Source organism: Capricornis sumatraensis, chromosome 5, assembly GCF_032405125.1.
Source record: "Capricornis sumatraensis isolate serow.1 chromosome 5, serow.2, whole genome shotgun sequence".
Classification (NCBI taxonomy): Eukaryota; Metazoa; Chordata; class Mammalia; order Artiodactyla; family Bovidae; genus Capricornis; species Capricornis sumatraensis.
Window position 1 is genome coordinate 48,352,604 of NC_091073.1, and position 109,038 is coordinate 48,461,641.

General features: G+C 37.9%; 2 protein-coding genes across 2 annotated transcripts; one reads left to right on the forward strand and one right to left on the reverse strand.

Annotated features, from left to right (window-relative positions):
• Positions 1–3,828: 3,828 nt before the first annotated feature.
• TMEM60 (transmembrane protein 60) lies at positions 3,829–7,632 on the forward strand. The gene is made up of 2 exons (XM_068973257.1): positions 3,829–3,988; positions 7,003–7,632. Exon 2 carries the CDS (start codon positions 7,053–7,055, stop codon positions 7,452–7,454), a length of 402 nt encoding a protein of 133 aa, XP_068829358.1. The 5' UTR covers positions 3,829–3,988; positions 7,003–7,052; the 3' UTR covers positions 7,455–7,632.
• Positions 7,633–26,022: 18,390 nt separating this feature from the next.
• RSBN1L (round spermatid basic protein 1 like) lies at positions 26,023–88,023 on the reverse strand. Its single transcript, XM_068973004.1, has 8 exons — positions 87,459–88,023; positions 66,757–66,873; positions 58,792–59,432; positions 42,943–43,080; positions 38,696–38,838; positions 32,300–32,467; positions 26,980–27,088; positions 26,023–26,900 (listed from the first exon to the last, which is right to left on the reverse strand). Exons 1-8 carry the CDS (start codon positions 88,021–88,023, stop codon positions 26,259–26,261), a joined length of 2,523 nt encoding a protein of 840 aa, XP_068829105.1. The 3' UTR covers positions 26,023–26,258.
• Positions 88,024–109,038: the final 21,015 nt, after the last annotated feature.

Genomic DNA, 109,038 nt, shown 5'->3' on the forward strand with positions numbered 1-109,038 from the left:
TTGGAAATCAGTTTTAGTAAGTATTAAAAAGTACATATTAAATAAAAAAGTAACAATTCACACTCTTGAGATACTCTTATAAAATATATAATTTCTAACTACTAAAATTGCCCAGCCACATTTCTACACAATTACCATTTACATTTGGCCTTTGCAAATACTTTGTATACAGAGCCACAATTACTTGCCATTCCCTCAACAATCCATATTCCTGTTCTGAGATCCTGCCTCTGATTCTGTGTGTTCTGTCTGTGTTGATGCCCTTCCTCCCCACAAGTTATCAGTCACCCTTAAGGCTCCAGAGATAGCGCCCTGGTAAACCTCCAACCCATCTCAACTCTGTTCAATTTACTTGTTTCTTATTCCTCATTCAGGATTTTATTCATCCACATACCAATAAGCCAGTACTTTACATATTTTGCTTAATACTCCTCTTTGAAGTATTATTCTCTCCACTTAACAGATAAGGAAACTAAACATGAATGAAATTTGGTATCATGTTTCCAGGTCACAAAGCAAAACAGGAATTCAAATGCTGGTCTGAACTTTAACTCAATTCTCCTTCCATGAAACCACAGACTTTATGGCACTCTCTTATAGTACAATATACACTGTATTGTATTACCATCATTTGTTCACATCTCTCTCTCTCACTAAAGGGATGTTCCTCAAAGACAGGGAAGGACTCCATCCTTACACTCCAGCAATAGTCAACAGTGCTTACTATACAGTGATCACAAAGTGTTACCAAATATTAAGTTTATTCTGAAGCATTATTTTCCACTGATTAGTCGCCTTCAACCAAATCTGTATGAAGCCATTTTTACTGTGATGGTAAAACAACAGTTTGGAATACAGGCTTTGTAATTAGCTCGCTTAGATGTGAATTCCACCTCTAAACTTATTATCTGAGAAATCTTGAACACATGTGTTAACTACGTTAACTCATAGGAGGATAGTAATCACTGTAGCTACCTCTTAGGATTATAACGATTAAATGAGGTAATACAGAGGCAACTGAACTATTTTTTTGATCCTCATTTTTTTCTACATGCTACCCTAAATTTTCTTCAGCTCAGTCTAGGGAATCCTTTTTCATTATGAATTCTTGAAATGTTGGTATTACTCAAGTCATAAAGAAAGAAAGAAATAATTCCATTTGCAGCAACATGGATGGACCTACAGACTGTCATACTGAGTGAAGTCAGAGAAAAACAAATACATGATATCACTTATATGTGGAATAGTTTAAAAGGGTATAAATGAACTCACCTACAGAACAGAAATAGTTACAGATGTAGAAAACAAACTTATGGTTACTGGGTGTAAAGAGGAGAGATAAATTGGAAAATTGGGACTGATATATAGACACTACTACATATAAAAAAGATAATAAGGATTTACTGCATAGCACAGGAAACTCTACTCAATACTTATAATAGCCTACATAGGAAGAGCGTCCAAAAAAGAGTGGATATATGTATAACTGATTCACTTTGCTGTACACCTGAAACTAACAACATTGTAAATCAACTATATCCAATAAAAACTTAAAAAAAAGAAATTCCTTGTAATTTTGAATGAAATGGACTAGCCAAAAAGGTTCATGGCTTAAAAATTGGTCAGGTCACTTACTTGACTTTTACAGCCAACTGGCCAGTGCCAGTTTGGATTCAAAAAAAAGTTTATTCTTGGAAGCCTGACCATGCAAGAGTGTCCCCACTGTATATTTTATTTGCTTACCTCATTTTCAAGCCCTACCAGAAACTTTGAAAATCAGACACAGACACTTTCTACTTTATTACCACCTAACTTAATACTATCTAGGATGCACACAGACAACTAAATTGTGAGGGAGGCATGCTATTTTCCCAACAAGAAAACGCTCCTGGAACCACCTGTGTTCTGGTCTCAGACATAGCTCATTCTCCCCACACCTGCAAGATTTCTCTGCAATCTAGAGGATTAAGTCACTGAACCGGACAGGGACGACCCACTGCCATCCCTTAAACACAGCAGCGGTTATTCCAAAAAGTTAGGATTTTATATTGCTATGCTATTTTTATAGATCTTTAGGCTAAAGTGTGTAATTTCCAAATTTTTAGAATTTACCCCTTAAAACTTTAAAAAGCTATCAATTTGGGGGGAAAAGTTTTTAAAAATACATAACCCCTTGAGACAAGAGCAAATACTAAGGCTACAGCCACAATCTCAAAGGGGGCGGGGGGACAAATCTTCAAAAGTCTAGTTGGCTAAAGCTAACCAAAAACTATAAAATCAAAGTACCACAAATAACAGACTAAAATCAAAGTAAGTAGGATATACTATTAAGAAAGCAAGTGTAAATGACAAAGCACTTAATACAGTCACACGAATTTTAAAATTACTTGGTACATGTCAACAGATACTGAGATTAAGAAATTGTCCCAGATTCTGTAGTTCCCTACTCAGTACATGTTGTTATAAAGCAGGTCCTTTTGAGAGGGGGAGGGGGACCACGCTAAAAATTAAAAGGGTGTCAGATTACCGACAGAATACTCTCCAAAGTTCTACAAAGAGACACTGCATTACAAAGCTATGACCTGAAGAAACAATACCAAAACACTGGCTGTCAACATGAGACAGAATAAAATAAGAAAATGTGAAGCAAGCATTGTTTCCAGACAAGAAATACCCCTTTAAGGCCCACGCCAAGGATTTCAGCACCCGCTCCGCAGTCAGTCCTGGAATCAGAAAACTGTTGCCCTCTAAGCGAAGGCAGGGCAGCGACCCCCGCCAGCCGGCTTTCAGAGCGCACAGAGTCGCCTCCTTCTTCCGAGCTCGCTCCTCTGGCCGCTGCTAGCTGGCCGCTCCCCTCTGCCCGGGACTCGGCCACCCGCTCACCGCACACGCCCTCGGACCCGACGCGCCCCCAACAGAACGCCACGGGAAGGAAGCGAAGAGAGGGGCCTCGAGAAGGGGCGGGAGGGGCGAGAGGCGGCGCTGCGATTCGGGCCGTCACCATCCACGCTCAAGAACTGCCCGGGTTCGGGAGGAGGGAAACTGAGCCTCCGCCGCCGGCCAAATGGTAGGATCCCGGAGCGCAGGTGCCGGCGGCTGCCCGACGAAGTCACGGGCCGGGAGGACGACGCGTTGACCCCGGAGCCCCCACCTCCATCCCACTCGCCGCTCTCCTCCCTTATCCACCTTCATTTTCGGCTTATGTCAGAACCCAACGACCTCCACACGGCCCGCCCGAGCGTGGAGGTGATGCCGGCTCTTACCTTAGGAAAGGGCGCCGCGCCGCTAGAGGCGGCTAGGGTGCGCGCGGGAGACACCGAGGCGAGCGCCACCGCCGCCGCGGGAGCCTGAGGAGTCACAACGAAGCTGCCCGCGGGCGCGCCGCCTCCAGATCCGCCGCCCCACCCCCTCTCCCGCAGGATTTTGCGCTGGAGCCTGCAGTCTCAGGGCTCTGACTGGCAGAGCCAGAGGAGGGGCGGGGCGCCCTGCGGGGGCGGGGCTGAGCGCTGCAAAGTCTAATTGGCAGCTGTAGGCCCAATGGGACCACGGACGCTCCCGGCTTTGCTTAGACTGACTTTTCTGCTAGCCCGTAGCAGTCAAGAGGCGGGCCCAATGGCTTCTATTATAGCCATCTTTTTGACAAACCGGATTGTACGAAAAAGTCGGTTGGTTTGCACTGGCGGCTGAATGGCCCAATTAATTCAGGGGAGGGAGCCTCTGAGCTCTCTGATTGGCGTTCTCTCTACCTATAGGAGAGGCCCAGGCCGTTAGACCCTGCCCCGGATGTGGGCGCGGCTCTAAGGTACACCCGAGAGAGCCTGTACCGTGGTCGTTTGAAGAGGCGGAATTGAGGTACCTTTTTCTTGACTATCATGTGATGGCTTCTGGATTTAATGGGGGAAGAAGTGTGGAAAAGGCCAAGGATCCAAACTGGCGAATTTCCTGATCTTCGAGCCCCTCTCCGCTCTCCAGACAGCGGAACTGCCGGGTGAGTCCAGGGCTCCGACGAGCCGGCATACGCCGAAGTGCACTAGCCCCCCGCCCGCTACCCTGTGTCTGCCTCCCTTGTCGTCGCCCCCATTCCCTCACCCTCCAGCCCCACATACACCGGATTGGCACCAGGCTTCTGTTTGCGTTGTGGATCACATCGTACAAGAACTGCGTTCAACTCCAAAATGTACTGGGCCCACAGTGCAGAATGGGGGGAGTTCGGATAGGGCGCCGCTGTCGGACCGTCGGCGTTTGAAGTTGAAGGGTACGGATAGTTTAGGAACGCCCTTAGGAACGCCCTGAAGTACTAGAGACAAGTAGGCCCGAAAATCGGGTAAATGTAAGCAGAACGCTGCTCCTTTGAGGGATGGTCAGGTTGGCCAAGGCTGTTGGAAGTAGGTACCTTTCGAAGGTGACTGGAGGAATTCTTTGTTGTGGGCTTATTAAGCAAAACTGTCTTTGGGATAGGACGAGTTCATATGGAAGTGTACTGGCAGTCGCGAGAAGGGAAATGGAAACGGTGTGGCAAGCACCACGGACAAGTTACCGGGTCCACACACACCTGATACCGAGATGCTGGACCTGTGTGGGGGCAGGGCCCTTTAGATTTCCATTTAGGGGAAGTGCAGGTGTTAGGCAGATAGGCGGTATATACTTAACTGTCTTCAGGTGCAAAACATAATCACCTCAAATGAAAAATACTTTAAAAAATTTTGGAGTGTGCAGCTCCCCCACCCTCCTTAAAAGAGAAAGAAGAGTAGTAGGAAACAAATATAATAAATTAATGGAGATTTATTAATAAATCAGAGTTGTATGTCATCTTTGTACCCCAGCACCCGTGATCCTTCAAGCATCATTTAAATATCAATAGAGTGCTTTTAGTGAAAGTGCACAAAAAACTTTGTTGCATCCCACATTAAAAAAAACTTGCAGCCACAAGGTTGTGTTTTTTTTGCAGTCTTTTGACCTCCAATCTTAAAGCACCTGTTTTGAATGCAGTTACCCTTCTTATTGAGTTACTACTCAGACCTATGTTGGGGGAGGGAGGCGGAAAGCTTGACTCATTTAATGGCTGGCTGATAGAAGTTATGTTTAAGCAAATGTATTATCGTAAACTTTTTTTAAAGTTAACAAAAACAGCCAGAGGGATTGGAAACTGGAATTGAGCAAATTGAATTTACAGTATGAAACCCATCTGTAGTTACTAATCAGTACGCACCTCTCCGCCTCTTCTTCCAAATTTGATTCCACATCCCATTATGGCAGCCTCTAGCCAGGAAAGGAGACCAGCACAGAAAATGCCTTCCTGGGAGCAAAAGCATCTGTTTTTCATACTGCAGTATGAAGTATCTTCAAGCTAAGTAAACAAATTGAGTGCAAGCACATGGGTAGTATAAGGGAAAGAAGAAGGGAGCTCGGAGACTGAGATCATTACCGAAATGAAACAGAGATGTATACTCTTGCACCGTGATAGCTACCCACTGTTTAAAGTAGTAAAGATGTAACAATCAAAGTTAGTCCTAGAATATAACTACTTAAAGATGATAGGCTAGGACATTTGATTTATCTAGCCAGCTTCCTCCCTTTTTCCTTATTTCTTATCTCCCTGCATTTTTACTCCTGTCACCCATACTTCTGTTACCATCCGCATGACCTGCTTATCTTTCCCCTTGCCATCTCATATGCTCTCTCATCCTCAGTCTGTCATTCCCCAGTGGCTTATTTCCCTTTGTTTATAATTTCTCTCCTTTACTGAAAATCTCTTCTTGATCCTTCATCATCCTCATCGTAAGTCTTGTCTTTCATTTTCTCTTCTCCCAGTGTTTCAGAGGAATAAAATGTTGTCACCTGTTTGCATTTCGTTATCTTCTGCTCACCTCACCCAACTTCATGCAACCTTGCTTCTGACTTGCCATTCTGTTTACCCTTTTTCCAGATGGTCACAAGACTGATATAAAAATTGGAATAAATATGGAACATACTGTAAACCTGTATGTGAAGATTAAATGTGTTTATACTTAAGTATTACAGATTGATGGATTCCTATCAAAATTCCGAGTTTTTTTAATTTAGTGATTTTAGCATTGAAAAACTGGAAGGGCCAAATAAGAGAAAATATTTTGGAGAAGAAAATAGCAAGTAGATACTAGGCCTCCCAGATATTAGAACATATCTAGTAACAGCGATACAGTACTAGTGCAAAACAGACATCGATCAGTAAGACAGGATAGGAATGTAAGAAATAGTTCCGATTATTAAACAATCTCGCATCCAGTAATCACAAGTTTTTTAAGTGGTTTTGATTATTGGGTAGCAAGTAGTAAAAAAGCTATATACCACAAACCAAAAAAATGGGTATTACTAAAAAGTTTTAGACTAAGAAAATAGGTATTTATAAGAACTTTGAGAAAATTTGATTAAAAAATTTAAGACCCATGGATTAAGCTATGTGAAAATCCAGTGTTACCCATGTGTTCTGTTACTTAGCCCAGTGACCTCTGTACAATCATAGTTCTACTTAATGTAGTAATTGTTTCTAACTGTTCCCTCCTTATTAAAACTCCTCTCCTGGCTTTATACCACCCTTTCTTTGATTTTGAATGCTTTTTCTTAGTATTCCTTGATACTGATTGAAAATTAATAGGTGTGCAAATGTACAAAGAAAGGGTAATTAAGAACATCCCTGAGGTACAGGAAAAAAATCCTGAGTGCCTGGATTTGTGTGAAAAACAATGAAGAAAAGCAGGCTGTTTTTAAAACATCTTGAATAGAACTTACACTCAGTGGATATACTAAAAATTGTGTTTTGTCACAGCTGTATGGAATGATGGATGTGATGTTATCAAAGATGGCTACAAATTTGATGGATTATGAAAGGGAGATGATAAAATGTTTTCAAAATTAGGAAATCTATGAGAGAAAAAGAGCCAGCTTTGTAAACCAGGAATAGAAATAATTTTTTTTTTCTGGTACCAAAATTTAAGATCTTGACTTTTTTTTTCCTTCTCTTAGGATATATTTACCTTTTTTCGACCCTGCAACAGCTTCTTTAAATTGTTTAAATGAGAATGTCCTTGGCTCAGAGAGTACTCCTCACCTGGCTTTTCACATTACTCTTCTTGATCATGTTGGTGTTGAAACTGGATGAGAAGGCACCTTGGAACTGGTTCCTCATATTTATTCCAGTCTGGATATTTGATACTATCCTTCTTGTCATGCTGATTGTGAAAATGGCTGGGCGATGTAAGTCTGGCTTTGACCCTCGACATGGATCACACAATATTAAAAAAAAAGCCTGGTACCTCATTGCAATGTTACTTAAATTAGCCTTCTGTCTTGCACTCTGTGCTAAACTGGAACAGTTTACTACCATGAATCTGTCCTATGTCTTCATTCCTTTATGGGCCTTACTGGCTGGGGCTTTGATAGAGCTTGGATATAACGTCTTTTTTGTAAGAGACTGACTTCTAAGGACATGAGTTCATTTTATTGCTGTTCAGCAAACTATTATTAAAGTGTACTGAATCTTTGCAAGCTTGAAGAATGCCAGAGAACTGAGAAAAATACCAAATGTAATTTTATACTGCTTCCATTAAAATAGTCTTGGTGACTTCTAGTTGACCCAAAACCTAATCATTCAGTATTTGAGTTATTAATACCCTTATTGTTCTATATGAATAAAGTGTGTTTGGGATCTTATGTTTCTACTTGACTTTAATAATCTGTTTTAAGTATGTGGTCAATATTAAAAGTACATAAACATAAAGTAAAAGCCTTTAGTAAGTAAAGTAAAAAAGTAAAAGTAAGTAAAAGCCTTTAGTCTACACATTTGAATAAACATTTAATATATCATGGCCCCATTATGACCATGTAAATAGTCATTTGTGCTTCTCAATTATGAAGAAGAAAACCTAGTTACTGAAATAATTAGGGGTGCCACTTAAGGTTTCTATTCAGAAAGAATCTAAGAGTTTTGAGCTTTTTCATTTTTTTGCCTAGGCTACCTTCATTGTTATCTTCGCCTTCCATCTGGAACAAATAAAGTAGAGATAGCATATTAAGAACTGAGCAGAAGCTTGTCTGTTCTAATGTTAGGGGAACCATCCATCCCATTTCTGTCAGGACAGTCCAGGTTATGCCTATTGGTCTGGGGTCTCAGGGACGTAGTTCCCCTTTAATTCTTACAAGTGTCTTGGCTTGAAAAATTACAGATGCCCCTACCATAGGACTTAAACAATTCCAGTGAGACATAGGTGGCAGTAGGGCTCCCCCAGTGGCTCAGAATCTGCCTGCAGTGCAAGAGCTGCAAGAGCTGCAGGGTTGGATCCCTGGGTCAGGGAATATCTCCTGGATAAGGAAACGGCAGTTCACTCCAGTATTCTTGCCTGGAGAATCCCATGGAAGCAACTTAACAGGCACATAGGTGGCAGTACTTAAAAGAATTCCAGAGTCCACAACCCTAAAGCAGGGTCAGGGTGATTATTTTTGCCCTATACAGCCCTCTTAGCTTTGGGAGTCTCTAAAGTAGTATTTTTTTGGGCTCCAAAATCACTGCAGATGGTGATTGCAGCTATGAAATTAAAAGATGCTTACTCCTTGGAAGAAAAGTTATGACCAACCTAGATAGCATATTCAAAAGCAGAGACATTACTTTCCTGACTAAGGTCCGTCTAGTCAAGGCTATGGTTTTTCCTGTGGTCATGTATGGATGTGAGAGTTGAACTGTGAAGAAGGCTGAGCGCCAAAGAATTGATGCTTTTGAACTGTGGCGTTGGAGAAGACTCTTGAGAGTCCCTTGGACTGCAAGGAGATCCAACCAGTCCATTCTGAAGGAGATCAACCCTGGGATTTCTTTGGAAGGAACGATGCTAAAGCTGAAACTCCAGTACTTTGGCCACCTCATGCAAAGAGTTGACTTATTGGAAAAGACTCTGATGCTGGGAGGGATTGGGGGCAGGAGGGGAAGGGGACGACCGAGGATGAGATGGCTGGATGGCATCACTGACTCGATGGACGTGAGTCTGAGTGAACTCCGGGAGTTGGTGATGAACAGGGAGGCCTGGCGTGCTGTGATTCATGGGGTCGCAAAGAGTCGGACATGACCGAGTGACTGAACTGAACTGAATTGAAAGTAGTATTGTGTTCATTTTAAAAATATCTAACAAGAAAATGATTCCTGGCTGCTAGTACTTGAGGGTGTTACTAGCTCAGTTGTGCCTGACTCTTTGTGACCCCATGGACAGTAGCCTGCCAGGTTCCTCTGTCCATGAAATTGTCCAGGCAAGAGTACTGGAGTGGGTTGCCTTTTCCTTCTCCAGGGCCTCTTCCTGACCCAGGGATCAAGCCCAGGTCTCCTGCATTGCAGGCAGATTGTTTACCATCTGAGCCACCAAGGAAGCTGGAGAAGATTGCTTAGAGAATTGTGATCTAGTTCTCCCTGGTGGTTTAGAGGGTAAAGCGTCGGCCTGCAATGCAGGAGACCCAGGTTCTATCTCTGAGTCAGGAAGATCCCCTGGAGAAGGAAATGGCAACCCACTCCAGTACTCTTGCCTGGAAAATCCCCTGGATGGAATAGTCTGGGAGGCTGCAGTCCATGGGGGTCACAAAGAGTCAGACACGACTGAGCGACTTCACTTTCCTTTCCTTTCTTCTTTGTAGACAGATAACATGACAAAGTTTCAGACACAACACTACAAATTAATACTGCTTAACTCTTCGTTTGAAACTACGGAGATAGGTTAAATGAAAAGAAAAAACTGATTACAAATGTTTTCCTATAATTGGTATATATTAGTATTTTGGATATGTAAAAATAGGATTAAGAAGGATAGTTAATATGGGGAACATAATGTTCCAAGGCTTGACTAGGTATTCCTAATTCAATTGAGAGATCTAAACTATTTGTCCCTGGAATCTATTAATTGGGTACATTTGAAGTAGAAGAAAGCTTTTGTGTCTGAGAAACCAGATAAGATTTTGTAGTTTAGGAAAACCTATATTTGTGAAAGCATCACGAAGTATAATCTCTCATAGAGAAAAGGAACAGCATCACGTGCAAAGAATCAGCTAGGCCAGGAGTCAGTGAGGTCATTTCATAAAGGGCTGTATAGTAAATACTTAAACCTTTTGTAGGCCATATGGGTTTGTCACACCTATTCAGCTTAGCTCATGTGGTAAGAAAGCAGCCAGACCCTAGCTATGTTCCAATAAAACAGTTTATGGACAATGAAATTTAACATTCTATGATTGCCACGTATCAAAATATTCTTTTTTGTTTTAACTATTTAAAACCGCAAAAACCACTCTTACCTTACAGGCTATACAAAAAGCAGGTAGTGGTCTAGATGTGGCCCATGGGCAAAGTAGTTTGCTGACCTCTGAGCTATAGGCCACAAAATAAGCAAAAGTAGAAATTTTTATGACACTACTAGGAGGAGAGGTGGGGCTGGTCTCCAAGGAAAGGAAAAGAGGTTTAGGTAAGAATTATATGTAAAAGGCAGTGCAATAAGCAACTTGTTTACATGTAAGGATCAACCAATCTTAAATGTCTGAAAGAATCCCAGAAAGTAGAACTCCTCATTCTTAATTTGCTCAATCGTGTCTGACTCTTTGCAGCTCCATGGACTGGAGCCTGCCAGGCTCCTCTGTCCATGGAATTCTCCAGGCAAGAATATTGGAGTGGGTTGCCATTTCCTTCTCCATAATTTGGTGTAGTACTGCCACACTAAATAAGCAACTTGACGCAGCAGTATTATTGATGTATGCCTCCCTGATCTGGACACCAGATATTTTTGGTTTTTTTCCCCACACCACCAAGGAATTAACTCAGTTCTGACACTGTGTGGAGATAGAAAATAGAATCATATCCCATAAGCTAAGGTTCAGTCTCAGAAGACTGCACCTTTTCCTTTCCCTCCCAACTTCAGATGCCAATCACAAATTCAGGTTGTCACCTTGCTTCTGACCTACTTGGCTCTAGATTGCAGGTTCCCATGACCCTCTCAAGTTTGATTAATTTGCCAGAACAGCTCACGTAACTCAGAGAAACATTTTACTTACTAGAACACCAGTTTATTATAGGATATTAACTCAGGAATAGCCAGATGGAAGAGATTCACAGGGCAAGGTATGGGGAAGGGGTGCAGAGTTTCCATGCTCTCTGTGCACACTACTCTTCCCCCATCTCTTCATGTTCACCAACCTAGAAGCGTTCTGAACCCTGTACTTTTGGGATGTTATGGAAGCTTGATTACATAGGCGTGATTAATTAAATCATTAGCCACTGGTGATTGAAATCATCTCCAGCCCTGGGGGAGAGAAGGGGACTGAAAGTTTCAACTCTCATCCCTAGGTTGGTTCCCCTGGCAACTGGCCTCAAACCTAGGACCTTTCCAAAAGTCGCCTCATTAACATAAATTCAAGACATCTTATTCACAGTTGTCACTTGGGAAATTACAAGGGTGTCCAATTCCTGTGCAAGCAACAGGGATGAAAACTAGATATATATTAATACTTCTTAAAAGTCACAATATCAGTCTCAGTAATTTGGATATACTTAAATAATAAAACATTAATGAAAGACATAGAAGTGAAATTATACTTAAAGACAGGAAAAGCAAAACTACTGTAATAATACAGTAAGTACTGCAGAAAGTTGTCTTCTAGATTTTAGCTACAGAATACTTCCTTTATAGTAGAAACGTTTACTGATGGTATTTATAAAAAGAACACACTTTGCTTTGAGAAAGAAGCTTGAAATACTTTAGTGAAGCCATTAATTACCAGGTGGTAACATAACAGGTTGGAATAGGGGTAGAGGCAGAGGACTGCAGGCAGCCTAGAATAGTTTATGCTATTTTAAAAATCTAGATGAGATGAAGATCTATGACTGTGAACATCTACTATAACGAGGAGTAGAAAAGTTATAAACAGTTCTGGGGTCAACGCAGGAAAATATTTAATAATACACTGTAGAGCTGATCCTTGAATAATGTGGGGTTTGGAGCGCTAACCTCCATACTGGCAAATCCACCTATAATTTACAGTTGGGTCTCTGGCCCTCCACATCCAAGGTTCCACATTCTTGGATTCAATCAGTAACAGGTTGTGTAGTAATACGGTACAGGTTGAAAAATGTGTATTAGTGGACCCTCGCAGTTCAAACCTGTATTGTCCAAGAGTCAACTGCAGTGACACAGAGAAAAAGATATAGAAATCAGATTTCCATGAGATGACTGTGTAGAGTGATACAACAGCCAAATTAGGAGGGAATGAAACAGCTAATTCTCAGGGGAAAGAGAAGAATTTAGATTTGATAGCATGGATCATTAGAGGTTAAGTAAGAAACCAAGGCTGACTGAAGTCATGGTGTCATGAAGATAGTTCAAGGACATAACCTAAAGACCTAAAGGGGAGAACCACAGAGACCGCCTTAAATGGTGGTGGTGGTTTAGTTGCTTAGTCGTGTCTGAGTCTTGCAACCCTATGGACTATAGCCCACCAGGCTCCGCTGTCCATGGGGTTTTCCAGGCAAGAATACTGGAGAGGGTTGCCATTTCCTTCTCCAGGGGCCTTAAATAGTAGTGGACAGGTAAAAGACGCCATCTAAAGAAACCGAAAACGATGAAAAACTCCACAACAGGTCATGTAGAGTTTTACTGAGTAAAAGATCAATAACAAGTGTTACAAGGGTTAAAGGGAAGTATTAAGACATGGAGCCACTGGATTTGATAGTCAACAGTTGGGAGGATCATTTCAGTTGAACAATTAAATTTTTGAGAATTAAAATGAAATTGTAGTGAGATGAGGAAGTGAAGCAGACAGATTTCCAAAAACTTTGTTAGGAAGACAGAGGGAACAGAGCATAAAGTCAGACTCAACATTTTTTTTGTTTGTTTTAAGACAGATGAAGGGTTAATGCAGCCACAGTAGGGTAGCGGAGATGTGCCTGCAAATGGGTCTCTCTGCCCAGGCTGAACGTGCTTGCAAACGAGGCGTTCTGCCAAGGAGTCTGGACACAGCCTTGAGTTTAATGGTCCCTTGCAAACGAGGGAATATTTCCTTCTTGTGATAAGAAGAAAAAAAGGGGCTCTGGACAGACTGCAGTAGACAGGGATTTCACTCCCCTTGCTGTATGATAACACGTATGCACCTGCGCTGTACTGAAAAGGCTTATTCATGCCGTCTGGAATTCTGCCTAGGGGGCTTTATAAAAATAAACCGCAATTAGTTTTGCAGTTTTTTTCCTCTGGCCGGAGTGGTATATTGTCTGTCTCTTGTGTGTCTCGTGTGTTTTGTCTTTGTGTCATTTCGCTCACAACATCTGGCGCCCAACGTGGGGCTCGAGTGAAACTGAAAGGGTGAGTAACCCCGGGGGGATTTGAAATCCATAGCAGGGGAACTTTCGGGAAAACCATGGGGAATTCCTCACCCTAGCAGGGAAACTTTCAGAAAATCATGGGGAATTCCTCATCATCATTACGGACACAATACATGGAGTTAGTCAAAGGACTTCTCCACTCCATAGGCGTTAAGGTCTCGACTCGTCGATTGAGTGAGCTCTTTCGCTTGGTGGAGCAATATTGTCATTGGTTTCAATATCAAACTAAGTTAGTTAAAAGAGTAAAAAATAATTCAAAAAGAATTGAAAAAGCAACATCAGAAGGGTAATGTGATCCCTTTGAAGTTATGGACTTTGTGTAGTGCTATAACACAGGCTTTGACCTTGCTTTCTACTGATAGTAAAACTAAATCTAATGCTTCAAGGAAGGGAGAAATAATTTATGAGGATGTGTCAGACATTGGTGGGGCTTCTGCATCACCTGAAGGCAAGGTTACAGGTGAGCCGCCTCCTGTAAATGGTGAAACATCTGATAGTTCAAAATCAGATTCGGAGGCTTCTTTGGTTTCGTCAGAGGAGGGCAAAGAGATTAAAGAAATGACCCATCTATTCCAGGAGTGGTGGAAATCCCGTAAGGAGGAGAAGAAATCTACACCTTCTGCTCCTGCTTGTGCTTCTCTTTTCCCCACTGCGGTTGGTCGGCCCGATGTGGGCAGGGAACATTGCCGGTTCTCCTTTCCTTTGTCTATGCTTCATGATGAGGACTTGCCTGCTCCCCCTGGTGGGTTTATCAATCCTCCACAATTATTTCCCATCCAGAGACAGCAAAATGACAATGTGATAAATGTTCAATACACTCCTTTAAAATATAAATTTTTTAAAGATCTTAAAGCTACAGTAGTGCAGTATGGTCCTCAATCTCCCTTTGTTTTGCCTGTGCTAAAATCATTGGAAAAAGGCAAATTAATCATTCTGTTAGATTGGGAATCTATTGCCCAAGCTGTCTTGGAGGGTTCTCAATGGTTGCAGCTTCGTAGCTGGTAGAAAGAAGAAGCTAAAAAGCAGGCTCAGGTTAATGAGGGACAAAATCCCCCTGGTCCTCTCGAGGACAAGCTAATGGGAGAGGGCCATTATCGGGCTTTAAGAAAACAGGCTCAGTACTCTGATCAGGACTTAACAACAAGTCCGCCAGGTCTTTTTACAAGCATGGCACCGTGTGGTGCCTACTGGCCACGCCCAGCCCTCCTTTGTTAAAACAATGCAAGGCCCCAATGAGCCATATACTGATTTTCTAGCAAGATTGAGGGTAACTGTGGAATGGGCTATAGGGAAAGATGAGATTTCAGAGATATTATTACAAACTTTAGCATTTAAAAATGCATATCCTAAATGCAAGCGTATACTGGGACCGTGAAAGGGACAGGGTGCATCTATAGCTAAATATATCAGAGCCTGCTCGAAAATAAACTGAGCATCAGGCTAATGTCTTTGCTACAGCCTTGGCCAAAGCTATGAGACCACAAAAGGGAGGTAACTGCTTCCATTGTAAAAAACCTGGTCATATGAAAAGAGAGTGTCAAAAATTAAAAGCTAATCAAGGTACAATTCCTAAAGACAGATCTCTTGCTGAAAAAAATAAGACTCCTCCTGGACCTTGCCGTCGGTGTGGGAAGGGGCTTCATTGGACTAATAAAGGCAGATCTAAAACAGACAAAATGGGCAACCCGATACCAGAAAACTATCCTGTGGGCCTAAGTCCTTGGGGCCCAGAAACAATACCGGGGGCTTCTCCTCCCTGCCCTCCTGCCATCCCACCTGCCCCAACCCTGTTCCCTCCCAGCGACCGTTACAAGTCGATGCCCCATTAAAAGGACCTCAGATGATGATTTCGGACTTACGGTCTGCTACTTCAGGGAGTGCTGCTGCTGATTTGCCACTAGCTGATAATGTTCTTTTGTCACCAGGGGGAGGCATTTACAAATTAAAAACAAATGTATTTAGACCACTGCCTAAAGGCACTTTTGGCTTGATATTAGGCCATAGCAACACGGCTTTGAGAGGTCTTACCTGGGGTAATAATTCCTGGGGTAATAGACTCTGACTATGTTGGGAAAATTTTAATTATGGTCTCTACTTCTACCACGCTTTCATTGTTAGCTGGGGAGCATATTGCTCAAATACTTCTCCTACCTTATCACCCCTTTTTGGCTCTTCCTAATAAACAGGAGGATTTAAAAGTACTGGGCGACATATATTTTTAAAAATGCTTATCAAAGATTCTCACCCTGTTCTCTCCTTGATTATACAAGGAAACAACTTTGAGGGACTAGTAGACACAGGGGCGGATGTTTCAGTCATTTCTTCTCAACAATGGCCCCAAGATTTAAAAAAAAAAAAAAAAAACTCTCTAATGCTGACGAGACTAGGCTCCATTGCAGATGTCTAGAAGAGTACCCATCCCTTGCAATGCCAGTTCCATAATGGAAGATCAATGTTAGTTACCTTTTATATTGTAAACATACCTATTAATATATGGGAAAGAGATCTCTCTCCTTTGGGGGCTTCTGTAACCATTCCATCAAAAAACTAGTAGCCACTGCTCAAATTCCTCGAGCACTCCCATTAAAATGGTTAACTAATACTCCAAAATGGGTGAGCAGTGGCCATTACCACAAAGCTCAAGGCGTTAAAACAGTTAGTACAGAAACAACTCCAACTTGGTCATATAGAGCCCTCTACCTCCCCCTGAAATTCTCCTGTTTTTGTTATAAAAAAATCTAAAAAATGGAGAATGTTAACTGATTTACAAAAAGTTAATAAATGTATTAAACCTATGGGAGCATTACAATTGAGACTCCCCTCTACAGCTCTTATTCCTCAAAATTGGTCCTTAATGGTGCTAGATCTTAAAGACTGTTTTTTTACCATTCCCCTACAATTGCAAGATAGAGATAAATTTGCTTTTACAGTTCCTGTTCTTAACCATGCTCAGCCTGTTAAGTGTTATCAATAGACACTTACCACAAAAAATGACAAATAGTCCTACCTTATGCCAAAAATTCATAGCTCGCTCTTTACAATCCCTCCGTCAAAAATACCCCAGTTATATTCTATATCATTATATGGATGATCTCCTATTAGCAGCTCCTAATATTGCTAAACGTGATAAATTCTTTTTAAAAATACAGGAGGCTTTAAGACTATACAATTTGCAAATAGCCCCCCAAAAAATTCAAAAAGACTTTCCTTTAGAGACAATATTGGAACAACATAAAATAAGGCCCCAAAAGTTACAAATTAAAAGAGACCATCTCAAAACCTTAAATGATTTTCAAAAGTTATTGAGAGATATTAATTGGCTACGCCCGGTACTTGAGATTCCTACTTATCAATTACGACATTTGTTTTCTACTTTAAAAAGAGATATAGCTCTGGATAGCCCCCGGACCTTAACCCCATTGGCTTTACAAAAACTTCAATTTGTCGAGCAACGACTAAATGACGGCTTTTTGACTTACTTACATGCGTCTCAACCTATTTCGTTTATAATATCTCATACCCCTTATTCTCCATCTGGTGTAATTGCTCAAAAAAAAAGGATTAATAAAATGGGTTTTCTTACCTAACAGTTTTTCCAAAAAATTGACTACATATATAGATAAATTAGCCTTCCTTATACAAAAAGGTCGCCATCGTATTTTACAATTGTCAGGATGTGTACCACACCAGATTGTTAGTTAGCAACTGCTCAAATATCTCGATGTTTACAATTTAATAAAAACTGGCAAATTTCTCTTGCTTCATATCCTGGTTCGTTTTCTAATCATTATCCATCATCTAAATTGATTGATTTTCTCCAGACTAACACTATGATATCTCATTCCCCAATTTCAGATGTTCCAGTTAAGAGACCCACTATTTTTACAGATGCAAATAAAAATACTGCTGGATATTAGACCCCGAAAAGTTCCAAGGTTCTTCCCCACTCATTTTCTTCTGTACAGCCCGCTAAATTGTGGGCTCTCTTTAGTTTTGCAAGATTTTCCCCAACTTCCTATTAACATTGTTTCAGATTCTCGATATGCTGTTCTCTCTTGCCTACAGCTTCCGCATGTCTCCCTTCCACTGACCCTTAAAACAGCTATTGATAAATTGTTTTACCAAGTACAACAATTGCTCTTGCAACATTCAGAGTTAATTTTCTTTACTCACATCCAGGCACATTCTGCCCTTCCTGGACCCTTATCATTCAAAAATGCTACAATTGATGCCTTACTTTATCCTATAAAAACAACAAAACAAAAACATTTCTTATAGCATACCAACTCCAAAGGGTTACAAAACTCTCATGCTATTACTCAAAAACAAGCTCAAAATATTGTTCGTTCTTGTTCCATATGTACACCCTTTGCTTTGCCATTTACCTCACCAGGTGTCAACATGAAAAGACAACAAGCAAATCAGATATGGCAAATGGATGTAATTTACATTTCTTCTTTCAGACAACAAAAATGTGTGCATCATACTATAGATACTTGCACACATTTTCAATGGGCCACTGCATTACATTCTAAAAAGGCTGACGCTGTTATTACTCATTTGTCATCTTGTTTTGCAGTTATGGGATTAACAATTAAATTAAAAACTGATAATGCACCTGCCTACCAGTCCACAAAATTAGCTCACTTTTTATCTCAATACCATATAACTCATACTTTTGGTAGTCCTTATAGTAGTCAAAGACAAGCTATCATTAAAAGAGCTAATCATACCTTGCATAAATATCTTAAAAAAATAAAAAAGGGGGAACAAGAGAGATTTATGAAACCTAAAGATATTCTGAATAAAACCTTACTTACCCTAAATTTTTTGAATGTTTGGAGCAAGGGAAATCTATCAGCAGCAGAGCTGCATTTTCAAGGGAAAGAAGAGGATAAGAAGATCTTGAATACGCATATTTGGTATAAAGATAAAGAGAAAGGTTGGATCCCAGCATCATCAATATATTTGGGACGAGGGTATACTTTCATTTCTGTTAATAATTACAGGTTTTGGACCCCAGCAAGATTGATCAAAATCAACAATGGCTGATCCCTTTGTTCAAAAATTCGAAGAGCTTACTATGCAGAGAAGCTTTACTTTCCGTACAAGGGAAGCAACACCTCCTACGTGGGGTCAAATGAAGAGGTTGACCCAGTAAGCAGAGAAGACGTGAATGAAGGCGGGGCATCCTCTAAATCCTACCAATCTTTTGCTTGCCATGATGGCGGTGGTGACATGTCAGGTAATTGGTGTATCGGCAAGTAATCATACATATTGGGCATATGTACCTAATCCCCCATTAGTAAGAGCAGTTTCCTGGGGGGAACCAGAAGTGCAGGTATGTACTAATGAGACTGCCTTCTTTCCCCTGCCAGCTTGCGGGGGAATAGAACAACTATCTCATCATAAACAACAATATAATATTAGTAACTTGACCATTGCAGTGGAAGGTATCCTTTATGTATAGGGGGACACCCCTTTTGTCTGTCCACCAAGGAACATTCTCATCATTCTTACAATACATGGGGGGTAAAATATAATAATTACCATTTTGCTACTATTACTGTGCTTGTTTCCACCAGGGGATTTAACACCTCGACAAAACCGATAGACATTCATAATGGAAAACACATGTCACTATGTCCTGTTAACTTTTTTGTTCCTTCTCTAGAATCTTTGGAGTGGGAATGTTGCCGAGGTCATCGACCCTTTAAAGTCATAAATTATTCTGGGGCCATCATTGTAGATTGGAGTCCAGATCATGGGCAATTCTTAGAAAAATGGTCAAATAAATCTCTTAGGTGGCATCGTGCAAATAGCACTTTGATGGGCAATGGTAATGAAACAGTTAAATGGCAGCAATTTGCACTTGTCCCTTCTCAATTACAATTGCAAGGATATCCGCACATTCAAAGAGATATTTGGAAACTATGGCAGTTTCTGATAATCTCACTATATGGTCAGGAAACTATACTTTGGATAGTGGTGACTCTTTGGGTCCATTCCATGTTAATTTACATGTTAATAAATCTTATTCCGCAATGGCATGTGTAAAATATCCTTTTGCATTGTTATATGGAAATTGGACCTGAAATGATACTGTGGGGTCTGTGTCATGTGATTATTATAATTAACTCAATGTGTAAATCAGTCTTGGTGGAAAAAATTTGAAAGACGAGCCTATAACTCCAATGTCTCGTTAGTAATTGTTAAGGCTCAGACAGAAGTACGGTTACCTATAAATCTGACTCGGCCGTGGTCAGATTCTTTCGCTGTTTCTCATCTAATGACTGCTATACAGACTTTGCTACACCGATCTCAACATATGCTTGGTGTGGTCATTGCTTCGATTCTAGCAGTCGCATCAGTAACTGCAACAGCGGCAGTGGCAGGACTTGCATTACACCAAGAAATTCAAACAGCTGATTTTATTCGGGACTGACATAAAGACTCTCATTTGTTATGGCAACAACAACGAGATTCGGATGCACAACTTGCTACCGACGTGCTCAATCTTCAACACACCATTTCCTGGCTTGGAGATCAATTGGCTGTTTTATCTACATGAAGTGTGTTGAAATGTGATTGGAATTCTTCTCAGTTTTGTATAACACCTGTACCATTTAACATGAGTGAAAAGTGGGATAAAGTAAAACGATCCTTGACTGGGCATCAAAATCTCACTACGGAGATTATGGACCTGGAACGACAAATTTTGTCTACTTTTAGCAGGACTTTACCTGACATTACGGGGTCTGATTTGCTGAGAAGTCTTCAAGAGGGAATGAATAACTTAAATCCATTAGGGCATGTATCCTCACTAATTGGGACTACCTTTGAGAACACTGTGTTTATATTACTTTTATGTTGTGTTGCTTTTCTAGTCTTCTGGCCATGGCGGAAAGGGAAACAACTAAAGTGCGAAGCAGAAAAGACCCAGACCATGCTACAATTTATAAAAGCAAATAAAAAAGGGGGAGATGAAGGGTTAATGCAGCCACAATAGGGTAGTGGAGATGTGCCTGCAAACGGGTCTCTCTGCCCAGGCTGAACGTGCTTGCAAACGAGGCATTTTGCCAAGGAGTCTGGACACAGCCTTGAGTTTAATGGTCCCTTGCAAATGAGGGAACATTTCCTTCTTGTGATAAGAAAAAAAGGGGCTCTGGACAGACTGCAGTAGACAGGGATTTCACTCCCCTTGCTTTATAACACGTATGCACCTGCGCTGTACTGAAAAGGCTTATTCATGCAGTCTGGAATTCTGCCTAGGGGGCTTTATAAAAATAAACCGCAATTAGTTTTGCAGTTTTTTTCCTCCGGCCGGAGTGGTGTATTGTCTGTCTCGTGTGTCTCGTGTGTTTGTCTTTGTGTCATTTTGCTTGCAACAGACAGACTTGAGATTTTTCACATAAAAATCTAATTCAGTTAAAAAACGAAATTTCGGGATTTCCCTGTCATTCCAGTGGTTAAGAATCTGCCTCGCAATGCAGAGGACGCCGGTTAGGTCCCTGATCAGGTAACTAAGATCCCATATGCCTTGAGGCAACTAAGCCTGTGCACCACGACTACTGAACCCAAGCACCCCACAAAGACCGATGTAGTCCAATAAATAAATGTTTTAAAAAAAAAATTTCAACTGAAGAAACTTGGCAGAGTGGGGATTGAACTGTCTAAAAATTTTAAAACACTGTTAACGTAAAATATTTGCAAGTATATTGACTTGCCTCTGAGTCTGCACACTTAGTAGTATTCAGCAGTACAGCAGCAATGAACTTTATAGGAAAGTGTAAAGATTTAACATTTTAGGGACTCCCATGTATGGTTTTTCCTGTGGTCGTGTATGGATGTGAGAGTTGAACTGTGAAGGCTGAGCGCCGAAGAATTGATGCATTTGAACTGTGGTGTTGGAGAAGACTCTTGAGAGTCCCTTTGACTGCAAGGAGATCCAACCAGTCCATTCTGAAGATCAACCCTGGGATTTCTTTGGAAGGAATGATGCTAAAGCTGAAGCTCCAGTACTTTGGCCACCTCATGCGAAGAGTTGACTGGGGGCAGGAGGAGAAGGGGACGACCGAGGATGAGATGGCTGGATGGCACCACGGACTCGATGGACGTGAGTCTGAGTTAACTCCGGGAGATGGTGATGGACAGGGAGGTCTGGCGTGCTGCGATTCATGGGGTCGCAGAGAGTCGGACACGACTGAGCGACTGAACTTAACTGAACTGAACTGATGGTGGTCCAGTGACTAACAGCCCACATTCCCAATGCAGGGGCCCCAGGTTTGATCCCTGGTCAGGGAACTAGATCCAACATGCTGCAACTAAGAGTTCACAGTCTGCAACTAAGAAAAAAAAAAAATCGTCCATGCCATAGCTAAAAAATCCTGCATGCCCTGCAATGAAGACTGATTGCAACTAAAAGCTGGAGGAGCCAAATAAACATAAAAATATTTTTTAATTAACATTTTAAAAACATAAATGCATAGAATCTAAATCTCAAAATGTGCTGAAGATCCAGAGTTTCATATTTTAATAGTACAGTTCTTAGAAGGTAGAGAATAGTAATAGAGCATAAAAGTAGTACAAATTCTACTTTTAATTTCTAGTTAACATAATTCACTTTCCTACATTTTGTTCTCAGGTTATTCACATTCCTTGTTTGGGTCTGAAGTCCTGAAGGGAAGATAAATGTAAAATTTTTAGCAAGATGTATTCCCCTTCCTTTCCCTGTTCTCCCAGTAGAGAGATGATATACAACATCTGTAAACTTAAAAAAGGAGACATCACTGCTTTTAGGTTCCTTGTGCTTAACATTCTAAAAAACTCATTCCCATCTGCAGTATGCAGTGGGTTACAAGAAGAGCTGAACAAAAAAGCCAAGACAGAGATAGGATTTTATAACTCTCCTGAGTTGTCCTCCTCGAAGAAGGCAATGGCAGCCCACTCCAGTACTCTTGCCTGTAAAATCCCATGGACGGAGGAGCCTGGTAGGCTGCAGTCCATGGGGTCTGGAAGAGTCGGACACGACTGAGCGACTTCACTTTCACTTTTCACTTTCATGCATTGGAGAAGGAAATGGCAACCCACTCCAGTGTTCTTGCCTGGAGAATTCCAGGGACAGAGAAGCCTGATGGGCTGCCGTCTCTGGGGTCACACAGAGTGGGACAGGACTGAAGCGACTTAGCAGGAGCAGAGTTGTCCCCCTTTCTTATTTGAGGTATACTGTCAGAGCCAAATCTTACCAAACATAACTCTTTCTATGCATATTCTAATATAACTCTTTCATAGCACATTCTAAAACCAGTAAAATTTTGTTTACATATCAACAGTAGTTAAACAAGAGGAAAGAAGATAAAGAATGAGCTACATATAAAACCCATCAAGTAACACTTTACCAGGCTAAAAGTATTTTGAAAACAATGGCACTTTTGTCCTTTCCGCCTTAAGATAAAAACAGTCATATCTACAGGGAAGAGAGGCAATTTACCATTACACCCCAGCACCCATACCTTCCTAGTTTAGCAACCTTTTTTAAAGTGAGCTTTACTATTCTTTTCTCTGTTGACAGAAGTCAATTTTTCATAGTTTTTAAAGAGAAAAAACAGTTTTCAGATTGGAATCACTTTCAAGATCTTATGGTTTCTGTTGAAGATAAACAAGAACTTTCAAATATGGTAAGATGAAAATAAAATGTCAAATATAAGAAAGTAATTACAAAACAAATTTAAAATATTACAATTATCAATTTTAGTATTTATTGAAAGGTGGAAGACAAGGAATATTCCTCTCCAACTTCAAAAATAAATCCTGCACCTTTGCTAAATGCAGAATAAACTGATATTTGCTTTACATGACAATGAAGTTACCCCCCAAAATAATCCAAATATACCAGAAGAGTGCTAATCTACTATTTACAAAGATGATCTTACCTGCCATAAATATTCAGGAAAAACCTGTTTACATTCAGGAACACCAATGAAATAACCTTGAATACTTAACCCAAGAAATAAAATATTTCCTACCTTCATGACCACCCCTTCCCACAGTTACAGAATGGATACAAAAATGAATATATGTGGAAACAAAACAGTATTTCCAATAACTTTATAACACAGGCACGCACGCACGCACACACAACCACACACACACACAGTGCTGTGCTAGATCAACCTAACCTTTAAGGTCAATAGCTGTAGCGACAAAGAAGATAATAAATATGGCTTTAGTAAAAGTTTTCAAGCAAGTATCACAAATGCTTAATTCTTTTCATAGCTAACCTGAGTATGGAATATATATTACTTACCAAAAAGGATATGACCAAAAATAATTAAAAAGAAAAAAAAAAATCTCTGTAGCAGACACCACTGAGGTACCTTAGTTTTGCTTTTTTTTTGTAAAGGTCTGTATAGCAATTTAATAATTTACATAATAACATTTATTCCATATAGTGTAAGTTCATATAGAAACTATCTTATGTGCTTTATTGTTCTGGTCCAAGAAACTGGAAATAATAGCAGAAAAGTTTTGTTCCGATAAAGAACTGGAGTGGACTAGCTAGGAAAACTTTAATACCAATATTAAAGTTTGAAATAAGAATTATTTGTATGTAGCAAATGGAGCCAATAAGCTCTCAGTTTACATCTGGAGAGAATTTTAAAATTATAATTTGTAAGACAGGAAGATAAGCATGACTCAGCATAACAAGGCTGAATCTTGAAAATCTGGGTTCACTGACTGGTTTCACCTCTACGGGGATGTATGCATTTGACAAAACAAATTTTCAAAATATGGAGAAGTTTGACAATAGGTTAAATAGGAAACTACACTTAAAAAGTAACCACTCTGGTTGTTTTAGATATGTCTTTAAAAGTTTAAGGCTCATATATTTTGGAGGGATATCCTAAAGACATTTTATGGTCTCATGCATCTCTGTGTGTGACACTGGAAAACTGGAGCTAAAGCAAACCTTGTTAAATATGCCACCCTTTACTTGAAAAACCTAAACATTTAAATCACATTCTATCTCAATTTTCAATACTGGTTTATTAGAAACTTCTGTCTCTCCCCAAAGTAGGTGTAAATACATAAATTTAGCTTAAAATTAAAGACAAAGGTAGTGAGAAACAAGAAAGTTATAAACAAAAACCCTATTTACATTTTGATGATTTATACTTTTCTTACTCCATGAAAATTCATATGCTGCAAATAGATTGATTTCTTACAAACCATTGATATTTCTGTATAATATTTGCCTGCCCTTTTAAATTGGAGGTCAGAAATGACACCATTGCTACAGTTTATTATTTCTAGTGAAATGCCTTTAAGTGGCTTCTCCCTAATCCTAAGAGATAAGCAGCTTTATGGGCCAGAGTAGAAGCCACTGAATGGGAATAGCTACACAAGCTCAAAAGGCAGCAGCACAAAGAACTCCAGCTGAAAGTAATCCACCAAAGCATGAGCCCAGAAAAATATCAAATTCAAATAGAAGAAAATAAATTGCAAATGCAGAGTTCTTAACATCAAAGCAAAACAATAGACATTTGCTTGACTTTTATTACAATGAAAGCAATCTGAAACAGTGCTAAAGTTCATCATTGAAGAGATTTGTTTTAATCATCTTTGGCGAGGCACTGGCAATCTTGTTTCCTATGCCAGTTTTACTTTCCAGAGCTTCTATACAAAGATAAAAAAATCTAAGTTGTTTACTTCAGTAAGGTAGGGAGAAGGATGCTTAGAAAGATCAGGTAACAAATTTTGTTAATTATACTTCTGTATATGGCAGTTAAGTCACTGCTCTTATTTTAATATGCTATATTTGCCATCTTTTTCTCCTGTTCCTCAAGAAATATGTAATAAAATATTTTAACTGCACACAATTAAACTTTCTGTAACTGAACATTTTTTTCCCAGCTACTATTAGATACAGTATAGGTGCTGATTAATTAGAAAATTTTCTCAACTTCTTATTCCACACACTACAAAGAAAATTCACGTTAATAGGACTATATAATCTGGCCACATAACTTCATTAGTTAGAAGGTTAGATACCACTAAAATACCTTTTTTCTCCCAACTTATAACATTTTTCTATTACCTAAACTGCTTTCTTGACATTGAAATATTTTAAAATATATTCCAGGGAGTATAGGAAGTTTCACATACTCATTCAGCAATTTAAGAAGTTATGCAAAATATGATAACATATATACATTCCCATACATACACACACACATAAATATACTTTCATAACTGAATCTTGGTTTTAAAAATGCTTGCAGTGTGGGAAACTTAAATATTAACTAGATTTGAATACATACACTTGCATTCCATTAACACTTGATATACCAGCAGAAACATAACAGATGAAATAAATGATGTAAATGAATAGGTTTTTTTTTTTTGGGCAGACCCAACAGAAAACATATTTATTGTTATGAACCTTTATTAAGTGTCTCACATTTCAGTATAAATCACACTAAAAAGATTTTTTAAAAGCTATTTACACTACAGTGCTGACACATTTAAAATGAAAAAAAAAATTGGTATAAATAAACTCTATGGAAAAGCCTTAATTGTCAAAAAAGAATTCTGGCTCATATTACAAAATATATATATATATATGGTAATGTCAGCTCTATTCTAAAACCTACAACTCCAACACAAATGATTTTTTTAAAGACTGCTTTTGTTTAAACCTGCAGTGTTTACAGTGCATCTGGCCCTAAGTGCTTTGCTGCTTCACAGTTATGGACAGGCACTGAGGAATGTTACAAAGCTACTTACACTAGATTTTGTAACAGACTTGGGAGCAAGTCCTTGGCTTGCTTTCGAATCTTTTTACACTATTAAGTTTAAGAAAAAAAAATTTTTAATGGTATGTACAAATTTAACACAAAATGTCATCATCTTTTCTCTCTTGATTTGAATGTGTGGAACTATGTTGCCTTGTATCAACTAGACTTATGAGACTTCCAGGACACAATTCTTCCTTTAAATCTTTGTTGCTATTTTCAAATTTAGAGTCCACTTCAACCTTAAATTCTGTAAATTGAACATGATCCAATTTTGCTTTAACATTCTTGCTATCCATATTATTCGGTGCTCCAGTCTTTTCAGGAATATAAACATTCACAGGTTCTTCCTTGATTCTTACACATGGAACAGGTTCATGTTTAATCTGCTGTAATTCATATTTAGAATGAAGTTTGTCTGAAAAAATAGAATCCAAGGAGGTTTTGCTTACAGCACAAATTGTGCTGTCAGTGTGAGGTCCAAGAACTGATGATGTGGAATCTGGTGATGTGCCTGTTTCATGAGTAACTGTATTCTCAGCAGTGTCCTCCTCTGAATGATACAACTTGAGCCGAACATGCCATGCTAAACTGCATACGGCTGAAACTGTCTTGAACTGATGAACAACATTCCTTGGAATAAAATAAATGTCATTATCATACAGCTGAATCCTGGCATAGCGAATGCCTTCCCTCCTCAGTTGATTAAGTTTTGCATCATCAACCCATTGGACACACTAAAACAAAACACAAAATACCAGTAAGTCTTTTCTACAATAAAAATTAAATTGAGGATAATAATAGTTTTAAATATACCTGGGACAGTGGAGGTTCATGTAAATCTAACTGCATTCGTTGAACTACTTCTAAGAAATCTTCAGCATGAAAACAAATTACATCTTTGGTTATTCGGGGTTGATCAGGCCTAAAAAGAACAAGAGATAATGAAGAGTCTGCCATTAATGTTTCACTCAGCTAAGTCCTTATTAAATTCAAAGCAAAAGGAACTTCCGTGGTGGCCCACTGCTTAAGAAGAATCCACCTGGCAATGCAGGAGGCGTGAGTTCCATTCACAGTCAGGATCCCACATGCCATGGGGCAATTAAGCCTGGGTACCACACCTACTGAGCCCACACACTCTGGAGCCTGTGTGCCACAACTACTGAGCCCGCGCCCCACAACTAGAGAGCCTCTGTGCTGAGAGGAAGATCCCGCATGATCCAAAAGATCCTGCTCGCTGCAACTAAGACTCAGTGCAGCCGTGTGTGTGTGTCCATATATATATATATATACACACGCATATATATATACTAATTCAAAGCAAAACTAGTTTATGGTCAAAAATCAAAGTATTATCTTAGAAATAAATTGTAATTAGAATACCACTTTACATATTTAAACAAAGGATAACACTATGAGATTTAACCTAAATATGGATAAAAATAACTCATTTTATTATTTCTATAATATATAGGCAAGAGCAGAGCAGAAACTATTCACTGATCAAGGAAGGGAGAAGAACGAAGGAAATTTTAAGGAGTAGAAGGAAGACATGTCATGAGGACTCTTGGAAAGAGGCGGGGATTTCCAGGAGCAGGCTCATCTCATTTTATTATTGCTATATGTAATGATGTTTTGAAAAATTAAATTGACTTGACTTGGTTAAATTACGCAAATCAAAAACCTAAGTGTTTATAGTTAAGGTCAGTACTTCAACAAATTAAGTATCAAATTAAAAACACAACACAGAAGTCAGAGGTAAATATGGAGAGGAAGGGAATACATTCTTTCAATCTAAACCTATATAACTGCAATGATACAGTAAATCCCTAAATAACTCAAATAACTCTTTTAAAAAATTAAGAGACATTTATTAGGAAAGTGCTTATAAAATAAACTGTTAAAAAAATAAAATAAACTGTTACCATTCTACTTGCAGAGGTTAATAGTATCTTTATACTTCTAAAAACCCCCAAACTCTTCAGTTAATTAAGAATATACACATACATGTTTATAAAAGATGCTCAAAATGGATTCTGGAATAAAATTCCAAGCAAAATAAATACCACCCCCCCAATCATACTGAGGCAAATCATAACCGATTTAAGAAACTAGTGATAAAGAGAATATCTAAAACTTATGCATCATATTAATATACAGGGAAAGAGTGTAAGAATGATTGCAGGCTACATCAGAGACAATGCAAACCAGAAGAAAGCTGACTATCTTTAAAGTATTTGAAATAAAAGGTAAATCTAGAATTCTACACCCCAAAAAATATCCTTAAAAAAGTCTGAGATAAAATCATTTTCAGACAAAAACTTAAGAGAATCTGTCACCAGAAGACTGCACAACAAAGAATGGTAACGAACTTCTTCAGGCTGAAGGGAAACGATATTTCAATGAAAATGCAGATCTATTCAAAGGAGTGTAGAATGCAAGTAACAGTAAATATGAAAGTTATTTTATTCTTATTTTAAAATATTTTCAGAAATATATCCTTAATGCCAAAGTAAGCAACATATGGGGGAGGGGGTCATGTTATAGAATATAGAGAGCAAAATGTATAATAATAATTAACAGAGGCCATAAATGGGGGCATGGAAAGATGGCAGTACACTGTTGAAAATTCTTACACATTACATAGAAAGATACACTATGATAACTTTAGGGCAACCACTACTAAACAAATAGTGGAGGTATAACAGTGCATGCTCAGTTGTGTCCAGCTGTTTGCAGCTTCATGGACTGAAGCCCACAAGGTTCCTCTGTCCATGGAATTTTCCAGGCAAGAATACTGGAGCAGGTTGCCATTTCCTACTCCATGGGATCTTCTCAACCCAGGGATGGAACCCATGTGTGTGTCCTGCCTTGGCAGGTGGATTCTTTACCACTGTACCACCTGGGAAGTCAGTGGAGGTATAATGAAAACACTAAAAAAGGTAAGAAAGAAAAGTGGGCAAAAAGAATGAACTGACATATAATATGGAGTCTTTCAATCCATCAACAAGGTATATCTCTAACATTTCTATAAATCTTATTTTTCTCATTGGTGTTTTATTGTTTTTAGTGTAAGTCAATCTTATTTTAAAAAATTAAGTATTTTATAATTTTTATTTTACTATAAGCTGGCATTATTTTTTTTCATTTTCAAAATGTTTCAAAGTATTTACTGCTAAAATATAGTTATATACAACTAACTTTGTAATATTGTCTTGTAAGTTAGTAAATTCTAGTACTTCTTTTATAGACTTAGAATTATCTCTACACACAATTATTTTACCTTATTCTAAGACCCTGTAATTTCATGTCTATGTATTTACTGAAATGAAATTATATGTGCACACAAAGTCTTATAAGGAAATGTTCATAAGAGCTTTATTCATAAAAACCCCAAACTGGAAACAATTCAAATGTCTATCATCAGGTGAATGGATAAATCAATTCTGATATATCCATACAATGATATACCACTCAGCAACAAGAAGGAATGAACTACTAAGACACCTAATGCTAAATTTTAGATTTTAGATAAATCTAAAAACCATCATGCTGAGTGAAAGAAGTCAGACAATATATGATTCTATTTACATGAGATTCTAGACTAGGCAATGCTAACCTATAAAGACAGAAAATAGGTTAATAGATGTCTTGAGTTAGAGTAAGAATGGGGAGAGATTAACTGTCAAGGGATACAAGAAAAACAAAATGGTCTATATTTTAGTTCTGGTAGTGGTTAACATGGCTGTATATATTAGTCAAAACACATCTAACTGTATACTTATAACAAGTTTTGTATTATTGAATATAAATTATATTCCATTAGTTGATTTTTCAAAAAACTGAATTCAAAGAGGCAACCTTAAATTTATAAATCTATGTGAATTCTGTCTTCCTAATACTAAAAAGTGATATAAAATTGACCAACACTTCACAAGTCTATCTAGTTTAAGATCTCTTTGTGAAAGTGAAGTTGCTAAGTCGTGTCCAACTCTTTGCGACCCCATGGACTGTAGCCTACCAGGCTTCTCCATCCATGGGATTTTCCAGGCAAGAATACTGGAGTGGGTTACCATTTCCTTCTCCAAAGATCTCTTTATAGTCTAAATCAATTTAAGTCTTTTATCTCAAATTCATTTTAAGCCAGGCTCTAAGATAAAAGAATGTCTCCTTGAGAAAAAGAAGGAGAACTCAAAATGCTAAGATAAGAACACTAAGACAGTGCTCCAATTTCCTTAGTATAGCTTAGGTTAACAGCAAGAATCAACAGTAAAGCGATCATAAACCATGTTTGCATCAGAGCCATGAAACCATCTTAAAAGTATCAACCAAATTATTTTCTTACCATCTTTAGTATAATACTAAGAGATCAAAGTAGCACTGGTAGATAAAGTAAACTGTATTTTACAAAAGTGAGAAAACTCGTAATGAGCAACATCTCATTCCAAAATCTATCTCAAGAATATTCTTAAATCTGGCCCCTAATATATTTGTAATTTGACAATAGTCTTTTTCACTGTGAAATTGCTAGCTTTAAGTACTTTTTAATTCAGTAACTACAGTGAACTATGATGGACCTGTGAAGGACAGGAAACAACCTCCAACATCAAATCACATATAAAGTGGAAAAAAAGCAAACAAAAACAATAATTAAACTTGAAAGAGATTTAAATAAAGTTAAGGCCAAGAAGCAAGGATATTTATCTCTGAGGAAATATATAAATATGTGGCTAACTTTATTGAGTACTATCTATAAATCAGATTTCACTCTAATAAATTTTGATGCCACTCTTAAATCTTTTTACCAAACATTCAAGAAAAATCCCATTAATTTGAAATGGGTTTGTTGTAATGATTTCCACAGACAAATCTGCCTTTACTCTTTGACAAAATTAGCATTTTAAACCAGATTATAGTAAGAGCTTTGAAACTGTATGGGAATCACCACAGATATTACCATTTAACTTAAACACAATTATAAATTATTATTGAATCATAAACTAATAAATTATTAACATCATTTTCCTAAAGAACTCATAGGGTTAGCTTGGTACTAGCTACTTTGTATATCTGAAATTGATAAAGCTTCCTTCATCTATGTTAAGGAACAAAGTCAGTTTACATTGGCTTCCCCATTCAGTGTTAATTTATAACACATTACTTTAAATTTTCTCTTTTGAACATAGGGTCAATTTTGTATTCACAACTCTTGAAAATACAATTTCCTCATGTAGAAAATACAGGCCATATTATTCGAAACATCTTAGAAATCTATGCAACATATTGACATTTTCTATTTTCAGAATTAAAGTTTCTTTTTACTTAGAAAACTTTCTTATATGCTAAGTATTTAATTCAACTGCTTTAATAAGCAAAATAACATATTTCAACTTAAGGTTCATACCCAAACGATACCCAATTTGAAAACAAAACCTAACTGACCAAAGTTACCTTACAGTATAAATACAGCTTTGCTCTACAGGTTTTATCAATTTAGTAAATGGAAATTCTCTTAATGTATGAGACAACCACCTTAAGTATATTATCCATTTTCCTTAAAAAAATTATCCATTTTTTCTAATCTATCAAAAGATTTAGTGAAACTTGCAAGCAAAGCTGGAAAAATACTAATATACTAAGGTAAACAAACACTTAACAGATACCAAACCTTAAAAAGACAGCAAGTTAAAACAGTATAAAGAAAAAACACAAGAAGCTGGAGTCAGTTCTGAAATCAGACTGAGCTCTACCACTTACTAGCTATATGACTATGATACTATTTGATAGTCCTGAGTCCTTAGTCTCCTTGTGTAAAAACTATGAGCCAAAAGGCAGAGAAAATTAACTGAACATTTGTAAATGGGCATACAGTAAGCACCAAGTGAATCTTGGGTTTTCCATTACTGTTTGTAAGACAACTGTTTTCAACTCCAGTCACGTAAAAAATCAAACTATTTCAGTCAAATCCAAAAGATAGAATCTAGATTCTATCAGTTGAAAATCTTTAGTGCAATTACACAAAAACAATATCCAAATCCAGGAAAATTAAACCTTTTCCCCCACATTAGGAAGAATTACTGAAAAACTTCCCAAGAAAAACTTTAGAAGCCATTAAATAGCAGTAGTTAACATATACCACTCTCCGCAGTGCACAGCCTTCAACACTCCAACAGCAGCTGTAGTCTGTCGTTCAAAACCTTGTCCTATATGATCTGCATGAGCTCTTGTTCTATCTTCAAAGAGCATTTCACGGGGCTCACTAGTTCGAGGTAGGTACTGCAGGTTTTTTATTTCATTGGTAGTTCTGTTTAAAAAAAAAATTACATATATATATGTAGATAAAGAGACAGAGGCAGACTTAAGTCAACAAGACAGCAGTGAATAAGACACATTCCTTATTCTTGGAGGAGTTTATATTCTTATGGGAGAAATACCAAAATATAAACAGCAAGAAAACACTTGGCAATAAGTGCTTCCATAAAACACACATAGTTTACCGTAAGTAGGAGGGGAAAAAAAACACTTTAGCTCCACTGTAGAGGACAGATATCTTCCACTGACCCTCTCCTCCACCACTCACCTTCTAGAATCCATACGTATACAGAAACTGCTTACCACCTAGCCTCACTCACAGCAGAAACCCTCTCAAATTTTGCTGCAGAAGGGGAACAGGGTGAGAAGAATTTACTTTGGGAGTCGTCATCTTATTTATCACCCTGTATGATTTTTCTTTTGCTTACACAGACAAATCAGGATTGCCCCCATTATTTTCTTATCTCATCCTAGTCTATCCCCTAGGGTCACTCTTCCTTTTGGTCCTCTTTATTTCCCACCCTCAATCTCTACTACTTCACTGCTCTTTGCACACTCTTGTCTTAAAAGTTTTATACAAACATTCACAGAGACACACAGACACATATGCAATGCTTTAATATCCTTTTTTCCTGTTTGTGATTAATGTTTTACAGGTATCAGAAAGCTAGACGATGATGTTGCTTTCTGTGAAAAGCTAACAGGTTTACAGACAAGCAAGTCTGGTCTCATTATACCGCATTCTAATGAATTGAGACTTATTAAAAGCATTTGCAAAAAAAGCATTTGGCACAGTGCCTAGGACAATGTTCTCATTAGTTGGTAAGACTATAACGTGATGGGAAATGACCATATATACCAGGGATTTTAATCCTTGAGTTCTTCAAGGGGCTGGTGAACTCCCTTAAATCACATGTAACAGTCTGTACATCTGCATTGTTCTGGGGAGAGGCTTTTGTATTCTCTAAATGATTGATAAATTTAAGTTAATCATTAAGATACATACCAAGTTTACCATTTACTCCCAACTTAAAAATGAACTTGTAAAAATTTCATTCAACAAAAATTTATTTATCAACCACCAGGCATTCTGTTTAGGTGCAAGAGACATTAGTAACAAGCACAACATTGTCCATGCTCTCATGTAACCTACATTCCACTCTATCACCATTTTTCCCTATTTTTTTTTTTTAATAATAAAGAGAAACCATCTTTACATATGTAAAAAAAAAGATATTACCTCCCCCCAGGAGCACCTACTCCATTCCCAATAATGTTAACCTAAAGTACATTTTTCTACACTTTTCTACGTGTTTTTTATTTCTTTTCATAACAATAGAATCATACTTAGCATATACTCTACATTTAGCTCTTTTCATCGGATATTCTTTCAGCTCAACAGACAAAATTCATACTAGGAAACTAACTATTTTATTGCATTCTTCCATAAGTGAAAGTGAAAGTGACTCAGCTGTGTCCGATTCTTTGCGACCCCATGGACTATATACAGTCCATGGAATTCTCCAGGCCAGAATACCAGAGTGGGTAGCTGTTCCCTTCTCCACGGGAATCTTCCACCCAGGAATCGAAGCCAGGTCTCCCTCATTGCAGGCAGATGTTTTACAAGCTGAGCCACCAGGGAAGCCCTATTCTTTCACAGGAATATACCAAAATGAATTCAACCATTCTAATAATGGACAATGAGGTCATTTTATACTCAATCTCACTATTGTAAATGGTGCAACTAACATTCTTATATATTTACCTTTAGTGCTTTTATTCTTGGGGACAGATTCCCAAAAGTACAGATTGTAGTTCAAAGAGAGAGAGACTGTGTATGTGTGCATGTTAAGCTTTATGAGCTATTTTAGATTACTTTTAAAAAATGATTAAAAAAAAATGATTACAGAAGCTCACCCATAGACCAATAATATATATGACCCTGTTTCCTCACATACCTACCACTCTGTAATATAATTTCTCTATTAATACTTTCTGCCAATGTAATGGGTAAAAATAATATCCCATAATTCTTTTAACATACATTTAATATACAATTATATATGCCTTCCCTGATGGCTCAGAGGGTAAAGCATCTGCTTGCAATGCGGGAGACCTGGTTTCAATCCCTGGGTCGGGAAAATCCCCTGGAGAAGGAAATGGCAACCCACTCCAGTACTCTTGCCTAGAAAATCCCATGGACAGAGAAGCCTGGTAGGCTACAGTCCATGGGGTCGCAAAGAGTCGGACACGACTGAGCGACTTCACTTTACTTTTACTTTAATATACAATTGGAGAAATAACTCCAGAAAGAATGAAGGGATAGAGCCAAAGCAAAAACAATACCCAGTTGTGGATGTGACTGGTGATAGAAGCAAGGTCCGATGCTGTAAAGAGCAATATTGCATAGGAACCTGCAATGTCAGGTCCATGAATCAAGGCAAATTGAAGTGCTCAAACAGGAGACGGCAAGAGTGAACGTCAACATTCTAGGATCAGCAAACTAAAATGGACTGGAATGAGTGAATAGAACTCAGATGACCATTATATCTACTAAGGTGGGCAGGAATTCCTTAGAAGAAATGGAGTAGCCAGCATGGTCAACAAAAGAGTCCAAAATGCAGTACTTGGATGCAATCTCAAAAACGACAGAATGATCTCTGTTCATTTCCAAGGCAAACCATTCAATATTATGGTAATCCAAGCCTATACCCCAACTAGTAACACTGAAGAAGCTGAAGTTGAACAGTTCTATGAAGACCTACAAGACGTTTTAGAACTAACACCCCCCAAAAATGTCCTTTTCATTATAGGGGACTGGAATGCAAAAGCAGTCAAGAAACACCTGGAGTAAAAGGTAAATTTGGCCTTGGAGTATAGAATGAAGCAGTGCAAAGGCTAACAGAGTTTTGCCAAGAAAATGCAACTGGTCACGGTGAACACCCTCATCCAACAACACAAGAGAAGACTCTACACATGGACATCATCAGATGGTCAACACTGAAATCAGCTTGATTATATTCTTTGCAGCCAAAGATGGAGAAGCTCTATACAGTCAGCAAAAACAAGACTGGGAGCTGACTGTGGTTCAGATCATGAACTCCTTATTGCCAAATTCAGACTTAAATTGAAGAAAGTAGGGAAAACCACTAGACCATTCACATATGACCTAAATCAAATCCCTTATGATTATACAGTGGAAGTGAGAAATAGATATAAGGGACTAGATCTGATAGACAAGAGTGCCTGATGAACTATGGAATGAGATTCGTGACATTGTACAGGAGACAGGTATCAAGACCATCCCCATGGAAAAGAAATGCAAAAAAGCAAAATGGCTGTCTGGGGAGGCCTTACAAATAGCTATGAAAATAAGGGAAGTGAAAAGCAAAGGAGAAAAGGAAAGACATACCCATTTGAATGCAGACTTCCAAAGAATAGCAAGGAGAGATAAGAAAGCCTTCCTCTGGGATCAATGCAAAGAAATAGAGGAAAACAACAGAATGGGAAAGACTAAACATCTCTTCAAGAAAATCAGAGATACCAAGGGAATATTTCATGCAAAGATGGGCACAATAAAGGACAGAAATGGTATGGACCTAACAGAAGCAGAAGATATTAAGAAGTGGCAAGAATACAGAGAAGAACTGTACAAAAAACAGCTTCACGACCCAGATAATCACAATGGTATGATCACTCACCTAGAGCCAGACATCCTGGAATGTGAAGTCAAGTGGGCCTTAGAAAGCATCACTATGAACAAAGCTAGTGGACGTGATGGAATTCCAGTTGAGCTATTTCAAATCTTGGAAGATGATGCTGTGTAAGTGTTGCACTCAATATGTTAGCAAATTTGGAAAAACTCAGCAGTGGCCACAGGACTGGAAAAGGTCAGTTTTCATTCCAATACCAAAGAAAGGCAATGCCAAAGAATGCTCAAACTACTGCACAATTGCACTCATCTCACACGCTAGTAAATGTACACTCAAAATTCTCCAAGCCAGGCTTCAGTAATACATGAACCGTGAACTCCCAGATGCTCAAGCTGGTTTTAGAAAAGGCAGAGGAACCAGAGATCAAATTGCCAGCATCTGCTGGATCATGGAAAAAGCAAGAGAGTTCCAGAAAAACATCTATTTCTGCTTTATTGACTATGCCAAAGCCTTTGACTCTGTGGCTCACAATAAACTGTGGAAAATTCTGAGAGAGATGGGAATACCTGACCACCTGACCTGCCTCTTGAGAAACCTATATGCAGGTCAGGAAGCAAGAGTTAGAACTGGACATGGAACAACAGACTGGTTCCAAATAGGAAAAGGAGTATGTCAAGGCTGTATATTGTCACCCTGCTTATATGCAGAGTACACCATGAGAAACGCTGGGCTGGAAGAAGCACAAGCTGGAATCAAGATTTCCAGGAGAAATATCAATCACCTCAGATATGCAGATGACACCACCCTTATGGCAGAAAGTGAAGAGGAACTAAAAAGCCTCTTGATGAAAGTGAAAGAGGAGAGTGAAAAAGTTGGCTTAAAGCTCAACATTCAAAAAATGAAGATCATGGCATCCAGTCCCATCACTTCATGGGAAATAGGTGGGGAAACAGTGGAAACAGTGGCACACTTTATTTTTGGGGGCTCCAAAATCACTGCAGATGGTGATTGCAGCCATGAAATTAAAAGACGCTTACTCCTTGGAAGGAAAGTTATGACCAACCTAGATAGCATCTTCAAAAGCAGAGACACTACTTTGCCAACACATGTCCGTCTAGTCAAGGCTATGGTTTTTCCAGTGGTCATGTATGGATGTGACAGTCGGACTGTGAAGAAAGCTGAGTGCTGAAGAAGTGACGCTTTTGAACTGTGGTGTTGGAGAAGGCTCTTGAGAGTCGCTTGGACTGCAAGGAGATCCAACCAGTCCATCCTAAAGGAGATCAGTCCTGGGTGTTCATTGGAAGGACTGATGTGGAAGCTGAAACTCCAGTACTTTGGCCACCTCATGCAAAGAGCTGACTCATTTGAAAAGACCCTGATGCTGGGAAAGATTGAGGGCAGGAGGAGAAGGGGACGACAGAGGATGAGGTGGCTGAGTGGCATCACCGACTCGATGGACATGAGTTTGAATGAAATCCAGAGGTTGGTGATGGACAGGGAGGCCTGGTGTGCTGCGATTCACGGGGTCCCAAAGAGTCAGACGTGACTGGGCGACTGAACCGAACTGAATATACTATTGACTACCTAGGGCCTATTTATCTATTGGTTTTTTTTTTTTCACATTTTTCTTCTCATTTAGAAATGCTCTTTGTATATTAACTTTAGTCTGTCACGTTACTAATATCCAGTTTAGAGCTTTGTTGTTTTGATGTCTTTTTTCTCACAATAGTATCACCATTATATTCTTGCATCTTTGTTTAAGGAAGGTCTCTCTTAAGCTTAAGCTTTTTATTCTGATATTTTTATTCTTTTTTTACTTATTATGTTCAAGTCCCTTACTTCTTATATAACACTGGGGTTATGGCTTTGTTTCCCTTCAAATGGACTTCCAATTATGCCAGCATTATTCATTGAATAATCTTCTTCTTCCCATTTATCTTATGTTTAAGTTCCCATTATACTTTGATCTACTTGTGTACTCTATCCTATTCCAGTGATCTTTTTGACCTTTATGGTAATTTTTAATGTTGAGTAAGATGAGGTCCCCCCTCACATGTATCTTCTCTTTCACAGCTGTCTAGACTATTGGCTGACTTTGTTATTCCATACGAATTTTAAAATTATTTTATCCAGTGCTGGAAGTGTGAGTCCAAATGAACCCTAAAATTCTAATGGACTACCACTTGTATTCAATCCAGAGTACAGATCTAAACATCCACTTAGATCTTTTTTTATATTCTCCATAGATGTTTTAGTTTTCTTAAAATATTATTTAAATTTGTTTCTGAATATTTATTCAATTTATTCCAATACAGTTTATAATGTCCCTGTTGTAAATGACATTTTTTCCCCATCTGTGGTTACAACATGTCATTTGCCTGCATTTTTCATGTTTGATTTTATTTGATATTTATAAGAAATTATATCAGCATGGATAACCATTTTTGAATTTACATTTCAATTATGCTCTAAACTTTCCCTACTTTCTTCCTCCAACTTTCAACAAATGCACACATACCAATGTACAAACACTCATTCCCAGCAATAAACATTTATATCCAACATACCTTTTCCTTTTGAAAGGTGACTTTGGCATGTCAGCCACAGGGATCATCTGTTCTCCCGGGCGCACCCACATGATGGGACCATCATCACTATCTTTCCGACTCTCTAATTTTAAACTAGATAGTGTCCCCCAGGGCAGTGTACACTAGAGGCAAATAATGACACAGAAATCGATTATTTTTTAAAACGAATCTTCAAATATACATTAAAGACTACTGTGTCCTTCACAAAATTTCATACATACATCTGAATTAGGTACCTGTTTTAAATATATTTCTATATATTCATAAGTTTGCCTTCAAAATATTCTATTTCAGATATATCAAGAGAGTAATTATTCTTGGATGGTTTCCCCCACTTCTCCAATTCTGCCAGAGGTATGATTCACTGTATTCATCATCTGTTACTCTTTCTACCAAATATATGGGTCATATTGTTAAGTAGGAAGTTAGGCATGAGCACAAGGGGTGGCCTGGCTGAAAGGGATAGAAGCTGATCTCTAAAACCCATCCTAGACACACATAGGAGACTGCACAGATATGCTACAAAAATAACCAGAGGCTTTTCCAACTCCTGCACATGCGCACTAGGCCCACAGTGGATACAAAATAACCACAGTGTCTTCCCCAAGTAATCTTAGGCAGTTAGGAGCTCATTAAGGGTTCATAAATATACTACATCTGATTGTAACAGACTGAATTTTGGAAAGATATAAACAACACAGCCTACCGTTATATGACTTGCAATTGTCATTCGGCCTTGCGTGTATGCCCATTTGCATTCCTTTTCATTGACTGGTGGTGAGTACAAACCCTATTTTGCACAGGGCATAACCAAAAGAAAGAAACTAGAAGTATAAAAAGGGGGAACCCAGATGGAAAAGGAAGACTCCTTTGGGGTGGACCTGCTCTCATATTTTGGGGGTGTCTGTCTAATAAAAGATCTGCCTGGTTGAACTGAACTGAGCTGTAACTTGTCAGTTGTCTTAAACCCTTTACTCAGTTGTTCCAAATTTTTGTTGCGACGAGGCAAGAACCGAGGGAGAAAAATAAACCAACCTGACAATATAATGTTAACAGATTGGCAAAATAAGCAAGTTATCTTCCATGACAATCTATAAAAATGACCAACTAAGTTTTAAAAAATGGATACCTCAAATAAAAGGGGGCTACCTCTTTGAGTAGTTAAAACCTAACAGAACAAAGAGGAAAACTAAATCAAAATTAAAATTTATTCCTGTGTAGTAGTTTCTTGAAGAGGTTGCTGGTCTAAAACCAGGGATTAAAATCTCTGAAAACAGGAGCAACAGAGAAATGACCAAGAGTCACTGTCCACTGAATGGTGAGAAAATGGGTATTTATAAACCATACCCCCCTTTTCAAAAGGGGAGGTTGTCAAATTACATCTCTCCAGGAAGAATGCATTTATTTATCTCATTTACTTTTAAAATTAAAATCTGAAATATAAATACTTAAATGATTTTTTCTTCTTTATTTCTTAAATTATGAAAGTATGATAACATTTACAGGAGACTTGGAAAATACAGAACAAGTTACATATAGTTCTAGTATATATTATAGTTTTTTTAAATTAAGATTTTTAGTTGTTTCAATATCAAACTCTCAAAAATTAATAAAATGAATAGACAGAAAAGTAGGAGGCTATAGGAGACCTGAAAAGCACCATGAACCAATTCAGCATAATTAAGATTTATAGAATATTCACACAACAACGGGATACAAATCCTATTCAAGTTCCCACAGACTATATAAACCAGGAGAAACTGGAACATATCCCAGGACATAAAACAGTGCAAAAATTTCATCATCTGAAAGGACTGAAATCATACATAATCTGTTCTCTTATCACTGTGGAATTACATTAGAAATCAATATCAAAAGATATCTGAAAATAACTCACATATTTTCAAGTACAATGTGACATTTACCAAGAGAAATCTTTGACTTACCATTGGAAAAGCCTCAATAAAGTTAAAAGACTAAAAAGGCACTGCTGCTGCTAAGTCACTTCAGTCGTCTCCGACTCTGTGCGACCCCATAGATGGCAGCTCATCAGGCTCCCTCGTCCCTGGGATTCTCCAGGCAAGAACACTGGAGTGGGTTGCCATTTCCTTCTCCAGTGCATGAAAGTGAAAAGTGAAAATGAAGTAGCTCGGTAGCATCCAACTCCTGGCCACTCCATGGACTGCAGCCCACCAGGCTCCTCCGTCCATGGGATTTTCCAGGCAAGAGTACTGGAGTAGGTTGCCATTGCCTTCTCCATAAAAAGGCACAGAGGGTAATATTATAGGAAAAAAAAGCATTTAAGTGAGAAATTAACATCAAAGATACTTTTAAAAACCCATCTATTTGGAAATTAAGCATCCACTTTTAAATGATAGGTGTATCTAAGAAGCCGTAACAAGGAAAATTAGAAAATATCTGTAACAGAATAAAAATGAAAAAAATAATTTATCAGAATTTGCTGCATGCAGCTGTAGCTGCTCAATACAACTAAATATGATGTGGACTCTTAAAAATAATGCATGAAAACAAATAATGGACACTAGCTTAAAATGTTGTGAAATGTGAACAAAATCTGTACTTTAGTTAAAAAAAAAAAACTATCGCATGTTAATTTCCTGTTTTCCAGATGCACATTCGAATTATCTTGGAATTTTTTTGACAAATATAAATACCCAGGTGTTTTCTTTCCCCCTTCTCCAAAGTTCCAAATGTGATTCTAATGAAGCAGCCATATTTAAAAACAATAATATGATGATCTTTAATTTTTATTTAGCTTGTTTCACTTTTTCTATTTCATATTCAGTGCTCCCATTTCAGTTTATGTTTCTAAACTATGTATATATATATATTAGAAAACTTATGAATTTTTGCTTAACTAAAACTTTCATGATGTTTTGGTTCCACTTGTTTGAATAAGTATGAATAGAATGCTAGGCCTAATTTATAGTCACTCAAAACTCTGATATAGTTTCATTTATTCTGGCATCTCGCATTATAGCTAGAAGTCAAGAAAGCTTATTATCTTAGCAACTTTTTTAAAATAAATTTGAAGGAGGCTTGAAACTTCTAATTCAATTCTGAGAATATAAAGGAAATGCTATGTTGTGAAAGAAATGATGGTATTTTTAAAATGCCACTCAAAATAAATGCAACCAAAATCCATGTCACTAGCTGGGAGAAATAGACAAGGAACCAATGGTTTAAAAGGAACAAAAAAGGAAATAAAAGGAAAATGGAGTAGGATGAAAAAGGAAAAGATATATATAAACACGTAGACTAGAAAACTGAGAGGTAAAAAAAAAAAAGAGAGAGAGAGATGTTCTACAGAATATGTACCAAGTTTTAGAGATATACTAATCTTGTCACACTTTGACCTTTTAATTACTGATTAAATAACTGACCTAACTACATAGTTCAGAGATTTTTCTCTCAATAGGACAGTGCTAGCAGCCCATAAGAAGAAATATTTTCTGGAATGCAGGAACTGCTGGGAAAACAAAGAAAAAGGAAGAAAGGGAGGAAAAAAGAAAGGAGGAAGGAAAAAAAGGAAGGGAGGAAAGGAAGAAAGAAAACAGAATCCTGCTCAAAATCATTTAAAGAATTTAAAGGGGTCTTAAAGCTGCATTGTTTAAATACCTTATTTTATTGATGAGGACACTGAAGCCCAGAAAGTTTAACTGGTTTGCCCAACCCAGCTAGGATCTCCAAAGCTGAAATACAGTTATACAACTTGCCAGGCCAGTTTTCCACACACCCAAACTGTCACTACCCAGTTGCAAACACTGTGGTAAGCATCTATCCTGTACTTCTTAAATCTGCTGCGGCTGCTGCTGCTGCTAAGTCGCTTCAGTCGTGTCTGACTCTGTGCAACCCCAGAGACAGCAGCCCACCAAGGCTCCCCGGTCCCTGGGATTCTCCAGGCAAGAACACTGGCACTCAAGTATATAAAAAGGTGATAAACCAGTGGAATTTACTTTCCTAAAGTGGCAGCTACAGGCAAGTATTATTTTCTGATCTACCACTCAGCTTTGCTATTAGAATTAGTACCTGAGAAGTTACACACACAACACAAGAATTACTTCTAGTTTCTCACCTCTTCTTCCCTTCCTGCCAAATCAACTGAAATCAAAAATTTTATAATTCTGAAAAACCCATGATTTCTATCATTTGTAGCATGAAAGTAACACCCACAACTTAGATTGCTTCACATTGTTTTCTCTTACTTTTAAAAATGGTGAATCTTCCAACATGTCAAGGAACTCAGGGAAGTAATCTCCCACTTCTTCATCAACTGCTCCCACCAAGCTGATTTGTCTCATTGGGCCAGCTCTATAAGTACCATGAGAATATGTTCTTTTCACCTGAAGGATATGGATTTAATTTCATTAAACATAAGACAATTCCTATTACCACTGCATAATCCTAAATTATGTATGCTGTGTCAGATTTTTAAAACAAAATGTGAGGCAAGCAAAATAAAACAAAACGCCTTTTACAAACAATAAAACAAACAATAACAAAAAATCTGCACAAAATCGAGGTATTTTACCTTCTCTAGCTATTACTACACACTGCTTATGAAAACAGAGTTGAGATAAACAGCATACTTCCTGACAATATAGTTCCTCCTTTCAACACAGTTTATTTGATCTATAATGCTACTGAAATTATATTCAAAAGTTCCTATACCTTTATTTTCCTAAATGGTTCATACCTTTTTGTCAGAATTTTCAAAAACAGACCCTCTGAAAACAGTGCATTTAACCATCATCAGTACTTTGTACGTCAAAAAGGCCACCAGGAATTATGTTCCTTTCTAGATTTCAGCATATTAATCGAAGATTCACTTTATATTTCTCTGATGAAAACCTACTAGTAAGCTAGAGAACCAAAAGTCCTAGGTTCCAAATCTACATTTGCTATCTACCAGTTATGTGGGTAGAAATCAGTTAAATTCCTTCAGTTTTAGTTTCTTTAACTGGAAAGATTGATCTCAGATTTCTAAAGAAAACAATAATTATGTAAAGCCACCTGTACAGTGTGAGCAAATGGTTATCATTCAAATTTAAACCAAAATAAAAGAGGCTATATCTCAAGAATTATTGGTCCTAAATTTCAAAAGTACATCTAAACCTTACAGAGAAACCTCATATGGTAACGCTAGTAAACACGAGTATCCTTAAAGCAAAACAAATTCCTTTCATAAATAAACATCTTTTTCTCTGGATTGGCTTTTGTGGCCACTAACTTTAGGGAAATAACATTGTCTCAGTTTACCTGGGTCTATTCCAGTTTTAAAATGGGAAGTCCCATACACCAGGTAAATCTAGACGGCTAAATTTTCATCACATCAGGGACACAGACTCTAAAATATGTTCAGATCACAAGGTGAATCTCTACAACCGCAGTTGGTAAACACAATATTATGTATCAAAGTATCTAAGCCCCCACCTACATCAAAAACAGGACAATAAAAGTTCTATCTTAAGAGAATATTTTACTAAAACACTAGATAATTTTACTTAGTTCTATCTTAAGAGAATATTTTACTAAAACACTAGATAATTTTACTTTTTAGAATAAGCAAAGCAGTGTTATCAACTATACATTATTTCCTTAATAAGTTCATTTACCAGAATTTCAAAGTTAAGTTTTCATGAACTGCCACAAATTCACTTCTCAGAAACATAAAACCTTACCCAAATTCTTCAAGTTACGAAAAAAAACAAAACAAAAACAAAAAGCTGGGGTCTGTATCCCCATTTTGTACTCATGGTCTGATCTTTCTCCTGCCTCCCAAAAGTTCCTAGCATCTCCAATACTGAGAGAACTGTAAGTGAGTATCTGACTTTACAACAATATTTAGGCTCTAGACGTTTAGATATACTAACAGTACCACAAAAGTAAAATTAATCATTGTTATGCATTTCTGTAATGCAGTCGAACAAAGCTAAAAATATCAACTTAAAATTTAGCAAAATTATCAGGATTGATATCAACTTTGTTAGCTGACTCTGAGATCGTAGCCTCAGTACTGGATCTGCAAATGAGCATGACTTTCTGAGAGACTTGATTAAAATTAAAAGACTTGTATTAAAATTCATAAATATCTCACTGAAATCAAACACCTTTTGTTGTTAAACACAAGTTTACAAGTGCTTTGATATGCATCATTTGATTTACAAGATATATTTGACAGGCAGGATTTCCACTTCACACAAGTGAGTTAATTTTCTGTGCTGCAAACTTCTTTGTCTTGTGTAAACTTCGATAACTGTCTAAACTATTAACCAGTTCTAACAAAGCCAGAATCCAGTCTTTCCCATCCAGCTGGTTCATTCTACTGTATCACAGTATCGACAATGATCAACTTAATGATTTGTGCAGTGACTCAATTATCAACAAATTAACTTGAGGAAGGAGGAATTTCCAGTGAGAGAATCCTTCTGAAACCCAACTAAATGTAAGACCTCTTACAAAGAAATGGGTACTTTTAACATACTTTTAAAACAAAAGGCAAATGAATGGATGGTCTGCTGGACTCTTTTCTTTCCAAGAGATTACATGTAAGAATACACACATTCAGACTTGGAATGCACATTAGACCATTCAGGTATGATCTAAATCAAATCTCTTCTGTTTCTACAGTGAAAGTGAGAAATAGATTTAAGGGACTAGATCTGACAGAGTGCCTGATGAATTATGGACAGATGTTCATGACATTGTACAGGAGACAGGAATCAAGACCATCCCCAAGAAAAAGAAATGCAAAAGAGCAAAATGGCTGCCTGAGGAGGCCTTGCAAATACCTGTGAAAAGAAGAGAAGCAAAAGGCAAAGGAGAAAAGGAAAGATATAAGCATCTGAATGCAGAGTTCCAAAGAATAGCAAAGAGAGATAAGAAAGCCTTCCTCAGTGATCAGTGAAAAGAAAGAGAGGAAAACAATAGAATGGGAAAGACTAGAGAACTCTTGAAGAAAATTTGATACCAAGGGAACATTTCATGCAAAGATGGGCTCAATAAAGGACTTTTTTTTGTAACTCAAGAAATGGTATGGACGTAACAGAAGCAGAAGATATTAAGAAGAGGTGACAAGAATACACAGAAGAACTGTACAAAAGAGCTTCACGACCCAGATCATCACGATGGTGTGATCACTCACCTAGAGCCAGAAATCCTGGAACATGAAGTCAAGTGGGCCTTAGGAAGCATCACTACAAACAAAGATAGTGGAGGAGATAGAATTCCAGTTGAGCTATTTCAAATCCTAAAAAATGATGCTGTGAAAGTGCTGCACTCAGTATGCCAGCAAATTTGGAAAACTCGGCAGTGGCCACATAACTGGAAAAGGTCAGTTTTCATTCCAATCCCAAAGAAAGACAATACCAAAGAATGCTCAAACTACTGCACAATTGCACTCATTTCACACACTGGTAAAGTAATGCTCAAAATTCTCCAAGCCAGGCCTCAATACATGAGCCAAGAACTTCTAGATGTTCAAGCTGGTTTTAGAAAAGGCAGAGGAACCAGAGATCAAATGGCCAACATCCAGTGAATCATTGAAAAAGCAAAAGAGTTCTAGGAAAACATCTATTTCTGCTTTATTGACTATGCCAAAGCCTTTGACTGTGGGGATCACAATAAACTCTGGAAGATTCTAAAAGAGATGGGAATACCAGACCACCTGACCTGCCTCTTGAGAAATCTGTATGCAGATCAGGAAGGAACAGTTAGAACTGGACATGAAACAGCAGAATGGTTCCAAATAGGAAAAGGAGTACGTCAAGGCTGTATATTGTCACCCTGATTATTTAACTTATATGCAGAGTACATCATGAGAAACACTGGGCTGGAGGAAGCACAAGCTGGAATCAAGATTGCCAGGAGAAATATCAATAACCTCAGATATGCAGATGACACCATCCTTATGGCAGAAAGTAAAGAAGAACTAAAGAGCCTCTTGATGAGAGTGAAAGAGGAGAGTGAAAAAGTTGACTTAAAACTCAACATTCAGAAAACGGAAGATCATGTCATCTGGTCCCATCACTTCATGGCAAATAGATGGGGAAACAGTGGAAACAGTGACAGACTTTATTTTGGGGGCTCCAAAATCACTGCAGATGGTGATTGCGGCCATGAAATTAAAATATCCTTCCTCCTTGGAAGAAAAGTTATGACCAACCTAGACAGCACTTTAAAAAGCAGAGACATTACTTCGCCAACAAAGGTCCGTCTAGTCAAGGCTATGGTTTTTCCAGTGGTCATGTATGGATGTGAGAGTTGGACTATAAAGAAAGCTGAGTGCCAAAGAATTGATGTTTTTGAACTGTGGTGTTGGAGAAGATTCTTGAGAGTCCCTTGGACTGCAAGGAGATCCAACCAGTCCATCCCAAAGAGATCAGTCCTGAGTGTTCATTGGAAAGACTGATGTTGAAGCTGAAACTCCAATACTTTGGCCACCTGAAACAAAGAGCTGACTCATTTGAAAAGACCCTGATGTTGGGAAAGATTGAAGGCAGGAGGAGAAGGGGACGACAGAGGAAGAGATGGTTGGATAGCATCACCGACTCAATGGACATGAGTTTGAGTAAACTCCTGAAGCTGGTGATGGACAGGGAGGCCTGGGGTGGTCGCAGAGAGTCGGACATGACTGAGTGACTGAACTGAACTGACACACATTCAAAAGACATACCAATAAAGAAAGAATGCTCTTTAATACTAGGAGACATTTAGGAGTCAATCTTCTCTGAGAAAATATTAATCTAAAATGATTACAGTTTATTTAATAGGTAAAAATAGGCCAAACTATACATGAAATAATTCATTTCTCTAACTGAAATAGACTTTGGAGTTCTACCAAATGGTTTCCATGCAATTCAAGTAACTACTTCCATTCTAAAACATAAAAAAAAGAACCTACTATAACATTATTTAACTATAGAGGAGGATAAATACTGTTAATAATTAGAAAAACAGAGCTACTATTAATAAGTTTAACATTCAGCCCTCTTTGAATAAAATTTCTGTGTTTAAATGTTAAGTAAAAACATGCAACATTTAGTAACAGCAAGAATGGGTAAAGCTTCTTTGGTGATAATATTAAAGATATATTTTATAACTTAAGTACTTTGATTTATCCAGATGTTGCTATTTTAGATTGGAATGATTATTTCACTGACTGAAGAAAACATTACTGACCTAGCTATCTCATTTCATCCAAATTTCCACTTTTACATTAATTTCCAAGTTTACATATGTTGTTCTTTGTTTAAAAGTAAAATAAAATGAAACACATGTCTAAATTAGTACAGACCTAAATGTTAAAAACTTTAACACAATAGATTAAAACAAATTTGATTTTTCCTCCTCTCCTCTGTTTGACACCCTTAAAACAACACTATATTTGTTGATGATTTTTTGGTCTGTCCTATTAAAATTCATAAATATTTCAAAAGATATATGGAAAAAACTAAATTTTAAAGAATAAAGTAAATACAGACTCTACATGTTGGCTGATAATGTTAAATATGGTACGTGAATCTTCATAGTTCTTGTCATCTCATGGCAAAATACATATATATGTAAAATTCATTTACACATATAATTTGCTATAATAAAAGCACAAGTCCGTTCCTTTTTCACCAAAATGTGCTAAAACTGTAAAATACATTTTGTTTGTCCACTACTAAAACCACAGATAAGTAATTCTCTGGTGATCCAGTGGTTAGACTCCACGATCTCTCACTGCCAAGGGTCCAGGTTCAGTCCCTGATAGGGGAACCAAGATCCCTTAAGTGAAACAGTTCACAGCAAAACCAAACAAACAAAAAGCAATCCACACATATATGCCACTAAAAAGTATGGTCTCTATATAAATTACACATACTTAGCTATCGGGTTTAAAACAAAAAAGAATTTTCTTCTAAACATTGATTCTCCAAATATTAAAGATAATAATCTGATGATTCAATAGAATGGATATAAATATATTTAAATTTAAAACTAAATTTTAAAAATTAAATTCATCACAATCTTAGCTTGAGAAAGTAATCTGTATTTTAAAATACAGTGTAACTCAATTAAAAAATGGCCAGACCTGAACTTCCAAAAAATATATATAGATGGCCAACAGGCACAAGAAAAGATGTTTAACATCACTAATCATCAGGGAAATGCAAATTAAAACTACAGTGAAACATCACTTCACACCTGTCAAAAGGGCTATCATCAAAAAGACCAAAAATAACAAATGTTGGAGAGGATGTGAAGAAAAAGGAACCTTTGTACACTGTTAATGTGAATGTAAATTGGTGTAGCCACTGTGGAAAACAGCAGAGGTTCCTCAAAAAACTAGCAATTTCCTTCAGGGGTATACATTCAAAAAAAAATGAAAATGCTAATTCAAAAAAATAAATGCATCCCAAGGTTCAAAGCAGCATTATTTATAACAGCCAAGATATGGATGCAACCCAAGTGTCCAACAATAGACGAATGGGTAACAAAGACATGGTGTGTGTGTGTATATATATACACATACAAAGACATACACACACACACACACACACAGTGGAATGATATTCAGCTATACAAAAGAATGCATTTTTTTTCTATCTGCAACAACATGGATAGACTTGAGTGATATTACTAAGTAAAATAAGTCAGAGAAAGATAAATACTATGTATGTTATTAATTATATAAGGATAAATACTATGTATGTTATTAGTTATATAAGGAATCTAAAAAATTAATGAATGTAACAAAAAAGAAACAGACTCACAGATATAGAAAACTAGTGGTTACCTGTGGGAAGAGGGGTGGGGGGAGGGGGATGAGCAAGACTGAGGCAGGGAGTTAAGTACAAGCTACTATGTATAAAATAAATAAGCTACAAGGGAATAATGCACACCATGTGGAATATAGACAGTATTTTATAAGAGCTTTAAAATGGAGTATAATCTAAAGAAACTGTGAAGCACTGCTTTGTCACTTGAAACTAAGAATAATATAAATCAACTATAACCCAATTAGGGGCTTCCTAGGTGGCACTAGTGGTAAAGAAGCCACCTGCTAATGCAGGAGACATTAAAAGATACGAGTTCAATCCCTGGGTCAGGAAAATCCCTTGAAGGAGGTCATGGCAACTCACTCCAGTATTCTTGCCTGGAGAATCCCATGGACAGAGAAGCCTGACAGGCTACAGTCCATAGGGTCACAAACAGTCAGACACAACTGAAGTGACTTAGCATGCATGCACACCCCCAATTAAACAAACACACTGTAATGTAACTTTTAATTATATACCACTTAATACATATCATTTAATTCCTTCCTGGAGAAGGAAATGGCAACCCACTCCAGTACTCTTGCCTGGAAAATACTATGGACAGAGGAGCCTGATAGGCTACATACAGTCCATGGGTTCAGATCGCAAAGAGTCGCACACAACTGAGCAACTTCATATTAATACAACTTTTAATACTAAGTGGGTAAAGAATCTGCCTACAGAGCAGAAGACACAGGTTCAATCCCTGGGTTGGAAAGATCCCCTGGAGGGGGAAATGGCAACTCACTCTAACGTTCTTGTGGCTTCCCTGGTGGCTCAGAATAATAAAGAATTATTACTGGTAAAGAATCTGTAATTTGCTATTGGTAAAGAATTACCAATTATTAATGGTAAAAAACTTGCACCGCAGGAGACCCGGAGTTTGATTACTGGGTCGGGAAGATCCCCTGGAGAAGGGCATGGCATCTCACTCCAGTATTCTTGCCTGGAGAATTCCAGAGACAGAGGGGCCTGGCGGGCTACAGTCCAGGGGGTCTCAAGGAGTGGGACATGATTGGGCAAGTAACACTATCACTTTCTAGATTAATAACCCAATACTTCAAACATACACTAAATTTGAACAATTAATGTTTCAAACATGGAAAACTACACATATTCAAATTCAAAACATACATACTTCTTGATGAAACGAGATATAAGAATATAATCACATACTTCTCACAAAAAAAAAATAGTATGCTTTGATTTACATGACATCTGCAATAACGAAATATTATACAGCAAATAATTAAGTTTCCTCTGTAGCATGGAACAAAAAGAAATCTACAATAATCATTAGAAAAAAAGTCTCAATTATCCAAAAATAATTTATCCAACAATTACAATTCAAGAGCAGTGGGATGAGAAAATGAAAAAGGTAAGAGCTGAAAGAATATCTAAATAGTTAAAATAAATGTCACAAAGGCCACGATTCATGAGGATACTCTTCTTACATATATGTTTCTACACTTGGCATAATTCCAGTTAATATCAAAAATCTTAAAGGGTAAGAAACCACAATTACAAGGGAAGGGAGTGGCAAGAGGTATGAACAACTGCAGCTGCCCTAGCTCATCGAAATTATAACACCATAATGACAAATCTAGATGGAAAAACATGAATTTTGTTAAATATGCTCAGTCATGAAATTAAGAGACACTTGCTCCTTGGAAGAAAATGACAAGCCTAGGCAGCATATTAAAAAGCAGAAAAAAATAAAAAAATAAAAAGCAGAGACATCACTTTGCTGACAAAGGTCCCCACAGTCAAAGCTATGGTTTTTCCAGTAGTCATGTACGGATGTGGGAGCTGGACCATAAAGAAGGCTGAGTGCCAAAGAATGGACACTTTTGGATTGTGGTGCTGGAGAAGACTCTTGAGAGTCCCTTGGACAGCAAGGAGATCAAACCAGTCAATCCTAAAGGAAATCAACCCTGAATATTCATTGGAAGGACTGATGCTTCAAAGTATTGAAGCTCCGAAGTATTGAAGCTGATGTGAAGAGCCGACTGATTGGAAAAGACCCTGATGCTGGGAAAGACTGAAGGCAGGAGGAGAAGGGGGCCACAGGATGAGATTGTTGGATGACATCACTGACTCAGAGAGTTTGGGCAAGCTCCGGGAGACAGTGAAGGACAGAGAAGCCTGGCATGCTGCAGTCCATAGGGCCTCAAAGAGTCAACTCAACTCAGTGACTGAACAACAACAACAATCCTCAGTCAAAAGGTTATCTTCAATAAAATCTTGGTCCTTAAAACCGTATGCTTCCATTATTCAAAAAAACCACTTACCTAGAAATACATTGTGATGACACTTTGCATAAGATCACTGTATTTGCTTCAGTAAACAATGAAATTATTAGTTTTCTGATGCAGTTAAAAAATTGAAAATATCAACATACATCACTGCATTAAAACATACCCTATATGCTTCCTTAAAAGGTATACCTTAAAAGGTATATATATTCCTTAAAAGGTATACCTCTCAGAAGACAACATAATAAAAGGCAGAAAGGATAGTTATTCTTATATTTGTAAAAGCTATCAACAGATGTTAACATTTTTAACCTAAACCCCCCCTAGAGTCCTGAACTCCACAAAAAACCTACCACCATCATGACTACACTCTCATATTTCCCTTTATTCACTCCATTTATTCTCTATAAATGTTATGAAGGGGAGTAAGGGGAATGGGAGAGGAGGAAATAGAAGACTTTTCGTAGCCACTGTCAGTAATTGTCAACAACATAATCTCAGTTTCGGTTAATGGGAAAGGGACTGTTCAATTAGATTATGTTTAAACTAAAAGCCTATTCATTATTCCTCACATAATCTTTAAAAACAAAAACAAAAAACACATCTGGCTTGCTATAGAAGAAAAAAGTAGCCTTTATGACAGGAAATGCATTGCCAAAAATATACTGCTTTCTCTTATTTTAGTTATAAAAATTGCTGCAACAAGGGAAGCAAATTGGACATATGTAATTAAAAAAACCACTAGGAATGACTCACTTGAAATAATGCTGTTTCCCAAAATGTGCTCCCTGATATGCCAGTCCCTGAAGAGAAGGCTCTATAGTCCAGTAAGTTTGGAAAGCTCTTCTGGTTGGGAGGTTCACCACACACTATTAAACGCTATAAAGGCTGTGAGAAGACTCAAAATAAATAAACATTTCGCCCAGCATAAGACAAACTGTTTTGATTTCAAAATCTGTTTTTCTTATTTACCTGTTTTCTTTTAGTGTGCCTATCAACATCCCAAGATATTAAAAATTCCACCGAATACTTTATAGTATACAGTATGTGCTTAGTCGCTCAGTTGTGTATGACTCTTCGCAACCCTTTGGACTGGAGCCCGCGAGGCTACCTGTCCATGGGATTCTCCAGGCAAGAACACTGGAGTGCACTGTCATTTCCTTCTCCAGGGGATAGTATATATTATAGTTAACTCATGCTAAATAGAGAAGATATTATAGATGCTTCTAGCAAGTATCATCATCAAGCCAGAAAAAAGAAATACAAACAAGAGGATAGTTACTACAGTAAAAACAACAACAACAAAAAAATGTGGAAATGAGAGCAGAAGAAGCTACTGGTTCAATTCTGGTGAATTAAAAAAAAAAAAGTCGAGCTCACCACGGCAATCCAAGCATCTAACAAAAATAAATGTGCCACAAGGGGGAGCTATTCCCCATCATATCTAGTATATCCTTCCAAAGTAAAACATGTACCAGGTAATAACATTTAATCAATATTTTATTTCAAAAATATCCTTATAACTAAAATAAGAATAAAACTGTTATTATTTATTATTTAAATTAGTACAATAAAGGAAAAAGTCTCCGTTCTCAATTCAAACATCTGATACCTGCCACCTACTGCAGCAGATCAGGTCAAACACTTAAGCTGTACATGTCAAGCACAACTGGTCATAATGAAAAGTCAGTACAAACGAAGGCAATGGTCAAAGATGCCATGCTGAATCATTTTCATTGGCCTAGCACGATGAATGAATGACCCCAGATGAATTCAATAACTGTTAGTTTTCTCCCCTCATTTTGCAGAGCCAAGGCTAAGATTCAAACCAGATTTAATAACTGTTGACTTCTAGATGTCCAAGCTGGTTTTAGGAGAGGCAGAGGAACCAGAGATCAAATTGCCAACATCTGCTGGATCATCAAAAAACCAAGAGAGTTCCAGAAGAACATCTATTTCTGCTTTATCAACTATGCCAAAGCCTTTGACTCTGTGGATCACAATAAATTGTGGAAAATTCTGAAAGAGATGGGAATACCAGACCACCTGACGTGCCTCTTGAGACACCTGTATGCAGGTCAGGAAGCAACAGTTAGAACTGGATATGGAACAACACATTGGTTCCAAATAGGAAAAGGAGTACGTCAAGGCTGTATATTGTCCCCTGTATATTTAACTTCTATGCAGAGTACATCATGAGAAACGCTGGGCTGGAAGAAGCACAAGCTGGAATCAAGATTGCCAGGAGAAATATCAATAACCTCAGATATGCAGATGATACCACCCTTATGGCAGAAAGTGAAGAAGAACTAAAGTGAAAAGAGGAGAGTGAAAAAGTTGGCTTAAAGCTCAACATTCAGAAAACTAAGATCAGGTCATCCAGTCCCATCACTTCATGGCAAATAGATGGGGTAACAGTGGAAACAGTGACAGACTTTATTTTGGGGGCTCCAAAATCACTGCAGATGGTGACTGCAGCCATGAAATTAAAAGATGCTTGTTCCTTGGAAGAAAAGTTATGACCAACCTAGATAGCATATTAAAAAGCAGAGACATTACTTTGCCAACAAAGGTCTGTCTACTCAAGCTATGGTTTTTCCAGTAGTCATATATGGATGTGAGAGTTGGACTATAAAGAAGCTGAGTGCTGAAGAATTAATGCTTTGGACTGTGGTGTTGGAGATGACTCTTGAGAGTCCCTTGGACTGCAAAGAGATCCATCCAGCCCATTCTAAAGGAAATCGGTCATGAGTGTTCACTGGAAGGACTGATGCTGAAGCTGAAATTCCAATACGTCGGCCACCTGATGCGAAGAGCCGACTCATTTGAAAAGACCCTGATGCTGTGAAAGATTGAAGGCGAGAGGAGAAGGGGATGATATGAGATGGTTGGATGGCATCACTGACTCAATGGACATGAGTTTGAGTAAACTCCAGGAGCTGGTGATGGACAAGGAAGCCTGGTGTGCTACAGTCCATGGGGTTGCAAAGAGTTGGACATGACTGAGCAACTGAACTGAACTCGCTATTAAAATATTGGTAGATTTAATCATGAGTTAACACTTGCTGTAAGTTATTTGTCTGCAGTAACTCAGAACCAGGTTTCAGTCAGTTCAGTTCAGTTCAGTCACTCAGTCACGTCCAACTCTCTACGACCCCATGAATTACAGCACGCCAGGCCTCCCTGTCCATCACCATCTTCCGGAGTTCACTCAAACTCACATCCATTGAGTCGGTGATGCCATCCAGCCATCTCATCCTCTGTCGTCCTCTTCTCCTCCTGCCCAGAACCAGGTTTGAGGGAGGGAAAAAGGTGACTGGAGGATAACTGCCCCAGTTTTCATATTCTCACAGTAGCAAGTTCTTACTACAGCATTTGGAATGCACACTGATTAAATACTATGTGTCAAGACAGAAATCTCAATTATTCCTTGACAGATAAAAATATTGTCTTACTTGCCTTTCTGTTCTCCTACCATGAAAGACAAGAGAATGATAAATGCCCAAATGACTATTTGAACAAAATAGAGATGGTAGACCAAGACAGATGTGAAACAGTGAAAGTGTTAGCCACTCAGTTGTGTCTCACTCTTTGTGACCCCACAGACTGTAGCCCTCCAGGCTCCTCACCGTTGAATTCTCCAGTCAAGAATATTGGAGTAGGCAGCCATTCCCTTCTTTAGGGGATCTTTTTGACCCAGGCATCAAACCCGGGTCCTCCTGCATTGCAGGCAGATTCTCTACTGCCTGAGACACAAGGGAAGCCCGAGAGAGATGTGGATGACTGCACATGGCCAAAATCTCTTCCCAAGCATGTAACTCACTTCTGAGCAACGTGACTGTGCCACTCCCACTATCAAGAAGGGAATCTGGGTTTGGCCTCATGACTTCCTTTGGCCAGTGAGACATTAAAGCAAACACAAAACAAGCAGAGACTCACTCTTTCTGCTCTATAAATTCTGCAGCTAACACCATGGGTACAAGCCCAAGTTAACTTGCAAGAAGATGAGAAAAACGCGATCATTACCCCAACTGACACTGCATCAAACCATCAGACATATAAGCAAGATCTCCTAAGAACAACTGATCTGAAAACCACAAGACATGAATGAAGCTATCCAGCCACCAGTCAAGCTGACAGAGACTTTCCAGAGAGGCCAACAAATTGTGAGGAATACCTTTAAGCCACTTAGTTTTGAGGCTTTTTGATTTGATCTGTGGCAAAATATCTGATATAGATAGGTTACAAGCTTTCCCAAAAAATCCATTTTTATTCTCAAACAGAATTTTATCAGAAGGTTTGACTGATATTATATCACTAACCTCAGAGTCACAACATCAGAAAAATGACATAACCTATAAGACAATACATAATTCTACCATATTTTCAAATTTTTCAGGCAATCTGCAGGGATATAGATGAAGATGAAAAACAGAATTATACAAGTAAAAAGAATTCCAAAATCATTGACCAAAGAACAGGATGTCTTGTGCCTTGATCTGTTTTGGCAGTGCCGTGTATCTGTGTGTGTACACAGATATACACTGATACATACACCAAAAAAATCTTTAAATTAACATGATTCAAGGATAAAGGCTAAACAGATATAAAAATGAAGTTCTGTGAAAACTACAGAGTAATATTACAAAGATAAACCTTATCACTATAAAGATCATAGAAATAGCTACATCTTACTTATATTGTCATCGTTTAGTGTCTACAGATATAGGGCAAATGATTTTGGCTGCTCTGATTTTCATTAAACAAATATTCAGAAAACTAGTCTGCAGAAAACAACTTCCTCAGTCTTCTAAGCTCTTAAAAAAACAAAGAATCTGGTTTGGAGAAACATCAAATGAGCAGCTCAGGAAAGCTTTTCGCTAGATACTCTTTCTGACACCACGGGAATGGCTGGATCTGGAGGACCATGGGGTAAAGGCACACAGACCTTGCACAGGCAATTTCCTGCCACCACATCGAAAGCTAAAGAGGGAAAAGCAGTCCCTGTAGCTGGCGAATCACACAGATACAGGGCCAGAGACACAACCGGTAACAAAGGATGCAGCTGTATGTGGTATCCAAGAACTCTAACAGGTAATGGCAATCAGGGTAGGTGGCTCTACAAGGACTTCAGACTCACTACCTAGTCACACACCGGCCTGATTAACAAGTCCCAGCAAAATATTGTATTTAACAACAGAAGTATGGTTTCGTGTTGTATGTATTACACAAGTTAGGATGAAAATGCTTATCATTTAATAAATCTCAAGTAATAAAAATTAATACTTCCTAACCTTAAAATCTATCTTAAAAGCAAATAAACGTATTGTGACATTTAAAAGATGACTGAAATAACTTGCACTATATGGCAATAGAAAGTTTATGATACAGTGGAAACAAATTACACTGGAAGCCAAAAGGTCTACCATAAAACCTAGCGCTTAGCAGACATAAAATAAATGAAAAACAAATCAATGATCTAATACCAAAGGTTTCTGAGCAATTATTTCTTCTCTGTCCTCATTGCTAAAATTAAATGGTAACGGAGATTAAATGGGTTATTACATATAAAGCACTTAAAACAGTTCCTGGTAGCCAACAGGCAGTACTCAATAAATAGCAGACACTAGTACTAGATGCCAGTCTACTAACCATTCTGAAATTTATAAAATGACAGAGCAAGTGCCCAATGCTCTACAGCTCCCTTTCAGCTCCAAAAAATATTTAAATTCGAATTCTCCCACAGTTAGTAGCCCCCCCAACACACACATATTAAAATGTTAAATACAAGCACATTATCCAGACTTCAATATATGACAGAATACACACCAAACATACTGTTTGGGGTGGGGAGGTGGGTATGTGTGGGTGTGGCTGAATGTCCAGACTATCATTTAAAGTGGAAACTATAACTTGAACAGATATTAAACAAACACAAAAAAAGATACACACTCAAAATAAGGAAAAAGGTCCTCCTGGGTGAAGGTTAAGGAGACAGTGTTCTACTTCTGGCACTGCTGCCAACCGTAAAACCTGAAATGACTCCTGTCTGTGCTTGTTTAAGTTGACAAAGATTGGGACAGAGGATCACTAAGATCTCTCTGAAACTTTCTTCACTTTCTTTCCTCTTTTCAAACCAGAATATCAATTATTACTTAGAATACCAGAAACTTTAGCACAGATAAACATGAAAATTGCTGATCTTCGGCCTAAGCAGTCTCTGATCTGAGAATGAATAATAATGCACCAGCCTTCAGATGGGCCTACATTCACTTCTAAAAGCCAGTGGACTGGATTGTGACTCTGCTTTCTAAAATAATGTATATTCAGGAATTCTCTGGCAGTCCAATGCTTAGCATTCCATTCTTTCACTGTTCAGTCCTAGTCAGGGAACTAAGATCCCACAAGTTGCATGATGCAGCCAAAATAAATAAATTAATTTAAAATAATGTATATTCTACAATGAGAAGGGTAGGAAATAGAAATTAGCTCAATATATGCACTGATATGCTAATATTCTCACATAATCACATATTTAACTAATGATTCCTTTGTACCACAATATATTGAATACCCAACATTTATTTAGCACCTTCCATACGATGAATCCAATGCTAAGCACTTTTAAAGCACTATTTCATAAAGCAAGAAGACAATTTTAAGTGATGTTCAGGCAATAGAACTATTGTATGGACTGGAATAATAAATAGGTAAATTCATTTAACTCCCAAAATAAATCCAAGGAATAAAGGACAACAGAATCTTAATTATTTCACTATCTTTAAGAAAAGACAGACAAATAGAAGCTGAAATTTAAACTCTAGTGTTCACATCAAGAGAGTAATTTATTTTTAATATCCCCGAGAGGTTTCATTATATCCTTACCTTTTTTTATTGCAACCCTGTAAGAAAATGATGATCAAAGAACATAATAAACTTGTCTAAAACATATAATTTAAAGTTTAAAAAAAAACACACAACTAAAACCTCTTACCTGAGCATGAAAATTGGACATAGTCGTTGTCTCTATATCCTTCTTTCCCAATATCTCCATTTTCACTGGTGAATTGGGAAAATTAAATGAAAAGTAGTCTAAAAAATCAGGTAAATAAGTAGCTGCCCCATGAACAATACCCATTACATAGAAAGCTGCAGAGTTCTCATTTTCACTGAACACCAGATCCACAAACTCTTCTGCAAACCTCTCCATCTCCACAGGAGACAGATGGGAGAGTTCATTGCTGTAGGCATGGATAACTGATGCACCTCCGTTAGGCTGGTGCTCAATATGAATGAGCTGTTTGAACTGCAAAGTGTCCAGCCTTCTGAGGTTGTTCTGAACCCGTGGCTCCTTTAATGAGACAAATGGAAACTCACTGTTTTCTGAAATTTTAGAATCATAACTCTTGGTATCCAAACTCTTTCCACTGTAATCCTTTATGTTATCATTTAGGATACCTCTGGCTTCTTGATCTTCAACATCAGACAGCAATCCTGAGCAGATAGTTTGAATAGATTTGCTATACATTTTTGGACGCTTCCGTTTTTCATTCTCTTTGTGTTTCTTTTTCTTTTTCTTCTTTACCTTCTTAATTTGTAAGTCTTCTACACTTGTTTTTGGTTTCTCCTTCCCACCTGTTGGGAAAAATTTTATTTGAAAGTACTCATTTTAGTTTCTTTAAATATCATGCTTCAGGAACTGTTTTATAACAAATAAGCAAAGTTTACACAAAATGAAGTTTATATTTGGGACTTGTTTTACGCAGTATTGATAATGATAATTTAGTCAGACTCTTTCCCTCTCTCCACACACATAGGCACACATACACAAGGAGGAAGGCTTAAGACAGTTATGCTTACAGTGAGTGGTACCATTCTAACATGAAGTAGATGCTCAATCAGTATTTAATGAAGTAATGAAATTAATGTTTTAGAAATCATAAGTCTTCAAATTTTAAATAAAAAATCAGAAATGGAAAGCTGAACAAAAGCCAATGTGAACAATGAATGCCCTGCATTTAGGACATGAGACATTTTCCATTGATATGTATCTTTTTTACTTTAAGTTCTTAAAAATTACATACAGGTGTCAAGATTTACAAATCAGCAAAGGAGAAAAACACTTGCATAGTATATGAGCAACAAACACAGAAATTCCTTAGCTCTTTACCATACTTCCTTCTCCGTAAACTACTCTTTAATCTAAAACGGGCTATTCTAGATCTACTAGAGTCTACAAAATTCCCAGTGAAAACCCAGCAAGATACCATAAGAGATGACAAAATCAGAATAATTTCTCATGTCCTAAGTACAAATGATATCCATGTACTGGTAAAGAGAAAAATTAAAGAAAAGAAAAAGAAATGGGTCAATAATAAGTTTATATATTAATGAACCTCTGTAACCAAAGGTAAGTAGACACTAGGCTCAAAAATTTAGAAATCCAAAGAATAAAAGATTAATCTACAGTGGCTATACAGCTATAGAATTTAAGTGTACATATTAAATATAATATTATCACAGTATATTTATTTCTAGACAATAAAAAAACACAGAAAAGAACAAATATCCTCACAAGAAAATATTATGGTTCCTAAGACAAAATAAAAAAGTTACTAAGATGACAATTGAGAAAAAAAAAGGATTTACTGTTTCCATCTGTTATTTCACTTTTAAAGATAACCAGTCATGAATTAAATCTTCACCACCTGCTTCTTTATCTAAACTTTTCAATCTTCACATATCTCTAGTATTCTTTTCTGTCTCTGGTGAATGAGATGTCCTGCCTACTTTCCAAAACAAGTCCCTCCCACCAACTCCAAAACTCTTGCTTAAAGTTCTCTCCTCTTCTTTTGACCGTCAAACTTCTCATAAAGAACCACTATATCCACCAACGTCTTATCTTCATTACATGACTATTTCTATCCTTTAAAATTCTGGGTCTGTTTCCAGTCTACTCAAATTTACCATCCCAGATTGTTCAAATATCAAATCCAATGATATTCTCTCAAATCATTTTTCCTGATCTCTCCAAGGTTCTATGTAATTACCCACCTCATCCTTGATTATTTTTAACTTCCATGATACTACTGTGCCTTAGCTTCTGATCTAAAAGCCTCATGACTAACTCTTCTCCTTAATGCTAGAGCCATAACACTAATTCTATAAGTTTTATATATTGTTTTGATCATGTTCATCCCTTGATTCAACTGTTTTCAAGGGTTCTCAATGACTACCAAGTAAAATACAATATCTTCAGTCTGGAATCCAAACTCAGTGTCCTCAAGTACCCCCATGCTCTGGTCAATTACACTACTTACAATTTCTTATGAAACATACCTAATTCTACTTTATCTTTCTACTACTGGTAAAGTTATTTCCTTTCCCCAAAACATCTTTGGCTTGCCCCAGTACTCACTACTGGACTTTCTTACCCATCCTATAAAGACAACTCTTATATTATTTTCATTTTTCTTTGGAACTAAAATATCTTTGCTCTAAATTAATAAACTGTTATTACATATTCTACATATATGAATACATACGATATAGTCATACAAAGTTATTTTTTTCATTCACAGGATATCTGTATAATATATATCCTTTAGGATAATGTATGAGTGAAACAAATAACTTTAATGAATTCATAGTGAAACACTTTTTTCACCAATCACTGAATCCCTCCTGGCATTTCTGGCATCTAGTACATGGCTATATGTGAACATTTAACGAATCCATGAATACAAAGATTTCTCTCACCAACAGACTACCTGACGTTTACAGGCTTATCCCCTGTTTCCAGTTCAGTCAGTTTTTCACCATATCCTAACCTTGAAACAAAAAGCATAAAAATTCTCTCAAGTTCACAGCAATTCTTAAAAATGGAAAGTTTAATGTTAATAATTAACCATCTCTTCTGAAAATTCATGAGTATGAAATGAAGGCCAAACTGGTATCACTGTGAAAAGCAAAATGAAAAATATGATAACATTACTGATTGCACAAGTTTGCAAATTCATAAAATGCAAAGTGTTAATTTTCTCAAGAGTCTACATGTAAGTAAGTTAAGAATATACTAACAAATTCATACTTGCTACCCAGGTATAAATGATCAAAACATCAGATTCAGTTAATATCATAGGAACAAAATTAGTAATAAAAAGTTAAAATAGGGAGTTAATCAAAATGAAAGATAAAAAGAAGTTTATATATGTAAGTGAAATCCAAATGAGTCAAGGAAAAAAGACAGTAGTGAATTAGAAAAGAACTTAGAAAAAATAAAATCAATAATGAAAAAAAACAGAACTTAAAACAGTTTAATTGTTCTAGGTATAATTAATAACTAAACTGGAAATAAATGTAAAATTGCACAAATTAAATAGCTTGCCAATATGAGCAGAATTTCATTTGAATGAAAATATATTACATTTATACCTAATACATTTTTTAAAAGACAGAAAATATTCAGAATACATGTTATATTAAAATAAAACAGGTATAATAGTTCATTTCTGTTGTAGTATGATAGTCAGAAACTGAGAAACACTAGCTAATAACAAATTAGTCAAAAGATTATTATATTGAAAATCAAATAATTCAACTTACATGACAAATTATAATTAAATATTAAAGTGAGCACCATGAGCAGAAGAGAGTTAACACAAAATGCCTGAGACAGCTATCCTTGGAAAGGCCTGCTTGCAAGGTTGGCCCTTGGTTGGCACCTGAGAACTTGTATTTTGGTAAGATTAAAACTGTTCTCTGATAAAAGTGGCTCATTGTTTCTGCAAATAATATGGTTTACATTGAACACCTGTTTTCCTTCTGGGAGCCTTCGATTTTGCTACAACTAGACAGGGGGTGCCTACGTGACCAGTTCCCAACAGAAACCTTAATTACTGAGTTTCTAATGAGCTTCCAGGTAGACAACATTTCATATACGTTGTCACAATTCACTGCTGGAAGAACTAAGTGCATCCTGTGACTCCATTACGAGAGGACTCTTGGAAGCTTGCGCCTCGCTTCCTCCAGAATTTGCAACACGTGCCTTTTGTCCTTACTGATTGTACTTTGTATCCTCTACCATAATAAGTCATAGCCATGAGTACAAATTTATGCTGAGTCCTATGAGTCTTCCTAGCAAATCATCAAATCTGGGGGTAGTCTTTGGGACCCCTCCCCTCCAATGGATACAGATAAAATGCATTCTTTACGTTTAAAACAAATCAAACACTAGCCTTTACTAGATAGCTTTTGAAGTTTTATATAATCATGCATTTCCTGTCTTGGAACGATGCATGAAATGCAACAGATACATATGTAGGAAATTTTTAAATACTTAAGGCAGAAGACTACTTTGAATATTAATGTTCTTCTCTTATACTAAAAGGTATTTAAAGTACATATTTACTCTAAATTCATAATTCTTCGAACAGAGCCCAATACATCTGAACTGTAGTGTTTTATTAGAGGAGCCTGGTAAATACCCGTAACAGAAAGAACTGCTAAGTAATTTGGATCCTCAAAAAGTATAGAAGTGTAGTTGATGGGAGACCCTCCCCTTGAAGATCCATAGACATATGAACAGTAGATCTCAAACACTTATACCCCAGCCCCTCTCCACATGCACATATAGCCAAACAGAGAATCAGACACAAAGAGAAACGGAGATATACACACAGTCAGAAGAGACACTCTGACAGAGACAGGAAAAAAATCACAAACACAGATAAAAAAGAAAAACCAGTATGTGTTACTAATGGCAAGTTATTTTTAAAAAATCTTTAAAACTTACAAAATCACTAGAATTAATTCCCACTCCTAACCTTAGTATATTTTTAATTTTAATAAAGGTTGCCAGAAACACTGGATCTGATTTCATATTTAATATAGAAAGTAATAGGGGCTTTTCTGGTGGCTCAGAGGTTAAAGCGTCTGCCTCCAGTGCGGGAGACCTGGGTTCGATCCCTGGGTCGGGAAGACGCCCTGGAGGAGGAAATGGTAACCCACTCCAGTATTCTTGCCTGGAGAATCCCATGGACAGAGAACCCTGGTAGGCTACAGTCCACAGAGTCGCAGAGAGTCGGACACGACTGAGCAACTTCACTATGGGAAGTAATATACATAATTTCATGATCATACACAGAAACAAAGTAGTAATCAGCTTAGCTATTTTCAGCCTGTGGTCTCTGGGAATGACTTTCCTTTTATGCACAGCAATATTTTCACTCTTCCTTTCAAGAATTACCTACCCATGACCTTTAGTACACTACCAATAACCTTGAACATAGGCTTCTTTTAATGCTCTTTTCACCTGCTCACCATCAAGCTCCTTGATATGCTATAATAACAAAATTTACTCTCAAAAGTAATATACTGGTAACATCCATGTTCTTATACCTTTATCAATAAAGAACATAAAATGACTGGAACATTTAAGTATATTCAGAAAAAGTAATTGGTAGACATTATAAATTTTAAAAATGTGCTAAATAAGCTTGTTTCAAATTTATTTGTTCCTTTAAACTGTTTCTAATAAAGCAAACTCCTATTTTATCAGTGAAATACATTTGTAAGATTTCTCCATTAATAATACCTTTCTGCTATGTATGTAATCAGTATATACCTCTAGTCATACTCAATGCAGTTTTAATAAAAATCTGGAGGAAATAAGACTGGTGTGGAGAAAGAGTTCGCATCTATTTCAGATATTCAAGGGTCATCACCCACTCCATGCCTGTGTCTGCCCTAAGTTACAATGTTAGCATCATCAGAAGGTGAAACTTACAAAGAGAAGAAAAGTTTAAAACCATAAAATGGGCATAAGGCAGTAAAGAATAGCATACTTACTCTCCCAACCTAACTGATTTTCTTGTTGCTTCAGGACACCAATAACAAAGGATGCCTTTCCCTGATCATAACGCTCACTTGGCAAATGGCTGGCCACACAAGCAGGACAAACTGTGCTGAAAATAACAACAGCTAATACTTACTCACTGCTTACCATGGGACAGGCACAATCTCACAAGTTAATCATGTTTTTATTCATTTAATTATCTACATACTACCCGTGGCTCAGCTGGTAAAGAATCCACCTGCAGTTTGGGAAACCTGGGTTCGATCCCTGGGTTGGGAAGATCCCCTGGAGAAGGGAACGGCTACCCACTCCAGCATTCTGGCCTGGAGAATTCCATGGACTGTATAGACCATGGGGTCGCAGAGTCAGACACAACTGAGCGACTTTCACTTTCACTTTTTTTTACCCTCCGAGGAGAGAGAAGTTTTCTCATTGTTTTTAATCACAAGAGCTCATCTTTTGTACATGTAAACAAGAAAGATTCATATCTACTTATTGAATATCTGTGGACTAGGCATTGTACTTGGTACTTCCCCTATACTTAACGTCATTTAATCTCCACAACCCTGAAAGGCAGTAATTATTGTTTACCTCCATTTCACAGTAAGTATGTTTTCCTATGCCATCCCAGAGATCAATTTATTTCCAAATCTCTTTTATTCCCCTCTATCATCACTAGGTTTCAGTTTAGCTTAATTATCTCTTAAGCTTTTCATTTATTTCAAAATCAAGGTTACCACTGTATATTACTAGAAAAATCTCCACTTTTTAGGTTATTTAAAATTCTTTCTTGCATATGTAATTTCGAGGTTCACATATTTCACATTAATGGTATGCAAGGAATTTAACATTCTACCAAGTCACAGGAATTTACAACACTGACACTCAAACGAATAATGAAATGACTATGTGACTAAAGCAGTTTTAAAAATGACTAAACCAATATGGAAAGGAAAAGAAAACTTTTCAAGTGTTAATCATAAGCTGCTGTACAGCACTAGTGTGATTATATTCAATTCCTGCCTCAGAGGCTTACAATCTATTTGGACAACACATATCAAACACACTGGCAAAGAAACAAAACGAAAGGACCACGAGCATTAACCAAGTAGTCACCAACTTTGGCTCTCTCATGTTTCTTCAGGATCTAAAGAATTTTCTAGAAAATAAAGTTCTGACAAGTAGAAAATAAGAGCTTAGCCAAAGTGCACCAAAGAGCATGTGGAAACAGGACAAAGAGTTAAATGAAACCATAGAATCTAAAAGTCTGTGTACCTTAAATTATGTAATTAACCAGCTATTTCATTGCACCTACAGTGCTATGGACTTCTCTCCCATATGTAGACAGGAAGGCTTATGCACATGTAAATTCAATATGAAATTAATAAAAGTCAACATGTTATGATCAACAAATTGTTGACTTGATGAGGCAGTTAATGAATTTGCTAGCTATCAAGCAAGCAAATGCCATTGATTCTTCTTACCTTCCTATCTGAGTGAATTTAAAACTATCTATCACAAATTCTCTCTCAAAGAGTTCATATTTATTGATAAGATCTATATTATTATCTAACCATCCACCCCCACATAATAAATAATTTAAACAGTTATAATGAGAAAAAAATAGGAAACAAAAAGAGGATATTCTTTAGCATGCAAGAAACAGACAGTAAAACAGGAAAACTTGTTATTTAGCTCAGAGTAAAATGCTCCCTCTAAACTATGCACAGTGATTATCATCAAATACTGGTAAGATCACTGCCTCTGCCATACCTCTCTATCATGGTAAAAACTGCTTTAGTCTCTTCTTTTCGATTATCCATAAACCAGTAATGTAAACACAGAATTATATAACCTATTTTTAAATGATTCAAGGAACCTAATAATCACCTTTACTACTTCCAATAACTCACTAAATATACTAAAGACATATTACTATATAGATTAGAGAAGTCCACTATTAACTTTTCATATCTTGACCACAAATGTTTATTCTCAGTAAAATTCAGCACCAAGTAACATTTCTTATTTTAATCACTAAGCCAATAAGTATACTTAACAATGTTAACATCGTACAGCTGAAATCACTTAATATAAACTTACTTTTCAGCAAAATCTTTACTTCTCCATTTTCTTTCTTGATCTCATTCATTACTTTATGCTTCTTTTTCTCTCTCTCCTTTTCTTTATCTCTCTCTTTAATTTTGTCTTTGATTTTATCTAAAAGACAAAATAAATACTTCAAAACATTTTACAATTTTATTTCTTTCATGAACTACAGTCCGATTTCTCAAGTTACAATACACCAAGGAAATCAGAAAGAAAAAAAGATGTAATTGTTGTTCTAAGTTTTTAGGAAGTATTTTTAAATTTCCTCTCATATATTAAACACTGGAATATACACATCATAAGCTGTCAAAATGTATCATTACAAATTTTATTCTACAGATTATTCTTCACCCACTTCATTTCCAACAAAACATCAGCCTAACTTCAAATCACTTAAAATAATTGGCTAACTTTGATCACAAGAGTAAACTACAGTGGAAAAAGGGCTAGTTTTGAAGTTGGGCATATTGGTTAACATAACACTGGAAGAAATACTCATTCTCAATGGCCTAATGTATAAAATAATGAAATGGATGATAAATTTTCATAAGTTACACCCGGGCTAAATGAAGGAAGATATAAAAAAACTACCAAGAGTCTGATATATATATATATAATATATACATATATACGTGTATATATATACATATATGTGTGTACATATACATGTACATATACATACATATATATATATATATATATATATATGAGACTAGATGTTAAGTTTCCTTACCCTTGTATCTTTTAAAAAAGACATGACTGACTTGGCTAACTAGTGATACTATGATATTAAAATAAAGCATATACGAACTCAAAGAATCATTGGTTCACATTCTAAAATTCAAACTTTGTTTCTGCAAAATTATTTGATGTCCTTTTAATTCTTGTTTGTTCAATCAAGCTCCTATGCACTCAGCAACAACAATGTAGAGGAGAACTTTAAAATAGTGATGAAGTCCTTGCCCTCAAAAAGCTCACTACGATTACAAAGTTATGACATAAAACTTCACACAAAACTGCAAAATATCCTGTAACAGCCAAGATTATACACCACATATGCCAATGACATAATTTCCTCAAATCCCTTCATACTTCTCTTTCTACAAATACTGGTCCAAATTCAGGTATTAATCATCTAATGTTTATTTAAATTACTGTCTAGATCAGTTTTGTCAAATAGAAATATAAGGGTTACCACATAAGTAAATCTACATTTTAGCAGTCATTAGAAACAAAACGAAACTAGTAAAATTAATTTTAATAATATATTTTTCAACAGGGAACCAACACTAAAAAAATGTTATTGAGATATTTCACATTCTTTTACTCATAATAAGATTACAAAATTCAGTCTACAGTTTACACTTATGGCACATCTCAATACAAAGTAGCCCAACTTTAACTGTTCAATAGCTATGTGAGACCAGGGGCTACTGTACTGAACCACTCTCTGGACTACTAAAACAGATAATTTCTAAAAAACATTAAATCTATGTACTTAACAAATATTTTGAAATGTATTAATTTTAAAAATACAGATTTGAGGACTTTCCTGGTGGCTTATTGGTAAAGAATCCACTTGTCAATTCAGGAGATACAAGTTTGATCCCTCATCTGGGAAGATCCCACACGCCACGGGGCACCTAAGCCCAAGTGCCACAACTATCAAGCCTCTGCTCGAGAGTCTGGGAGTGCAACTGCTGCGCCCTGTGCACCCTAGGGCCCGCGCTCTTTAGCAAGAGAAGCCATGGCAATTAGAAGCCTGTGTGCTGCAACTACAGAGAGCCCGCACACAGAAACAAAGACCAAACATGGCCAAGAATGAATAAGTAAAACTACTTTTTAAAAAGAATCAATGTCTTTTCCAATGAGTCGGCTCTTTGCATCAGGTGGCCAAAGTATTGGAGCTTCACCTTCAGCATCCGTCCTTCCAGTGAATATTCTGGGTTGATTTCCTTTAGGATTGATTGGTCTGATCTCCTTGCAGTCCAAGGGACTTTGATGAGTCTTCTCCAGCATCACAGTTTGCAAGCATCAATTCTTCAGCACTCAGCCTTCTTTATGGACCAACTCTCACATCCATTAAACGACTACTGGGAAGACCATAGCTTTGACTGACTATACAGACATTTGTGGGCAAAATGATGTCTTTACTTTTTAATACACTAAGTCTGTCATAGTTTTTTTTTTTTCCTAAGGAGCAAGCGTCTTTTAATTTCATGGCTGCAGTCACCATCGGCTTTATTTTGGAGCCCAAGAAAATAAAGTCTGTCACTGTTTCCATTATTTCCCCATTTACTTGCCATGAAGTGACCAGATGCCATGATCTTCGTTTTTTGAATGCTGAGTTTTAAGCCAACTTTTTCACTCTCCTCTTTCACCTTCACCAAGAGGCTCCTTAGTTCCTCTTTGCTTTCTGCCATTAGGGTGGTTTCATTTGTGTATCTGAGGTTGTTGACATTTCTCCCTAAAATCTTCATTCCAACTTGTGATTTACCCAGCCCGGTATATCACATGATATACTCTGCACGTAAGTTAAATAAACAGGTTGACAATGTACAGCCTTAACATACTCCTTTCCCAATTTTGAACCAGTCCACTGTTGCATGTCCGGTCCTAACTGTTGCTTCTTGACTCACATACAGTTTTCTCAGGAAGCAGGTAAGTTGGTCCGGTATTCCCATCTCTTGAAGAATTTTCCAGTTTGTAGTGATCTACAGTCAAAGGCTTTAGCATAGTCAATGAAACAGATGCTTTTTCTGGAATTCCCTTGCTTTTTCCATTTGATCAATGGCTGTTGGCAATTTGATCTCTGGTTCCTCTGCCTTGTCTAAATCCAGCTTGAAGGATCCTGAGTATTACCTTGCTAGCATATGAAATGAGGACAATTATGTGGTAGTTTGAGCATTCTTTGTCATTGCCCTTCCTTAGGTTTGGAATGAAAACTAACCTTTTCCAGTTCTGATATATGCTCATATACAACTTATTCTCAAGTTCTAGAATTGATCAAATTGTTCTCATACTTCAGATTAGCTCACTACTCTTACTTTTTGATGTTTTAAAATCCTTGAAATCATATCATAGGCTGTCATTCAGCCATAAAATGGCAGCACAAATAGCTGGAGCCTAAAAACATATATAAGTTAATATTGTATAAGTAATCACACTTTTTAAATGAACTAGTTACATATCACTTAAAATCACAACTGAAGAAAACAGTTATCTGTAATGTCTCCACATTTCTTTTCCCAATTACCCCTAAATATTTATTACCCTAAAAGTGTTTTTCAGTAACTATTAAACTTTTAAAAGTTTATTAAATTATAATATACATACAGAAAAAAAAAAAACATGTAAGTACCACAAACCACTCAATTTTCACAAAAATAAACAGCACCCAGTACCCCTATGTGTTCCCTTCAGTCTTTATGAAGTACTGCTAAGGGTAACCATGATCCTCACTTCTAACACCAAAGATTAAAACAACTATAGAATTTTAAGGGCAAATAAATAATATGAGCTATAAATCTACAACAGAATATATTTTTGCAGAATAAAATTAAACTAGTTTCTCAGGAAATAAAACTAATATAGCATGATCCAATTTTTATAGACTTTATTTATAAATATATTTTCTTACAGATTTTCCTTTTTTTTTTAAGTAGTTTTATGTTCAAACACATCCTGGAATGTGAAGTCAAGTGGGCCTTAGAAAGCATCACTATGAACAAAGCTAGTGGAGGTGATGGAATTCCAGTTGAGCTATTTCAAATCCTGAAAGATGATGCTGTGAAAGTGCTGCACTCAATATGCCAGCAAATTTGGAAAACTCAGCAGTGGCCACAGGACTCAAAAAGGTCAGTTTTCATTCCAATCCCAAAGAAAGGCAATGCCAAAGAATGCTCAAACTACCACACAATTGCACTCATCTCACACACTAGTAAAGTAATGCTCAAAATTCTCCAAGACAGGCTTCAGCCATACGTGAACTGTGAACTCCCAGATGTTCAAGCTGGTTTTAGAAAAGGCAGAGGAACCAGAGATCAAATTGCCAACATCCGCTGGATCATGGAAAAAGCAAGAGAGTTCCAGAAAAACATCTATTTCTGCTTTATTGACCATGCCAAAGCCTTTGACTGTGTGGATCACAATAAACTGTGGAAAATTCTGAAAGAGATGGGGATACCAGACCATCTGACCTGCCTCTTGAGAAATCTGTATACAGGTTAAGAAGCAACAGTTAGAACCAGATATGAAACAACAGCCTGTTCTCAAATTAAGGAAGGAGAACGTCAAGGCTGCATATTGTCACTCTGTTTATTTAACTTATATGCAGAGTACTTCATGTGATATGCCAGGCTGGATGAAGCACAAGCTGGAATCAAGATTGCTGGGAGAAATATCAGTAACTTCAGATACGCAGATGACACCACTGTTATGGCAGAAAGTGAAGAGAAACTACAGAGTTTCTTGATGAAAGTGAAAGAGGAGAGTGAAAAAGCTGGCTTAAGACTCAACATTGAAAACACTAAGATCATGGCATCTGGTCCCATCACCTCATAGGAAATAGATGGGGAAACAATGGAAACAGTGACAAGACTATTTTTGGGGGCTCCAATATCACTGCAGATGGGGACTTCAGCCATGAAATTAAAAAGATGTTTGCTTCCTGGAAGAAAAGCTATGACCACCCTAGACAGCATATTAAAAAGCAGACATTACTTTACTATACTAACAACGGTCCAACCAGTCAAAGCTATGATTTTTCCAGTAGTCACGTATGGATGTGAGAGTTGGACTATAAAGAAAGCTGAGTGCCAAAGAACTGATGAACTGTGGTGTTGGAGAAGATTCTTAAGAGTCCCTTGGACTGCAAGGAGATCAAACCAGTCAATGCTCAAGGAAATCAGTCCTAAATATTCAGTGGAAGGACTGATGCTGAAGCTGAAGTTCCAATACTTTGGCCACCCAATGCGAAGCACTGACTCATTAGAAAAGACCCTGATGCTGGGAAAGACTGAAGGCAGGAGAAGGGGGCGACAGAGGATGATGGCTGGATGGCATCACTGACTCGATGGACATGAGTTTGAGCAAGCTCCGGGAAGCCTGGCATGCTGCAGTCCACAGGGTTGTAAAGAGTTGGACATGACTGAGTGACTGAACTGAACTGCATACACAAAAAGGGGTCTTGAAATATGCCCTCAAGTACAGTATTAAATAGTTCAAGTAAAAGTAAGGTGTGAAGTCATCATATGAAAGGCACCTATGGAAACAAAACAATGACACAGCCAAGACAGTAAGAGTGACTGACAACATAACTGCATTTACCGCCTATCCTATACCCTCAAAACAAAGGAAACAAAAATACAAATAAACCTATATATACATAGGAGAAAAGCATTTTTGTGGCATAACTGTTGTCCCAACATACACATCTATCTCAGTCTCGACCTCACTCACTCTTCCGAGAATTTTTTGCTTCCTGTCAGAGCACATCCTTTTTTCAAAATCCAACTTCAAGTACATTCATTAAATTTTCTTTAGTCATGTTACACAAAGTATAAAGATGCTATGTTAGGTATTTACTTGTTACAGGCAAACATGTAACAGCTATGAGAAAGTGGGAAACCCACAAGCTCAGAAGACCCAGGTTCAAATTTAAGCTCTATAACCCTGATAACTAACGTATTTTCAGATCTCCAGTTTCAGCTGTAAAATGGAGTTTAGGTAAGATTAAATAGAAGTATATACAAAAACATTTTATACAATATGCCTTATAAATATAGACTATTATTATCTATCTAACCATACTACTGAGGTATAATAAACATTCCGGGCCATAACAATTGAGAACTCCACTGTCTATACAACCTCAAGTCTGCTGCTACTACACAGTAATGCATTTTTATTTATAAAGGCCACTACTAGGTCTTTTCATACACACAAAAGACTCCCTGGCATCTAGTTTACTGAATAGGTTGCTCTTCAACGATCATTCTTGACTGTTTATTTCTTTCCATGACCAAGAATTTGTACAATTTTAACCTTCGGGGTTTAATCTAAGGCTTGGAAAGAATTTCTAGCTCACCTTCCCATCACAATTCTTAGAATAAAAGTAAGAATTATTCCATCATAAGAACAACAAAAGTATTTTGAAAAGTCCAATTTAACATAAGGACAAGTTTTATTTTAAAATAGAAAGGGGGATACAGAACAGATGGAACACAGATGCTAAGAGACCCACGAAAACAATTTAAACCTAAAGAGGCCAAAGGAATAGAAGAATGAAGGGAAAAAAAAGAATAAGTCATTATCAACTCACAACATACTATAAATTATGTATGTGGAAAAACACACATGGGCTAAAGACAGATCTCATATGGAAAAGTTAAGACATAAAAAGGAAAGCTAATGAAAATAGTTTCAAACAAAATATAAATGGGATTCGTCAAACATATGGTCAACTTATGATTTAGTAGTGTAAACCATATATGCAGCAATGTATAATAACATACATTTCATTCACCCAATACATTCCTATTGAGCACTTATGTGTAAGAGGCAAAAACAAATTCTAGTGCTTGACTAAAGAACCTTAAAATTGATAAGGTATCAGTTGATTCTTACGTTAAGCACCACTTTGGAAATGTGTCTTTTTTTTTAGCTTTTACTGAATTTGTCACAATACTGTTTCTGTTCTACATTTTTTGGGCACAAGACATATGGGGTCCCCAAACAGGGATCGAAACCACACCCCCCCGCACTGGAAGGTGAAGTCTCAACCACTGGACCTCTAGGGAAGTCTCCTGGAAACCAGATCTTAAATAACAGAATAACTGTTTTTGCCTGGTTATAATAAAATTCAGTAGACTCCACAAGTACTGATGTTATTATAATAATGTAGGGATGAAAATATACACACACACACAAATATTAGATGAACTGCTCCAGTAAGAAAGCAAAACTTAGAAAAAGAACTGTGAATGTGAATACCTTCGAGAAACTGATCAAATATATCAACAAGTCATTCACCTGGAATCTTCAGAATTAATTCACAGATTTCCAGATAACACACGATTGCCACCTATGTTTTAACAGTTCTAATTACATTTCTACATACATCACTGTTTTCAAAAATACAATTCAGTTTAACTTTCACTATCATATTCATACTGCCTTCAAAAACAGAAGAAAAAACAGCAATTGAGAATCATTTCATTTTTATTGTTTCACCTGTCATTTATCACCCAGGGAAAAGCGGTGGCAGCTCTAACTTCTGGCAGTCACTGATGGGCTCATTCTCATTTGTTCTGTGCTAAGAAACTAGACCAGGTCCACTAACACTTTACTGAATAATACAGAAAGCAGGTTCTCCATCTCATACTGTATTCTAGTTAGCTACAAACATATCTTTCTTCTTAGCATCATTCCTGCTCCCACCAGCGTACATTCCTTGAGACAGAGATGGTTCTCCCTCAATAAATGCTTGTTTGATGCATGAAAGAAGTCCTGCAATAAAGTGAGATATTACTGTTATTTTCTATAGTTCATCATGACTTTCTCTCCAGTAAGGTACTCTGGGTTGATCTTTGTTAATTCTTCCTTCTTTTCCACGGCAAGAAAGGGAATTCTTAGTCCTGAAAACCTTTCAGGATTAGTCCTTCAAATGTATATATATCCCTTTTCTAAGTGACCTGGTCATTTTTGACAAACAGTTTTAAGATTTAAAGAAGCTATTCTTCAACAACAGCAGGAATCCAAAACTTTTCTGGATTAGCCTCAATAAAGACAAATAATTTTCCCAAAAGACAATGGGGTAATTTCTTATTTACAAAGAGCTGCTTTTACACAAAGAACTCTTACAATTTAACACCAAGAAAGGAAAATATTATAAACAGAAAAATAAAAATCTTAAAAAGAAAATAGTAAATAGAAAAAGGTACAAAGCACATAAAACAAACACATTTCAAACAATGTTATTGTCCCATAAACATGAAGAAAAACTCAATTAAAATAATGTAAAATCATTTTTTTCACCTATCAAACTGACTGGTTTTATTGGGATATTCATATATCACCGAATAATAAGTTGAAGGTGTATAAAGCATAATGATTTGACTTACATGTATCACAAATTGTCCATCATCTTACATAAACCCAAAATTTTTCCTTAACTAGTGCTGCTTGGCAAAGGTGAAGTAAATAGGTACTTCTACACAATGATAATGAGTATAAACTGATAGCCTTCAGTTTAGTTCAGTCGCTCAATTGTGTCCGACTCTTTGCGACCCCATGAATTGCAGCACGCCAGGCCTCCCTGTCCATCACCAACTCCCAGAGTTCACTCAAACTCACGTCCATCGAGTCGGTGATGCCATCCAGCCATCTCATCCTCTGTCGTCCCCTTCTCCTCCTGCCCCCAATCCCTCCCAGCATCAGAGTCTTTTCTAATGAGTCAACTGGAGGGCAATTTAACAACACACTGAAAAAATATTAAAACCCATCATTCCTTTTATCCCCCAATTCCACCAGTAGGATTTAATAAAAAGAAAACCAAGTCTGCACAAAAATGCTCATGAAAGGATCTTCACCCCATATTATTATTTTTCTATATTATTTTTAATAGTAAAAAACTATAAGTAACAAATGTTTAATAATGAAAATTAATTAAATTTGGGTATATTAAGAAATGGAAGATTATGAAGTCATTAAAAATTATGTTTGTGTGCATACGTGCTAAGTCACTTTAGTCATGTGCGACTCTGCAACTGCACGGACTCTAGCCCACAGGCTCCTCTGTCCATGGGATTCTCCATGCAAAAATACTGGAGCGGTTGCCATGCCCTCCTCCAGAGAGTCTTGCCAAGCCAAGGACTGAACCCACGTCTCTTACATCTCCTGCACTGGCAAGTGAGTTCTTTACCACTAGCGCCACCTGGGAAGCCCCCTCAAAATTATGTTTAAATAATAGTTAACTTCACAGGCAAAATTTTCAAGATACGTTGGAGGAAAACTGCAAATTGATATATATAAGTGTAAACCTATAAAAGAATCCCAAGTTTGACATATAATGTATACTGTGCATATATATATGTAAACACACACACATTCATGTGTATACATCTGTTATGTATGTATGTATTCACACATATACACACATACAAGGATCTTAAAACAAGACAAATTGTTTATAAGTTTATATGAGAAAGAGTTTGATTTTCCAGTTCTCTTACCCTCACCCCAAACATTCAAGTGATCATTTCAATCGCACCCCTTAAGGCAAACACTCATTTTCTCAAACATTCATTTTCTGAAAAAACTGAACAGGCCTAAGACTCAGATATCCTGCTGCTGCTGCTAAGTCGCTTCAGTCATGTCCAACTCTTTGCGACCCCATGGACTGCAGTCTACCAGGCTCCTCCACCCATGGGATTTTCTAGGCAAGAGTACTGGAGTGGGTAGCCACAGCCTTCTCCCAGATACCCTAGGCAAGGTAAATACAAGCTGATTGTACTTTCCTAAAATATTTAAGCTGAACTGTCAGAAAATTTTTAAAATGAGAACTTTTGAAAATTAAAAATACAACAGCAAAACTGACAGGCTTAATTAAAAGGCCAAAAGAGATCAAGTTTAGATAATCTTCCAGAAAGCAGAGCAACAGAAAAAGAAGTGAAAAATAGCAGAAAATAAAGCAACCCAAAGGATCTATTCAGGAGCTCCAATATCAAGCGAACTGAAATTTCACAAAAAAGAAACAACTGTATAAGAAAAATATCAATCAATAAATGCCGCTGCTAAGTCACTTCAGTCGTGTCCGACTCTGTGTGACCCCATAGATGGCAGCCCACCAGGCTCCCCCGTCCCTGGGATTCTCCAGGCAAGAACACTGGAGGGGGTTCCCATTTCCTTCTCCAATAATCAATAAATAAATCCCCCCCCAAAAAATCAGTCTCCAAAATGCAGATTCTTTAACGGACACGTACAAAGAATGGCATTCAGCACTGCATCCCCCTACCCCCACACCCTACCCACCTTGCACCAGCACACCCTCAGGAAACTGCAGTACACTGGGGATAAAGGAAGATTCAAAAAGCCTCCAGAGGAGGAGAAGATAAGAATATATATATATATATATCAGGTAACAATGTGTAACTGGACTCTTCAACGTAACACTAGACGCTAGAAAGCAGTACTGCAGCAGTGCCTTTACAATTCAGAATGAAAATGTTTTCTAACCTAGAACTCTATCTAGAATCTGCCAAACTATGAATCAAGTATGTAGGAAGACATTTTCAGATAAGCAAAAGTTCAAAATTTTTATCATGCATGCATCCTGTTTTAGGAAGTTACTTGAGGGTATGCTGAAGTAAAGGAGTACACAAAGAAGGAAGAAGACTTGAGACATAGGAAACAGGACCCAGAGCTCAGAAGAGAAACACAAGAAAATATGAGTATGAAAGCTGTGCAGCTGGCTCAAAGGGTAACAGACTGGGCCAGAAATAAGAATGGAGAACTGCAGAAAAAATATTCCCAGGAATAAAGGAGAATCACCAGATTACCTCATCACAGACCAGAGAAGACAGAAAATGAAGTTATAAGTATATATGTAAATGAAAAAGAGGGAATTTTTAACTTTCTGAAAACCAAGAAAGGACTTCTGATCTGCACTGAACAGTATTTGCAAAGTCAATAAGGCCTGATTATTGCTTAATAATCTTAATAACCCAAGTTAGGTTTATGAAATTATTAGAGATAAGAAGGAAGCTAAATTATTGAAGTGATCAATTCTTATTTATCCTAACCAGAATAACCTGAGATATGCAGATGACACCACCCTTATGGCAGAAAGTGAAGAACTAAAGAGCCTCTTGATGAAAGTGAAAGAGGAGAGTGAAAAGTTGGCTTAAAGCTCAACATTCAGAAAATGAAGATCATGGCATCCAGTCCCATCACTTCATGGCAAATAGATGGGGAAACAGTGGAAACAGTGGCTGACTTTATTTTCCTGGACTCCAAAATCACTGTGGATGGTGATTGCAGCCATGAAATTAAAAGACACTTACTCCTTGGAAGGAAAGTTATGACCAACCTTGACAGCATATTAAAAAGCAGAGACATTACTTTGCCAACAAAGGTCCGACTAGTCAAGGTTATGGTATTTCCGGGTCATGTATGGATGTGAGAGTTGGACTATTAAGAAAGCTGAGTACCAAAGAATTGATGCTTTTGAACTGTGGTGTTGGAGAAGACTCTTGAGAGTCCCTTGGACTGCAAGGAGATCCAACGAGTCCATCCTAAAGGAGAGCAGTCCTGGGTGTTCATTGGAAGGACTGAGGCTGAAGCTGAAACTCCAATATTTTAGCCACCTGATGTGAAGAGCTGACTCATTTGAAAAGACCCTGATGCTGGCAAAGATTGAGGGCGGGAGGAGAAGGGGACGACAAAGGATGAGATGGTTGGATGGCATCACCTGGATGGCATCACCGACTCAACAGACATGGGTTTGGGTGGACTCTGGGAGTTGGTGATGGATAGGGAGGCCCGGCGTGCTGTGGTTCATGGGGTTGCAAAGAGTCGGTACAACTGAGCGACTGAACTGAACTGAAATAGCTAATTCAAGCAGGGATCATGAAGTTAATACTAAAGTCTTTAGGTAAAAGACAATTGGCAAAGTAGATATTCGCAAAGTTTCACTCCACAGATTATAAACTAAATAAAAGGTGAAAAATAAACTATTAAAATGGTGACATTGGTCATCTCAACCAAGTGATCAAATGTAACATGATTACTTACAGCAAAATCTGAATATTACAGGCCTCCTGATGGGCTATAATATGAAGCACATCTGTGAAATATTCTTACCAAATCTATTTAAGCTGAAATCAATCATGCCTTTAAACCTCACTTTCAGTTTATAAGAAATACAAAGGAACAAATTCAATGCTAAGACAATAAAGCAACCCTTTAAAAATCATAAAAAGAAAAATATATAACAAGTATCTTAAACCGGTATTTTCAAAGTCAACTTATCATATTGAAAATGTAACCAGAATTTTAGATTAAAAAAAACAAAACAAAACAGAAAATGTTTCAGTATGATGAGGGGTTTGAGGGAAACTGGAAGAATTTGCGTATGGACTGGCTATATTAAGTTTCTAAAGTGTTCTATTATTATGGTTATGTAGTTAATTGTAGGACATGATGGCTGGAATATTTAAGAAAGAAGTGCCATGATGTCTACAACTCAGTTTCAAATGATTCAACGAAAATATATGATAAAATATTAACATAAAAAAATATATTAACATAGAAGGAACGCAGTAAGGAAAATCTATACAAGATCATCATGTTGTTCTTTCAACTTCTCTGAATTCTAAATTTTTTTATAATAAAAACTTAGGGGAAAAATAATTTGTGAAAATAAAGTTCATCTTTACTCTCTTCCTGTTATCACAGTCTAAAAGGAAAAAAATCAAGTTAAATGAAGCACTGTGTAAAAAAGTAGTCTTAGATCTTAGCAGAGACAGGGTTGATTCAAATTCTTCAGACATTAGCTATGCAATTCTGAAAAAGATAAACAAATCTCCAAGTATTAATGGAAAAATATTAAGCTAACACCATGGCACCTGACAAGCACTCAATAAAAGCCTTTTCTTTCTCCCACCAAACCCCTCCCCCTATATTGATGCGGTTGAATGCACACTGACTTTGCAAATATCTGCATCAATTAGCTGTTATGGGGGTTTGTTTGCTTACTTATTTAGTTTTCAGATACTAAAGAGTTAACCTTAAAAATAACAACAATAAAACAGCAAAGCTAACCTAACCTCTGGGGACTGCTGGTGGAAATGTAAAATGGTGCAACTGCTATAAAAATAGTTATGGGCAAACTATAAATGTAACAACAATAATAAAATTATTATAGCATTCAACAATTCTACTTCTGAGGTATATACCCAAAAGAATTGAAAGCAGAGATTCAACTGGGTATCTGTACACCCTGTTCATAGCAGCATTATTCATTATAGACAAAAAAACAGAAGAACTCAGGCATCTATCAAAGAATGAATGCATAAACCAAATATGGTATATACGTATAATGGAATATTACTCAGCTTTCAGAAAGGAAATTCTGACACATGCTGCAACATGGATGAACCCTGAAGATATTATGCTAAATGAAGTAAGTCTGTCACAAAAGGACAAATACTTTGATTCCACTCATACGAGGTACTTAGGAGTCATCAAATTCAGACAGACAGAAAGTAGAATGGTGGTGGGCTAGGGCTGGGGTGAGCAGTGGGGAAGCAAAAGAGGAGTAATTCTTTAATGGGTATGGAGTTTCAGTTTGGGAAGAAGAAAAATGTTCTGAAAATGGCTGCTGCAGTGGTGGTGGTTGCATAACAATTTGAGTGTACTTAATGCCAGTATTCTATACACTTAAGAATGACTAAAACTCCTGTATGCGAGACAGCAAAAGAGACACAGATGTATAGAACAGTCTTCTGGACTCTGTGGGAGAGGGCGAGGGTGGGATGATTTGGGAGAATAGCATTGAAACACGAATAATATCATATGTGAAACGAATCGCCAGTCCAGGTTCGATGCAGGATACAGGATGCTCGGAGCTGGTGCACTGGGATGACCCAGAGGGGTGGTACGGGGAGGGAGGTGGGAGGGGGGTTCAGGATGGTTAACACATGTACACCCATGGCGGATTCATGCTGATGTATGGCAAAACCAATACAATATTGTAAAGTAATTAGCCTCCAAAAAACAAATTATTTTTTTTAAAAAAATGACTAAAACTGTAAATTTCATGTTCTGTGTATTTTACTAGAATTTTAAAAAATAATTTTTAAAAAAGAATCTAAAAAATGCATAAGCTTATTTATTTCAGGAGATACTGAAATACAGTTTCTGACAGTTTGGGAGCGGAAGAGAACTGCAGTCTTTAAAAGTATCTGTTCAGTCACTCAGTCATGTCCAACTCTTTGCAGCCCCAGGGACTGTAACCCGCCAGGCTCCTCTGCCTATGGAATTTTCCAGGCAAGAGTACTGAAGAGGCGTGCCATTTCCTCCTCTAGGGGATCCTCCCGACCCAGAGATCCAATCCGCATCTCTTCGGACTCCTGCACTGGCAGGCAGATTCTTTACCACTGGCGCCACCTGGGAAGCCCTCGTTAAAGCACCAATATATACACTGAATTGTTGAAATTTTATAAGCATTATTCTATAATGAAAAGAAAATTCAATGCTTATTATTTGGGGGTCAATGATATATATTCAGCATATGCTTTAAAATACTTGAGCAAAAAACAAAAATAAGTAGAGAAGAAACAAAACATGAATTGTAAATTGTTGGTAATTGTTGAAAACAGGATGATGGATAGACTCAGAAGTCATATGGCTCTGGTTTCCTTAGTATTAAATTTTTTCGTGATAAAAAGTTAAATATTTTCAACCAACAATTTAAAAAAAAATAATATGTATAAAGCTTAATATATTCAAAATAATGTCTAAAGAGATTAAAAATTACTTTAGTTGGTAAGAATGTACTTTTATTATTAATTCTCCTAAATCACACACACACAAAAATTTTACATAAGCCACAATTATTTCATCAGAATTCTTTTTACTGTAGTTCAGTTGCTCAGTCGTGTCTGACTCTTTGCGACCCCATAGACTGCAGCAAGCCAGGCCTCTCTGTCCATCACTAACTCCCGGAGCTTACTCAAACTCATGTCCATTGAGTCGGTGACACCATCCAACCATCTCATCCTCTGTCGTCCCCTTCTCCTCCTGCCTTCAATCTTTCCCAGCATCAGGGTCTTTTCCAACAAGTCAGTCCTTCACATCAGGAGACCAAAGTATTGGAGTTTCAGCTTCAACATCAGTCCTTCCAGTGAATATGCAGGACTGATCTCCTTTAGGATGGACTGGTTGCATCTCCTTGCAGTCCAAGGGACTCTCAAGAGTCTTCTCCAATACCACAGTTCAAAAGTATCAATTCTTCGGCGCTCAGCTTTCTTTATAGTCCAACTCTCACATCCATACATGACTACTGGAAAAACCATAGCTTTGACTAGACAGACCTTTGTTGGCAAAGTAATGTATCTGCTTTTTAATATGCTAAGTTGGTCATAGCTTTTCTTCCAAGGAGTAAGTGTCTTTAATTTCATGGCTGCAGTCACCATCTGCAGTGATTTTGGAGCCCCAAAAAATATTCTCTCATTGTTTCCACTGTTTCCCCATCTATTTGCCATGAAGTGATGGGACCAGATGCCATGATCTTAGGTTTCTGAATGTTGAATTTTAAGCCAAGTTTTTCACTCTCCTCTTTCACTTTTATCAAGAGGCTCTTTACTTCTTTGCTTTCTGCCATAAGAGTGGTGTCATCTGCATATCTGAGGGTTTTGATATTTCCCGGCAATCTTGATTTACTCTAAAACCAAGTACTATTTTTTCAATATCCTATTTATATAGTTTATCTATAATTTGAAATTTTTAATTCATTTGAGGATGGTGAAAAATGAATGAGTTACTATTAACTGTAATATACACTTCTGAAATATACACTTCTTTGAACAAGTTAGTATGGCTCATACTAATACCAAAAATTCTGGTATACCAGAAACCTGGATACCAATGGGAAAACTATACAGGTTATACCTACCCATGAATTAAATAAAACTAAATGTCTCCAATGTCTTCTATAGGAAAGAAGAGTTAGGGACTAACATCCCTATAAATGCCTACAATATGCCAGGTTCAGGTAATTTCATGCTCTGAAAAGGAATACCTATAATAACAGATGAGTATGAGCTCAAAAAGATTAAGGCATTTCACCAGTGTCCCACAAATAGGCACAAATCAAAATAAGGCTAAAATTTAAGATCTTTTCTTGAAAAACAGACCCTAACAATAAGGAGAAGGAAAAAAAAATTGAACACATAAATTCCATTTTTAATATAACTGTGAAATTATAATTTTAACCTGAAATACAACTTACAAAGACAGAAAGCTGATGGTAGAATAGTAAATGACCTAGCATAATGAAAGAAGGTTAATATAAATCCTTATAGAAAGAAATAATAAGAAACAACTCTGTTTACACCGCAGTACCTCAGAAAGGCTTAGAAATTCAAAGTGCTGGGAGAGGCAAGATGACAGAACCATACTGCCTCACCCTCCCCACCTCTCCACACGCCCCCTCCCCCTCACACACACACTAAGGGAATGAGAGGTATTCTGCAAAACTGAATCGGAGTGTGGCTCCAGTCTCAGGGATGACACATACAGAAAAAGGGAGAAATTACATGCTGGTATGAAAACAGGCAGATTTACTGAAAACTTATAAATCAGTGAGATTTGTAGCTTTCTTCTCATATCCAGCATTAGAACCCTGACATCAAAACTCATTACTTCTGCCAGTCCTCTTCTCTCTCCACTATTCCGTTTATACAGATGAACAGAAAAATGAAGGAAGAAACTGAAAGCCCTCTTACCAACCACCTAGAGGAAAACAGACAAACAGAAGATAAAAAATAAGGGAGTTCAGTAGTCAGTAAGCTATGAGAGGGCTTCCCAGGTGGCTCAACAGGAAAAAAATCTGCCTGCAAATCCTAAAGACACAGGTTCAGTCCCTGGATCGGGAAGAACCCCTGTAGGAGCAAATGGCAACTCATTCCAGTATTCTTGCCTGGAAAATCCCATGGACAGAGAAGCCTGGGGGACTATACAGTCTATGGGTTACAAAGAGTCAGACAGACTTAGTGACTGGACACTCACACATGCTCATGCATGCCCAGTGAGCTTTCAATCATTCTCTTGATTATAAAGGAACTGCTAAGGATCATACAGATCTGAAGAAAGCTCTGAGCAAAAAGAAAGAGACCAAAACAAACAGAAAAAAAGTTAGAGGAAGCAGATACAATGCAAGGCATGGAAGAACATGCCAAAGAAACTATAATTAACATCCTTGAAGAGATAACAGAAGATGCTGTACCTGTGAAAAAGAAAAAAAATGCTATAATACGGACAGAGAAGAGTTCATAAAACATTTTTTTTAAAAATGAAATTTTAAAACTTGGTTAAAGGATTGAAATCTCCCAAATAGAACAGACAGCTGTTTGGAGATCAAAGTTCTCAACATCAATACTGGAAGCCAGGCAATAAGGTAACACTTCCAAACTTTTAACGGAAAATAATTTCCGATACAGAAATCTCCCAACAGCCCAACAGTCAAGTGTGAGGGTAGAAATAAACCTTCCCAAGCAAGCCAAAATGAAGGAACAAACCAAAAGGAAGGCATGGGATCCAGGAAAAAAGGACTCAACAAAAGCGAAACAAACTCTCAGAATGTCCCAAGATGACAGCTTTGAGGCAGGCTTAAACAGAGAACAAACCAGAATAAAGCGGGAAGAAAGACAGCTATAGAAGGGATGACTACAGGAACAAATGGAACTACTAAGTTTATCTGACAGATTTGACCATGTGGAAAATTGTACTGAGAAGCATTTTATAGAGCTGCTAGAGGGCAGAGAAAGACAAAACTTAGCAAATGAAAAAACAAAGTATGGAAAACAAAAGGTTACACAATAAAATAAAATCACAGTAAACTACTATCTCACGAGTGACAAATATTTGGTCAGAATGATGAATACTCTTATCCTGAATTTAATCTAAAATTGCAGAATAACAGGTTTAGAAAGATGAAGAAAAAGCCCAGTTTGAAAAATCTTTGAACATCTATCCCTTTAAAATCACTGATATTTACATATATCAAATTATTCAATTCTAAAGAAAGCCTCTATTTTCATTAAATTCTTTAACTACACTTTCAAGGTGAAAAATTAGTGAAATGTCCTGGTTTTGTTCCTTTGCAAGGTCATTCTAAGGAAATAAGTTAATAAAGGCAAAGCAAAAATGCTAACAAAAATCAGAAAATCTATACAAGTTTTATTGGTTAGTGGATTCAGTTAAGGGAGCTTACTATCTAGTAACATGTCTGCTCTATTTTTTGCTGTAAGTTAAATGGCGGACACCAGCAAATATTCATTTTTATCTTCTACACTTATCAGTATTACAGGAAAATAGGCTGTGAACTCTTTAGTGGATTACCTCTTTATACAGCAAAACTTGCTTATTCATAATTTTAAAAATCTAAGATGTTTTCCACTTTTTCTTTTTATAAGAAAGAAATTTAACTTTTACTTGATGACTAAGGCTATCATGCAAGTCAGCTCCAGCACTATGACAAGATGGCCTCAGAGTTTTTAGGTGTGTGAGGCATCAGTCCTTATACTTAATGGGCTGAGACTGGTAAGTTCTTATAATCCCCCTGTCCATCACTTTTAACTTTCAGATATGCTGTCAACAGATCTGTCCTCAATCTGGACTGACCCATCTTTTCTAAGGGGTTTAAAAAAAAAAATCATGCTTTTGACTCAAGTAACATTTACTAGATGCCCTACTTTTCACACACACACTTTCATTTAATCCAAATAACTTCTGCTGGAATGGTAGCCAATGTAAAAATGCAGCAGTTCTGACTGAAAACTTATTTTTAAAAAATTCTACTAATAAATACAGGAGCTTAATTGTTTAATGGAGTTTGGGGGCTCGATCAGATTTTCATCATGAAATTTACCATCAAGACACTAAAAGCAATCCTCCTCAATGACTTTTAGTTTTCTCTCTATAAAAACAGCATTTCCATCCAAGAAAGAGAAGAAAATTTTACCACGGTGTTACTATCTAGTCACTATTCAAAAAACCTATAAATCATGAAAAAACAGCTTAATGTAAAAGCTATCATTGCTTATATTCAGGCTTAATAATGTAGGCTATAGCCTGCAAACAGAGGATTCTAAATGCAATTTAAGATTAGAAAACTTCTTCTTTAACAGCCATTTCACTTTAAAAGTGATTTATGTGCTCCAGTTTTTGAGTTAGAATTATTAAAGATGCTTATTTATTTTCACCCATTCCAATACGTTGACAATGTTATATTCATATTCACTTCCTCAAAGAACTTAGAAGTGCAATTACACTGTTTACACATCACAAGTAAGACTAATATTGAGCTGTAAATGCGGACTTCCAGGCACTTTCAACTTTTAAACGTATTCAAACAAAATTGCTTTAAAACAAAAATCACCTAAAATCTCAGACTAAAAGTAGTACAAATCCCATCCTCAAAACCACTTTTCTAGAAACAAAACTCTTCAAAGCTGTGAGATCCTTTATCTTGTGCCAGAGTACCTGATGGCTATGCTTAGATATCAAAAATTTGCTACAGGCAGACCATCGAAGTAACACTGTTGTTACATACTCAGGTGCAGCATTTTTTTTAAAACTACGAAAAAATACAGAGAATTTTTCATGATCTAAGGTACCATTAGATTAGTAATGCTGGGGATGACCCAGAGAGATGTTATGGGGAGGGAGGTGGGAGGGGGGTTCATGTTTGGGAACGCATGTACACCCGTGGCGGATTCATGTCAATGTATGGCAAAACCAATACAGTATTGTAAAGTAAAATAAAGTAAAAACAAAAAATTAAAAAAAAAAAAGATTAGTAATGCTAAAAGTGCTTGACATTTCATTTTTTTCCTAAAACATACTTTGACAACACCGTGTATCAACGTACATTTATAATAAAGATCATTACGTGCTTTCAGCTTTTAATCACATAAAAATCTAATTTTCAACCAGTCTCCACATGTACCACTCTCAAAACATTGTGCACGAAATGGCTAAACAGGACTATCTATTTTACAAAAATACTTTCTGAAAATTATATATGCTTAGCCTACATTTTAAAAGAAGACCGTGTAGTCCTGTCTGCAAAGAGTGCTTAAGAATGTGCCTTTCTCACAAGAGTGTAAACCAATTATCCTCCATTTAAAAATAAATTTTAAAAAATAAAGAGTAAAGAATCTGCCATTCTCTGATGCTAAAACATTCTGCAGCCAAGTATTTGGTCTGGGCAAAAAAAAGTCAATGTTCCTGATTTTATCATTAGCTGCAAGAAAGAAAAAAAAAAAGAATATGGCTGAAAATTCTTTTTGAAGGGTGGTATTTCAAACAGGACCACTCAAAATACTTAAGGGAGAGAAGTGTGGAGGGAGGGTACCTTATGAAACAGCACACTCCAGGCCCTGCACACTACCTCATTTCCCTAATAGGGATGAAAAGCTCAGGCCTCTGGTAGCTTCCAGCTGACGCCAATACTCTCCACACCCCTTTTCTTGATAGGATTTTCTGGCGTTGGGAGCCAGTGTCACAAATATAAATTCGTAACCATGTCTAAACGGTCTAATAGTCAAGCACATCTTTTACAAGACCAAACCTTTCCCGATCCCGTTTCCTCAAACCTCCCTCCATAGCCAAACACACCCAGGCGGGTTCTCTAGATCGAGTTCTACAAACCCTGCCGCGCATTAACTAGGAGGCAAAAACGATACAGAAAATGAGTTTCGGCCATTCCCCACTCTGCGACCGAAATTACAGGCTCCATTTCCTGTCCCCACGGGGACCGCAAAACAGCCTGCAGTGAACGGGAAGCCTCCCGCCCGCTCCCGGCTGGCGCACGCGGCCCCCGCACGCCCCCAGCCCGCGCCCCGCGGGCGCGAGCTCGTGCCTGGGACCCCGGGCGCCCTCCCCTCCCCGCTGCCGGCTTCGGCACCCACCTCGCGGCAGCGGCTTCATCTCCCCGTTCTCCTCGCGGGAGGCCCCGCCAGCGTCGCCCGCCCCGCCGAGACCGTGCCTCCGTCTTTCCTTCTCTCGCTTCTCCTTGGGTCTGCGCGGCTTGGCGCCGGCCGAGGCGGCGGCGGCGGGCAGCAGGAGATGGTGAGGCTGAGCGTGTAGCAGCGTAGGAGGCACCAGCAGTTTGCGCGGCACCGGCTGAGAGGAGGAAGCAGAGACAGAGGAGGGGACAGCCGTGCCTGCAGAGAAGGAGAAATTGCTCCGAGCAGACGACGGGGAGGGGGCAGCGGACAGAGCGGCAAAGCTCCAAGACCCAGGGCTGCCATAGCTCTGAGGCGAAGGTGCGGCGGGAGACTGCAGCTGCCTGCTGTTACCGCTGCTGGCTCCTTCTCCGTTCAGTCTACGCGGCGCCTTCTTCTCCTCAGTCCGGATCTTCTTGGCGGACAGAGGACCCGGCGGGTCCCGGGATGGGGCTTGCACTTTGCCGAACGATTCTTTCTCCGAGACGGCGGCGGGGGCGCCTTGCATTAAGCTCGGCGGTTCCGCCATTTTGCTCTCCTGTTGTATTTACTCTCCTCGGCTCCCGGGCGCGGGGCAGGGGCGGGCTCTCCTTGGGGGGCGGGGAAGGGGCGGATCGGTCTGGCCCTCCATTGGGCGAGCCACGCTGAGGGATATCTCCAAGAACCAATCAAAAGCGCGAATCTCTACCCGAAGTTGTGTGGGGAATCGCCTAGCATACCCGTTTTGGAGGTCACAGGTCCTCCAGGCGTAGTTAGTGGCGGAGCAAGCTGTGAGGGGAGGGTCTTCGAGTTGTCGCCCGCGTGAATTCGGGGGCCCAGTGAATGTCTGAGAGGAGCCTTCACTCCAGACCCCGAGTCAGTCCGAACCCAGGTCTCTCTCGTCTCTGCCTCGACGACTTTTTCTTGTACCACTTTCCCCTCCTTTTCCCCTGGGGTCCTTTTGGTCCCTCCCCTCTCTCTTCCCCCTCAAAAAGCCGAATTTCGCAGATTCTCAGCTGTGAAGAGAAAATTTTGCCGGAAATTAAAACCTTCCTTCTATTAGGCAGTAGTCGGTTGATGGGAGGGGCTAAAGGTCGCTTGGTGTCCTGACAAGATGCGATACTGTCTTGCTAAGATCATCTTTAATGCTTGAGGGAAAATAACTAACTGCAAACCTAGAACTTTCGGATTACTATCCAGCTTGAAGGTAAGACGCCTAGATAAATTTCTTTTTTAACTATTATAATTCAGATACCCTTAAGAAAAAATTCAATAGCGATGTTTATAGATGTTTGAAAAGAAAGAAGGTTTTGTGTGTATTTTAGCGTTTAGTTAGCAGTCTGAGTGTTTGATGTTTTGTAAGTGTGTGCTTTGATTTGTACCTTAGAAGATAAAGAATTTGAGGAGATGGGTTACAGTAATTGCAACCAAAGTGAAGAGTACGATTATAATTTTATTCCAAGATCTTACATGAGACCAAAAAGTCAAAGAAATATATATATATATAAAAGTTAGTCAAATGAGTAGATGACCAATCAGAGAATATTTTGAATCCCAAAAGGTGCCCTAAGTTGCCTGTAACTTTGTAGAAAACAATTGAAAGTAACTTTCCAGAATTCCCACTTCTTGGGAGTTCATGAAGTTGGAATTCTTAATTTTGTGTTCACTTTTGAGGGATAAAGGGGGTTGGTTTTAAGAATATTTTGGAGTCAAAACTTAATATTGCTTTATAGACTTTTTTGAGGTACCTCGAACTTTTAAAGTAATGAAAAGTATTTACTGTACTTTTAAAAAATGCAAAACAATAAAAACAAGTGTAAACTTTTGGAGTTGACTGGCAGTAGATATCTACCTGAAAAGTAACAATGGTGCAAGAGTGGACAAAGAGTATGGGGCTGGAAATTATGTGGTATTGACTACCTTTGTGATTTCTGTCAGGGTGCTCGTTTTCTGTCAGAACTTCTGGTTTATTTATTGTTAGAAAATTTTATTACATGACCACCAAGATCCCTTCTGCACTCTAAACTTCTGCAATATTTAAGAAGCTTTTCAAAATCACACTGAAATCACTAAGAAATTTACATCATTTATACCCATGCAAAAGTCTGGAAAATCTTATCTCTTAAAGGGTCCAGCTAAACTGAACTATCATCTGAATATGTTACTACTTGCACTATACTCTTTTATACTCTTACACTCTCTTATTAGGCCTGACCCTAATTTGTAGAGCCTGAGCAAGAGTATGGTTCAGTTCAGTTCAGTCGCTCAGTCGTGTCCGACTCTTTGCGATCCCATGAATCGCAGCATGCCAGGCCTCCCTGTCCATCACCAACTCCCAGAGTTCCCTCAAACTCGCATCCATCAAGTCAGTGATGCCATCCAGCCATCTCATCCTCTGTCGTCCCCTTCTTCTCCTGCCCCCAATCCCTCCCAGCATCAGAGTCTTTTCCAGTGAGTCAACTCTTCACATGAGGTGGCCAAAGTACTGGAGTTTCAACTTCAGCATCGTTCCCTCCAAAGAAATCCCAGGGTTGATTTCCTTCAGAATGGACTGGTTGGATCTCCTTGCAGTCCAAGGGACTCTCAAGAGTCTTCTCCAACACCACAGTTCAAAAGCATCAATTCTTTGGCGCTCAGCCTCTTCCACAGTCCAACTCTCACATCCATAAATGACCAAAGGAAAAACCATAGCCTTGACTAGACGGACCTTAGTCGGCAAAGTAATGTCTCTGCTTTTGAATATGCTATCTAGGTTGCTCATAACTTTTCTTCCAAGGAGTAAGCGTCTTTTAATTTCATGGCTGCAATCACCATCTGCAGTGATTTTGGAGCCCCCAAAAATAAAGTCTGACACTGTTTCCACTGTTTCCCCATCTATTTGCCATGAAGTGATGGGACCGGATGCCATGATCTTCATTTTCTGAATGTTGAGCTTTAAGCCAACTTTTTCACTCTCCTCTTTCACTTTCATCAAGAGGCCTTTCAGTTCCTCTTCACTTTCTGCCATAAAGGTGGTGTCATCTGCATATCTGAGGTGATTGATATTTCTCCCGGCAATCTTGATTCCAGCCTGTGTTTCTTCCAGTCCAGGGTTTCTCGTGATGTACTCTGCATGTACGTTAAATAAGCAGGGTGACAATATACAGCCTTGACGTACTCCTTTTCCTATTTGGAACCAGTCTGTTGTTCCATGTCCAGTTCTAACAGTTGCTTCCTGACCTGCATATAGGTTTCTCAAGAGGCAGGTCAGGTGGTATGGTATTCCTATCTCTTTCAGAATTTTCCACAGTTTCTTGTGATCCATACAGTCAAAGGCTTTGGCATAGTCAATAAAGCAGAAATAGATGTTTTTCTGAAACTCTCTTGCTTTTTCCATGACCCAGCAGATGTTGGCAATTTGGTCTCTGGTTCCTCTGCCTTTTCTAAAACCAGCTTGAACATCAGAAAGTTCACGGTTCACATATTGCTGAAGCCTGGCTTGGAGAATTTTGAGCATTACCTTGCTAGCGTGTGAGATAAGTGCAGTTGTGCGTAGTTTGAGCATTCTTTGGCATTGCCTTTCTTTGGGATTGGAATGAAAACTGACGTTTTCCAGTCCTGTGGGCACTGCTGAGTTTTCCAAATTTGCTGGCATATTGAGTACAGCACTTTCACAGCATCATCTTCCAAGATTTGAAATAGCTCAACTGGAATTCTCAAAGACCATGTGTCTAAATATTTAAGTTATGAATCATCAAACTATTATTAAAAATATATTCTACTCTACTACCTTCACAAACCTCTGTAAATAATAATCTGGAAGGCCAAGTTTACATTTAGAATTCTCAGACTTCTAGAGTCCTCAGACTGACCCTATTCTTTTCCCATTCCAAGCCACCAGGGAAGCCCCTCCCTAAACCCCCTGCAAATAGTGATGGGTAGTGAGCCACTCCATCTGCCCTCAAATCTAGCCACTCTGAAAGAGGTGTGCCTGTTCCTGGTAGACGTGACCCCTTGACCTCATAGACTCCCTGCCCTTTGTAGCAGGAGGAGGAACCTTACCCAAGTCTAAGGGCAGTACTGTTACAAAACATGCCCAGTTATCTCTTCTCTCCCCTGGAATCAGTCATTCGCTCACAACTAGATAATTCGTAACAACATTGAGAGGACTTCCCTGGTGGCTTAGAGGGTAAAGCATCTGCCTGCAATGCAGGAGACCAGGTTCGATCCCTGAGTCGGGAAGATACCCTGGAGAAGAAATGGCAACCCACTCCAGTATTCTTGCCTGGAAAATCCCATGGACAGAGGAGCCTGGTAGGCTACAGTCCATGGGGCCACAAAGAGTCGAACACGACTGAGTGACTAGGGGAGAATTCCTACTATTATCACCAAGTCCTACTGGCTTAATCTCTTAGCTGCTGCTGCTGCTAAGTCGCTTCTGTCATGTCCGACTCTGTGCGACACCATAGATGGCAGCCCACCAGGCTTCCCCGTCCCTGGGATTCTCCAGGCAAGAACACTGGAGTGGGTTGCCATTTGCTTCTCCAATGCATGAAAGTGAAAAGTGAAAAGTGAAGTCACTCAGTCGTGTCTGACTCCTAGCGACCCCATGGACTGCAGCCTACCAGGCTCCTCCATCCATGGGGTTTTCCAGGCAAGAGTACTGGAGTAGGGTGCCATTGCCTTCTCTGTAATCTCTACTAGCACTAAGTATTAAGTGTTAGTTGCTCAGTCGTGTCCAGCTCTTTGTGACCACATGGATCATAGCCTCCCAGACTCCCCTGTCCATGGAATTCTCCAGGCAAGAATACTGGAGTAGGTAGCAATTCCCTTCTCCAGGGGATCTTCCCAACCCAGGGATTGAACCCAGATCTCCTGCATTACAGGTGAATTCTTTACTGTCTGAGCCACCAGGTCTCAGCAACTAGCACTGAAACCGTCCACTTCTCTCCATGTCCAGTGTTGGTACCCTGTTTCAAGTACCACCCCTCTCACCTGGATAATTGCACTAGCCTTTTATCTGCTCTTCTTCTTTTCTAATTTTCTCAAATCTGCTGGCCATTCTACCCAAAATACACTTTTCAAAACATAAGTCTGATCATGTCACTTTCCTGCTTCAGACCCGTGTATGGCTTCCATTGATCTTAAAATAAACAACAAAATCCTTAATTGACCTACAAAACCCATCATGATCTAGCCCCTTCCTCTTCTATTTCAAAGTAAATGGTCTTTAATTTCCAGAATGAACCATACTATCTTTCAGTTTAGGAATATTGCATATGTTGTTTCCTCTACATAGAATGCTCTTCTCTTTGCCTGATGCTTATGTGATGGTTTGCGTAATGGATGTAATGGAGGCAGATATCACGAATACCTCCTATATTTCTAACCTGCATGACTTGACAGACAGTAGAACCATTCATTGAACTAGGAAACACTAAAAATATGACAAGTTTGGGATGCTCTTTGATCTTGCAGCTGATGAATATGAGGTACCTGTACGACAATACATCCTTGGGATCTCAGCTCAAGCTACACTTCATTTACTTCGAGAAGCCTTCTCTCCCTGTCAGGACTAGGTTACTAACTTGTTTGTTCCTTTTCTTCTCATCCCCATTTCTTTCTGCTTGTTGTTGTTTTTCACTCACATCTCTTCCATCTCTTTTCACTCCTCCTCTGCAACAGCAGTTCTATGAAAACATACTCCCCTTTACCGTATTTCTCCATCTTCTTGTCTGACACTTGGCTGTCATGTGTCAGACAAAAATACAGACTATATATATATATTTTAATCTCTTCCATATTCTACTTTATTTTTTAATTATTAAAGACTTAACTACATATTCATCCCCTTTACTCTCTAGCCATCATTTTAATTGAAGTCAGTGTCCATGCTAATGAACCATGTACTATTCTTCTTGTCTCAGTGTTTCTCCTTGGACTTACATTTCCATTCTGTTTCAGCCACAAATTCCAATGGACCCCTTCTTGATCCTTTTCATCACTCTTCCATCTCTGAAATTCTGAACTGCAGTTTTTTAATATTCAGCTTTCTCAGTCCTTTACAATATGCCCTTGCCTTGTAACCTCAGAGAACTCCCATCTCTACATCTTTCCTTTTCAATTAATTATGATTGCCAGATAAAATACAGGACACTCAGTTCAATTTTCAGAAACCCAGCGAGCAGTTAATCCCCTGCCCCCAGTTAATTTTGAATTCAAATAAACAGTGAATAAATTTTTAGTATAAGTATGTATTATACAATATTTGGGATATGTTTATACTTGAAAAAGTATTCTTTGTTTATCTGAAATTCAAATCTAGCTGAATGTCCCTTTTTAGTTTCCAGTAAATCTGGCAACCCTATACAAATTCATCCTTTCTATATTTTCTTCTCTATCCAGCCTAGAATCTATGTATATAATCTGCACCATACCTTTGCCATCACCTCAATTCCTGGTACTCTGATTCTCTTCATCTTTATACTGCTACCCCTGCCCCACATCTACCTGCCTCTCTGCTAAGCATTGCTCCCTCTCTTCCATGTAAGTGTTGGGGATTCTTAGGAATATGTAGTTGCTCTTTATCTAACTCTGCACACCCTCTGTGATACTATGCATCTTGGTGTCTTTAAATGCTGACAGCTTCCTAGTCTTTGTCTCCTGCCTTGGCCTTCCACATGATTCCTGACTCTTATCCAGATGCCAAATGGATATTGCCATGTACGTAGCCACTTACACCTCAGATTTTATACTACCTATTTTCATCCTCCCATTCATTAATTCTCCTGCATTTTTTTTATATACCTCATCATTCAAGTACTAGCTTGCGAGTAATCTTTATTGACATTTTTTCACCCTCATCTTCCTCATTAGTCACTGTCTCTAGCCAGTTTCTCTTTTCCATTCCTATCGCTGCCTCTTGCCTTCAGGCCTCAAAGCAGTTTGGATTTTGTCGTTGATACCTTCCTAACTGGAAGTCTTCCATCAGAAACTGTCCTCCATGCTGCTTCCAAAATCATATTTCTAAAATATAAACCTGATTGTGCCACAGTGTCTTCACTAATTCCCTTTTGCATATGGGATAAAAGTCACTCTTTCTAGTGTAAATACAAGCCATTCTTTTTTTTTTTTTACTTTACAATATTGTATTGATTTTGCCATACATCAACATGAATCTTGATATAACCTTAGCACTCCTATCGCTCTCACCCTCCTGCATCTTTACAATGTTTCATCTATTCTGATTATGTGTAATTGCCAAAAGAGTAGCATTCCTTGTTGCTCTGTCTATTCTGCCTGGAATACCCCTTCAAGTTTGGGTTCAAGCATCTCCCTAGTACTGTGCTTCCTGACCTGCCAGAGTAGAGTTGATTTCCTTTGTGCTGTCAGCATTCTGCCTAGGATCATTTAACTCATTGGTCTCAGCCTCTAGCCTGAGAGCTCCTGAAGGGCAAGGATGATGTGTTATTTGTATTTGTATGCATAGCATCTGGGACATGGTTAGAAAATAAATGTTGAAAAGAAGTATGTAAAGAACAGATTTGTGATCTTCATTATAAGATGAGGACCAGAGATTACAAACAAATGTTCTTGATAGGTTAAAAAAATAATAAGGCAGGCTGAATGTAATATAATAGGAAGTAGTGAAGACTGGAAACTGAGAATTATATGCCTTATCTATATCTACAAGGTACATTGCTGATTGTAGCAATATAGAAATGAAGCAAGCCAAATATTTAGATTGCTAAATATCTAGATTTTTTTCAAAATGTTTTAATGAATGGGAGTATGTGTTTATTTTTATTCATTTATGTATATTTTTGGCCACACCATGCAGCATGTGGGATCTTAGTTCCTCAACCAGGGATCAAACCTGCACTCCCTATGTTGGGAGCACAGAATCTACCACTGGACCACCAGGAAAGTCCCTTGATTTTTTTTTTTTTAATATGAGGTATCCTAAGAAACTACTCAAGACAAGACAAACATACCTGTGGGTTAGATAGCCTAGTCTGAGTTCCAGTCTAAAAAAAAGTAAGTTGCTTTGGTTAAGGTAGCTTCTAAGAGTTTTATTCATTTGTTAACTCACAGCCCTACTTTTGTCAGCTACTAGAAATGATAGATGCTAAGCAAATATATGGGCTTCTCAGGTGGCTCAGTGGGTAAAGACTCTGCCTGTAATGAAGGAGATGCTGGAGCTGTGGGTTCAATCCGGGGTCGGAAAGACCCCATGGAGAAGAGCATGGCAGGCAACCTGCTCCAGTATACTTGCCTGGAGAATCCCATGAACAGAGGAGCCTGGCGGCTGTAGTTCAGGGGGTCACAAAGAGTTGGACACAACTGAAGTGACTGAGCACATAGGCACGCAAAGAAATACATGCAAACTTCTAGCTGTAATAAATATATGTTAGCAGTGCTTAGTGTGTCAGCAAGAATCAGTTTTTTTCTTTATATAATGTCCTCCAGTACTCCTGAGCCTAACTGCATTTTTACTTTGCAGTTAAACTATCCTCGGGCCTTGTCCAGGTTCTTGACCCCCTTGGATAAAAGGTCCTTGTGCTTTATGAAACCCTGTATTAATCTTAAAGACATCTCTTCTACCCTTCTGGAATGGACATCTTAAAGCCCTACCTCTATAACACTGACCTGCTCATCTTTATGTGTCTTTCTTATGTGAATCAGCATTGAGCAGTTATAAAGAGTGGTTCTATGCTTTAGGAAAGCCTGACCTTTTCAACTTTCATATTGTCAGTTCTAATTTACTCCACACTTAGTACAGGAGGCAGCAGACTTGTTCCGTAAAGAGCCAGATAGTAAATATTTTAGGCTTTGCATTCCGCATCTCTCTGTAGCAACTACTGCTTGTTGCACAAAAGCACCATAGACGATATATAAATGAATGGGCAGGGCAGTGTTCCAGTAAAACTGTAAAAACAGGCAGGATAGATTTGACCTGCAATATATACTTTGCAGACTCTTGGCTTTAGGATGTGGATTTGTACCTTTATACCATGTGAAAGGGTAAACATCTCTTCCGCACTCACCTTTGCTCCTGCTACATCAATCACACGACTTTCTCTTTGATCCCTGATCATTCCCAGTCCTGCCTCAGACCCTTGGCCCAGGCTGTTTCCTTGCCTGGAATGCTTCCTCCCTCCCACCCCGACTCCCTTCTTTCAGATGTCATGACAGGCCTTCCTCTGTTCATTATTTTCTGACATAGCATTCTCTTTCTATCACAGATTATATCTATTTTACAATTGTTACCTTTTTATCATCTGTCTCCTTCAGTAAACAGTAAGCTCTCTGGGGATAAGGAGCATGTCTTTCTTATTCACTTTTATATATTATTTAATGTATCTCTGCCATTCAGCAATATCATGATCATATAGTAATTAGTACTCTATGTTGTGGCTCTAGCAAAATGCCTTATATGCATTAGACACTCACCAAATGTTTATTGAATGGATAAATCAATTAATGACTCAGCCTGAATTTTGATTAACCAACTTAGTTGTTCACCAGGAACTGATAGAATAGTTCTATGATGATGCAATGGTATATACACAAAGAAGTAAAAAAATTTTAGCTTTCTGATTAATCTGATTATACCTACATGTGCATTTCAGTCATAGTGACTTTCTTAGTAAATGTTTCACTCTTTCTCAATGTATTAGCACACTGATGCATTGAAAATTTATACAACTCAGAATACCTTTCTATAACTCATTTCCAAAAGTACAGAATAGCTCTAGCTGCAGATCTGAATAGGTCAAACAATGCCAAGTGTATACCGTGAGATTTTATGGAGGTTTACCTCATATAAGGAAGGTCAGAACTCTAAGAAAAATACTGACATAGTTTTGTCTTTTAGCAGAAAAGGTATATTTGGATAATAGAGTAGTAAATAGGACTTAGAGGGTCAATTTTGATCCTTGTGTAACTATCTTCAGAATCCTGGCAGTTAAGCAACTCTGAATAAACTTCAAAAAGTTTTTTGAACTGGAACAAAACATAATATCTAAGACCAGTTTCTTTGTATTCATCTGAAAGCCTCCTGTTATACTACTGAAGTTAAAAAAAAAAAAAACTATTGACAAGCATTGCATCCATCCACACCCAACCTGTTAAAAGAACTATTGGAATTAACTATAGAACAGGAAACTTATTAAGCTGTATAACATTACATTATTGCCTTTTCTGTTGACAAATAAGATTGTTACCAAGTTTGCATCCATATAAATATATGACAAGAGAACATAGTGATCCACAGATTCACTGTTAATTTCTCAGGCATCCAACAACACTAGACTCTGTGATGATTATGTAAATCCTCTCCCTCACCCTGATTACAATCATTCTTAAGAAGTAGAAAAGAACCTATTTGAGGTCCCAGGGTTGAGATATACCATATAAGTAGAGTTGTTGCGTATAGAAATAATTAAAATAACTTAAAAAAAAATAAAAGACAATTATTATGAGATTGGATTACATGAAAAAGTTAAAATACCCAAACAGCATTTGTTTAGCCGTATAGTATACAACTCCCTGGTGGCTTAGATGGTAAAGAATTTTCCTGCAATGCAGGAGACCTGGGTTCAATCACTGGGTTGGGAAGATCCCCTGGAGAAGGGAATGGCTACCCACTCCAGTATTCTTGCCTAGAGAATTCCATGGACAAAGGAGCCTGGAGGGCTATAGTCTGTGGGGTCTCAGATATGATTGAGTGACTAACACTGTCACTACTTTCATAGTATCCAAAATACAATTTTTTAATAAATAGAGGATGGATATGGGGACATCAGGGGAGAATTATTCAAATTCAGTTCAGTTCAGTAACTCAGTGATGTCCAACTCTTTGCAACCCATGGACTGCAGCACACCAGGCCTCCCTGTCCATCACCAACTCCCAGAGTTTACTCAAACTCAGGTCCACAAGTCAGTGATGCCATCCAACCATCTCATCCTCTGTTTTCCCCTTCTCCCGCCTTCAATCTTTCCCAGCATCAGGGTCTTTTCAAATGAATCAGTTCTTCGCATCAGGTGGCCAAAGTATTGGAGTTTCAGCTTCAAAATCAGTCCTTTAATGAATATTCAGGATTGATTTCCTTTAGGATGGACTGGTTGGATCTCCTTGCAGTCCAAGGGACTCTCAAGAGTCTTCTCCAACACCACAGTTCAAAAACATCAGTTCTTCGGCACTCAGCTTTCTTAATAGTCCAACTCTCACATCCATACATGACTACTGGAAAAATCATAGCTTTGACTAGACGGATCTTTGTTGGCAAAGTAATGGCTCTGCTTTTTAATATGCTGTCTAGGTTGGTCGTAACTTTTCTTCCAAGGAGCAACTGCCTTTTAATTTCATGGCTGCAGTCAACATCTGCAGTGATTTTGGAGCACCCAAAAATAAAGTCAGCCACTGTTTCCATTGTTTCCCCATCTATTTGCCATGAAGTAATGGGACCAGATGCCATGATCTTAATTTCATTCAAATTGAACTGCCACTATTCACTTGTGTATCTCAAGAACATTTCAGGCTCATTATATCAGCTCCTTCTCATGATAGTTTATAGGTGCCTCCTCTAGAGACTCTCAAGTTTCAATTTGAGGGTCTTTTTCTTCCCCTCACATTGTTCCTCTTGTTGTTTAGTCACTCCGTCCTGTCCGACTCTTTGAGATCCCATGAACTGGAGCATGCCAGGCTTCCCTGTCCTTCACCATCTCCCGGAGGTTGCTCAAACTCAGGTCCATTGAGTCAGTGATGCTATCAAACCATCTCGTCCTCTGTCATTCCCTTCTCCTCCTGCTTTCAGTCTTTCCCAGCGTCATGGTCTTTTCTAATGAGTGGGCTCTTTGCATCAGGTGGCCAGAGTATTGGACCTTCAGCTTCACCATCAGTCCATCCAGTGAATATTCAGGGTTGATTTCCTTTAGGATTGACTGGTCTGATCTCCTTGCAGTCCAAGGGACAAAAATGGCCATAAAGTTGGTAAATTATTTTTATAGTAACAGCTCCCCAATGTATATCTGTAAACCTCCTGGTCCTCTTGTGTTTGTAACCACTTCAGCATCTTCCACAGGTATGTCAAAAGCACCTCAAATTCAGTATGGCTGTAGTAGAGATGGCTAATATTTGTTCCCCTTTTTTCCTTACTACCCTAACTTCATTTCATTCAGGTGCAATGTGCCTAGTTTGAAAAAAAAAAGCGTAGACCGCCCAACCTTCCTTATTCCTAGGGATACAGTGACGTTTTGGAAGTCTGGGCAAGGCTTTCAGGACAACTATTTAAGAGTACGAGAGGGTATTTAGCCTCTTTGCCCTTCCCCCTTTCTCCCTGCCTGAAACTTGGATGTGAGGAAAAAGAAAGACCCTCAGCTATCAAAATGTAAAACTTTCAGCCCATATTTTACTTACTCAACATTGTAGGCAAGTTGAACTCTTAACCATTAATATCATTTTACAACAAATGTGGCTTAAACTGCTTGCCCAATCGTAGTCTTTCCAGTTTGAGTATGTTCTTAAGTTTGGGGGAAGCTGATAATTGTAGATGAGAGAGTGCCCTCTGTTTAAAGGATTCATTGGGAGAGCCAGCAGCAACCACCAAGCAGGAAGAATGTAGAAAGAAGAAAAGGGGCCAAATAGAGTAACTGAAAACCATCCATAATGTCTCAGGAGATTAATTTTGCTGCCAGAATTTTTGTTTGGAGAGACATCAGATCATTTTGATGCTTATTTTTAAGAAAAGGGTAGGAAGCCTGTAAAATGTATGACAGGAGCCTTACTCAATGCTGTAAATCTCTGAAAAGGAAAGCATAAGTTTTGTAGTACTAGTCAGTCTTCTGAAAAGAGGGAACTTTTTAGCTAAGAATTGGTGAGTAGAGCATAAGGTATATAGTATAACCTTGAAACCTAAGTGTGGCAAAGAGGTGTAAAGAAAGGTGATAAACTCATAGAATTTCTAGATTGGAAACCCAACCCTGTATCCAGTTCATGACTTTCCTTTGCCACTTATCCTTTGCTTTGTTCTTGAACAGGAAAACTTCACCTCCAGAGTAACTGTGGTCTGCTTCATAAGTTTCAGCCACACTTTCAGACCATCACTGTAGGTAGGGGGATGATGTTTACTTAGTGTCTTGTGTAAACCTCATGTTTGTGAACATTTCATGTCAGCCTATGTTTTGAAAATCCTTCCAAGGTGTTTTTCAAAACTGAACTGGAATTCCATATTCTGACACTGAGCCGATTTTCTAATGTATCCTATCTTGTAAGAGGAAACAGAAGTCTTAAAACATCTTTAAAAAAGCCTTTTAAATCTAAACTTTGATCATGCCATTTTATTATATTTAGGAAATAACGCATTCAGAAAAGATGCAGTGTTTCTTTGGTTGCTGGTAGACACAAGTGCTTTTATCTCATACGAGGCCAAGAATATTTTTAGGGGAGGAAGTGAGAGTGGGAGAGAGTGTAGACAAACAGATCTATAAAAACAGTGGCTTGAACCCTCAAGACACTCTATGACTCAGTAACAGAGTTGGGTAACCTGAGCACCCTGAAGCAGGCCTGACAGATTCCCGGAGGAGATGGCCCACAGAAGGGCGGTCTGTGCGTGTGTCAGTAGGGCCAGAAAACTGCGAACCTTCGCCTGCCATAAAGTGATTTCACTTTTCAGTTTCACAGATTGTAATTTGAAAAGCTTTTCCGAATATTTAATGAACAGAGCCATGAAGCACCATGTATCTTGCCTCAGATGCCACTGCTGGCTTTTCTTGATTCCCGTCAGATGAACTATTGCTTCTGTGTACCATCAGATTAAAAAATAGATGCATAACTAAAACAGCTAAACTAAAAATAAAAAATAAAAAACCATAAAATGCCCACTTTAAAGTTAACTTTTAAATCCAACACAAGGTCTAATTAAGTCTATTATAATTGCTATTTTTAGGATTTTTATCCTAGTCTTTCTCATGTTTAATCCCTGTGTTTGATTCCAATGAGTAGAAAACACTAAGTTCTAAAATAATGTCACTGGGAGTTAGTGAGAGAGGACAGAAAAAGAAGGTACAAATCAGGTCCCTGGAAACCTTGAATACCAAGGCATGAAACCTTGCCAGCGTAGATGGACAAGTCCAAGTGCCAAGCAAAGGTGGTAAGTTCTCCATGTATATATTTCTTGTAAGCTTGGGTCGAGTTTGTCCTGTAGTCTTTATCTTGCCATCTGAGTTTACAAACTACCAGCATAGCTTGCCCATTACCCTGATATGTGAAAAGTGTGAGTGATAAAGACGTTCAGTGATTTCTGTTTCTTCACATTGGACTATCAGTACATGGGCATCAGTATTAGAGGTGCACAGGTCCTCTTAAATATTGTTTGATGATGATACCAAGTTCAGTGCTTCAGTATATCATAGGAAAGCAATCCTAAAATAATGCAGCACCAGTATAAAGTACAGGTATGCCGTCATGGGCTTCCCTGGTGGCTCAGAAAGTTAAGAATCCGTCTGCAATGTGGGAGACCTGGATTCGATCCCTCGGTTGGGAAGATCCCCTGGAGAAGGGAATGGCTACCCACTCCAGTATTCATGCCTAGAGAATTCCCTGGACAGAGGAGCCTGGCGGGCTACAGTCCCTGGGATCGCAAAGGGTTGGACGTGAGTGGTATGATACGCTTGTAAATGAACAGCTAACTCCGTTTGGAGGTTAAGTAAGACTTTTGATGCCCAAGGTAGAGGCATTAAGCAGGAAAACATAAATACATTAGTGGCAAAAGATACAGAGTATTTTGCAGATGTAAAGAACAGTGTTATTTTTATTTATGTGGGCATGCTAATGTCTTTGACCACTCTAGTTGAAAGCATAAATCATATTTACATGAACTTATATTGACTCTTCCCCCAGTTCATATTTATATTTAGTAACTTTTTTAAAAAAATTGTGCTCATCAGTGATCTTATTGTTTTTTACAGCTTCTTTATTCCTTGATATAACTACCTCTTAAACTAGAGGTACTTCTCTTACTACTTATTTACGGATGCCCTTCTTCAATTTACCTTCCATTATTAGATAGTCTGCTTTTTCTTATTTTCCATGTGTGTTAAGTATTTAGTTAGTGCATACTTACAGGCTCTGAAGGCAATCTGGCTGCAGCATCTATCACTCCTTCAATTGCCAAGGTTGTTTCAGCTGATCTGACTAGCCAGGCAAGTGTCCGCTTCCCACCTCACCTCTCCATGTGTGTCCCTCCCAAAGCTGCACACTCAAAGAGAACCACCTTCCCTAGTAAAGAAGACCATTCTTTGGTCAGGGGTATATGAGTAGTTACAGTCCCCTGCTAGAACCTGCAAAGCACCCACATGGTACCAAGCAGTAGACTTAAATGCTAGGAATATAGCAATAGACAAGCCGGACTTCACTCTGTAGTCACAATTTCTGTTTCCAAATAAGCTTTTCATCAGTGCTTTGTTATTCCAGACTCTCACTTCATTTCTTACTAGTTTATTTATGTAACAAATGGCAGTAAGTATCTAGTGTCCCCAGCACTGTGTGGTAATATAATTGAGAAGATAAATGTCAACAGTTAAATTATCACACTGTGGTTAAAAGAATGCAATGATGGCATGCACTGGATACAGTGAAAATGCAGAAGACAGATCATCAACTTTAGCTGGAGAAGTGAGGGAGAAAATCCCAGAGATGATGATATTTGAGCTGAATTTTTAAAAATTAGAAGGCAAAAATATGGAAAAAGACTTGAGGCTGAGGAAAGAGCACTTAGAAGAAGACATGAAATAATGACATGTTTAATGTGGTTTTCTCTGCAACAAGTTTTTTTTAATTTGAGTATAAGGAACATGAAGTGCCATAAAAGGAGAAGAGTCTCTACAGTGGATGAGAGCCAGACTGAGCTGTGTTGCTCTTGACTGCCTTGGCATGCTGAAGACTCACTGCATGCATTTTGTTAACTTAAGTGCTTAATGAGGAAGCAGGGAAAATGTTTATCTGTGTCTCACTTCCTGCTAATTTCTCCCAGGCTTCACCACGTCTTTCTTCCTAACTCTAGCTGAACACTTCTCCATACCATGCCTTTTAACTCTCCATGTAATACTTAAATGCTATTTCAGTTATCACAGCTTTTCTACAAACCAAATAATGTGAAAAATTTGACATTCTAAAATTAGATTTATATTAGCTATTACTAAAATATTGTTGGGATTTAAAATAGCACACTTACTTTATACAACTAATATCTTTATTTAGCTCTCCTGTTTATATTCCTTTTTATGATTATTTTTTTCAAAAGCATAGAAATGTTTTGAAAGTAAAACAGTAAAGTTGTGAAATGTTTTTGTATTGGCTTCAAACAAAACTTACATAGCTTCTTCTGTTTTTTAAAAAATGAGTGTCTCTCTTGAAGAGATTTCTCCATATACAGAGATACAAAAGCAAGGGAAAGTAACTTAAAATACTATTAAACTAAATAAACCCAATGAAACATATAGGATCAAGTCAATATCTACCCATTCTTGAACAGTAAAATCTGAAAATGGAATGTGTGTCTAAGCCTTTCCTTAATTTCGAGAAGCATGTACTAAGGATATATATGCTTTTGTCAAACTCCATTATAGTCACTGGAAATATAAAAATGAAAAATACAGTTCATACTCTCGGTGGATTTGTTGTCAAGTATTAAGTTGAACCACATGAAATTGCGTCGTCTTTTTAGGTCAGAATGTTCAAACATCAGTTCAATCTAAATATATGTGTGTGTTACATGTATATTAAATAGAAATTTATAATAATAGAGATATGAACAACGTGCCCTGAAAAAGTGCATTGTGCTGCCCAGAACAGTCTGTGAAAGCTTTCCAGAGATGACATTTGAGCTGAATTTCAGAAAATGATTGGGAGTTCACTGTGTGTTCATGTGAAGTGAAGAGAATGAGCACATTTCAACAATAGGAAACAGCGTGTGCAGAGTTGTTGAACAGAGAAAGGGTCTAGCTCATGCAAATGCTTCAGATTGCTTGGAACGCCAGGTATGTGGAAGGTGACAAAAGAGGCAGGCTAAGGAAGCAGAGGGAAGATGTTAGAAGGTAGGAGGTAGCAAGCCAAAGAGATGATGCTATCCTTGAAATTGGTGAGCTGTGTATAATCCACAGAATGCGCAACACAACTTGTTAGGGTTCATAAAGGAAGTATTACTATTTATATGTATATTTTACCTGGGTCTTTTCAGATTTTCTAATTGTATAAGGACTACAGTATATATAATTCTTTCTGCAGGACTGAATGTAAATAATTTCTAAATAAATAAATATATATGTATTACAGTGTGTTAGAGACTGAATTGTGTCCCCCCACCACCACACACACACACACACACACACACACACACACAGAATTTATGTTGAAATCCTAACCTCTAGTATTTCAGAATGTGACCTCAATTGAAAATAGAGTCATTACTGATGTAACTGGTCAAGATGAGGTCATATTAGTGTCATGTTAGTCACTCAGTTGTGCAACTTTGCAACCCCGGGGACTGTAGCCAGTCACGCTTCTCTGTCCATGGAATTCTCCAGGCAAGAATACTAATGTGGATAGCCATTGCCTTCTCCAGGGAATCTTCCCTACCCAGGGATTGAACCTGAGTCTCCTGCATTGACAGCAGATTCTTTACCATATGAGCCACCAGGGAAGCCTCCATATTACAGTAGAAGTAAAGTGAAGTCATTCAGTCGTGTCCAGCTCTTTGTGACCCCTTGGACTGTAAGCTACCAGGCTCCTCCCTCCATGGGATTCTCCAGGCTAGAGTACTGGAGTGGGTTGCCATTTTCCTTCTCCAGGGGATCTTCCCAACCCAGGGATCGAACCCGGGTCTCCTGCATTCCAGGTGGATGCTTTAACCTCTAAGCCACCAGGGAAGCCCTATATTATTGCAGTAGAGTGGGCCACTTTGTTATAGCAGCCCTAGAAAATGAGTACATGCTATGTGATCAGAAAGTGTAGAGGCTGTATGCACTACTGCATATAAAACAGATAACTAATGACAACTTACTATATAGAACTTCCTCAGTATTCTCCGTGGTGCCCTAAATGAGAAAGAAATCCAAAAAAGGGCAGATATAATGTAGCTGATTCACTTTGCTGTACAGCAGAAACTAACACTTTGTGAAACAACTATACTCCAATAAAAATTTATTTTTAAAAAGTTTAGAGGCCTTGATTAGATTATGAGAAACAATAAAAGAGTTGGTTTATATTTAAGATTTCAAATTATTTATGTCCTATAATTACTCAGTCTCAGGATTCAATAATTTACTTATGTTGAATTGATTTATTGACTTCCAGTACTTTCCTTCTTTAAAACATTAAACTTTGCAAATAACTTTCATTTGTGTTTGGTATAGTTTATGTTAAAGGCAGAAGGAATTAGGAAATACTTACCTGTAGCTCAAAACAGATACGGTGATAATTTTGCAGCAGTTTTAGGGGAAAAAATTATATTTAAGAAAAGTATTTAATCCCATTAGGCAGAAGTGAAACTAAAATCAGAAACAGGATCCTACCAAAAGAAGTCATAGCTGTGAACAGTTTAATACTATATCATAATTGTAAGAGGATTGCAGGTAAAACATGCCTTATTCTAGCTACATAATCTTCAAGTACTAAGTACAACCAGTCCTTTTTATATATGACATATGTTAGTCACTTGCCTGAGGTTCCAAAACACAGTTTTTAAGGTCAGGAATGATACACTAAAAAATTATCCATTTGAAGCCTGTTTATAGGTCAGCAAGATCCAAAAGTCAGCAATACACTGAGTAATGATTATGTCAGTACAAAGTATATTATGTATATTATATTTTGGGCATTTTAGATCCTTATGGGACATGGAATATTTGATAATTTTTGGCCTTATACAAATATATAATAGCCCTTTGAAATGCTACTTTAAAAAAAAATCTGTATCATTGTAATAGTTCTACTGTCCTTTAGATAAGTAGTTGTCAGACTTTCTAAAAGAATTCTTTCTTCAAATGAATTCTTATGTGGAAGCCCATTATACAATAATTATGCAGTTTACTCCATCAAAGAATACTTTATAGACCTTTGTTTTTTTTTAAGATTGGAAGGATGTGGTGGGTCTTTGTTGCTCTGCTAGTTTTATCGAGTTTGCTCCTGGCGCTAGGAGCAGGGTCTACTCTTTGCTGTGGTGTGCGAACTTACTGTGGTGACTTCTATAGGGGAGCACAGGCTCTAAGCCCGCGGGCTTCAGTAGTTGCGCTGCATCAGTATATGTAACCCAGGGACTTAATTGCTTCCTGGTGTGTGGGATCTTCCTGGGCCAGGGATTGAACCGATGTTCCTTGCATTGCAAGGCAGATGCTTAACCACTGGACCACCAGGGTAGCCCAACTTTTGATGTTTTAAATCTTTGATTCTTATATCTAGCCTGGAAGTTCTGTATTTTGTGAATGTGTATTTTATATTCACTGTGTAATGTTAGCAGGATGAAAAGGAATTTACGTGATAGGAATAAAAAAATATGCTACTGACCTATGATCATAGGGCCTATACCTGAAGTTGCTTTCCCACAGGGTAATTGGAATATAAGAATATATCTATTGTCTCTAATGTGGTCCCCTCGTTTATGACCAGCACAGCAGTCTGCGACCTGTATCTTCTTGGTCAAGGATAAAATGTCCTCTGTTCTCATTAAGAGACTCCCCTTTCTCTGCTTTTACCCTAGTTCTTTTAATAATTTTTGGTTTTGCTCTCTATTCATTTAACTACACCTTTGCTACCTTTGGACTCAAAAACCTGTCTGTCCAGTTGAGTATCTGGTTATTTTTTCCCTCACCCATGACTTATAATCATATTGCTGTAAGCTGAGAAATATTTGAAACTATGTATACTTTTTATATGCTTACCTTGTTATAAAAATTAGCACCATATAGAAAGGGGATAGCATTGGAGACTCAGAATTACAGTCTTTACATTCAAAGCATTTATTAGATGACTAATTTTTTTAAGATCAAGATATGTCAGATGGTCAATCTGATAACACATAAATCACGATTTACTCTTTTAGCCAGTGCTTATTGAACCCCTATGATATGCTAACAGTCATGAAAAGTTTGAAGTATATTTGTTATTTAGTCGCTAAGTCATGTCCAACTCTTTTGCTATTCTGCCTGGCAAACTAAGTGAACGTGATCCAGCTTTACAGAATAGATGGATTACACACAAAGAAACCTCTTTATACACACACACACATACTTCCTGGTATAAGCTGTGAAAGAAACAAATGGAGTTCTACTGCACAAGTAGAGAAACTAAATAGAACAGTAAGAAAAGGAATGGGAAGTAAAAAGAAAAACATTCTAGGCAGGGAAGAGCTTGGGCAAAGGCCCTTGAGATGGGCTCTGGAGGGAGCTGAGCTTGTTCAAGCAACAAAAGCACGTTAAGTTCTATGAGGAAAATATCTTTCTCTTTTGTCTAAAACTATATTTTAGGACTTCTCTCGTGTCGCAGTGGGTTAAGAATCTGCCTGCCAGTGCAGGGGACATGAATTCAGTCCCGGATCTGAGAAGATTCCACATAGTACGAAGCAGCTAAGCCCGTGCACCACAACTGCTGAGCCTGTGTGCCTCAGCTACGGAAGCCCGAACGCCCTAGAGGCCACCCAGCGCAGCTGCTGAGCCCACGTGCCTACAGCCTGTGCTCTGCCACAAGAACAGCCCCTGCAGTGAGAAGGCTGCGCACCGCAACAAAGAGGAGCCTCCACTCACCACTAGAGAAAGCCCTAGTGCAGCAACAAAGAAGATACATTTTTTTAAAATAATATAGAACAATGTATTTTAAATTAAATAGGCACTGCAGAAATATTTGTGTATGACTTAATAAATATCTGTGTACCTGTAAATAAATATCTGTATATAGGATGTAATGAGGACAGGCTGAAGTTCAAAAGGTAGGTAAGGAGTAGACCTCACAAACCCTGTTTAAAAAAAAAAAAAACTGGGGGATCTGATTTCATAAAGCCTCACTCACAGCCATGTGAGGAATTGTTTGCTGGGGATTAAAAGTGGAAGAAGGGAAACCCGGGTTCATGAGTGCAGCAGAGGTGGAGAAAGTAGACCACCGAAGCCACTAACTGTGTTAGAGCCAGGCCAGTGGGCCGACCTTGCTGCTTCAGCATCTCAGCAAAGGGAATGTATCTGGTTTCTCTTTTTATCCCTAGAACTACCATAGCCCCTCAACCCCCAGACCAATCCTGGAAAGAAATTAACCTTTTTAGAATTTAATAAGCCCGTGAGGAAAGTAATTTCAGAGTTTCTCCTAGGTCTTTGTTTTATTGAGGAAGTGACCATCTGAAATGAAATCACAAAGAAAATTAAAAATGCAGATTATTCTACAAGATAACAGACTTGTAAAAAAAAGTCAGTGCCATGGAGAAAAAGGCAGAGAAACATTCTGGTTATGTACTACAGTCACCTTACTCCCAGTGAATATCCCTTTTGAAGACATTTTACCACATGTACAGAAGCACAAACGAGGGGAAAAAAATTTTTTTTT

Bases quoted from the DNA above. Each gene is read 5' to 3' on its own strand.
- TMEM60 (XM_068973257.1), top strand. From the start codon at position 7,053: ATGAGAATGTCCTTGGCTCAGAGAGTACTCCTCACCTGGCTTTTCACA.
- RSBN1L (XM_068973004.1), bottom strand. From the start codon at position 88,023: ATGGCGGAACCGCCGAGCTTAATGCAAGGCGCCCCCGCCGCCGTCTCG. The intron at 66,874-87,458 runs GTGGGTGCCGAA...TTTGTCTTTTAG, and splicing joins GATGAAGCCGCTGCCGCGAG to ATAAAATCAAAGACAAAATT. The intron at 38,839-42,942 runs GTAAGAGAAAAC...ATTTGCCTCTAG, and splicing joins AAGATTCACCATTTTTAAAA to TGTACACTGCCCTGGGGGAC.